The sequence below is a fragment of the Aulonocara sp. 'chitande type north' Nkhata Bay genome, linkage group LG3, assembly GCF_057382095.1.
Source record: "Aulonocara sp. 'chitande type north' Nkhata Bay isolate Kocher_YH1m ecotype deep benthic linkage group LG3, A_spYH_male_GT1.1, whole genome shotgun sequence".
NCBI lineage: Eukaryota > Metazoa > Chordata > Actinopteri > Cichliformes > Cichlidae > Aulonocara > Aulonocara sp. 'chitande type north' Nkhata Bay.
This window is the reverse complement of record NC_141346.1, coordinates 26,855,877-26,973,555: the sequence shown is the minus strand read 5'-3', so window position 1 is coordinate 26,973,555 and position 117,679 is coordinate 26,855,877. Positions and strand designations below refer to the sequence as shown.

General features: G+C 41.0%; 6 protein-coding genes and 1 long non-coding RNA gene across 14 annotated transcripts; 4 read left to right on the top strand and 3 right to left on the bottom strand.

Moving 5' to 3' along the window:
* The first annotated feature begins 2,060 nt into the window (after window positions 1–2,060).
* On the top strand, window positions 2,061–14,313 carry LOC147334900 (uncharacterized). Its single transcript, XM_086286982.1, has 4 exons — window positions 2,061–2,073; window positions 2,299–2,632; window positions 13,272–13,439; window positions 13,872–14,313. Exons 2-4 carry the CDS (start codon window positions 2,470–2,472, stop codon window positions 14,192–14,194), a joined length of 654 nt encoding a protein of 217 aa, XP_086143108.1. The 5' UTR covers window positions 2,061–2,073; window positions 2,299–2,469; the 3' UTR covers window positions 14,195–14,313.
* LOC147334901 (tripartite motif-containing protein 16-like) lies at window positions 10,207–13,386 on the top strand. 5 transcript variants are annotated; one of them, XM_086286923.1, is made up of 3 exons: window positions 10,207–10,241; window positions 10,377–10,675; window positions 10,748–13,386. In XM_086286923.1, the coding sequence occupies exons 1-3, from the start codon at window positions 10,207–10,209 to the stop codon at window positions 11,875–11,877; spliced, it is 1,464 nt and encodes a 487-aa protein (XP_086143049.1). In that variant the 3' UTR covers window positions 11,878–13,386. The 5 variants fall into 5 exon arrangements, with proteins under 5 accessions (XP_086143049.1, XP_086143050.1, XP_086143048.1 ...); XM_086286924.1 differs by having other exon boundaries at window positions 10,207–10,948; window positions 11,075–11,141; window positions 11,259–13,386; XM_086286922.1 differs by having other exon boundaries at window positions 10,377–13,386.
* A 4,426-nt stretch (window positions 14,314–18,739) lies between the features above and the next one.
* Window positions 18,740–21,108, top strand: LOC147334899 (programmed cell death 1 ligand 1-like). 2 transcript variants are annotated; one of them, XM_086286996.1, is made up of 4 exons: window positions 18,740–18,922; window positions 20,060–20,115; window positions 20,223–20,576; window positions 20,823–21,108. In XM_086286996.1, coding segments are annotated over exons 1-4 (441 nt in total). In that variant the 5' UTR covers window positions 18,740–18,920; the 3' UTR covers window positions 20,852–21,108. The 2 variants fall into 2 exon arrangements, with proteins under 2 accessions (XP_086143122.1, XP_086143121.1); XM_086286995.1 differs by having other exon boundaries at window positions 18,746–18,922; window positions 20,820–21,108.
* Window positions 21,109–21,315: 207 nt separating this feature from the next.
* Window positions 21,316–33,002, bottom strand: LOC147334898 (uncharacterized). Of its 2 annotated transcripts, none has more exons than XM_086286967.1 (10): window positions 32,399–33,002; window positions 31,262–31,321; window positions 30,473–30,588; window positions 27,301–27,439; window positions 26,021–26,047; window positions 25,232–25,311; window positions 25,006–25,096; window positions 24,801–24,908; window positions 24,071–24,238; window positions 21,316–23,017 (listed from the first exon to the last, which is right to left on the bottom strand). In XM_086286967.1, the coding sequence occupies exons 1-10, from the start codon at window positions 32,427–32,429 to the stop codon at window positions 22,884–22,886; spliced, it is 954 nt and encodes a 317-aa protein (XP_086143093.1). In that variant the 5' UTR covers window positions 32,430–33,002; the 3' UTR covers window positions 21,316–22,883. The 2 variants fall into 2 exon arrangements, with proteins under 2 accessions (XP_086143093.1, XP_086143091.1); XM_086286965.1 differs by having other exon boundaries at window positions 21,319–23,020.
* A 6,469-nt stretch (window positions 33,003–39,471) lies between these two features.
* On the bottom strand, window positions 39,472–46,403 carry LOC147334897 (uncharacterized). The gene is made up of 4 exons (XR_015128514.1): window positions 46,159–46,403; window positions 43,529–43,663; window positions 43,011–43,058; window positions 39,472–41,471 (listed from the first exon to the last, which is right to left on the bottom strand). It is a non-coding gene; the product is annotated as an uncharacterized LOC147334897 (long non-coding RNA).
* Window positions 46,404–48,074: 1,671 nt separating this feature from the next.
* Window positions 48,075–74,341, bottom strand: LOC147334896 (FHF complex subunit HOOK-interacting protein 1A-like). Of its 2 annotated transcripts, none has more exons than XM_086286838.1 (18): window positions 74,182–74,341; window positions 70,157–70,214; window positions 68,236–68,483; window positions 66,317–66,518; window positions 66,012–66,233; window positions 62,137–62,299; window positions 61,889–62,000; window positions 57,172–57,273; window positions 56,641–56,697; window positions 56,474–56,560; window positions 55,831–55,998; window positions 55,670–55,749; window positions 55,206–55,378; window positions 55,014–55,125; window positions 52,147–53,450; window positions 51,672–51,850; window positions 51,467–51,587; window positions 48,075–50,629 (listed from the first exon to the last, which is right to left on the bottom strand). In XM_086286838.1, the coding sequence occupies exons 3-18, from the start codon at window positions 68,338–68,340 to the stop codon at window positions 50,397–50,399; spliced, it is 3,420 nt and encodes a 1,139-aa protein (XP_086142964.1). In that variant the 5' UTR covers window positions 68,341–68,483; window positions 70,157–70,214; window positions 74,182–74,341; the 3' UTR covers window positions 48,075–50,396. The 2 variants fall into 2 exon arrangements, with proteins under 2 accessions (XP_086142964.1, XP_086142965.1); XM_086286839.1 differs by having other exon boundaries at window positions 70,157–70,206.
* A 5,902-nt stretch (window positions 74,342–80,243) lies between these two features.
* LOC147334895 (uncharacterized) lies at window positions 80,244–114,618 on the top strand. The gene is made up of 17 exons (XM_086286843.1): window positions 80,244–80,846; window positions 88,588–88,624; window positions 93,688–93,728; window positions 94,145–94,238; window positions 95,504–95,639; window positions 95,760–95,919; window positions 96,944–98,161; window positions 101,597–101,668; window positions 103,964–104,189; window positions 104,783–105,074; window positions 105,148–105,348; window positions 105,718–105,776; window positions 105,850–106,100; window positions 106,819–106,850; window positions 112,272–112,446; window positions 112,546–112,640; window positions 113,175–114,618. Exons 1-17 carry the CDS (start codon window positions 80,756–80,758, stop codon window positions 113,280–113,282), a joined length of 3,288 nt encoding a protein of 1,095 aa, XP_086142969.1. The 5' UTR covers window positions 80,244–80,755; the 3' UTR covers window positions 113,283–114,618.
* Window positions 114,619–117,679: the final 3,061 nt, after the last annotated feature.

Sequence of the window (117,679 nt, the reverse complement as noted above, 5' to 3'; positions counted from 1 at the left end):
GTACACCCTGCAGGGCTAAAACATGGAGACAGACAACCATTCACATTCACACCAGTTAACCTAACCCCACAACTGCATGTCTTGGGAGTACCCAGAGAGAACCCACGCAAACTCCACATAGGCCCAGCTCAGTTGATGGACTCAGGACTTTCTTGTGAGATAACAGGGCTAAATACTGTGACATCATGCTGCCTGCATTATGTTTCATTATTTCTGTTGAGCAACATTCAAAAGTTATTTACTTGCAGACAACAATAACAATGTGGCGTCACTACTTGTGTCAGAGAGAGACATCACACCGTCAGCGATGTGCTGGGTTTCAAACCATCGAGTCTTTATGAGCAAATAGAAAGATTTATAAAGGCAATTCTGCTCTGAAGTGGGAACCAGTGAAACAACTTGGTCTTGCAAATAAGGCATTACAATAATCTAACATGTGTGATACGAGAGCATCGACCAATTTATCAGTCAGTTTGAGATAAGAACTTTCTATTGCTGTAAATTTTATGAAGGGTAGAAAGCAGCGAGTATCCTGTATAAGACTTGTATCATGTTATAATTCTTTGTGACAGCACCAAGTGGGACTACTTTGAGCTATGAGCCCACTTATCGCTAAATGCAGTGATCTGATTGGTCAGATCTGTTTCTAAGTAAAAACATCTGTTCCAACACATTTACCAATGTGTAAAATCAAAATGTTTCACTTACCTATTCTCAAAGCAGCCGTTCACACCGACTGCCTCATGTTACTGGGCGAATTTTCGACATGTATTTTCAAACCAAGCTTAATTTTTTCCACTGATTTTTCAGATATGAATAAACGGATCTGACCAATCGGATCACTGCATTTAGCGACAAATGTACTCCTAGTTTAAATCGCACACCGGTACTAAATGTACAATGATATTGTAAACAGCTAGAAGATGTTTCTGGTCAATGTGGTCCCAAATCTGCCAACAAGAGCTCAAACTGCCCCACTGACATGCTGAAATATGTACAAAAACAGCTGTGACAGAGCTTCAACTCCTGGCTTAAACCATGAAATTCCTTCCTTTTTCTTGACTAGACTTGCCATTACTAATGTTGTTTTTTTAAAAGAATGCTGGTTTTATTGTGTGCTAATACTGGATTTGTGGCTATATTCCTTCTCTTTGCAGTGTAGCACAGATATGTTATTAGTGCCTTTGTTGCTGAACAGCTGCATAGTTAAGAATCATTTCCCTTTTGGAATAAAACAAATAAATCCCAATCTTTCATCTCCATACGCTTAGAAAATGATTGAACTGAATGAATCTCTGAGTGAATGTGAGAATCAGATTCTTATCTGTGGTCTCTCTGTGTCAAACAGAGAGACCGAACATTTAGTCACAGCTCCACTGAAACATTTATTCTGCGGTTTGTCTCTGCTACATGTATGGGAGTGGTAAGCCCCTTTGTAGCCTGGGTTGGATTTTCCAGTCCTCCTTATAAGCTGATGTCAGAGTAAGTGGAGTCTCTTCATTTGAGGCTGGAGCTACAAGTGAGCGTCCTCTGTGCAGTATGATGTGTTAATGATTTATAAAAATATTTAAGAGCAGAAAGCTTCATTTCCACTCCTGTGTCAGAGAGAGAGCACCTTTCACTGTGTGTGGAGGCCGATTAACCTTGTAGCTTAAAACTTTGTGGTGTTGTCAGTTTCTTTGTTGAAAAGCTGGGGGCTACGTGGGCTGGGTGTTGCAATAGGTTTCACTGACAGCTGTGCTCCACTGGGTTTCGACTGAAGGTCTATTTTTATACTCGCAAAGGTGGGTTCACACTTACAGGGTGACAATTGAGCACTAAAAAGCTGTGGGTTAAACACATCGAGGATTTTTTAATCCTCGAAGTTTTGGCTTCAGGTCTGCTCTGAGATTTGGACGACACACATGAGGTGTGTGGCTTGTTACTAGCATAGCAGTGTGACTGCCCGCTGTTACACTGCTACAGAAATTCTGTGCATTACCATCCCATCTGTCTAATTATCTCTTTTCTTTCACAGAATGATGATGGTCTACAGGACCCTGCTGTTCCTGACACTGGTTTCAGGTGCTTATGGTCAGTTTACACCTTCAGATAATGAGCATAAACAGGGATGGAGCTATAAAATAAGATGCTGATTTAGGATTTAGTTAAGTTCCACTTTATACTTAAATAGACTCCTGATTTCTAAAAAGCTGTTTCTAATATTTTAGCTGCATTAGTATCTCAGATCAGTGCAGCCTGACTTGCTCTATCTAAAGCATAAGTAAACTTTTCCCTTCTTTCCTTTCTTGCTCTCAGAAACATCTGATGATGATAACGAGGTTCTGTACTACAGAGGTGAGGAAAACAGCAACGTTACAGTAGAATGGCAGTTTGCATCAAAAGTCAACATCACCACCTCAATGTTTAAGATCCACTGCCTGCAGTTACCTGAGCTGAAGGTTTTCTTCAACATGGACGATAGTTCTGATGAGCCTCAGCATGAGCAGTTTGCTGGACGTGTTCAGTGTGACCACAGGACGAGTCAGACTTAAACTGCCCAAAGTCAGGATTAATGATTCGGGACGCTACCTCTGCAGGATGGCCACTGAGTTGGGAAAGAAGGTTAAAGAATTCAGGCTCAACATTTCTGGTAAGATTAAATAAATTTTCGTTTTTTTAAGCTTTAACTCATCTCACTGAATTTATAAATATCCTCAGGGTGTCTCAAAGTGAAGTTAACTTATTCCTACAGAAAACACAAATCTTGAGAATACAGAAATGTGTGATCTCTGTGCGTTGGCTGCTCGGGGAGATGTCAAAGTAGTGAAAGATGTAATGGAAAAGTCCTTCACATCAAGGTCACCAGCAAAATATCTAAGTGTTTACTTTGCAAATGGACTCTCCTACTTTCAGTTTAACTTTACATTTCAATTTCAGTAACCCACAGAGTTGGATATTACAAATGATTGCAGCAGTTTGATAACATTGCTGTCTTCACTGTAATACAATACTGCTCATATGTGTTCTGTCTGAATAGTTTGCACATATTTAGTGAAATATAAATATACTGGATTTTAATATCTGTCATTTTAATTACAAAGCATGGCATGAAAATATTTGAAAAAAACCTTTAGCCCTCTGGGGTCCAGGGTATAACTGGCCATTTTTAACTACTTTTGATTTTCCCTCCACATTTTACCCTTAAAAACTATTTACTTCGCCTTGTTTGGTATCATCCTTTTCAGCACAACCTCACGTGTCTGAATTTACAGTTATGGTTTCATTTTGACATACTGTATTAACACAATTGATCTAAAATCAGACAAAAAACATAAAATTAGAGTAGAAAAAGTTGTATTTTTTACTGTAACAACCACAAACATGTTTAATGAATCATATTTCATAACTTTAAATGCAAATATAAATTGTCAATTTTAAAATCCTATGCACAAGTTTTGCAAACAAAGTTATTTGCAGCCATTTACCTTTTACCTTGATTTTTTAAATAACCATTTCAAACTATTTACAGAACAATCAGCTGTTCTTCATTCAATAAGATGCAACACAAATTATTTGTGCCACTCCAAAAAAATAATTTCTGTCCACTATAAAGGAGAACATCACAGCCTGATACCTGCAGGTCTGACAGCAGCAGGTGTATCACTCCTGTTTCTACCTGGAGACAGCAGCTGCCTCATTGTTCTGACACACAACACAAAACTATCCACAACACTACACACTAACTACACAAGACAACACATTAACTACACAAGACAACACATTAACTACACACCCCAAACACGCTAAACATCACAAATCTATCACATCTCAAAACTCTCTCTCTCTCTTTTTCTGCTCTTTCTCTCTCTCTCTCTCTCTCTCACCGTCACTCTTAAAACTTCCTGTTTTTTGGTGGGTTTTTTGCTCATAAGCAGAGAGTGCTTGCTGCGCTGTCCTTAGACAGTAAACGTGACGAAACTATTGAGGAATAAACGATGTATTGTTTATCATGACTCTGGTTTACGTGGCCTATCAACACAATTTATAAACTGGTATATATCAACTTGTTGCTTCGTCTTTAAGTGGTCATGTGATTGGCTTACCACAACCACTTTATTCTTCCTCAGTCAAACAGCAGCACTCATGCAATTGTTTTGTCCCCTTAGCTCCAGGTGTTGTGCTAGACAGTGATCGTGATTACCGTCCGCAGGAGCACACGCAGCTGCTTAAAGCTGTAGCGCCCAGATTACTTACAGCTACTTCCGTGCAACTGATATAAGATGCGGTAAGCTGAACACAGCTTCAACCGTCTGTTTATTGAAAAATAGTAACGGACCGCGTTTTCTTGTTAGTAACTGTAACAGCGTTGTAACGATAGGAATAGTAATTAGTTAGATTACTCGTTACTGAAAAAGTAACGCCGTTAATTGTAACGCCGTTATTCCCATCACTGCTGATGACTGTGAAGGCCAACGCATTTGTTTCATATCATTTTCACAGTCAGAGAGCTGTCACTGCATACGGGCCACTGTCAGTCTGAAAGAGACCGCTGCGATCAGGATAAAGGTGATTGCGTTTAAAACTTGAACTGATTTGACGTGTGACCAAAGAGGGGAAGCAAAAAGTCTCCAACAAAACACTGGGAGCTGCAACCTTCTGCTGTAGAGGCTAAATTAGATGAAATATACAAGATGTAATGTTATGTGCACGTTGAGAATTTTAGCATCTCCTAGTGGTTAGCTTGGAGTCTGCGGGCAAGTGATTTTTTCTGTGGTTTGGCTTGTATTCCTTCCTATTGGATGTTTAGGGTCACATGAGTGGGGTAATGCAGGAAGCCTTTTTTGTATTGGGATTTGCACAATGAGGCATACCAGAAGTCTCCCTGTTTAATCCTTCAGCATCCACCTGTGTTATGCCATGGAGAAGCTTTGTTTGTAAGTTTGAATTGTGTTTCATCTTCATGAGTAGTGAGTGGTGTATATTTTATTGATTTTATGCATATTTGGAGAGATTTATATATAAATGCCTAGATCTGTTCGCCATGTGAAGCAAATGCATAATTCTTCATTGAACATATTTCTTTTTGTATTTTTGTAGTTTCACAAGTTCTGGGAAAGCACTGTAAGATGTACATTGATAAAGACACAAGTAAACAGCCCTCAACTTTACTTTCACGTCTGACTCATTCAACGCTTTCATTTCCTACGGCATATGTTTAGCTATCTGTCACTTCGTGTACCAGAACCACGCACGCAGCGGACAGAATACAAGGTGTATATTGTGACTCACTGATGACGTAGGCTCCAACTTCTATATGAGTGTTACAGTAAAAAAAACTTGAGTACAGAATTGTTTGAATAAAATGTCATCTGCCACATTTGAACTACAAAGACTGAAGAAAGACTGAAGAAGAACAGAGAAAGAAGAAACAGTAGGGACTGCTATAGTGACATGTTAATGACAGCAAAGGCTTCATTCATTAGTCCATAATTCAGCTACACCACTGGTTGATTCCCATAAATATCCACATGGAGTCGATAAAGTTAGACGAGAAAAAAAAAAAGACTCTAAAGTAGCTGGAAGCACCTGGAGCTGCTTAAATTTCCACTTTAAATGGAATTTAGCTGAAAAGAAAGGACAAAGAAGCGACACCTGGTGGCTGCACGACTTAATACACAGGAAACCAAACCAAATAAAAAATGGCATTGAAGGTGAGGATTCCCAAATGCAGATGAAAATCTGATATTTCATATATTGTAATTTCACAATCATAAAAATAAACTCTTAATAATGTCAGATTATTACATTATCTTATGCCAAGTTAAACCCCTGATTAAAGATTGTGAAATTATTATGTAGTTTTAGTTTGCATTATTCTCCTGAATTAGAAGAAGGGGATAACTATTACATTTATTAAACTGATTTGTATTAGGGCTGGGCCATATTATACGGTTCACGGTAATATCGGTATAATGTTAGGCAACGATAGGAAAATGAAATATCGCGCATGCGCAGTGCCTTTGTTTTCATACGCACATGGCCGATTGTTGAGTGAAACAGATGAACCAGAATTGGTTTGTAAAAATGGTGCAACTTCAGTGATGTGGAACTGGTTTGGTGTTTGTCCATCAGATACACGACAAAGCACTTTTTTTTTGCAGAACATGCAAGCGGCCGTCGTTATTTTCGTATTTGTCGCTCTTAAATCTGGGAGTAATCTGGGTCCTAAACTCCCCTCTTCAGGTCAAACGAACACTGCAGCATCACTGAGAGTTAAAAACTGTCTAAACTCTTTCATCTTTAATAAAACGATCAGCATTGCTGCTTTACCAGGTGTAACTATGAAGTTTAACTTCCAGGCATCCATGAAAACCAAATGTATTACATTTAACGGAGTTAGAAGTTAGCAGGAAGCTAGTGGAAGTTAGCTCGCTAGTTTCGCTAGTTACCTAAGCATGATATAGCATGTTCTGACTGAGAGATTTCTGAAAAAAATCAAACGTACAGCTCTGCTATCACTTCCAACATAAATGAAGACAGGAAACTAAACAGCAGTGACGTTTGTAGGGTTACTGAAGTTGGGCTAGCTGGTATATAATGATGTGCTACGTGATCGCTAGCGACACAGCTATGTTAGCATAACATAAACAGTGAAGCTGGAGGACGAACACTAACACTTTTCCACTTATAAAAGTTAACGTGAAGGTTCCTCATGGTTAGAGACAAATGCAATCGCATGGCAGGATGCTGTAAACGGACCAAACTTCAGTCAGGAGAACAACTGAGATAATCCATCCACAATACGAGGTTAGTCATTAATATACTGCAACAACATGGGAATAGAGCAGCTGTGTTAGAATACAGCATTAATGAATCAATGGTACAGAAGTGGAGGAAGCAAGAAGAATGAGTTGAATAAAGTTTGATTTATCTGACTGCTTTGTTTCTCTTAATGTGCCTTATAATCCCGTGCACCTCATGGTCCGCAAAATACGTACTGCACACTGCAGTTTAATGTTGCAAAGCACCTCTTTTTAACTTCAGTGGATATTATACATGGTTATGCTTAGGATATGTCAGCACATTTCTACTGGAAATGCCTTTTGGTTAAACTTTCAGCAAGGAATTTGCATTTGCACTGTTAAATTTTTATAAAGCTTTAATGTACATAAAAACCAGCTTCTTGTTTAAGTGAAAATAAATGGAAGGTTGTCTTTTTGCGCTAGTAATGTTGTGGAGTTGTATTTTGTCTCGCATCAATTATATCGTCAGTTATATCATTATTGCAAATTTTCAAATATATATCGTGATAAATATTTTTGGCCATATCGCCCTGCTCTAATTTGTATTACATTAGACTGCTGATTTATTGTGAATGGATGATATTGTTTTATGATGCATTATACTGCTGATTTATAAGAAATATTGTTTTCTGAGAATCACGGGCTTGGTGTATTACGATAGCATAAACCGTTCACAAGCTTCTTCTGTCTGAAAAAAGTCAACTTGATGAGCAGAGAAGCAGGTGTGGGGAAGTGGCAATGCCCTAAAAAAGGCCTGGAGATTTAAAAACCTGAGTGGCCTAGGCTCAAAAACTTTTTTGTATATATTTATTTTAGTTCATATTTGAAGTTGATGTCATGTTACGTTTTGTTCCTGCTGAATATCAGTTTCCACTTAACTTTAAAATCTGAAAAAATAGTCCATTTTTTTCCACTTTAAACTGTTGTTCCATTGTCATAACAGTACAATAATGTAAAATGACTGCCAGAAAAAGCTGAGGTTATTCTGAAGAAAGGGGCAAAAACATTCACTTATAGTATGATTTCTGGCCATTTTACAGCCAAAAATACCAAATAAGTCCAGGCAGCCTGATACTTGGTCAATAAAGGGCTAATATTGACTGGTTCTCACATGCCTGTATTTAGCCACGTCCTTGCTCAAGATGATTGTAGAAGTTGTGATCAGCTCAACCATGATAACAGAAAAATACTTTTAAAGAAGGATCAGAGTTTCTTTTTATTATTCCTGCAAAACACTTATCACATTTTTATGGAGATGAATGTGTTTGAAAACCATTTAATTTGTTTACTGCCTCATATATCAACTACTACACCTGCTGCACCCTCTCACCTTTGATGGTGTTTGAGGGACAGAAACAATTGAAATGAACATAAACTTAAATGCAACATAAGCATCATGTCAGTCGCTGCCTTATCTGTATGTTTAGGATCATTATCCTCCTCAAAAGACCCAGGTGTGGCATTTTAAAAACCAGCGCAGCAGCACAGCAAGCTAGAATGAGGCCAGTGAGGTTTGGAGGTGACCACTCTTACAGCCTTTGAGAAGAAGCTGTGCATAGTCCTGCCTCAGGGGGGAGGTCGAAGAGTTTCTGGGTTGGGTGTGTGGGGTTAATCGTGATACAGGTTGGACTGCTCCTGCACCTGCTGACGTAAATGCCAGACAATAGACAATAAAGAACAATGGAAATCAAATCTCATCTTTAAACAAAATATCAGTAACAGTCGAGCTGTAGATTTAAATTTCATGAAAAGTGAGAACTCAGCTGTTTGTGAGCTTTCATGCCAAATCAAGTCTAATATAAATCCTGATAAATGTGTTTTTGTAATATCTTTATACTTTGGTACAGACATACATTATAGCAAAAAGCAGCCTCTGCTGTACTGTCCTTAAACAAAATATTCTAAAAAACCCCACTGTAAAATAATCCTGACCTCAAAATAAAAAGCACCATGACTGATGTGTTTGCCACTGTGCTCAGTGACGTCTCTGACGTTAATAACAACACAGCTGAACTCCTCCACAGATCATCGCTGCTAAGGATGAGAAGAGGACTTTAAAGTTCACACAATGAACAAGTTCTTCCTTATAAAGAAAATTTAACTTTGATGACATCCAAATCCTTAAAACTGAAACCAAAATGATGTACTTCAGACAATAATCAGTGTGTCTGTGTGTGGCAATTATGAACTTTCATAATTACAAAACAAACATTTGGAAAAACACCTGCAGCTCCAGGCTGTGGCGGGACAGTGGCGCAGCTGCCTCTCTGTTGGTCTTCCTTGGTCTCTTGTGTTCTGGGGGCCTCTGGATGTCTGGAGTTTTGATCTCCTCCACACCTGCTTCACGCCCTGGAGGACGGGGCTGTGGCCCCCCCACACCCTCTAGCAGATTATTACATGAAGGAACCTTTTAAAAAAACAAAAAACAAGCGCGTCCATGCTCACAGGTGTACACACGGGTGATCACACCCACAAACTACACCCTTTTTGGCTCCTACCTCAAAGCACACTGTGTTCTGTTGATCTTATGTGCTGCACAATAATGTTTAACATTTAGTATTTACTGTCATATTCCCATATATCATTGTGATGTTGTGTATTCTATTACTCTTGTTCTCTTCTGCTTGCTTTCTTTTTTTCTTTCTCAGCAGGTGATCCAGGTGATTGATATATGCATTTTTTTTCTCTGCCCGTTCTGTTGGTTTTTGTCTTTTGCCCTTCTCCCCCGTCCCTCTTCTCAGCTGTTTCTCTTTCCCTCTTTCTTTCTCCCCTTCTTTCCCCCAGTCAAGTCTGTCCCGTATTCAGTAAGTGAAAATAAAATAAACAATAAAAGGTGAATCAAATGGACCATTACGGCAAGGCTGGGATGGTCAGTTTGGTAAAGTAAATCCGTTGGGCATCTTTCTTTGCCTTTAGACAACAATTCTGATGGCAAAAGAGCCAAACGGGACAGGCAAAAAAAAAAAAAAAAAAAAAAAAAAAAGGATCATTATCCTCCTGCATTGACTAAAACTGAAGGACTGTTTGTTAACTTCAGTGAGAACTCTGACATTTCTAAAGTGAAGTTTATTTCTATAGAAGAAAGTGTTAACAAGCTTAAAAGTTGATGTGAGCAGTAAATAAAAATGGTTAAACACACAGTTTCACTCTCTAACTGCTCCTCTTCCTGGAGTGAAGCACAGCCTGATAACCCTCCCTCTTCTTCCTGCTCTTAAACACAGCACCTCCTCTCTGTCCACGTGTTTCCTCGTTCCCTCCCCTTCAGATCTTCACTTTGAAGATGGGTGTAACCAACATGTGGTGACGTGTAAGAGCTGACAGGCTCCATTCACTGCAGAAACATGTTGTTGAGATCAGAGCTCAGACTAGTTTCAGTTATAAGGAAGAGAAACTCACACAGTCACTGACACTGAGAGGAGAAATGGCGCAGAAAGGACTTCAGCTGGACCGAGAAACCTTCTCTTGTTCCATCTGTTTGGATCTACTGAAGGATCCGGTGACTACAGCCTGTGGACACAGCTACTGCATGAACTGTATTAAAAGTTTCTGGGATGAAGAGGACAGGAAGGGAATTCACAGCTGCCCTCAGTGCAGGAAGACTTTCACACCGAGGCCTGTCCTGGAGAAAAACACCATGTTAGCAGCTTTAGTGGAGCAGCTGAAGAAGACTGGACTCCAAGCTGCTCCAGCTGATCACTGCTATGCTGGACCTGAAGATGTGGCCTGTGATTTCTGCACTGGGAGGAAGCTGAAAGCCATCAAGTCCTGTTTATTCTGTCTGGCCTCTTACTGTGAGAAACACCTCCAACCTCACTATGATGTAGTTCAGTTTAAGAAACACAAGCTGGTGGCCCCCTCCAAGAAGCTCCAGGAGAACATCTGCTCTCGTCATGATGAGGTGATGAAGATTTTCTGTCGTACTGATCAGCAGAGTATCTGTTATCTCTGCACAGTGGATGAACATAAAGGCCATGAAACAGTCCCAGCTGCAGCAGAAAGGACTGAGAAGCAGAAGGAGCTCGAGGTGAGACGACTAAACATCCAGCAGAGAATCCAGGAGCGAGAGAAAGATGTGAAGCTGCTTCAACAGGAGGTGGAGGCCATCAATGGCTCTGCTGATAAAGCAGTGGAGGACAGTGAGAAGATGTTCACTGAGCTGATCCGTCTCCTCCAGAAAAGAAGCTCTGATGTGAAGCAGCAGGTCAGATCCCAGCAGGAAACTGAAGTGAGTCGAGTCAAAGAGCTTCAGGAGAAGCTGGAGCAGGAGATCGCTGAGCTGAAGAGGAAAGACGGCGAGCTGGAGCAGCTCTCACACACAGAGGATCACAACCAGTTTCTACACAACTACCCCTCACTGTCAGCACTCAGTGAGTCTACACACTCATCCAGCATCAATATTCGTCCTCTGAGCTACTTTGAGGATGTGACAGCAGCTGTGTCAGAGACCAGAGATAAACTACAGGACATTCTGAGAGAGGAATGGACAAACATCTCACTGACAGTCACTGAAGTGGATGTTTTACTGTCACCACCAGAGCCAAAGACCAGAGCTGGATTCTTAAAATATTCACATGAAATCACACTGGATCCAAACACAGCACACAGAGAATTGTTATTATCTGAGGGGAACAGAAAAGTAACATTTATGGAACAACAACAGTCTTATTCTGATCATCCAGACAGATTCACTGAATGGTGTCAGGTCCTGAGTAGAGAGAGTCTGACTGGACGTTGTTACTGGGAGGTGGAGTGGAGAGGGGGAGGAGTTCGTGTAGCAGTTGCATACAAGAATATCAGCAGAACAGGGGGCAATGAATGTGGATTTGGAAACAATGACAGATCTTGGGCATTATATTGTGACACAAACAGATATATATTTCTGCACAACGATGTCCAAACTGACCTCTCAGGTCCTCGGTCCTCCAGAGTAGGAGTGTACCTGGATCACAGAGCAGGTATTCTGTCTTTCTACAGCGTCTCTGAAACCATGACTCTCCTCCACAGAGTCCAGACCACATTCACTCAGCCGCTCTATGCTGGACTTTGGCTTTGGGATGATGGAGCCACTGCAGAGTTGATTAAAGTCAAATAGAGAAGACAGGTTCATGTTGATCCCTGACCATTATATGTACTTGTGTAGTTTCTAAATGAGGCTTTAAATTTTAGAAGCTGAGAAGTTCAGTGGTCCATTGATGTGTGAAAATAATATTGCACTGATTCAAACTGTACTTACATTTATATACCTTACATCAATATAAATCTGAATTTGTTCTTATGGCTGATAATCATGTGAGTTTAAATGATACTACTCTTCATATTCAGCATGTTTGAAATCTGTCATCAGTCTGGTTAGTGCTTTTATTCTGTAGTTGCTGTAGTGGGTTGTCAAATGCAACAATATATTGGAGCTGCAGTGATTCATCAGTTAGTCAATGATTAGAGAATTGATTGTTTTATCATTATTTTAGTCACATTTAAAGCTGGTTCCAGTTTCTGAAATGGGAAGATTGTTGGTTTTCTTGATCATATATGACTGTAAACTTAATGTCTTTGAGGTTTGAACTTTTAAAATGTAACAAAAATGGAATCTTTGAAGTTTTTTTAGTTGTTCTTATTGTATCTAGAGTGATGACATTTAATGTCATTTTTTTTAGATGTTTGATCACACTCGATCATTTATACATTTAAATACAGACAATAAACGATACAGGCCTGTATATTGTGGAGTATGGACATGTTTCTTTGCCCTGAGCTGTGTCTGGCAGGCAGAGCGTCTCCACAAATCTGAAGCTTCTGATTTGGAGAAAATGAGCTGAGGGAGACACCTGGTGGACAAACACAGACATGACAGGAAGAAAGACTAAAGTGCAGAGTGGAGACAAACAGCTGGAAACACTTGTTGGAAAGGATTGTCATGCTTCAGAAAAACACACAGCACACACTCTAACAGTCCTTTATTTGCACTGAAGGAGACACGTGAAGAAACCAAATCACACAATAATGACGTGAACACATTTATAGTCAGTGTTCAAGATGATGGATAGAAATGAAAATCATGAAGCATTTGTTCACTTTTAGGTCTGATTCTTACAGCAGAAGCATCATTTACATGAACTCACTGGCCTTTTTCCACTGAACGCTCTCTTCTTCATCAACTCATCTTCCTAAAAAGTGGATCTACCAACAGTTTATTTCTTTGTTATTGTGATTAAAATGTCAAACAAATATATTTTCCACTTTTGGTGGAAGGCAGGAATTTCTCTGCCCTGCATGTGGAGAAATCTGCTGTTAAATCAGAACATTAACAGGTTTCAGGTTGTGTTCAAACACATATTACTGTGTATCATGTGTCAGCAGGCATGTGTTAACAGGGACTATAAGACACTTTAGTGGCTTTAATGTATATTTATATGTTTAACATATTTCTGTTTGTTCACATATAAAAACATGTGTTTTGTGTCTGTTTATCTTTGACCTTGTAATTAGTTCCTACAGTGAATTCATCATGTAAATCTCTAACAAAGTGGGAACAGTGGGACCCAGAGCCTCCACAGATTAAAGAGGAACAGGAGGAACTCTGCAGCAGTCAGGAGGGAGAGCAGCTTGGACTGAAGGAGACCATCTGGAAACCTGAGATAAAGTTATACAGAATAGGTATGTAAAACTGTGATGTTTTACTAACAGTAAATGTTACTCATGGGTGTCACAGAGGAACAGTGGTTAGCACTTCATGGCATTTCAAGTATAACCAAAACATTTACCACTGTGTAAGAGAGCTCTGCCCCAGCATGCCATCTTATTACTGTGCCAATCGAGACATCCACAGTCATTTAACAAAAAACAACAACATCTATTTATTTCATACATCACAGATATTCACATATGAAGCTGAACCTTGAACTTTGCTAATAAGAGTGTCAGAACTAAACATTTGCATCAGTGCCCGAATAATTTGTCATGTTTTTACACTTTAGTGGCATATGTGAGCAACATGCTCGCTATGTAGAGACCTGCTAATAGTTCAGGCCACTAAATATTTTCTCAAATGTTTGTTTTGCCATAATTTTTTTCCCTTTGTGCCTTCAGATGTCCAACATCAGCATGCTTTTGAGAAAGAAGAGGTTTTAACCGACCAGCAGGTCTGTAACCAGGAGAGGAACTCTAGTCTGGACCAGGAGGACCCAGAGCCTCCACAGATTAAAGAGGAACAGGAGGAACTGTGCAGCAGTCAGGAGGGAAGCAGGAGACTGGTACTTTCATGGAGACTCCTGCTTATGGGGAAAGTGCCCACAGTGAACCAGAACCAAACAGCGAGCAGCTCCTTTCTCCCAGCTCTCCTGAAGCAGAGAGCCGAGATCATGAAGAAAATCAGCATGTGGACTCAAGATCAACTAGAAATGCAGAGCTGAAGAAGAGACGTCACAGAAAGAGAAGTCACAGTCAGAGAGTAGACAACACTCCTGTGTCAGTCAGTCAAAGTAGAACGGACGCAAAGAATAAGTCTGTACAATGTGACATGTGTGGAAAAACTTTGCAGAATAAATACAAAATGACTAGACATCTAAGAATTCACACAGGAGAGAAACTGTATTCCTCTAGCACCTGTGGAAAAAAATTTGCTCACCCATCAACGTTGAAAACACACACGAGAATTCACACAGGTGAGAAGCCGTATTCCTGTGGTACCTGTGGGAAAAGATTTGTCCAGAGGATGCACTTAAAGAATCACATGAGAATTCATATTGGTTAAATGTTCATACTTGTAAAATGTGGGAAAACTGTGAGTCATTGCTGGACACCTGAGTGAAAAGATGATCCATATTTAAGTCAATATTTTAGACCCAGAACAGTAAAGAAATGTCAGCATTGTTTGTTCAGTTTATTACCTTATTATGTTAATTGTAACAGGGAAAGTTTGATCTGACATTTCACCAAGGTTAAAGTTCAGTGTGCTCCTGTTCTGCTGGTTCATTGTTTAATTTTATTGATTTAAGTGTGGTTCATGTGTTTTTTAAGATTTATTATGATTATGATTTTTTTCTTACAAAGATGATAATCTCAAATGTGTGAAAGCAGCATAACAGAGTGTTCTGCCTTATTTAACACAGGTTTTTCTTTGTGTTTCTGACAGCGGCATTCCATCAGGACAAGCTTGCCCTGTCAAATTTAAACAATACTGATAAATTTAAATGTACCAAAGTAAAGCGATGTCTCTCCTTTCATTTCAGACAGCACAGTCATAAAGCTCCTCACTTTCATTTAATGTTTAATATATTTATGTTACTGCCGTCTTGTGGCTGCAGTTGGTTATTGTCACTGAAAGCTGTTCTTCTTTCATATGTAGTTATCTTGGTCCATGTGTACGTCTCCCATTAACAATGACTGGAGCTTGTCAAGCTGTGAGGCCAACAGCTTGTTTCTGGTGGTTTGTGCGAGTTAATTGCCCCTGTGAAATGAATTTATTGGCTCAAATTATGTTTTGTTTTTTTTGTTTTTTTGTCGTGTGCAATTTATGACATAAAAGTAATTTCATAGTTTAGACCAGGGGTAGGCAACCTTTCTGATGAGGAGTGCCATCTAAAATTTCCACAGAAGTCAATATGCCGTATGATTGCATTAGCAATAAATTTAATAATGCTCTACATTAACAGTTGCACACTATATAGAACAACATTATACAATTATATTTGTTCACAGATGTTTGATATGCTGCAAATAAACTCAGCCAATATGGCATGTTTGTTGATACAGGGATACAAATGTTAATGTGATCTTTGAACTTTGAAACTTGAAACTTTGCTAGACCCGCCCCTGCACAGTTACCAGCTGTCAGCGACTTAGAAAAGGATCCTGGTGTTATTTGTCTCTCAGAAACAGCTTATAACTTCCCTTCAACTCATTCATGTCGCCTAAAAGGTAAACAAGCAAGAGAGATGGGACTTGTGTTAGAAATGCTGATCAGCTGATCATTGATCAGTTTTGTGATTGAAGTAGCAACAGGAAAGGGAGGGGGAGAGAATGAGAGAAGAAGAAACAGCTGTGCAGCATAAAAACGCAGAATAACTCCAGCGTTGTGTCTTTTTCCATTCTAGCTGAAGTCCGGGACAAACTGTGTTCCTTTTCAGCTCAATACGAAATGCATAATATTTGTGTTCCTTCTCCACTGGTGGAGGCAAGCTACAGTTGTAGCCACAGCTGCCCTGGGGCAGACTGTCAGAAACTAGGCTGCCATATCGTGCCATCGGCCCCTCTGGCCAACACCAGTAGGCAATAGGTGAAGTGTCTTTCCCAAGGACACAATGACCGAGACTGTCCAAGGCGGGGCTTGAACCAACAACCTTCCGATTACAATCAGTCAATCAATCAATCAATCTTTATTTATAAAGCACTTTTCATACAAAAAAAATGTAGTACAAAGTGCTTTACATGGTTAAAAGCAGCCCACCCCACCTCCAACTCACTCCCCACACTCTCATTAACATAAACAATATGAATACACACATAACCCCCCCCCCTACCCACACACACACCCACAATTAAAGAGTAAAATTGGGCTGGGTACGCATGTGCCAAGTGAGGAAACACTATAACAGGGAGCCGTCTGCACCAGGAGCCGGTCACAGACCACAGCCTTCAGGCTGGGCACACAGCAGGAGGGAGGCAAAAAAGCCCCCCAACCAGGCTGAGAGGATCCCCAGAGACCCAGCAGCCACGGTCGATCACAGCCCCGGTGCAGAGAGCGCCCTCCGAGGAAATACTGGAGATATGACACAATAGGATATGTACAGGGTAAAACGATAAAATAAATATGAACGGGATACAATATAAATATAAATAGAGTAAGAAGATTAAAAAATTAATAAGAATACAATCAATAAATATTAGGTAAAACCTAAATTAATAAATAGAATAACAGGATAGAATAAATAAGCATAAAATAAATAAACGCTAAGTAAAAGCTAAATTAAAAAGGTGGGTCTTGAGCCTGTTCTTAAAAACATGTACGTTCTCTGCGGCCCTGAGCTCCTCCGGCAGGCTGTTCCACAGACGAGGACCATACCACTGAAAAGCTGCCTCTCCGTGAGTATGTGTCCTGACTTTAGGGACAATCAAAAGGCCAGTACCAGAGGACCTCAGGGTCTGCGAGGGTTCATATGGTAAAAGCAGAGTTGGCAGTTCGTCTACAAGACGAACTGCCAACTCTTGAGCCACAATCGCCCCCATGATGGATGTTTTACTGTCACCACCAGAGCCAAAGACCAGAGCTGGATTCTTAAAATATTCACATTAAATCCCTACAGCTTCCTCCCACAGTCCAAATAAATGCACTCAGTGGGGATAGGTTAATTGGAAACACTAAATTGCCCATAGGTCTGAATGGGGTAAATGTGAGTGTGACTGGTTTCCTCTGTCTATGTGTTAGCCCTGCGACAGACTGGCAACCTGTCCAGGGTGTAACCTGCCTCTTGCTCAGCTGGGATAGGCTCCAGCGCCCCCAGGGGACCCTAAAAGGGTAAGCAGAAGTGAATGGATGGAACTACAGTCTTATTCATCCAGACAGATTAACTGAATATTATCAGGTCCTGAGTAGAGAGAGTCTGACTGGATGTTGCTACTGGGAGGAGGAGTCTAAAGAGCTTGGTTAAAGGAAAAAGACATGGAAAATCTTTCTTCCTGAATTGATTACTACAAAGGTAATCATGGAACTTGCAGATAAGAAACAGATTTATAAATCCAAATGTGATCAAATAAAGTGCAACAACATAGAAAAAAAGCAACTTATGTCAAACACTCATCTCTGAACTTGAGTACACATGCTTTATTGCACTCTAGGTTTGTGTATTTCAAATAAACATTTTCTGTCTTACAGTTGTTTATTGTACAAAAATATAAAGCCAACATTCGTCTATTCTCCTACTCCTAATTTTGTTTTATGTATGTAGCTAGAGACTGACCACATATGCAGTAACAAATAAAAACATAAATAAGCAAGCTTTTTTTTTTCCATATATTGTCACAGTTACACATGCGACTCTCCCCTCTTTTAACAGCTGACAATAAACAGTTTTAATAACAAGAGCTGCTTATAAGCTAACATGATGCCAGCTAATGCTAGGTTCCAGTGTCTGAAAAAAATCACACTTTCCCTCTGATAAATTTTTGAATACATTCTCTCATAGCACGAAGGTTTCTTTGCTAAGTTTCCAAGTGCAGTTATGTTGGATCCACGTCATAGAAGGTTTCTCTAATGCTGCCTAAAACAAGAGGCTAACAGCACTCTACTGCCAGTGCTGAGATTTTACACACCGTACCTCTAAGCTAATTTTTGGTGATACCAGAATGATTTGGTGTAAGGGAGATAAACAGAATTCCCACGAATCCAGGACCCAATACTGCTGCTCCCTGGTTAGTGCAACATAGGCAAAACTGCTGGAGTTATAAAAGTTCAATCCCTATAGAGAACTGAGGGAGTTCATGACTTCACAAAAGACCGAAAATACAAATCAGGAGTCACAACTGTAAAAAAATAAAAAATAAAATAATAATAATAATAATAATAATAATAATAATAATAATAATAATAATAATAATAATAATAATAATTGTACTACTCCCACAGATGAACAACTTGAAACTTGAAATTCTGGATTTATTTATTTATTTGTTTTTTGTTTTTTTAATCTGAAAAATCACGACTTAACTTTTCACAGAAACAGTGAATACTTAATAGTATTTCCTCGGAACCTGCTTTTGTCTGATCATTTTTTGTCAGTGTCCCGGCACACTGCTGCAACAAACAAGTCAGTTTATTCTGAACTGGGTGATGACTCCTTTAAATGAAAATTAGCTTGTAGCTTGTTATCTGTCTAATGATGTGACTGGATATGTGAGCTCAAATATTATTTGTTGAATTTAGCCTGTTGCATCAGTTGCTCACTTTCTCTTATCTCGGGGTTAACAAACTCAGTTGTTGCTTACTCTGCAGTCTGGAAGAGGACCCTGTACTCTGCACAGACTTGGATGAGCTTTGTTAAACGAGGTTCATGTTAACAGTTTAAATTACGCATTTTTTGAAGGCAGTGACAACCAAAGACAACGGTGTTTGTTACAATCTGAGAAAGGAAGAAGCAACCCATGTATGTTTTTATAATGTTTTTCTGCTTCTATTACTACTGTTAGTGATGAAAAAGCAAGAATGTGCATAGACTATTATTAGTACAAGTAGTAGTAGGATTAAGTAGTCGTAAATTATTAGATATATGAGAATTTGTAAGTTTTTGAGATTTCTATATCATCAATGTGATTTTTGTTTTTCCCACCAAAACACTTGTGATGCAAATTCATATTTATTTTTTTATCTGTCAGGTTCAATAAACACTACATTTTTCACTCTAATTTTCTGCCAATTATTTTATGATTAATGCTTTAAAGAGTTAAAGAGGTTGTGTCATTAACATAATGCTTTTAGAGGACTGTAGCTCATTCTGTGTGTCTGTAGCATTTAAAAAGTTAAAAAAAATTCTCAGTTTAAGTAACAGGTACAAAAAAAAATCCTTGAAATGAAGCTCAAAAAATCTAGAGAGAACTATGGTGCAAGTTGATTTCGAACTTATTTTCATAAAAAGGGCGATCGTGGCAGTTTGTCTTTTAACCAGAAGGTTGCTGGTTCTAGTCCCGGCTCGGACAGTCTAGGTTGTTGTGTCCTTGGGCAAGACACTTCACCTACTGCCTACTGGTGGTGGTCAGAGGGCCTGGTGGCGCCAGTGTCCGGCAGCCTCGCCTCTGTCAGGGTAGCTGTGGCTACAATGTAGCTGCCATCACCAGTGTGTGAATGAGTGGAAGGCTGAATGTGTAAAGCGCTTTGGGGTCCTTAGGGACTAGTAAAGGGCTATATAAATACAGGCCAAAAATAGCATTTTGATGGTAAACACTCCTTTAAACACCATCACAGAAAACAGATTTCACAGTGTTGCTGTTTTCTATATGTTGAAACATATAGAAAACCTTGTGTCAGATATATATTTTTGCAACTCTGAATATAAAAAAAAATATGTCAAATATTTTGAGAGCAAATTTTTCTTCTGGTTGCTTCCAATGCTGTGTTTGTAGTTCATGTACTTTTGGTCAGTCAGTGTAATAATCAGCATCATGAACAGGATCACATGTTGTGATGAGTAAATGAAGTCAGACTGTAGATTTTCATTCTTCTAGCTGTACTGACTGACCTTTGACCTCATGTGTTGATGACTCTTCGCCTCTGTCTCCTCTCACAGGGAGAAGATGATCTGCAGGATCCTGCTGCTCATCATCCTCACCTCATGTGTCTCTGGTTAGTTTACAGCTTCACTTTATGAACTCCAAATAAAGCTCAACAACAGATTTGTTCCAGTTCTCAGTGTGTCTGCTCCTCTCTTTCCCTCTCTGTCTCCTCAACAGGATCATTTGTAGTCAATGTGACACAGACCTGCTATCAGGCAGAGGAGAACCACAACATCACACTGGAGTGGACGTTCACCATCATAGATGACATGTCTTTGATTAGTGTCCTCTGTTATCAGAAAATTGAAGAAAAAATAGTAGTCTTGTACAATTTTGTTCATTATTTTGAGGTGTCAGAGTCTCAGGATGAAAAGTTTTCAGGACGAGTCCAGAGTGACAAAGACGCCCTCAGAGAAGGACGAATCAGACTTCAGCTGTCCAGACTCAGGACTGATGACTCGGGTCTTTATGTTTGTGCAGTGTTTACTAACTACTCCTCAGGTTCAGCAAAATGTGATCTCAAAATCACTGGTAAGTTTATTCAGTAGAATTAATAGATTTTTCAATTTTCACTCTTTCACTGGCTGGACTTTTAATCTGCACTTGATGGAGTTTAATTGTTGAGAATTTTATTATTAGTGAAGATCAGCTTTCATAATTAAAACACATTTCATGCATGTAAGACAAACATCAAAATGTGCTCATGCTGGACATGAACATATGTTAACTGTTTCTTTCTTCTTCTTTTTTTCTTTCTTTTTTTGTCTTTTACAGCAGCTGCTGATCAACTCAGAGATCGACTTTAACACCCAACACAGTTGGGAATGGCACTGACAGCACCACCTCTGATGTGGTGTTTGCCATAATTCAGAAAGAAAGTGCAGACACAAGACTTATTTATAGCTGTAGAGATGAGTTTCTCAGATTACAAGTAATAAATCCAAGTTTCTTTGATGATTTTACATCTCATCAATACCAAATAATTTAATTCCAATTTCTTGTTTAAAATGTATTTTCTGTTTTTTTACAACCTGCAAAATGATCATTAAAGAAGTTAATTATAGGATTTGACAAAAGTATTTTTTGTTATGGTGTGCTGGCTCTGTGAAGAAACAATACTGGCTTGATCAAGGCTTTCTGTGTTGTGTAAAAATCAACAAAAACAAAACATCAGCTATTTAACACTAATAAAGTGATTGAAGACACTGAGACCTGAGGGCCATGGCCACAAGAAGAAGCATAAATACTCACAGACAGGTAGTCAAAATTGTTTTATAGTTTTGATATGGACCAAATAATATACAGATGACTTTCTGAAAAGGTTTGGTGTGAGTAAGGCAGCAAATGGAATTAAACCCAAAAATTAGTTAAGTGAGAGACATTTTAACCATCAGGATAATAAAGAGAATGAAGAAGGGATAACGGTGAAATTCTGAAAAAAAAATAGTTTTATTTGAATCAATTTGATTTTTAACATGAAACAAAGTAACACTTCTCAATGTTTGTTTTTTTTAACATTAGTCAGAAAATTATATATGTATATATCAGTTTGAATTAGCACTTTGAGGAAAATGGCAGTGGTGAAATGTATTTTTAGTTAGCTTCTGAAAAGAAACCAGTTTATTAAAAAAATGACAAAATAAATGTAGGTTAAAAGAAACGAAAGCATTTAAACATCTAGTAGAATGGAAACCTTCAGAGTCACAAAATTAAAATATAGAACTTGAATAAATGTGAATAATTCACAGTATTCTACTAAAAAAAATATATCGTGTACAAAAATATTTACAGCAATTATGACACAGAGTGTATTTTTATAGTTCAGAGATTTCACAAATCTCCCTGTAGGTTTAGGGGAAACTAGCCTACATCGATAATTTGAGAGTAACAGTTGTCACTGCTAAAGCTAACTTTAATCTTGTTTTATGATGCTTTAGTAAATAAAATGAAGTAGAAAAATGCTACATTTTAGGAAAAAACTCATTTGATTTAAGTTTGATGTGCTGATAATGTATAAAACAAACAAAAAAATCATAAGGAAGCGTTAAAGCTAGTTTTATGTTTATTGGTAATGAGATGTGGTTCCCAAATGAAGCATCATTCTTGTGTATGTCCATTTGCGTCTTGGGATTACAACCATAACTTATTATTGCAATATTAAACTGTACAAAAAGTTAATCAACTGTTTCCTATATGAGTACTTTGTACACACTAATTTCCCCAAAAATAATCTGACTTAAAACCAAACATCTCTTCTGAGAAAACGTTAGCCTATTTCAAAGGATGTTAGATCTGAGAGGAACTGCAGCCAATCTATACGCTCATGAAGTGATGACATTTGGAAAAAAAAAAAAAGTTCAGGCGTTATTGCTTAGTCTAGATGTCACAAATAAGCTACCTTGCTTATTTTACTTCCTTTGGTATGAAGTTTGCAGTGTGGTTAGGCAACAATAATAATAAGTCAGTTAAATGCAGGAAAAGTTGTGATTAACATTTCTTCAATCCTTCTTTTTCTTCGATGCAATTTTGGACTGCCTCTTTGAGCTTCCCAAATTGCTCAGTTTCAAACAATTCAATTAAAATCAGTTTAAAGTCCTTCATATAGTCTTAGAAAAAATACTAAATGAGACCAATAAATTTGAACAAAAACATATAAAAACACAATAAGAAATCAGTTAAAGCTAGCTTCATGTTTACAGGTTGATGTTAATTCCTTGGTTGTTCACTTCACAATCCATACTAGCTTTGGGGAAAAAAACACATGTTGTGCTCATGTCCATGTGCTACGAAAGACAGTCTCTGCCTATATGTTGATGGAAGAGGATAACATTCAAAGTGCTAAGAGGAAGAGGAGGATAAAGAGAATGGAGAGAAGGGGAAGACCGAGGAAGAACCTTCAGAAGAATTGAGGAGCTGATCACACCATGCCGGCTCGTCCAGGTTTATTTCAACAAATGGGTCACTGGAGCAAACTGCTGTGAGAGAGAACAAAGATTGGGATTGAAGAAGACAGTGGATTGCAAAATGGAAAATGCCAACTTATCTGCAAACACCTAATCACTGTGCAGCAGTAAAACATTAAAAAAGTGCCACAGAAACAGACAATGTTCACTTTTAGAGTAAAACTGATGGATCACTTCTGCAGCCAACACTTTTAAAATGCAGACATTTTCATTTAAAGCCAAATGGTCTCTACCTTCAGTTGGTCACTGACCTGTTGCTACTGTAGGTCTACCTTTTGAATTTTGCATGAAGTAAAAACATTTCAGGAAAAAAGTCCACATTTGGAGGTAGGGATTGATGAGGGAGACATAATTCACATCACTCCTTACACCAGTGACCACAGTAAGAGTCCCATATACAGCTGTGGTTGGACGTTTCCATACACTCATTATCGGCATGAATGTCATGGTAAATAGTCTGACAAGGATAAAGCCTATTAAATTTTTAATTGTAATCATGGTTGACTACAACTGGCAGGTTTTCTTTGCCGCATAAAACAATTTGTTTAGCAGCACTTATTGGAATAAATATAGGGGCAATCGTGGCTCAAGAGTTGGCAGTTCTTATTGTAGTCGGAAGGTGGCCGGTTTGAGCCCCGACTCCGACAGTCTCAGTCATTGTGTCCTTGGGCAAGACACTTCACCCGTTGCCTACTGGTGGTGGGCAGAGGGCCCGGTGGCGCCGGTGTCCGGCAGCCTCGCCTCTGTCAGTGCGCCCCAGGGCAGCTGTGGCTACAATGTAGCTTCATCACCAGTGTGTGAATGGGTGGATGACTGGATGTAGTGTAAAGTAAAACGCTATACAAATACAGCCCATTTACCATAAATAGTTGAGCCATATGTATACAAAGAATTTCAGTGAATATTTCATGTTTTGTCTTTAGACATACATAGAAGCGAGTTATATTTTGGAGCTTCATGGTAAACTTTCTCGTGCAAGTCCTGCATGATTTCTGAAAATGCAATAGAGAAATGACCGTACTGCTTTGTGTTTGTATTTGCATTATTAAAGAAAAATCTTACTTGGGTTGTTGTTGTTTTCATTCTGCTGCTCCCCAATAGCATCAAAGAAAAGGCTGGTACTGCTCGGTGGGTTGGATATCTTGTCAGCTTCATCGCTACTCAGTGAGGGAGTGGTGTTTTCAGCGGGTGAAGTCTCCACACCGTTTGCTTCTGGCTGTTCCTCAGGAGCTGAGTAGAGAGGTCAAACAGAAGACAAACAGGATTTGTAAGATAAGGTGTAACTTTCTTTAGTGCTGCAGAGTTTTGGGTAATCCCCGCAATGCTAAAGATATTATTTAGTGTAGTTTAAAGCCCTTCCCACAACATACAGTACTTTTTTCGAAACATGTAATTTGCAATCTTATTTGTAATTTGTAATCTTACTGTGTCTCTGTCCTACCCAAATAATTTTACTTTACTTCTAAAAAAATAACTTATTGATGACAAAATATCTTGCCTTGTAGTTTAGGCTGTTTAGAAATAATGGCGTAGTGTGGAGGCATATATTCTTGGACCTCTCTGGGCCGCTTATTACAAACAGAGCATTGTTTAAATCCTACTTTAGTGTTGATGCTGATCATGAGTAAAACACAGTGTCACAAAGCTCAAATCTCTCAGTGTGGTTTCTTGTAAATGACAATGCATTCACAGTACTCAGAGGCAAGAAGTCATGAAGTACAAATACATAGTTACTATACCTAAGTAGAATTTTCAGGTATCTGTACTTCTGAAAAACAGTTTCATTTTGTACCGTTCTCTCCAGTGGAGTCCTTTTCCTCCGACTGTAGACTCGTGCCATTAGCGACCGGTGGAGGTGAAAGGTCATCGGTGGCTTCAATATCTTTAGGTACCGGTCGCTCTGAGATGTGACACACATACAAACGCCAAAGCAAACTCATTAGGATCATCTTAAGTGCAGACATGTATATATAAAATGTAATTCCACAGAAACACACCCAGATCATCCAGGTAGACTGGCTCAAAGGTGCCAGTGGGCTGGTTGAGATGACCAACAGGATTTGGACGCTGGAGGTCAAATGAATATGTCTGCACAAACAAACAAAAATGCAAGCAAGATACTAATAAGCGAACATGATGTGTGTGTACCTGTTTTAATTGTAATATAATAAGCAAAGGCTAAGTGCACAGAAAACAATTTCTACTTCCATTTCTTTTTCTTACCCTGGAGGCTCGCCTCAAGAGGTAGAGGATGATACACAGAATTATAATCACTATGATGATAAGCGCCAGGACAACATAACCTAGAGACAAAGATAAGCAGAGCTGTTTTAAAAGAAGTGGTAATAACATTGGGACCACCCAAAAAAGGGAATGGGCTCTAAAAATTAATATTATGCTGTTATTCTTACATTGTTAAACTCCTTAGAACATCACTTAAAAAAATATAAAAACTATTTAAAAATTCAAAAGTAGAATTGTAGAGAAATTACAGTGTCAATTTCTTATCATGTAATCAGCATTGCAACCACAGGGGGACACTAGCATTTTTTATGGTTGATTTTTTTTTAGTCCCACCAAGTAAGAAAAACTAAAAGGTGTCTCGCCCAGGCAGCATACATATTAGAGCCAAATCTAGCCTACTTTTGGCACTGGCCAGTGTTCTGTGTGGCATGTCGTGTCAAAACTTTGGTGGAACTGTGGCTGAGTAGTGGTAACCAGGCACATCCTGAGTAAGTGCTGCCAGTCACAACCCAAGGCAGCTCACAGGAAACCACTGATATGTGCCAAAAAATCCGTTAACATCTAAAAAAATTTAACTGTTTTGTTTTTTCTTTTGTTTTTTTAAAATATAGATTCTAGATCCTATTTATTACCACTGAAACAACTGGCCACTGTAGTTTTAAGAAGTTCACTACAACATTAGTGTCCATTTGGACAGTTGAAAATGATAGCAGAATAAAACAGACAGATGTTTAAATACATAATAGATAATATAATAAAGATTCTTACCTGCAGACGAGCCAGGTGGAGGGGGTGCTAAAAGAAACAAACAGCAGGCTCAGTAATTCAGCTAAAGTCAGTTTATGTTTTTTTATAATAGAAAAGTGAAGCAAATTCACTTTATAGGTAAAAGCGTAGCATATGTCTGAATATTTAAATTACAAGAGGATGAGCATTTGATTTTTCTTTAGTTAATTTGCAACATTTACAAGTGACTTTCTGTTTAGCAGGCACTATTTAAGCATAGTGATTCAATTTAAGTCAGTAACTCCTTTCCATCTATCCATATCTCCTGTTAGTATCCATGTGATTACTATTCAGAAGCTGCTTTTCAAAAAAAAAAAAACTTTAAGGATTATTTCGGTTTAATGTCCCAAAGAATCGATTAAGGTGTTCCACAAGGATCAGTACTGGGCCCCTTTTAATACTTGTTTGTTTACAATTTTATTACAATGATACTTTTATATCTACTACTTACGTACTTTTATATCTACCCCTCACCAGGTCTGCCTTTGTTTTAGTCCTGTCTATAGGAAATACCCTAAAACCTGCAAATTAAAATACCCTGAACTTTGGTTCGATTGCAGGCTGTCCAACAAAGTTCAAACTGAACTTGGAGTGTATTTCTATTTTCAATAGGACGATATGTTTTTCTCTCTACTACACATTAAAATTACTTTTTATAATCCACAACAAGAACTATCTAGCTAATGGCCAAGTTTAAATAAAGCAATGAACCTATTTCTATTTCATGTTGACTTTGTGATTTCCAAACATATTTCTGCTGATATGTTGCTTCTTTTGGATTATTTATAATGTGACTAACCCTTATTCTAAATCTTAGTTAACTTTATTGTTTTAATTGTCTTTAAAATGATAGATAATGATAGATAAAGATGTTTTACATGTTACATGTTTTGAGCACTATATCTCATTTTAGATACAAGAGATCAAAAGTCAAGCAGAAACTTACTCCTTCTGCTTGACAATATGGCTCAAATGATTAACCTGAATTGATATTTAAGTCCTAATTTTAAAAAAGAAAGAGGAAAAAAGGGGTACAAGTGTGCTGCTTTGTGGTCCTTTTATGTGATACGGTGACGTGCCACTGTGTCTGAATATTCAGTTTGACGGTGTGTTAGAATAGGGTGAGAGTGTTTGAGTGGTTGTGTCTGCAGCCTGCTTACAGCTACAGAGCGTGTGAGCCTGCGAGTGTTGTGGTTTGGTGCACAGGAAGACAACTTGGGGCGCAGAACTTGTGCATGTGCTTTCTGAATATGTGACGGTACCTGTAGTTCCTGAGCTGGTACTTGGTGTTGTTTGAGTCATTTTACCACCACGGTCTGCTCCTCCTTGTGTGACTATGCTGGTAGTCTCTTTTGTTGGTACATTAGTACTTGTTAGAGTAGTAGCCACTGTGCCTCCAGGCTGTGAAGAGTAACAAACATCCTTTGGTTGTAAACATTTCATCCTGTAATCTGCCTGATTTCTGTTTCACTCACTGAATATGAAGGCATCTGACTCTGTACAGCAGTAGTTTCTGATTCAAAAGGCTTCCTGTGAGGAGTCTTTGTAGTTCAAGTGAGTTATTTTTTGATGTGGGAAGCCATGTCTATAGACTGTGAATAAAAAAAATAAAGGTGACTGTAGCCACCGTGGTATCACCCAGTGGTTTTAGAAGTCTTATTTCGAAGGCTTGAGTTGAAAACTTTTCTAGGCGCCATCTTGTTTTTTTGAAATTTGACGTCACCATTGAAGGATGAGTCTGGATGTGAAACCGAGCTCACTGCATACTCGTGCAGAAGCCACAACCTATTTCATACACTCCTTTCTCATCTATTTTACTCAAATTAGACTATAAATTTAAAAAAGGACATTATGTTGAGTCCAATATGACTTTAAACTAGCATCAGAGTCCATAAACTCCGGAAACAAAGCTCCCCACAGGAGTTTCCGCACCGGAAGTAGCATATGCTAACGTGCACATAGTCAATTGTGTTGCTAGGACTGACTGGAGGCAAATTTCATTTCAAAAGACTACTCGAGGGAAGCCTTGGTAAAAGCATGGTTTTGTACAAAGTGTGCAAAACGGAGTTTGCATACCATCGAAGCACTTCAACCTTATGGTACCATCTAAATGCAAAACATGTTGCAGCGAGCGCAGAAACTGTGGGAGCTGTTAGCGCTAGCAGTCCAAGTACCAACAAAAGGTGTCGGCAGCCCAAACTTCAGGCTTCAGGACCAATATTAGTAAGTCAACAAACTTTGGATGGATTGCTCTGGACTGTAGACCACTATCAGTGGTAGAAGATGTAGAAGAAAATGTGCTACAGTTAGCGTCAGGTGATCCAACTTTCTAACTGCCATGGCGAAAGACTATTTTAAGTAAAATTCAACAGCTTTTTGACATTAATAAATGAGCAAAATTAGATGCATTACAGACAGCCCTGCTAATATGGAGGAACTACACCAGGAACAAACAAGACTGGGGCAACAGAAAGAGCCACTCATACAGGATGTTTCCACACTGTGGAATTCAGCCCTGGATTTGGTTTCTCGTCTACTAAAGAATCAAGAGGCTGTTTTTACTGCTTTAGACAAACAAAAGCACAAGCTAGTCATTTTAACTCCATCAGAGCTGGTAAAACTCCTAAAGCTGCCGACTGTCCTTGAGCCATGCAGGTAAATAATACTATTTTTAACAGTTTCTTCAAAAAGCCCTATAGTTACAGTTATTATGTGGATAAATAATGAATTTCTTGAACTGTGTACTACCGGTTTGTGACTGAGCTTCTTGGAGGTGAGACATGTGTCTCATGTTCAGTGGTTTTACCTGCTTTCTGCCGCCTGCATCACAACATGGTCTCTGATGATGACTCAAACTACATGGTGAAATTTAAGACTGCCTTCACAAAGGATCTATCCCAACGTGTAGCTACACTCAACCATCAGTGGCTCAAGATAGCTATTGTGCTTGACCCACGCTTTAAGGACTTCACATGTCTTGCAAGGGTAGAGCGAGAAGAGGCTTGGACCAGCCTTGAGGCCCTGACAGACTGTCCACTGCAGTGGTGGTCCAGTCGAGCAGGGACCTACCCACAGCTGTCTGTCCTGGTATTTGATTAGTGCTGCCACTTCTGTCCCATGTGGGAGACTGTTCTCATTTGCAGCTCACATAGTAACAAAAAAGAGAGCTGTCTTGAAAATGTGAACAGGTTAGTTTGTCTAAGTAACTGGCTGAAAGAGACCGACAGTAAATAAGCATGGAGGTATAGTGAGTCCAATGGGTTTGCTATTTTCTTGCACTGAAATGTTCGATGATCACACTGTTTTAGCCTAATGTTAAAATAATGTTGGCTAAGGTTACTCAGAGTTTAAAGGTGAAGCTGGTCAAATAACCTTTTATGTTTTTGCCTTATTTTTTTAAACTGCACTTTATGTTGAAACAAGTATTATTATTATTAATTAAAGACAATACCATTTCGAAAATTTACTTAAAGTACTTAAAATAGCACTTTATTTTTAAGTCCGCCCAATTTTGGAGAGGGATATTATTTTTTTCTATTTTTTTCTTTCCAGAAATTAAAAGTGCTTAAGTTCACAATATTCATGTCCATGTCTATTATTTGATTCTGTCGCCCACTAAAACATTTTGGATTAAAAAAACATTTGCGCTTTGGGGCAAATTTTCTTGTGTGATTAAATGCAATTAATCAGATTAATTAATTACAAAGCCTCCAGTTAATTAGATTAATTTTTTAAATCAAGCCCCACCCCTAGTAATACTAACTTACTACTATGAGCTTTGGCAAATAAAATAATAATTTAACTTTAGGTGTCCTACCTTGACTTGGGTGTTTTAATTAATTATTTACATTTTAAAAGGAATTAAACAAAGCTATGAAATTGGTGTGCTCAGTGTTATTCATCCTTTGCTGAACTGTTATATTTTTCTTCATCAGTAGCTGAAAATAACTATTTGGGATGTAAAGCTGTTGATGGAGAATCAAGTCAAAGATTAAACTGAATTTGTGAAAACAGAAGTTGAATAATTGCTCTTTATGTTGTGTGATGATCAGAGTTGTGATTAAAGGCAGTAAACGACAGCTTGTGGTTCTCCAACTCTCTTTACGTCTGTGCAGCTACTCTGCTTTTAACTACGCAGCTTCATAGTGACAACAAGACTTCAGGAAGTGACTGCATGTTGTGCACCAGGAAATAGCTCCACCATGTAACTGTGCATAAAGCCTGAGTAGGTGGCTTTTTGCACTTTAAAAAGAACCAGACTGCTGTGGATGTTACTTTTTATTCCCTTCTTAAAATAAAGCCTATTTGAAGTTTATGGTCACTGAATGGATGCCAATAATGTGAACTCATAAGCATGAATTCCCAAACCAGACTTTGTCGTTTTACACTTTGAGAACCAAGATTTGCTATTTAACTTTGAGATAATTGACTTACCATACTGTTTGTTTCCTCTGCTGTAGTACTCTCAGGGTCTGTGTCATATTGCATCTTATTTTCAGTTCCTTTTAAAACGTATCTGGCAGTGATTGAGGGGACAGGAGAAACTGTACCTGACATAAAGGAGAGACGCATAAAATCACTTTGAGCCACAGTTAACCTCCCCCCTCTGAAAATAGCACTGTAAAATAATAAACTATTACAACTCTGCAAATAATGTAGTGATATAAAAAATAAATAGAGTGACACAGTTATGCAACAACACAAGAGAAACAGCAGTCTGCTTCAGAAGATAAACCAATGCAGATTTTTATGGTAGTTTAAGAAGATACAGAGTGCTGACCAGGTTCAGGGGTTAGTGTCTAAATCTGAATAGATTTACCCAATACATGAGTTGTTCTTATTACAGAGGACATTTATACTGTAGCATTGCTACTTTTTTAAGGACAAAAATACTCCAATATTCTCTACTTTATACAGAAAGGAAATCAATATAAATAGATTTTCAGGTTATCAGATCAAGTGACTTTTATTTCTACAGCCTAATATTACATGTAAGGGTTCATAGACTTTACAGGCATAAACAAAACATATTAAGGACATCAAAGAATTATTCAATTAAACATCTAAATGATCAGAAATGCTTTCAAAAAGTCAGACTCTTGCTTTTTGTCCTTTTCATACCACAGGTCCATCTGTATTTGGACTTGTGGTATGCAAGAACCTTGGTATTCTCAGCTTGTTTTATGTTAATTAAATAATTTTCTAATTTCCAGTGGAACATACCGTTGGGTTGCTCATGACTTGTACCATTTTGTCCCAGGCAAATAGGAGAAACTGCTAGAACTGAAACAAAGAGAGAGAATGAGCAACAGATAAACATGAGGTTAAAAATGAGCCAGTTAGTCATGGAAAGAGATCAAATTAAATACAAACATCTGAAATTGCCTCAGGACGCAGACTGTGGGTGTGCAACATGATTCTACACTTTACCCTAACAAGTAAATGTCATCCAGATTCTGTGGCTAGCCGGTGTGAGATACACAAACCAACTAAACATGCTCATTTACGGTCACTTGTTTGACAAAGCACGCTTGTTAACTGCTGCTGCAAATACGTGTGAAAAACAGAACAGCTGGTGTGAAAATGAGAGCAGAGAATGGTGAGAGAAGCAGGACAGGAGATAAATTTTAAATCGTATCAATCAGTCAGTTACAAACTTTCAGTCACTCTGCACTCTGACCTTTGACCTCTCTACCAAAGTTCCTCTGTAAGCCTGCAAACCTTATCTGTATATTACATTGTTATATGTACTGCATACATGTTCTGTGGTCCTAATTTATAGTAATTACAGCAACCAAAACACTTTCATGTTTACAGGGGCATTCACGTTTTTTGTGGTTGATAAATTTAAATTTGTAGCAAGACAAATAATTCAAATAATTATAGCTAAAGAGAAAAGCCTCATGTTGAATTAATACATTCTCGTAATCTGTTGATATTTGCATTGATTTGCACAAAAAGCAGATTCAAAGAAGGGCGTGCATATGGCGAGATTCGTGTGCTCCCAGATTACTTCCTGGATATGTCATGCTTCTCGAGTCCCTGAATGACGCTGAAATGTAATCAAATGCATGCAAGTGCAGATTTAAGAGCAAATCAAGGCTTTCCTTGTGTTGGTCAAAGAAAGGTTTAATGTGGAGTAAAAACTCGAGCCTCCTGCAGCGTCTGACCCTAAAAACAATCTGAACGTTGCCCTTGAAAGCTTCTGAGTTTTTGAGCGCGCACAAGGACCCCGATCACAAGCTTTTCTGTTCCCTTTTAATTTTATTTTTAACTTACCACAAATTCAAACTTCCTCTAGCGAGATAATAGAGCGTGAAATCAGAGATGAAAGCTGCGTGACAGTTGAGTTAAACTCACCGAGGAAGCAGACACGGCTCCACAGCTTCATGGTGGTGATGAATTTACTTTTCTCTCTCTCTCCTACTCACTGAGATTTTAGCCACTTAAAGTTGACGTATGACCATCAGCAGGACTGGTGAGTTTCCTTTTTTGTTTTTTCCTTATTTTGTCCTTTTTAAAGCGATCCTCTTCTTCTGATGCTGCTCTCGCTCCTTAGCTATGAGCTTTCTGCTTGCCGCTTTCTCTCTCTCTTCCTCTCTCTCACGCTCTCCTCCCGCCCTCACTGTGTCTCTTGTCACTCAGTGCCTGTTTCATTTGTGCTTAGTGCTCTATGCTTGTTCTGTTAATGCACGCTACACAAGCTAAAGCATGCTGAAAACAGGGCGGTTGATTGATGTGGGCCCTTTATTTCGAAGAATCTTAAAGTTTTGTACCTTCATCCAACAACTTTAGGATGAAGCTGAACCTGGACTGTGGGTTACAACCTATGACCCGGCATCAGTTTTGGGTTAGTCGCTGGTCCTTGAGTTGCAGGTTGGGATTATAATCTCTGTAATAATAATAATCAGGTGAAAACACTGAAAAAAGGAGAGCATCATATCAGATGCATGCTTACATGCTGTTCTTCTTCACTCTTTTTGTGTCTACTTCTCTTTTTCTCCACCTGCTGCAGTCTACCCCCCCCCCCCCCCTCCCCCCTTATTTCTCAACATCTCAACCCACTGTTCTCGCTCTCATATTCTCTATATGATCTGCATGTATCTCCACCCTCTCATGTTTCCCTCGCTCTCAGGAACTGAGTCATCGACCACAGGCACAGGATGCTAGCTCAGTTTTGGCCTCTCACCTCAGAAACACATCGGCAGGACCTCTTTAGTGTTAATTTTCACTGGTTTAAAGCCACGACACACCATATAGCATTTAAAAAAATGCTTACACAAACTCCAGAAAGGGAAACGATTGCCTAAAGTGTTTGAAATCCAGCTTTTGGTGCATTAGATGCTTTAAATTTGCAGCTTTTGTCCCATTTTTTTAACCACAGTCTCAATGTTTTGATCCAGATTATTGAATGTCTCAAGCTTTTTGTGGCTTACAATAGTTTTCAACTTGCGTGTCTTGTCAGATTTCGCACAGTGATTCTCATGTGATGTCTAATGTTAACCACACGAGGGAGAAGTTACACAAAACTACAGCACAGACATCACTGATGTTGCAAAGATGACACTGATAAAGGATGGCAACAATATGAGAGGCAGAGCAAGATCAAGATCAGTAATTTCAGATGAAATTTGAGCCGCTGTGTTAAACATGGTTTAAACATGTCAGGTCGGGTCTTGGACTCCACCTCTCTGGGAACATCTCAGCCCCCCACCCCCCCGGTGTGAGGGCCTATATCTCCCCTCACCACACTCCCTGGCGGTGGCTGATGCCCTCGTCCATCGATGTGTTGGTGGATCCTGGCGCCCGTGGCTTGGTCGGGCAGTTTTTCATTCTGGGGCAATAGATCAAAACATCACAACAGAGAGTTTGAAGTCAAGGCTTCATGAGGTGTTAATGCGTTCATGAGTTAATGTTGGTTACCAATTGCTGTTGCTGGTGCTGTTCTTCCCATCTATTCCCACCTACCCCCCATTTACCTTTTACCTTGATTTTTTAAATAACCATTTCAAACTATTTACAGAACAATCAGCTGTTCTTCATTCAATAAGATGCCACACAAATTATTTGTGCCACTCCTCTCTCTCTCTCTCTCTCTCTCTCTCTCTCTCTCTCTCTCTCTCGCCATCACTCCTAAGACTTCCCCAGTCTTTTTTTTTTGTTGTTTTTTTTGCTCATAAGCACAGAGTGCTTGCTAGCACTGTCCTTAGACAGTAAACGTGACGAAACTATTGAGGAAAAAACACAGTGTATATATTGTTTATCATGACTGGTTTTACGTGGCCTATCAACACAATTTAAAAAATGGGATATGTCACCTTGCTTTGTCTTTAAGTGGTCATGTGATTGGCTTACCACAACTACTTTATTCTTTGTCAGTCATACAGCAACACTCATGCGATTGTTTTGCCCCCTTAGCTCCAGGTGTTGTGCTAGACTAGACCTTCCCAAAGTGTGGGGCCCGCCCCCTAGAGGGCGCGCAGAACCATTGCAGGAGGGGGCCGCGGTATGAAAAGGAAAAAAAACCAAAAACAGTGCTTGGACACTGCTAGCATAATGGACAGGTGTTTTGACGGGGCTCCAACACAAACGCAAAGCAGGAGATGAAGCATAGCTGAATATGTTTCCAAACCAACTTCATTCTAAGCCAAAGACTAGAAAATATGGTGAAGCATGTCTTCCCTTTGGCTTCACCTGCACAAGTGCCAAGGTAGGTCTCCCCTGCAGAATTGGTTTCCCTTCGTCGGGAGCAGCGCTGGGCTCTTCAAATCACAGACAAACAGTATCCCACATTCTTGATTTTTAGTTCACAAACACTTGTTGTAATGACTAACTACTCCTGACATTTTGGAGATGTTAGCTCTTTATACAGTAAAGTTACAGCGGGATACAAATAACATCAGGCTGATCCTGCCACGATTTGTTTGTTATTCCCATCACTGACCCCAACTAATATTACTGACAACCATCAATGAAAATAGTACTACTGGTAAGTCCGAGCTCACCTCAAAAGTGATAAACAAGACAGCAAAGACCAAGTGAGGACTAATGCAGGAGCTGATGGAGGTGAGCCAACCAGCATGAACATGATTTCCTGCAACCAATCAGCACAAGGCGAGGAGAGAGCAGGTTAAAAAGAACGATAGTCAGCTCAGTAACTGGATGGTAAATATTTCAGGAGACAGAGGTGTACATAACAATGAGTAGTTATAAAAATAAATCAATATTATGAGACATATACAGCTGATGAGATGTAGAAAGAATATAAAGCAAATTTTTTTTTTGTTGCTTTGTATGAAGAAAACCCGACAAAGTAACTAACTGAATCTCACCATGACTACATTTTAACTCTTTCTTCACTAGTTGTGAAAATGACACACATGGCCTATTTGTGGCTAGATGGCCACAGTCAGAACCTGTTGCTTCTACAGCAGCTCCAGTACACCTTGAAACCAAGAGGTTTCAGTTTGCATACTCTGAGGACCAACTCAGCTTTTGACCTTTGCCAGTCCGAGCAGATGGCACGCAAATGTCAACGAGCACTTTGTAAAATATCACACGCATGAATCATTATTCTGGTGGAAACTGTGGGATTCAAACCCTGGACCTTTACATACCTGTGGTGACTGTACGAACTAGAAAAGCACAGTTCTGAGAGCTAACTTGAAAGTCTTGTTTGCATTTTATCAGTATTGATTTTCATTCTTTGTGAGTTATTACTGAGACTAACAGTCAACAACCAGATTCAGTATCTTCTGTTCCTCTTCTGTTCATCTAATGGAAATTCTTGGATGAATTCTTTCAAGTCCTTTGGAAGCCCAAGCTTAAATTTACTAACTTTACCTGGGGTGATAAACACTTACCTCATAATGTAACTGACTGGGACATAGACTTTGTCCCTTTCAAATATTTTCCTCAACCAGTTGCAGCAGGTGGCTGCCCCTCCCTGAGCCTGATACTGCTGATTTCTTCCTGTTAAAATGGAGTTTTTCCTCTCCACAGTCACCAAGTGCCTGTTGTCTTTATCCTCCAGTATAAACTCACTTTAGTCAACTGTTGTAGTGAACTGGAGATGTATACATAAAACTGAATCAAATGTAATCGTACCAAATACTATGAAAATTGAAACTATGTAGAAATATGGATTTATTATACTAAACCTGAACCACCTACACTCACATTCCAATTTATTAAGCACACCTTGCTATACTGTAACTGCTTTAACCCCCTTTAATTTTTCATGGCACTAATAGCGTCCTGGAATCCGTGCTGAGAGATGTTGGTTCATATTGACTTGATGGCATCACACAGTTACACATATCCATGATGAAAATCTCATGGTCCACCACATCCCAAAGGTCCTCTATTGGATTGAGATCCCTGTGACACTGTGTGACATGCATAGCTTTCATTCATTTTAGGCCAAATTCTGACCCTGTCATCTAAATGTTGCAGTATAAATTGAGTCTCATCAGACCAGGCAACATTTTTCTATCTTGTAGAAACGCTTGCTTTAATTTCCTGTTATTAGCTGGTAGGAGTGGCATCCGGTTTGGTCACAAGCCCCAGCTAAAACCCACCTAGTTCAAGGTTCAACGTGTTGTGCATTCAGAGATGCTCTCCTGCATATCTTGGTTGTAATGAGTGGTTATTTGAGTTACTGCTGCCTTCTAATCAGCGTGAAACATTCTGGACATTCTCCTCTGAAAGGAATCACTGCTCACTGGATATTTTCTCTTTTTTAGATCATTCTCTGTAACCCTAGAAAAGGATGTGTGAAAAAATCCCAGCAGATTAGCAATACTCAGACAGTCCATCTTAAATCAGCCCTCTTGTCCATTGTGATGCTCAGTTTGAACTTCAGCAGGTTTCTTTGACCATGTCTACACTGAGCTGCTGCCATGTGTTTGGCTTATTTGCAAGCACCAAACATACAACATCCAGCATGCACAGTTCTCATAGTTCTGTTAGCTGAGTCTCCAAATCTCTAAACACCATGCGTTAAGGGAACACAACTATAGTTCAAGAAACTTAATGTACTTGACAAAATAAGAGAGAGGACCCACAGTTGAAAAAAAAAAGGGGAAGAACATCATGTGACAGCCACCATCTGACTCAGGATTCTCCCCAAAACTGTCATGGTCCGCGGCCCGGCGTCCGGGGTGCTGCTGAGATGTCCACGCCCACGAGCGTGGCTGCTAACCCCACACCTGCATCCCATCCCAGGCGATCATCAGGTGGACTATTTAATGCTGCCCTACCTGCTGCTCCACGCCAGTCCGTAGTCGCCTCTCAGCGGTAACGTACGCCTGCGGGAAAAGAACTCTTATGACAAACTCTCCATCGGACCTAACACTGTTTTTTCCCTGTGTACCCAGATCACAACTCGGCGTGTTTTTGTTTACGAGCCACCTGCCTATCCACCTGTCCGCCTGAGATTTGGTTCACCATCAGCTTCGCCGTCTCGACCCCTTTTGGAGCTCCACCCCCCTCTGGTTCACTCGGCCCGGCTATCACCGTGAGACTCACACTCCACCTTCCCTCGTATGCTGCCTTTTTTCCGCACCCCAGTAATCTGTCTCTCTTTTTGTTTTACAGCCTCTCACAGCCCCGCTCTCGGCGTTCCCTGCGCGGTCCCTCGGTTTCTTCTGGTTCCATACGTTGTTTTTCAGGCTACCCTCATGGGACACCTTTAGTTGCAATAAAAATTACTTTCTTTATTCGCTCCTACCCTAGTGTGTGTGTTCTGCTACTGGGTCCTGCCTGCGCTCGGAACTTCGGTTCATGACAAAAACTAAAATTAATGAACTGAACTAATACTTAAGCAGGACTGCTGGGAACTCCCAACTCAATGTGTAGATGTTACCTCTTTTATACAGTATGTGGCAAAACCCACCAATTTAATTTAAGTGCTTAGGGGGTCATATAATCTACTGTGCAATATAAAGCGCCTTGAGGCAACTGTTGTTGTGATTTGGCGCTATATAAATAAAACTGAATTGAATTGAATTGAATTAAGCGCAATTAGAAACACTAAGAAAGCCAGATTTGTAAAAAGGTACTAAAAAAACATTTGTTGGGGCAATTCAAAGTGTTCAGCTGAACAGGGAAATATTGTAGGTCTGCTCTTACCCTTACCCTACTTCTACCCTACTCTTCCTCTTCCTGCTCTGTTATTTTTTTATCTAACACCTGCAAAAGTCACTTGAGGTCTCTTTAATATTTTGACACGTGACTGAGTTGTTCTTCCAAGTTTGAACAGGTGCAATATGACTGAGACCTAATGAAACCACTGTGTTGTACTTTAAAGACGAGTGCTATATGATGACCTTTATGCTGATTTGCTGCTAAAGCGGTGTTTGGATCAGTGGAATTGTGCTTAGAGTTAGAAGCTTGGAGTCATGTTGCTGACACACAACAGCTTTGTGTTTTCAGTACATACACAGTGTTGGGGAGTAACGGAATACATGTACCACCGTTACGTATTTAAAATACAAAATATGAGTAACTGTATTCCGTTACAGTTACCGTTTAAAAAGGTGGTATTCAGAATACAGTTACTTTGTTGAAATAAATGGATTACACGGCGGTACTTTCCTGTTTCATATTGTTGTTGTTCCAGGCGGCAGCGTTACAGTTGCCATGGTTACATGGTGACGCGCTCTCTTTGCGACTGTGTGTTTCCTGGGTGAGAGAGCGCCTTTTGTTGTTGTTGTTGTTGTGCTAAGCTAAAAGGTAGAGTGTTACAGACATAGCCCTAAAGAATGTAGCATCATGGGCAGTGTAGTCACATTTCAGTGCTGCAGGGAGAATGGACTGCCATACCTGTTATGTGTCTGTGAGCGCGAGGAGGGAGAAAAAGGAGAGTGGAAAGGTACGAGTTGTCATCGAGCGAAAACGGGAGCTGGAAGCATGTAAATATAATAATAACCACTGCAGCCAAGAAGAGAGCCTGACGAGCCCAGTTGTAAGTAAGCTATTAAAACTCGACTGTACACTGTGTTCGTGTTTTCCTCCGAAACAATAAGTTCCGTTGGCGCAGCCTTTCAACGCCTCTCTCTGTCTCTCACTAGCAAACTTGACCCACACAACAAAGTAAAGCTATTTTTCGGCTACGAGCCGACAGGGACCCCGCCGTATTAGTCAGAGGTCCCTTTATTACGGTTCGGAGTCCGGACCTTCAGTAACAGTAATAAATCACACAGCAATAGTACATTCATGTAGTTGTAAACAGCGTGATAATATATTAAGTAATCCGAAGTATTCAGAATACGTTACTCTCATTGAGTAACGTAACGGAATACGTTACAAAATACATTTTGGGGCATGTATTCTGTAATCTGTAGTGGAATACATTTTAAAAGTAACCTTCCCAACACTGTACATAATTCCAATTTTCATGTATATTTATTCAGAAAAATCAGCAGTGAGGATGATGGAAAGCAGTGACATCGTAAATAACAACAGCAATACATATGAAGCTTTCCTTCTTTATAAATAAAATACAGTATGAGACATACAACTGTTTTGTGATGAAAAATTGTGTATAAAACATTTACTATGTTGAATTTTTCTTCTGTTGAATAAGTGAAGTAGGACAAAGTGTCACGGCCAGCGGGAGCTGACTGTGTGTTGTGAGCAGAATAGTGGACCCAAACGCAGAAGACGGGAGGAGACGGTACAGAACTTTAAACAAAAAGCGAGACTTTAATAGGACTGATGACAAGAGTGCAAAACAAAACAACATGAACAGTGGCAAGGCTAAACTAAAACCTAAACTGGAAACACTAGAAATGACTATGACGACTATGAACATGATTTTGTGTAGGCATGAAAGAAACTGTGAAATACAAACATGAACTAGACACATGAACATGCCCTGAACAAAATCATGAAAATCTTGGAAACCTGAAGTGACACGGAGGGCAGACGACCTGACACAGAACAAAGGAAGAAGGAGGACTTAAATACACACAGGGGAAGTGGAAACACACGGGGAAACAGCTGACTCAAATGAACATAACAACATCACAGGAGAAGAGTAAAACTAAACACATTAAAGAAAGAAACACAAGACTTTCAAAATAAAACAGGAAACATGGAGCGACGTAGATATGACGACACAGGCTTGACAACATGAAACACGCAAACAAGAAATACATAACAAATAGCACAGAAGGCCTGGGTGAAACAGACTAACTAAAATTCACGGCCAATTAATAATCACAAACTCCACATTATCTTCAAAATATAACAAGAGATCAAAACCAACTGAAAGCGCTGGGCCAGAGCCAGCCCTGACACAAAGTGAACGGAGTGAATTTATACTGTTTGTTCTTTGAGCTGTTCCTTTATTTCCCATGAGTATTAACAGCACAGTGGTCAGATCTACATACACTATATAACCAAAAGTATTTACTTCTCTGCCATCACATGCATGTGAACTGGAGTGACAGGGTTTCATATGATGTTGGCCCAAACATTTTCAACTTAGTTTATGAGAATTTTTCACCATTCTTCCAGAAGTGCGTCTGTGAGGTCAGACACTGATGTTGGATATGAAGACTTGGCTCACAGTCTCCGCTTCAGTTCATCCCAGAAGTGTTGGGTTGAGGTCAGGACTCTGTGCAGGGCAGTCTTGAGGACATTTGAACTTTAAAGTCATTTTAAACCCTGTATGTATTTAAATCTAGACTTACTACTTACTACAAGTTTAAAAGGGCTTTACAAGTCACACATCTTCTTCTCTCATTTGTTTTCATGTACACCTAACAATGGGTAAATGTTGTTGCTTCTACAGCAGCTCACCTGCACTTTGAAACTAACTTGAGTTTCAAACCCTTGCCAGTACAAGATGATTGCACACACGCAAATGTCAGTGAGTTATTTAAAATATACCACATGCATGCATGAGTAATTACAATCATGGCAACTGGGGGATTCAACCCTGAAATTTGCATACCTGGAAAAGGTGACTGCACCAATAAAGAAGGCACAGTTTTCATGGTTTATATGTCAGGTGTTTGCAGCTTATGTGCTAATTTGAAGTTTTCTTGGTTAGAATTGGTGAAAAATAAAGATTGTTTTATTTCTAATGGCTTATTCATCTGAAAAAAAAATAGAACAGCTCGCTCTTAGTGGATTTGTGGTTGCAGATGTTGAATACCAGAAGCTCATTGCCGAGAAACACAGAAGTAATCACTTTAACAATCAAACCACTAATCTACTCAGTAAGAGCAGGATGATAAAACTTGCGGGTGGGGGGTGAACAGGTTTCCTGTGTATTTACAAGCAGCTCACACTTTTCAAAAGAAAAAACAAACAAACTTTTTTTATACTAGCATACACAAAGCTAAAAGAACATAGCTCAGGCCAAGGGAACAGAGGTCAGCATTTTCAGCACCAGTTGTTTTCAGTCCATGGTTTCTGGGAGCTGCGAAGAGAGATAGAAAGCAATCATGCAAAACAACATTTCCTCATTAGCAGAAAAAACAGCCTAATTCTGAGCTAGCTCGAAGCTTTCAGAAGGGGGAAGAAACTCAGAGGTTATGCAAAAGACCAGAGAATCACCTAATAGCTGACAGTAAGCCAAAATTTGTGAAGCAGCTTTCGTTGACACTGGAAATTAAGGAAAATTGGAAGTGCAATTCTACCTTAGGTACGTAGGTACGTGAGAACCTTATGTGCCTGTGATAGAAATTTGCTTTTAAGTGCATCAGATATCATCACCTTTCTAGGAAGGTTACAAGGTGAGTCCTTCCTAGTTATCTCACAACTCCTGATTTCCCCCAAATTTTTAAAACTGAGGTGAAAAGCACAAATTTGGCATGATCCATGACAAGAATGTCTATGGACAATTCCAGGTTAAAACCATGCAGGCTGGTAGAAGAGTAGTTTAGTGCCTATTGTCTGTGAATGTTCTCAATCATTCAGGTCATCGTAGTCTAAGGAGCTTGGAAAGAAAAGTGTCTGGACTTCGTTTCCTTGAAGATGGACGTCAGTGACCCAGTGTTTTGTATCTGTTTAAGTTATATTCCCTGATTATGTATTATTATAATTTATCTCGTTCCCCGGTCATGTCTGTTGTCACTCCTGTCTCTGTGCTCCGTGTTTACGTTGTTCAGTTTCACTCTGTGCTTGTCGTGTTTCCTGTTTTACTTTGAAAGTCCGTTTCTCATGTCAGTGTTTCTATTTTTGCTTCCCTTGTCTCGTTAGGCATAATTTCTCCCAGCTGTGTTTTTCTCCTGTCTCCCATTCCCTGATTACTCCAGTGAGTATTTAAGGCCTGTGTTTGCCATGCTCTGTGTTGTGGTGTGTCCTCACTGTGATGTGTTTTTTCTTCTATGATTCTGGTAACGTTATAGTCCTCTGTTCACAGTTATGTTTTCTAGCTTCCCGGTTTCGTTTTGCAGTGTCTTAGTTCCTCGCTGTTAGTTTCTAGTTTTCTACTTTTCGTTTCTAGTATGTTTTACTACAGCGCACTAAAGTTGCCTCTTTTAGTTCACCCTTGTGTCCTGCGACACTCAAAAATCAGTAGATGCACTTGGGGAACCAGGTCTTTGGTGTCTAACACAAATATAAATCAATATCCAGATAGGAGTCTCCAAGTCTGAGTGCATGCTTCTCAGAAAAGGGTCAAGTGCTCACTCTAGGTTAAAAATTAGTTGGTTCTCCAAGGGGGAGAGTTGAAGAATTTTGGAGTCTTGTTCATGAATGACCAGAAAGTGGAGCCAGAGATTGACTGACAGACTGGTGCAACACTTTGCCAGTTTGTCACGGTGAAGAGAGAAATAAGCATGGAAAGTGAACTTGATCATTTCCAGGGCAATCTACATCCCATCCCTTACTTATAATTAATAAGTACACCATGGTTAGTTAGCCTTCAAACTGAACCCCAATCCCATTCAAAACATCCACTTCTGACTTAAACAACCAAGAATTGTTAACACAGGCCAGAGCAGGCTAACATTACCTGAGGAGCCTGTCGTGTCTTTTTCTGGAATTTCACCACTGCCAAAATCTGAAAATGAAATAACAACTAAGGTTAAGCTGTTACATTTACTCATTAAACATTCAATAAAAATAGTAATAATAGACTCCAGCCCCCCGAGACCATGACAAGGATAAGCATGGATGGATGGATATTTATATTTATAGCTGAGCTGTTTCATTAAAATTTAGTGTGGTAATATACAGAACCAGAATTACAAAAACAGTTGTCTCTGTCCAAATATTTATGGACCTGATTTGATTTTGCCATCAAAATATCATTTTGATTAAAGAGCATCCACAAAGTGATGGATTAACCACTGCAGAAACAGATACAACTATTTTGGTAATTACAAATACTGTTCATAAACTTATGGTCTAATAAATTTGTTAAGCAGTCTATTTCACTATGTCAGAAGTACAGTATGTTTGGAGTCAGCATCCTGTAAAGATATTTACAAATTAGAACTACAGACATAGAGCAGAGGAGACAGATATTACCTGACAGTAGAGAGGGCAGCAGTTCAGTGTCATTTATTATTAAGGTTGAATTTATTTCGCCAGAAGTAAAAAAATAACTATAATCTTCATCATCAAAAGGTGGATCATCTCCCTCTGATAAAATAACTCCAGTACCTTCAGGGATAGACAAACAAAAATAGCAGATCAAGTAAAGTTGTAGCCCCAAATATATATAGCATTTAAACAATTGAATGAACATTTTAAAAAAAATAGCTGCTGCCCCAAGCCGAGGAGTTTAAGTATTTCAGAGTCTTGTTCATGAATGACCACAGAGTGGAACAGAAAACTGACTGGTGGACCAGTGCAACTCTATACCAGTTTGCTGCGGTGAAGAGAGAGCTATGTGTGAAAACTGAGGTTGATGATTTTCAGGTCATTCTACATTCCTTTCCTTACTTATGATCAAAGCTGTAGGTTATGACTGAAATGACATCATGGATACAAGTTTCCTCTGATGAATCCTGGGCTCAGCACAACAACAGAGAGAAGATCTTGGTCATTTGAAAGGGGTGCAGAGTAAAGCTTCTACTCCTCCACACTGAAAGGAGCCACAGGAGTTGGTACAGCCAACTGACCGTGTCTCCTGGGCATGTGCTGATATATTACAGTGTATGCTAAAGATATAAAGCTAGCACACATTATAACGTATTTAAAATAACATCCAGCCGAAACAATAAAGCGATAGACAAATGAATGAATCAATGATAATGACCCAATAACATATACATGATACTACATAATAGTAATGCATCTGTATGAGGTCACAGGGCTGCATATCAGTGTTTTCTATCTTCATGTCAACCTTTTATGAAAGTCAGCAGAAACTCCCCCTGTCTGGGTAGCATGAAGGGGTGAACTCTAAAGTTCCAGTTACTATTTATTTCCTTCTCATTTACTTGATTCAGGTTTTGAAAATATTGCAGGTTGGGTTAAAATACGTCCCATCTCCCAGGGCTGGTGGTACAGGGTGCTTTGTGTTTCATTAAACACCGGTGTCTGACAGTCTGGCGCTAAGGAAAGGATCACAGGTCATTAATGAAAACTTCATTTAGTTTTGCTGAAAGAAAATTCATCATTTACAGCAACAAACGCTAAACGAAATGAAGAAGCAGTGAAAAACAAATATTCACAGTTCATTAGCTTGTAGAGACACATTTAACAGCCATAACTTGAAGTACTTATTTTCGGTGTAACTTTATTAGTCTCTCACATTGCTGTTGAGGATGTTTGGCTCACGAACTAAAACACTCATGTTGTTTTAGTTCATTGAGGTTTGTGGGTATTCAATTCTGCACGACTCTGTTTAGATCCCTCCAGAGCATTTAAATTGTGTTAAATGAACTTGAGTCTTTTCTTTTTCAGCCATCATGTTGCAGATTTGCTGATCTGATTGGGACCAGATTCCTCCTGCATGACCCAGTTTCAGCTAAACTTTATCTTTGGCTGTGAAATGAGACCAAATCATTACTCCACCAATAGTGTGCAGTGGCCTATAGAGTCTGAGAAATGTCTCTTGTATGTTTCTCTCGCGGTCTCGCCTCGGAGCTAGTGTTCTAGGATGACTAGGATGACTAGCATTGGGATAGAGTAGGAAAGCACTGTATAAGAACCAGTTCATTGACCAGTAACACTTACTTTTCTATTAGTTTGTTGCATGTTTTTGCAACTTTTTTGAGACATGTTGCTGCCATCAAATTCTAAATAAGCCAGTATATTTTCCTAAGATGCTACATTTTCTTAGTTTAAATATTTGATCTATTTTCTATGTTCTGTTGTGAATAAAAATGTTTATGAGAATAACAAATGATTACTTTCAGTTTTTATTTATCGCCTATATACAGCTCCTAGCTTTCAGTGAGCTTGTTTCTCACACTCTGTAATTTGGTTTAGGTTTTGTTGTATAAATAGTGACATAGTGTAATGTCACGTACTGTTCATTTGAGGATGTGTCTCAAAAATGTTATGACTTGCCGAGGACCACGTGATTTTTATTATGCCCTGATATGTAAAATCTCGAGAAAGAGCCTTTACTTTCTTTTTTATGCGTATAAAACATGTACCTTATTTGAAATGGTCTCTTTACAGCTACAATATGTCTAAAATACTGCATATAATTATTTTTGATAGCACATATAACCTATCATATATTAATTAAGCATTAATAGTTAGAATTGTAGTTTTTCTTACTAGTAAACCACATGAAAGGTTAAATAAATGTTAATTCACCAATAATTAACAACAGTTATTATAAGTGTTTCATTTGTCTGAGCTGTTTGAAAAGTATTGGCAAATGAGCCAAAAAGAACACTTTTTAAAGCATTTTAAGGTGGTTCTTTCAGGTAAACCGAGATAGAACTTGTGCAGATCTGAAACTACACACTAATACACAAAAAAAGATCTGCTCACGCTCAAATGTTGAACTTTAGAAGTCGCAAAGATTAAATATAACCTACATGTTCCCGACGGTCAAAGGTACTTTCAACGATCAACATCTCCCCAGATCCTGCCTTTGAAACCCCATCAATACAAATCATGACTGAGACACACCCTACCATGATGCCATTTAAAAGCAAAACAATAAACGACACGCACAGTTTTAACTCACTCACCAAGAACCCACAACAGCAGGCAAAGTGTCATCGTTGGCATCATCCGTTAATGCTTTGTTGTTCTTCTCTGACAAATTTGATGTGAAAATTTCAAACCAATCTTCTCCTCGTGACTGACAGCTGTCACCTTGATGTCTGCTTGAACTCTTCATTCAGTAAGTCTTGTATATACAAAAACAGGAACTAGCTAAACCACAGTGAACTACATCAGCTGACTTGTTATTGCTTGCAGACTTACGTAAAACTTTGACTTTGACATCAGGGCCACCATGAGGTCGATAATTGCAGCGTTTGTTACAGGTCTTTTGTACAGATTTGAAATGTTTATCCAGAGGATGCTTTTTACTCTAGTGGTTCTCTGACTTTTCCATGACTTATTTTCAACAGATCTTACTTTGAAGGTTAGCTTTTCTCATGTGTAATGTTTAACTTCCTGTGTCTGTCTTCCTCCGATTCCCTGATTGGTCTCACCTTTTAACACTGCTACATGTTGACTAATTAGTTTAAATATATACATGCCTATATGTACACGACTTAAGTGTTACCAGATTATAAATGTGCAGGACCTGATAATGTGATAATACAGCAAAAACTTGCTGCACAATGTAAGTGCAAAATCTCTCCTTTGGGTTAGGCACCAGACTTTATCACTGATTGCAAAAGCTAAAATGCAAACATTATCTATGCCACAAGAAGAAATGACCAAGACGTAAAACAAAAATCTTTTCTGTGTCAAGTTGTATCATCTTGGTAATAATTTATTTCAAAGCAGATGATGGACACTGGTGACAAGAAGAATAAGATCTGAGCAAACGCTCACCAGATTGTGCCAGCAGTAATGCAAATCAGAGTCAGACTTCAGTCAGGTGCACTATATTGCCAAAAGTATTATCTTATGTGCCTTCACAGGCATATGACTAACATCTCATTCTTAATCCGAAAGGGTTTAATATGATGTTGGCCCACCCTTTGCGACGAAAACAGCTTCAACTCTTCTGGGAATGTTTTCCCCCACGTTTAGGATTCTGTTTATGGGAATTTTTCACAATTCTTACAGAAGCACATTTGTTAGGTCAGACACTGATAAAGGCCTGGCTCACAGTCTCAACTCCAATTCATCCCACAGCTGTTCTTTTGTGTTGAGGTCAGGACTCTGTGCAGGTCAATCAGGTTGTCAGGTGTAAGGCTTGGATGCAGCTGCTCGTCCATAGAAACCCATTCTAATCTGAAGACCACATGACGTTTGGACTCTGCAGCAATTGACTCTGCAGAAGGTTGGAGACCTGGGCTCGCTTTATGTGCCTCAGCATCTCCTGACCCCACTGACTTTATGTGGCCTAGCACTTTGTGACTGTGTTTCTGACATTCCCAATAACTTCCAGTTGACTGTGGAATATTCAGTAGCAAGGAAATTGGTCTTGTTGCACAGATGGCATCCTATCACACTACTACACTGAAGTTCACTGAGCTCCTGAGAGCAACCCATTCTTTCTCAAGTGTTTGTAGAGGTGGTCTGCATGCCTAGGTGTTTGATTCTATACAACTGTGCCCATGAAGCAACTGAAAGATCTGAATTCAATGATTTGGATGGATGAGGGAATTCTTTTGTCAATATACTTATTAGTATAGGTTTTGAATAACAGTTCTCAGTTGGAGGAGAATCTGATAGATGCATTCACAGGCAGTGTGCACATGGGTGAAACTGTGCTTTCTACATACAGACCTCATCTATTACTGCTTAAAAATAGAGAGAAACATGGTTTCTTGGTGTTTGAAGTCAGATCGGTGATTATGTTTGCCACCTGAAAACTATGTAAGCAGGAAACCAAATCTCTTTTTCTTCCAACAAACAACACAGCAAAGACAAAAGCACAGGAGCATCACAACGTGGAAAAATTTCACCTTAAAGACAAACATGAAGTTTAAAATGTTATATTAACAACAACAAATCATATTCACAGAGGTTTAAAAGAAAAAAATAACATCTGATATCTGCATGGGAAATCAAAATCCACTGACTTTGCATCATTATATATTGCACTAATATTTTAGTCAGCTGAAGTAAGGCTTTTGATACTTTACCTGTGTGTTCGTTTGCATATGAAGACAGCAGCAAAAACACATAAACAGGAAGACACAACTGATCAGAGCAACCTGACACTTTAGATACTGTTTCAAGGATTGTCACTCACTTTGTTTGAATTTCAGCATTAAAATTTCCTCCATCTGGTTCAAAATGTTCAAAAAATACACATAAGCAAAAAATGAACTACTGTACACTTAGAATGGCTTTGTCAGGCACATGAGCCAGTCTGGTAAATACAAACAGCAATAAAACAACAGTAAGGACAAATAAGGTGCTTAATCTCACAACACTCAGTGCCTTGTATATTAGTACTGATATTTAGGACCCTAATGAGAATAATAAAGACAGTACTGATGAAACATCTATTCGTTTTAACACTACAGCTTTATTTTCCGCTATGCTATGAAGTGCAACTGATCGTGCTATAGAGAAGTGTCATCAGGAAGTAAAAAATCTGATATAATCTCTCTCATGAGCTACACTTTCCTGCCTGGGATTTCCATCCTGTGTGAGGCCTTTAATCTTGACATACAGTAGTTGAAATAACTTTCATTTTTACTCATGATCAGGTTTAGCAAAACCACACTAAAAAAAACAAGTAAAACTTCTACCATCCTTTAACCTTCTCTTCCATTTTTCTTGTTGTGGTGACACACTAGGCAGTTCCTTCAGACAACTGGTTGCATATACATCTATGGGAAAGGCTTCCTTGCTCTGTAACCTTGGGAACACTTCCCTGATGACTTTGTCACAATCGCTGGTCATCAGGTCATACTGAATGGAAGATGAAGTGCATTTTATGATTGACCTGTTGACAGGTTGACTCTTTCTCAGTCAGATCCACCCCTCGTTTATCACATACAGTTTGAAAAACACCCAGATGATGACAGTACATACAGTCAGGTCAAGGCTGGGACTTTACAGACCACATTGTCTGCACTCGTCTTTTATGACATCTGTGTCTCTGATTCAAGATGAGGGTTTGTCCCTGACAAACCACAGATGGTATAAAAGATAAATGTAGGCACTGTGACTTTGCCCATCAGTTTGCGAAGCCTCAAAGTCAATGTTTCAGGGTTTTATAATTAATCACAGGAACCAAAGGTGTGGATGTGACTATGACTATAAAACCAAGGAACATCACATACTCTTTAAATAATGACTAGTCATTAGTAAATAAGCAAACTAACATCCATAATCATCTTTTCTGAGCATAATAATAATCATTTGCAAAAGGAACTTACTGCTTTACTCGTTATCACAACAAATTAGTGAATGAGCTTATAAATTCATTAGGAAGTGTTTAGTGAAATAAGGGGCGAAGAGCTGATTTAAGACAGGTCTGCTTTAACTTCAGACTGAAGCTCTGTCCATTTTTTATTCTGTTTTTTCATAGCTGCTATGTCAGATGTTGGATGGATATTTGAGGTTTAGAAATGTCTTTGAACTACCATACACGTTAAAAAAAACGAAGAAAATGTTGGGAATATAAGCAAGGTTAAATTTTACTGCCTCCTTTTATAAGAGAAAAAAATTGCTGGTGTTAAAAGTAAGAAAAAATTGTCTCGCATTAACAGTTTTAATGAATCATTTTGAATATTAGTGAATTGTTTACTGGATATGAAAACACAATAAAATAAATTAAAGTTTAGATCTATTTGATGCAAAGTCACTTCAGTGCATGTAAGGTAAGAGTTATTGTCAACCAGCTTCTGCAGCACTTTGTCCTTCCTGAGGAGGAGGAATAAAAAGGTCCTCTGCATTTTGAACCACATGTCTAACTTTTTCCATCTCAACAAAACCATGCAAAGATTTAAGAAAATATGGTAGAAAACTATTTTCACGCATCCCACAAATATATAAAACTCAGTACTGATTCTTCAAAATCATCTCCTTCAAAATCATTTTATAAATATCAGTCATATTCACATGGGGAAAGCATCAACATTTTCAAGTGCTACCAGGAACATACACAACATCTGAATATTTATACTACTTAAATTATTCGCTTATATTAATCCTCGATGAGGAAAGTAGTTCATGCTACATGTTTTCTCCTTGAGCTCAGTCTTTTGCTGGTGGTCACAACACATATCCTTGATCTTATCAGCAGCAATCTGGGAGGCAGATTTTTTACAGGGGTTTGCATTCGTTACTCCTCAGAATAACAGTCCAAGGCAATGCTGTGCTCCTGGGCCAAGGCAGCCAACTCCTTAAGGAACTCGGCGTACAGGATAATGGCGAAGACTCGGCTCTTGGCTTGAGGGGAAATAGTAGGACAGGGGGGCAAGACACTGAAAGGAGGCAAAGGCAGAGCGTTCTTCACAGAGCCATTGGGAAGCGATGGATCCAGGATGATGTCACCGCCCTGAGACTGGAGGCACTCTGCGGGACACACACAAGTATCATAAACTGACGTCTGAAAAACGTTTTATTTGTAACTTTCCAAAAATGACTGTGTTCACACTTTCAGAGGTGGCCTGACAACATCTACAAATTATGTATTTCAAGCTTAGTCAGAGGCTTGCCCAGCGCTATCAGTGCTAAGAAAAGCAGATGTACTCATCTGTGGCTCCAGTGTTGACTGCCCAAGAGTAATAAATGAACAATTCTCAGTTTCACAAATGTATTCTAGTCCAGAGCTTCTCTGATGAAGGCCACAAGGCCGAAACATTAGGATGTTTGCTGGCATGGCCAGAATAAGTTGGTGAAATTAAGAGCTGTCGACTTAACAACTCTTTTACGTCTTTTTAAGCACAACTTTTCACAGTGGATCATCTCTTTGTCTTTTTTATCCTCTGTCATGCCATCACAGCTCCTCAGCCGCTTAAAGACATTCAGTCATTCTTACTTTGTCCAACCTGAGCTGTTTCTCCATATCCTCACTCCTGAATCTGTCTGCCCTGAATCTTTCATTTCTATTCCTCCTGCTACCTTTCTGCCAAAAAAACCCCATTCTGCCCAATCTGAGCTTCTTCAGCTCTTTTCCACAACCACTGTTGCTTGGAGTGGTTGACTATAACTATTTAAACTCATCTACAATATTCCACTGTCCTCCATACAATTCAATTCAATTCTATGTCATCTGCAAACAGCATAGCTGACAGAGACTCTTGCCTGCTCTTGTCCATCACACTGTCCATTTAAAGCAGACTATCTAACTTGTTTCTTTAACTTTAACATATGTTGTTTTGTATCCTGTTTATATGTGTACTTATTAACCTCTGAATTTGCCATCTTGGTCTTTTGCCAACAAGAACCTCCAGGCCTGAGTGACTAGAGCAGGATAGTCTGGTCTGGCCATCACATAGCGCTCTATCTGAGCATGCAGCGACACCAGCACCTACAGAATGAAAGTGAACATAACATTTTTATTAACAAAATCCAATCTGACCTGCATGAGTCGTGTCAGATGTATGACTCCTACCTGGTAAAGTGTGCGAACGTTAGGCTGGTTTTGTGTGTCTGTGCTGAGCAGGAAGGATCTCAGGAGAGGTTGTGGGTACGATGCCAACTGGGCCAGGATGCCTGTCACAAGCAGGTTTACAGCAATAGAGTTTTCGAGAAGGTTCTCCAGCCGAGACAAGAGCACACTGATGAATGGACCTGGTTAGTTTACGTCAAGAGAAAATGCATTGTATCAGGTGTAAAATAATGGGGGGGGGGTGTCTTTTAGTCTTACAACTGACATCCAACCAACAGCTTTTTTGTATTTTCAGTGGCTACATTTATTTTTGACCACGTTACCATGTTGCAAATCTACATTACGTTAAGCGTTAATTGGAAAAAATTCTGAATATTTGACACAAAAGAAACTTTCTCATTCTGTCTTGTAAAAATGTGTATAGTGACTGAGGTTAATAAATCAGTGAAGCTGCTTTAAATGTTACACAAGCACAGACCTGTAAATGGAATTTGATGTCTCCTGCCGCCTTTCTTTGTGTCGCTCCTGATCTTCTCCGCTTCTTCTTCCTCTCGCATCACCTCTTCCTCTTCTTCTGCCCCAACGTCATCCCCAAAGGAGCTAAAACCAAAGTCAGTGCAAAGCTCTTCCTCCTCCTCTTCAAGTCTTTGCCTTAGCACTTGGACACGCTTCCTGAATGTGTCAATATCCTCTGTGATGTCCTCATAGTCTGGTTCTACCCCTAATGACAGCATGAGCTCACAGTATTGGGACAGGAAGTCATTGTTGTTTGTGTTGTCGTCAGGCAGGCTTGGAGATATGGGACGGTCAAATGATTCAGATCCATGATGGCCATTGGTTAAAGTGTTTCTTACTAAACATGTTGAGGGTGACTGCATGCTTTCATGTACATGTTGCTGATGTGCTCCAGGTGTATGGCTGACACGAGCTGTAATGTATATATCATCATCTGCATCATCACATTCGTCGATGATGTCATTGTTTACATTGAAGCCATTGGTAAAGAGCTGATCTCCCAGTGACCCTCTGTGTCCAAATATCCTTTTGGTTTCTTCTTCTTCTCCTTCCTTTGTTCTCCCTATCTCCTTTTCACAGTCCTCACTCCTTCTTCTTTCCTCTTTTCCTGCATCCTCGCTCCTCCTCCTCGCCGACATAATGCTGTTTACAGTTTCCAGAACCGTCCTTCCTGTTGTTGTTAACATCGTTGTTAATGTTGTCGCTGTTGCTGAAACTCGCTGTCCTTTCGAGATGCTCCCACGGGATTGGCGATTTGCCAGCATGATCCGATCCAAAATGGCTGCCTTTGCATCCTTTTTAGCAATGAGATCATAGACAAGAACGTCATCCTGAAACTCGGATTCTTCAACATAAGAGCCGCGCACCAGCTTGGTTGCATTGCGCCGCATTTCCTGGATGTGTCGAGGAGGCAGTGGGGGAGGTGCTGGCGGAAATGTGCATGTGTCTGCCTCCAATGATACATCCCCATTCGCCAGCACCACGTTTACCACAGCTGAAACCAAGGGATTGTCATCTGCAAAAATGTCATCCCACTCCAGTTCAAGGGCGGAGCTGGCTCTGCCCGCTTGGCTGTTGTCTAAAGAGGATGGTGTAGGGGAGAGGGCAGAGGGCGGAGGACTGATAACCAGTGAGCAGATGGAGTCGCTCTTGACTCGCTGCATGAACTCTTCCTCATCTTCCATGTTGTTACCAGGTGTATCAGATCGATACTCTTGAAGTGGAGGATTGATGCCATCATAAGAAGCCGACCATAAACGGCAAGACCTGCCAACAAAGAAAAAAATATAGATTCAATAAACTTCTCTGAAATTACTCAGTGTATAACTTTTAGTTAAATTCGAAAAATTCCCAAATCATAACCACAGGGCTCTGTCACAGCAATGCTTTAAATTAACATTATAAATACTAAGATCCCGGTCAAATCCATTCACTGGATTGATCATGGATGGAGGCCCAAAGTGATGAAACCCAGTGCAAGGCAGTCCATGACCTTGAGCCCATATTCTGATTGGTAGAGGTAGGGACACAAGCGTGTCCCGAGCGTGGCACGAGTTGGGCCTAAACAACATTAGGATGGTAGTTTAAAAGTCAGTAGTGTCACAGCTGTGTCCTCATGTGTCTCCACATCCCCTGATCACCTCATGTGTGTATTTAAGTCCTCTGTCTTCCTGTGTTCAGCGTCGTGTCGTCTGTGTGTCACCCTTCATGTCATGTCAGGTTTCAGGAGTCTGTGCTATAAGTTTATAGTTCCTTCATGTTCCTGCACGACGTCCTGTTCATAGTCATCACAGTGACCTTGTCATTGTCTTCCTAGTTTTTATAGTGAAGTCTCAGTTTTCTTAGTTTTCAGTTTTCCCCAGTTTAGGTTCCAGTTTAGTTTTGCCTCTGTGCTTCCTGCCTTGTTTTGTTGCCCTGATTATCAGCCGTAATAAAAGGCTCACTTTTTGTTCAAGTTAGTTTTGGTCTCCTCACCTGTGTCTGCTCCTGGGTCCTCACACACCCACACACGGTCTGCCCCCGCAGAGGCTTAAAAGTATGTATTTATGCAAACTTTTACACTAAGACTTTCAGATCTGAAACAATAATGGCATTCCCATTAGCCAACCATTATCAGATATTTGCATGCCAACCCACAAAACAAAGAGTATAAACAAGTAAGCATTAGCATGTAACTTAAAGTGTTGCTCAGTCTTAGCGTGGCTGTAAGCTGTTGTTCTCGTTTCTTTTATTAGTCTGTTTCCTGCACCTAAGATTACAACGATAAGGAGTGCATTTTTTTGTTTGATTTTGGTTTCACTGTCAGATAAAAGACCAAACTCATTATTGTGGCAACATTTATCTATTACCACAAATGTCTCAGTTCTCCTACCTTAGATGTGCCTTGCTGGTTTTCAGTTCGCGCTTATCTAATTGTAGTTTGAAAAGCAAAACTATGAACTTTAACTCGCCTCTGTCAGTGCGCCCCAGGGTGGCTGTGGCTACAATGTAGCTTGCCATCACCAGTGTGTGAATGTGTGTGTGAATGGGTGGATGACTGGATATGTAAAGCGCTATATAAATACAGGCCATTTACCATTTAAAACCAATAACAACAATCAAGGTTTTTAGTACAAATGTAATAGCATATGTTGACCAGCAGATGTCACTATAACACTATGAACCACTTTCACTGTTTCACACTCTGGTTTGCTGCATGTTTCCCAGTAAGTGGTGCAATGCACCATGTACACCAGTTATGAGAAACAACCCAAATCACATTTAATTTTAGTAATCAGACCCAGGCTGAACCATAGTCTTTTTGTAGAAGAAGAAGAAAGTCACACTAACCTGCGGGCAGTGGAGATAGCCTGACAGGCATCCCAGAGGTAATGGAGGTAGTTTACATCCATCAGGAAGTCTGAACCACGACAGTAACCAACGCTGTCTGACACTGACAGATCTGACAGACGGTTCAGGAGGAACAGGTCAGTACAGCCAAAGCTAATGTATAAATAAGCCGTTACCCGCTAACATACTGACCGGTTGCTTTGGGCCAGTGGATGTGCTCTGAGTGTGTGAGTGAGTTTTGGAGCTGCAAAGGGAACCAGGAGGGCATCAGCAGTAGGAAGGAGGCAGCACTGGAGGAGTAACAGTCCCTCTGCTTCAAGAAGCAGCGCTGCTTCCTGCTCAGGTGGCTGCAGGGAATCAGATACCTGAGGAGACACAGAGCAGTTACACTCAGTCCAAGCATGTTATACACAACTGGCATCCAGGTGCAGTTTCCCCATGTTAAAATGCTTTATAGTAAGTCAATAAAGGAAGCTGTAGCTGACAGTGATCAGTGAGGTCTTACCATCATAGATAGAGTGTTTGTGCTGCTGGTGTTTTAAATGGATCGTCTAAATAATACATTTTCTGCAGTGAAGTTCCAGTTCTAGTGAAACTGTAATATTTTATTAGCACTAATTAAAAGATGTGTGTCTGTGAGTTGCTGTTAGACTGACCTGAAGACCAGCTGCAGCATGACATCTTCACAGAAGAGCCCAATCAGAGTCCTGAACAGAGCCAGCGACACCGTGCCCAACTGAAGGACATGCAAAAGGTCAAAGGTCATTTACTGCATGACAGAGCATGAAGCAGCTGTATTAGATGACTGTGTGGATACCTGGAAAGGTGTGTTGACCCTGCTGACCAGTGTGTCCAGGATGTGAACGTTGTCATGTGTGTGCAGCAGGATGAAGGAGAGGAAAGTCTGGAGGAGGGCGGGCTCAGAGATGGAGCGCAGGAACAGGTCCAAGTATGCTGTGGTAGTCATCACTTCCTCCACCGTCAGCTACTCACAGACAGACAAATGATCACATACACTAGGATGTGATTAAGTAATAGGTATTCCATGCAGGTGTTTTTATCCTGCTGGAATTACAGTAAAAATGCTGTATTAATAGCTTTCCTGTGAGATGTTTACTGGTGACTAAATGTAAAAGATGAGGAAATAAATGTCCTGTCTGGTCACTTTAAAAACTTTAGTGGCTACAAAAACAGCTGAAATTACTGTATGGTCAAACTTACACTCTATAGAGTATAAGTGTAATGTTTTTGCATGAATAAATAAAGTATTTATGGTTATTACAGCAGGAAGACCAACATAACTGTGTTTGGTAACCAAAACCTCTGACAGTATCATCCTTTAAAACTCTGTTACATAACAGGCAACTGTTCCTGTTGTAGATTTCTTTCGGTTTGCTGCCTGTACCTGCACAGCACTTTATCAGGGACTTTCTTTACAGTGTCGTGATGAAATGTGATACCTTGTGCAGAGCCGGAGCAAGTACAGGCACAAGGAAGCCATTGTAGATGTAACCAAGCAGCTGGGAGCGGATGGACGGATGAGCCACCTGAGGGAAACAAAGATGTACACTTACAGAGTAAAAATAAAGTGTGTGTGCGTGTGTGTGTGCGCGTGTGTGTGTGTTACCTTGGTAACAGCACTACAAAAGTCCAGAGAGTGCAAAAAGTGGACCAGAGCAGGAACCTGTTGACCCAAACACAAAGTGTTGATTCATTTATTCTCATTAATTCTGTTACTAACTTGTATAATTAATTAACATAGTTTTATTTTTCATACATTTATCTAACGCATACTTGTGCATATTATACTGCACATATCACTTTTTAGATTTAATTACCATTGCATAGCTGTTACACAAGTGTTGCATTGATATACTGGAAAATTAGTTGTCTGGCCAAGTCAGGAAGGAAGGCATTCATGCTTGAGCATAGTACAGATTAAGTGTACTTAAAGTGGAAGCTCTTCATCTTCAGTCCTCTGAAGTAATGAGGAAAACCACAAACTTTGCTTAAATGGCTTAAAACTGAAACCTCCCAGGCACCAACAGAAATACACCCCCCACACACGAAGGTACAAGTCCAGACACTACTTTTGGTTTCTCTCACAGTTTCACTCATTCATGATTTCATCCTGTCACCCCAGCACTGTGGTTGTTACCTGCTGCCAGTCCGCCTGGTCCAGAGAGTGCCAGTCCTCGCTGTAAACCTGCAGCCGAGCCGGAAGAGACGAGTACAGACCGGACAGACCCGTGGCCAGCACCTGCAGCAAACACACACATACAGGTGTTCAAAATTTACATTCTGAAGAAGAGTTGGTCAAAAAGAAACAAAAAGAGAGACAACATTTGAAGACTTTCGCCATACCCTTAACGACCAATTTTAACACCTCAGTGTAAATCAACAGGCATGGTTTAAATTAGAATAGTTTTCAGGTTTTCCAAAGGGTCGCTGCACGGGCATCAGCCCTGATGATGCCTGTGGGGGTATATAAGGGTTCATCAATCTTAAATGATAAGTTCACTGACATTATAGATTTCTTTACCATATTTTTATTTACTATTAAACACTACTATTGTGTCCCTGAAAACATTAGTTCCCTAATCCCAAAAATCCATGCTGACTTTGGAGCCACAACTGCTGAAATTTTATTTTACAACTTGCTGATTTTGGTGTTTCTGGATGCTTTTGACTAAAGGTGGAAGTGACTTGTGGCAAATACTGTCGTGGTCCGTGTTATATTTGTTGTTTTTCTCATGATTCTTTGTATTTCTAGATTGTTCATTTCCTCCTGCCTTCTCTGCTTCCCTTCTTTCTGTAAATCAGGGACCGGGGCCCCCTGGTGGACTGCAGCAACAACAGAAGGTCAGTTTGAAAATTACTCATAGAAACTATGTACAGTTGCATATCTATATAATAATATGTATTTATACAACATGTGTATTAAAACTGTAAATAGGAGGTGGTTAGTTTGTGATAGTACTCATTACTCTGACTGAAATTTGCTGCTCTTCTGTTGCAGGTTGAGTTTTGGTCACACATGACATGACACTTTGCATATGTAAGGCGACCATATTTTGATTTCCAAAAAAGAGGACACTTGGCCCAGTCATGAAAATTTTTAATAATACTGTTTGTTTAAATAAAATTTTAACATATTTAAAAGATGCCTTCTCTGTGCGGTTAATGAATGGTGAAATAAAAAATGTCATATAGGCTTTTACAAGTCAACAAGTGCAAAAAAATAACTTAAAAACCTGTGGAATTAAATAATGTTACAGAAATAATGCCTCATCTGTATAAGAAAGCTTACCAGTGAGGTACCAGTAAGGTATTGTGCAGTGGTTTCTGCTGTCTCATTTGGCGTTTCTAACCTCAATTAATTTTGTCTGCACGCCACCATTCTCCCAGTCAAAGTATGATTGGGAATATTTTCTCTGTTCCATGGTTACTTAAGTCTGAGAAATGCCACAGTACTGGATTTCATTAAGAGCTTCAAGAGTGACTTGAACTACCACCTACAGCACAGCAGTTCGGGGATGACGTTGCAGATATGGGTCCTCTGTAGGCCTATAGGAAAACCCGGACATTTTCATCCATCTCAAAAGTCCCCCCGGACGCCTCGGACAGAACGTGAAAAGTGGACATGTCCGGGGAAAAGAGGACGGTTGGTCACCCTAGCATGTAACTGGTAAGCATTAGCAATTTATAGCTCTGTGTTACTTGTGTTTTTTGTTTTTTGTTTTCAATAAAAATTTCAAGGAAATACACCACCTTCTCCTATATAATGATTAAAGAGAAGATTTCAGAGTTTCTGGTTTCTAAATGGGCCACAGCGCTCTTTACTTTGGTAATGGCTTGTCTAAATATTTCAGTGGGACCTATTTGTCTTTTTTGATTAATCATACATTAAGAAAATGGAAATAGCTGTGAGTCCAAGAGCTGCAGCCTTTAGACAAAACCACGAGAGGCCTTTCCTTGTGTTTCAGGTCTTTATGGTAAGCTAAGCTAAATGGTAAATGGCTCACACTAAAAATGGCATTTCACAAACTGGTCCTTTAAACACAGAGGTGAGCAAAGAAGTAGCCTGCGGAGCGAGAAGTTGTTTCTAAAAAGAAAAGAAAGACATTGTTTCATTTGAGACAAAAGAAACAGGGATGAGATATCAGGAAAAAGGAAGAAGAGAGGAGGAGAGCTGGTGATCAACATCAGTATAAACAGCAGCAGTGGTGGCGGCGCTGGCCGTCAACAGCTGCCGTCTCGGGTCTCGTTAGCAATCGGGCAGGCGTCCAATCATGTGCATGTTGCTAATCCCTCTTTGTGTTGGGGCCAATCTCACGCTGATTTACTAAGCTGCTCTCTGCATAAAGATTGAGGTCAGCTAGTGGTCACATGAGCTTAAATCTGACACATGGACAAACACAAGCACACACAGGTGGCACGTGCTCAGATGTCTTTGCTCGCCCTTTCACATATGAAACCCCCACCGTGGGTCTCTCTCTCTCTCACACACAGTCAGGAACTGGGAGGGTTGGAGCCAACATGGCTGACGCAGTGATAAACACTGAAACACACAAACATGTACTTACATTACTGTAACATTTAAGGGTCTTTTTTTATTGTTATGACATTTTATCACATATACATATGTTTTTATATTTTCTTTAATTACTTTAATTGTTTTTTCAAGTAACTGACTGCTTAATTAATCAATTACTAATAGTAAGGTTCATTCAATTTTGTAGAAACACGATTTTTCTTCAAATGTTTCCGTTTTCTCTTATTTCTCTTTGCTGTTTCTTTGGGTTTCCCTCTTAAGCCCCCTTCATCACTTTCCACAGTAGTTTTCCCTCAGTTATCTGCTTCTCCTCTCTCTCTGTATCCATCACACACAGTCCCAGAGGAAGCAGTATGAGCTCATTAGTTTATTGCATAACTTGCGCTAATGAGATTACAATACAGAGGGGAGATGAATGGGGGGGAGCTCATACACTTGGCTCAAAAACTACTGATTGTATTCATTAAACAACCATCTGGTTCATAAAAAATCTGTTAAATGATCAAGGGTCGGGCTGTTAAAGGGCCTTTTTATTCTCCTAATTCCTCTCATTTCCCTTCTTATCCGTGCAGTTTGCACTTTTAATAAAAGTTATCCAGATCTGTGAGAAACATGTATTTGATTCTTTCTTTCTTAGTTTGTGCTCAATCCTCTCAAGTAAGTTTTATGAAGTGTGTGTATAATCTTGCTGACAAACAGAGAAACAGAAAACAGTCAGTTGCTTCACTTCAGCAGAGGAATAAACGCCCTTTTTCTCTGCAGGCTGGAAGGCATGTGGAGATTAACCCAGTTTAGCTGGGCTAATGGGGGTCTATGTGAGATAAACTGGTGGCTCAGCTTGTGAAGAATAGCTTTAAACACTTTACAGATGTGACATAAATCTCACGTATTTAAAGTTTCACAGCATAATGCAAACACAGAAGTCTTAATCTAACACCACTTTGTTCTCACCATATTCATAATGTTGCACAATGTCTTTGAGAAAACTGAGAAAACAGGTTACCTGGGTACCCCTGTAATATATTAACTACACTGTGATTCGTTAATCAGCAGTATCCTTCACCCTGATTGGTCGTCTCTTCAAGTGTTAAATGATGTGGTTCTTATATCGCAGTTTTGAGCTCTATTAGAGCTTTTTATGCCTCACTCACACAAGCACCTTTTTCTAGACTTAAGTGCTTTCTTTCTAAACTTTACGCACATTCAATCGTCATTTACATTTTTGAGACTTGTACACATCCAGTTAAGTTCATAAGTTTTTTGACAATGACACAATTTATGTAGTTTGGCCTCCTAGCACCACCAAAGATCAAAGCAAAAAATCAACATGTGATCAAAGTGCAGGGATTTCATTCAAGGGATTTAACAAAAGTCAGAGATATTTTTCTCTCATTTTCAAAGGCCCAGAAATAACTCAATAGTTGACTGACAAGCAGTTTTATAGCCAGGTGAGGTCTGGTCCTTTGTTTAAAACAGATTTAAAAAATAGAGAGTTGAACTTGTATGTGTTAGCTTTTTACTGGAATTCTCCATTTGACTGTCAGTCAGGTGTCAATCTAAGTGAATGAGGTCATCGTTTGGCTGAAACACCAAAAGAAAACTGTGAACCCATCACAACATCGAGCCGAGTCAAGAACACAGGTAGGTGTGTCATCATTATGGTTTACAGTCAGGAAACGCCTTCACAAGTACAACCACAGAAGGTTCACAACAATGTGCAAATAACCGGTTCCACTCAAGAACAGGAGGTATGTCCACACACACACACTCACGCACACTCACACACACGCACACACACGCACACACATAGTAGTAAGTATCTTACTCCTGTCCCCTACATTTTCACTGTCCCTACATCTCACTGTATCTTACACAGTGTGTAAGATATATGGAAGGTAATGTGATGGCATGCATGTTGCCAGTGGCACTAATGCTTATTGATTATGTGACTGCTGATCAAAGCAGCTGGATGAAGTGTAAAGTGTCCAGAATCAGACACACGCTGCAAAACTGCACAGATGAAGCTTCACAGTGCAAATGATGATGACCCAAAGCAACCCAATAGTAATTCAAGGCAAAGACATGGAATAATCTTCGTTGGCCAAGTAATTCAGATGATCTCAACTCAACTTATTAAACACAGAACTGACCCACAAACAAGCAGCAGCTGAAGGTGGCAGCAGTAAAGACTGAGCAGAGCATTTTGAGGCAGGGAATCATCCAAGTATAAAAAACAAGCCTCTGAAAATGTTGGACTGTGTATGAAAAAATGGTCTGTAATTCTTAAACAGTTATCTTTTTATGTTGTGCATTTACTTACAGGACAGAAGTATGTGTTCTCTGCAATGTGCTGAGCGACTCGAGGCTCAGAGGCAGACAGAGACATGATGAGCAGCAGAGCATCTCGGGCCTGTTGACCTACCAATCCCTGCCTGAGAGACAGAGATAACACAGGCTATGAGTTTTGTGCAGTTCTGAAGTACATACATTACCTGTGTGTTACCTGTGTACATTTGTGTTACCCTTTTTTATCCAGCAGAGTGTATGCACCTGTGTGTGTGTACCTACCTGTGTGTATACGGGATGAGCAGGGAGAAGAGAAGGAAGTTGGCAGCTCCCTGGTCCTCGCTGGTGTGGAAGAACAGTTCGAGCACTGAGGGATCCTTGACCAGAGCCACGCAGAGCTGGTTCAGCAGGAGAACTAGCTCCGCCTCCACCACGCCGCCGGTGTCTGCAGGGGGCCGCAGGTGATTAAAGGGTCAGGTAACCAATTAAACGTCTTACTGGTTAGTGGTTACACCTCCAGCTTGAGAAATGACCTCATAATTAACCACTTAAATCCATTTTGATGTAAAGATGAGGGGGAAATAATCACCTTATTTGAAATACCATTCTTTGTTTGCTGTGGTTACACTGTGTGTACTGATGCTTTTTCACAGTGTCTGCAAAAGGCTTCAAGTGACACTTCAGGTACTTAATGTAAAAATCTAAACCTAAAAACATCCCTTAATAAATATGCAGCTGGATAGCGTAGTGGTTAGACTACACGCCTTTGGAACAGAGGATCGCAAGTTCGATTCCTGCCTGGGGCATCTGTATCCAGTAAGGGTCCTAAGGCTAGACCCCCTATGCTAAGCGAGCCTACCGCAGACATGAGCGAGACAGATAAGTATGAAGGCATGCCGGCTCGGACGTCGCCCGGATCAACAAGGTCCGCGTCAGGTGTTGAGGAACCAGGGCACCCTGACGACAAGTGGGCTACTGGAACAAGAAGGCATCGGTGGGCAAGAGACGAAAACAGGGCGTTGTTGGAATGCTACTACGCAAGTAACGCTGGCGGAAGGGGCTACATGAATAGGATGATTACGTGAAGTACCCTCAGAAGGTCTGCTAGATGATGTTAATGCAGCACTACGGGCAATACCTACAACCACGATTACCGACACTAACAAGCTGATCTACAATACGGCAGCAGTGATCAGTGAGATGCTTGGCTACAAGTTGAACAGTGACAAGGGGCAGTACCCTCCATGGAGAAGGAGGGTACTGCTAGAGGGCAAGATCAAAGTAGCACGGAGGGAGGTTAGCCAACTAACGGAGTTGCAGAAAGGTGTGACAAATAAGGTGCCTAAGAAATACAGCAAGCTGTCCATACCTGAGGCCTTGGAAACTGCCAAGCAAAGACTCACAGCCTTGGCCAGCCGCTTGAGGAGGTACACCAGAGAGATAGAAGGCAGGAGAATAAACCAGCTGTTCTCCACAGAACCAGCAAAGGTGTACTCTCAGTGGCAAGGGAACAATAAGAGAACAGCACCACCAAGGCTGGAGACCGAGCAATACTGGAAGAGCAGGATGCAACCCATAACGGCAATGCTCAGTGGCTAGAGGATCTGAGGGCAGACCACAGCGACCTCCCTGAACAGGGTCCAATAACCATCACAGTGGCAGATATCCAAGAAAGGGTCTCCAGTATGAAGAGTTGGACAGCACCAGGGCCCGACATGGTTCACGCCTACTGGCTGAAGAAGCTGACTGCACTCCACGAGCGTCTGGCAGCACAAATGAACCAGCTGCTAGTTAACGAGAGACACCCGGAATGGCTAACTGAAGGCCGGACGGTCCTGATCCCCAAGGACCCCAAGAAGGGACCGGTCCCCTCCAACTACCGACCAATAACCTGCCTCAGTACTACATGGAAGCTCCTGTCAGGCATCATATCGGCTAAGATGAACAGGCACATGGGTCAATACATGAGCGGGACACAGAAAGGAATTGGCAAGAATACCAGAGGCGCAAAACACCAGCTACTGGTAGACAGAACAATCAGCCGAGACTGCAAGACCAGACTGACCAACCTGTGCACTGCCTGGATTGATTACAAGAAGGCCTATGACTCAATGCCCCACAGCTGGATAATGGAATGCCTAGAATTGTACAAGATCAATGGGACCCTAAGAGCCTTCATCAGGAACTCAATGGGGATGTGGCGTACAACACTAGAGGCCAACTCCAAGCCCATAGCACAAGTCACCATCAAGTGCGGGATCTACCAAGGAGATGCTCTGTCCCCACTGCTGTTCTGCATAGGCCTGAATCCCCTCAGTGAGATCATTAACAAGACTGGCTACGGATACCGACTACGGAACGGAGCAGTTGTCAGCCACCTCCTGTACATGGATGACATCAAGCTGTATGCCAAGAGTGAACGAGACATCGATTCACTGATCCACACTACCAGGCTATACAGCAATGACATTGGAATGTCGTTCGGACTGGAGAAGTGTAGTCGGATGGTATCAAAGAGAGGGAAGGTAGTCAGAACTGAGGGGATTGAACTACCAGAAGGCAACATTGCAGACATAGAGGACAGTTACAAGTACCTGGGGATCCCACAGGCGAATGGGAACCATGAAGAGGCCGCTAGAAAAGCTGCAACCACCAAGTACCTGCAGAGGGTCAGGCAAGTCCCGAGGAGTCAGCTGAATGGTAAGAACAAGATCCAAGCCATCAACACGTACGCCCTGCCCGTGATCAGGTACCCTGCTGGGGTAATAGGCTGGCCAAAGGAGGAGATAGAAGCCACTGACATCAAGACAAGAAAGCTCCTTACCATGCATGGAGGGTTTCACCCCAAGTCCAGCACCCTGAGGCTGTACGCTAAGCGGAAGGAAGGGGGCCGGGGACTGGTGAGTGTCAGCACCACAGTCCAAGATGAGACAAGGAACATCCAAGAATACATTGGGAAGATGGCCCCAACTGACCGAGTGCTCAGTGAATACCTCAGGCAGCAGAAACCCAAGAAAGAGGAGGGAGACGAGGAACCATCATGGAAGGACAGGCCCCTGCACGGTATGTACCACCGGCAGATAGAGGAGGTGGCTGATATCCAGAAATCCTACCAGTGGCTGGACAAAGCTGGACTGAAAGACAGCACAGAGGCACTAATCATGGCAGCACAAGAACAAGCTCTGAGCACAAGATCCATAGAGGCTGGGGTCTATCACACCAGGCAAGACCCCAGGTGCAGGCTGTGTAAAGATGCCCCAGAGACAATCCAGCACATAACAGCAGGGTGCAAGATGCTAGCAGGCAAGGCATACATGGAACGCCATAACCAAGTGGCCGGCATAGTGTACAGGAACATCTGTGCCGAGTATAACCTGGAAGTCCCGGGGTCAAAATGGGAGATGCCCCCAAGGGTGGTGGAGAATGACCGAGCTAAGATCCTGTGGGACTTCCAGATACAGACGGACAAAATGGTGGTGGCTAACCAACCGGACATAGTGGTGGTAGACAAACAGAAGAAGGCGGCCGTAGTGATCGATGTAGCGGTTCCGAATGACAGCAATATCAGGAAGAAGGAACACGAGAAGCTGGAGAAATACCAAGGGCTCAGAGAAGAGCTCGAGAGGATGTGGAGGGTGAAGGTAACGGTGGTCCCCGTGGTAATCGGAGCACTAGGTGCGGTGACTCCCAAGCTAGGCGAGTGGCTCCAGCAGATCCCGGGAACAACATCGGAAATCTCTGTCCAGAAGAGCGCAGTCCTGGGAACAGCTAAGATACTGCGCAGGACCCTCAAGCTCCCAGGCCTCTGGTAGAGGACCCGAGCTTGAAGGATAAACCGCCCGCAGGGGCGTGCTGGGTGTTTCTTTTTATATATATATGTATATATATATATAAAAAAAAAAAGGAACATTTTACAACTTCAACCTAAAGCGCTCCATCTATGCAAGATAGCATGGGTGCTGTGTATATATATATATATATATATATATATATATTGTATTGTATGGAAGAGATAACAGCTGAACTTGAACTTGGGCTTGGCTGCACTGTAATGTAATACCACATTGTACCACTAGATGGTGTAGTAATCAGCAAAACCTTCATTTGGCCTGGGAAGTCAAATCTTAAACATTTCAACACTTTCACCTCCAACTCACCAGATGCAGCTCCGGCGCAGGAGGCGAGCAGCATCATTAGCGGCCGCAGAACCGGTTTATGGTGAAGCAGAGGCTGTTTGGCCTGAGACAAAAGCATCTGGTACATCCTGAGTTGCTCTAGCTTCATGTCCTCAGTGAACTGCCTCCTCAGACTCCACAGAAACAGCCTCTCCATCACACCCTCAAGGACCACAAACTCCAGGATCGGACCCATCGCTCCCCCTGGTACCGGTGTACAAACACTCCTGAGTCCCAGTATACTACTGCATTTGTTGCACAGTGAGGGATGATTTCTTTAATCCTACCTTGGCCCGCTTCTTCCTCCATCAGTAGAAAGAGCATGTGCTCCACGTAGTTCTGGACGGCGCTGGCCTCGTCGGCTGGGATGGGGCCTAGACGTAGCGCTCCGGAGCTGCTGCTGCCGCCGCTGCTACCATAACCTGTGAGGAAACTCAGCGCGTTGGTGCCGCTGCGACTCGGCTCGTGTTTCTCCAGGATCTTCACCACCTGAAAAACAACAGAAACACAAGGATGTAAAAGACAATGCGTTTACAGCCATCTTTATACGACAAGCAAAACAAACACCTGAAATGAGAGTGATTAGAGGAAATTACTCAGTAGATACTCACACCTGTTTTATCAAAGCGTATTCAGATTTTTTTAAAGTACATTTTTAAAGAATGTATTTAAAACTCTGCATGGAAAAGTTAAAAACTAAACTAACTAAACCAAAGCTTTATCCTGGTACAAACACAAACATAACAGCTGGAGACAGATTTATTAAATGAAATATGGCATAAATAATGTCACTTAATAATCTCTCAAGCGTCCAGGTTAGAAACGTCACTGGGGCAAAATGCTGTTTAAATTAATGCATGAAGAAAACAGAAACGCATTATTTATATCATGTTTTTATTTTGGCTTCCTTTAGTTTCTAATGGTACCAAACTGGATCATTACTGCCATCACCTCTTTACCTCAATGCATTATAAATAATATTTATATGCAGCTGTTTTGGACCCTTCTCAGCTGAACGTTAAAGGACTACAGTTGTAATTCCTCTAATGACCACTAGGCACCACAAAAACTTATGGAGTGGCAATGTCAATGTTCTATTTGAGGAGTAATTTTGTAATTCTGAGCAATTTTGACCTGTGTATATTTGATTTCCCTAGAGTTCGTGGACAAATTTGAGCTTACCTCGATCAGCCTTTGGAAAAAGGGTGTTTTGTTTATTTACTCTAGTCTGAATCAGTTAATGAGTTTATTTCCTGTACTTTTGCTTTTTGTAACACAGAGAAATTCCAAGCAAACCAAAATGTGTTGCTACAAACCACACAAGACCGTTCAGTCCATATATTGGCAGAATGTGTCTGTGCCGGGAGCAAAGAAAAGAAATACAGGCAGAGGGTGCTGCATTGCAGACTAATGGATAACATGGATAAGTTACTCCCAAAATCATCGTATTTAATTTCTTCGTAATTTCTGAAACTGAAACTCAGCTGAAATCTGCTGAGTACGATGTGCAGACTGAGGTGGGATCACATTGTCATCATAAATAAACCGCTTGGGAGTTTGTTTGGAGACAGACCGAGACAACCTCCGCCAACGGATGTGAGTGTGATCATCTGTCCTCACCCAAGTGCGATGACTGTGTTGAAATGTCCACATATGAAACGCGCCAAGGAGGAAAATTAACTGGAGCTCACATAAAATGGACTAAACTTTTTTTTTAATTTGTCTAATAAAGAAAATAATTTTATTGCTGTAAAACATTTAAGATGCCACAACAGAGAGATAGCCGTGGGAGGGATGAAAAAGAGATGAATGAAACAAGAACGCAATTCACTCTCTGGACTTGTGTTAACCTTTGACATTGGCTGCTTCAGACAAGGACCGCATGCACACACTTGCAAACACACACAAAATACTTGTACACACACAGACGATGCAGAGTGTGTGGGGGTTTTCTTGGCAGCTGTGGAGAGTGATTTGTACTAAATGGATCCTGTGTTTAAGGGCCAGAGTCTGGCCAGTAATGCTGACACACATTCATAGACACACGCAGACAGTCACACAGTCATTGTAAGTGAAACTAGGCCAGGCCAGACAGAAGAGACAAAGAGCAGCTAAAAAAACATGTCAGTAGTGACTTTATCTGTGAAGCAAAGCACTGATTAACCAGTGAAGATGAAGATGATGCAGGAGTAAATAAAAAGATCACCTGTGCCCAGTGGTTCTTAAACACGATCATGCAGGTCTCTGGGTCCACACCTCTCAAAGTGAGGGACTTCTTCCGATGTCCCCCGATTACCACCGAGGCCATCATTTTGACTGACTGTCAGGGAGCTAAAGCATGATCCGGCTCAATGCGTGGAGGCTGTCTGATGGAAGGACTGAGGGTCATTACCTGGCTCCCTCTGCCTAGAATCAGTCTCTGGCACCGGGCTTGGTGGGCAGCTAGCCGCTAGCCTGCAGAATATGGAGAAGGACAGAGTGGAAAGTTTGTTAATTTCGTCTTTCGTCTCATGATAAAAATTTGTCTTTATATTACAGTTGTTGCTGGTGTTGTTAGCCCTCCTAATGACATATACAATTCCTAGTGTGGCTGCTCTTTTCAGATTACTTTGGGAGTCCCATCTTGACCACTTGCGCCTATGCGTTTGCTGGCTCTCCATCAGTGTTTACACACAGTATGTATTTACCATGAATATTAGTAATTACTTATAAATAATTATGTGTACTGTTTATTCTTCATGTGTCTGAAAGAAAAAAAAATCTGTCGGTATATCAGATTTTTTAAAATCACCAAATATTGGTATCAGTATCGGTCTTAAAAATCTTACATCTGAAGAGCCAAAGCTGTTTCCATGTCATGTATTTATAGTGAAACTCTACTTTGACAGTGTGACTATGAGGGACACGTTTAAGGTGCACACCCACTTTAGGATCAAGCTCCTGAGCTGATACACCAGCTTCAGGATTGGACTATGCAGCTTCTTTAACAAGGTTTCTGTTTGGTTCTCCAAGTTCTGGCTAGAGAACCAGCTCACATGTGTGATGATCCTCAAACATCACTGAATGTTCCTCCATAATGTTCAGATGCTTCAGGATGCTAAACTAGAAGACGGCATTGGCAGCGTGATGCTCCGTCACAGGGCTTGGACACTGCAGACTGACTAAAGGCTCCTGTTTGGGCCCTGAGGCGCAGCAAATTTGTGACGAAATTGTGATTTGTCTGTGATGACACAGTAGAAGCTCCAGTGCAAGCAGTCATAAAAGGACTGCAATGTAAGAACAGCAGCTGCACTGGAAGGAGTTGCAGGTTTCCCACTCTAACTGTTGCTGGAATTGTGATTCCTCCATTCCCGGCATGTGCACATGTAGCTGTGTAAAGTCGGGATTTCTCTATATGTTTTTTTAAACACATGGGCTGTACATGTGCAGGGTGCTGGAATAAACAAATACAGTGACCTATTGTCCAAAGAATACAAATATTTTTAGCTTAGTTTTCTTCCCTCCAGGCAGCTGCCGAATTCTGTTCATTTCTCTACATTATGACAATCAACTCCCAGAGATTTGAGGCTGCAGGAAGGTAATCCACGTTTATTTTTAGCTGTGCTGGCTGCATAGCTCAAGTAAAGCCATTTCTGTTAATGTAACAGAAAATTGTGATGTCAAACTTTGAAGTTAACACAGAAACAGCACTGCTAGAAACCTATTTTCAACCTTTTACCCATCTGACTGATGATCTAAAACCATTTGTTTAACATCCACTCGTGTGCTTTGTGATTCTTTATTGTCTAAGTCTTCATGTCTTACGTAAAGCACTGATTCTCTCCAACAAGAGGTCGCTGAGCAGAGAGGATTTTATTTTTCATGAGGAAATCCTCTTATTTTAATTGTGTATATATCTGACTTTCACAATCACAGAGCTATTTCCTTACTCTGTGTCAGTGTTTGTGTGTGCGTGTGTGTGTGTGTGTGTGCGTGTGTGTGTAAACTAGCAGCAACAGCAGGAAGTAAGGCTCTTCAGTGGAAACAAGCAAACAGGAAAAATGACAACGAGGCCCACCCTGGGCGTTCCGGGACATTCCGTGAATTCCCATGGAGGTCTCGAGGAAATCACCCGGCAGTATTCCTACCTTTGCACTGCTGCTGCTGCTGTGATGCCATGGATGAGCGAGCCTGCTGTCTGCACTCCTAATGGAGAGAGAAAGAAACACACACAGTGACACAGAGCAGCACTAAATGTAACTCTTTACACTATCAGGGCCTGATTTATGTCCTGACAACATGAGGAAAACAAGTAAACACACACAGTTTATATCCCTAACCATCTGGGACTCTAATCTGTGTGTGTGTGTGTGTGTGTGTGTGTGTGTGTGTGTGTGTGTGTGTGTGTGTGTGTGTGTGTGTGTGTGTGTGTGCGTTTCTTAATTTTTGTGTACCACTTTAAGTCTTTTGTGCCTTTGGAGTATCAACATTTTTCTTTTTGTGGAGACATTGATGCATTTAATAAGCATTTTGTGACACATTATTTTTTTCTTTGTGCCTTCAATGTGTGACACTGAAATAATCATTGTTTTTGTGCCACCCTAACATAAGTTATAGTCTTAGTTTGAGCCTGCCTATAAAAACCTACATTGCTCCATCAATAGCAGAAGGTAAAAACAATCAATAGCAGAAGGAGCCCATTTTCTTCCACTGCTTGTTTCAGTAATTTCTCCAGAGCTAAAATTAAATCAATAAAACTATATCAATTTATTTTACTTAGAATATTTTATGCAAAAATGCCAGCTACCAGCTGCTCAAATGGTCATATTTATACGTTTCTGCATTCTGTATTCATAAAACCTGTAGACTGTATAGAAATGATGGCTGTACCCACTGGTTTTGGACTTCACATTTTAAAGGACTTCGGTCTCTCCCACGTTGCTGTTGTCGAGCCAGAAGAGTCCATATGTCAAGAAATGTGTGTTGCTAAGTTACCAGCTAAACCAAGCAAGCTGTACACGGATAATTTTTAACATAATTACAATAAAATGCTCCAGTTGGCTCCATAATGTGTAATAAGCAAACCATCACTAGATAAGTTCAATGAGGGGGCATAAATCAAGAGTAAAGTGCACAAAGGTCCAGTTCACTGAGTTGAATTAGAGTAGATAGATGGAGGTACTGACCTATGACAGCTAACTTCTATTCAGTCACCTGTCAATCAAAGCAGCCACACCCCTAACTTTAACAGTATCCAGATGGATGAGATAAATGGAGAAAGAAAAACAGCCAGAGTGAATATGAAGGGGTAAATTAGCTTGAAGCTATAAATTTGAGCGTTTTATCGTGGGAGTCTCTGGGATTTGCTCACATTTGGAGCTTTGAGTGGTCATTAGAAGAAATGCAGTTTTTGATACTTAATTTTTAAGCCCTGGAGTTTCCAGCTTGCTTTCAGACCCAATTTTATGAGTCAGGTTTAGTTTGGGGTATGCAAGGCCGAGTGCATGGTTTCATCATCTGTCCTCACAAAGACGGAAGAACAAATGTGTGTGTGTGTGACTGAGAGCACGACAGAAAAAAAGAGGTAATCTCAGATGAGACGGCGCTGTTTAATCCCAGCCCGGCTCTTTCTGTGTGTGTCAGACGGTCACATGCCATCACACAAACCAGGGATTAAACACACGCACAAGCAGACTGACCTGAAGTCTTTTCTGACCTGGTTTTTAAAATCATTTCAGGCATTTAGCTGATTGAGATTTAATTTAATCGTGCAAATAACACACCTCGCTGTGTTGTTTAACGGGCTGAGTTCAGTTGTTGCATTGAGGTGTTTGCAGTCCTCTTACAAACAGGTAAAAGACTGAGTCATTTTGAAGAGCTCACTGAATTCAAGTGTGGTGCTGTGACAGGAGCCCACTGTTAGAAAAGTCTGTGAAATTTCACAACAGTTTGTGAAGCTGCTTCCTTCTTAGATAGCCCACAATCAGCTGTAAGTGACATTACTGCAAAGTGGAAGCATTCAGAAATCAAAGCAACATACTCATAAAGTGGCAGACCATGCAAAGTTACAGACCGGATTCACAGAGTATATAAAAGTTGTCAAAGCTCTGCTGACTCAGTAACTGCAGATCTCCAAACCTCTGGCATCAACATCAAAACAAACAAAAACCGCATGTTAGGAGCTTCATAGCTGAGCAGCTGTAGGTGTAAAGGTCCAGTATTTTTCTCTACATAGTGTAAATGAGGCCCAGAAACAAGTTTTTTCTTCTGTATTTCCAATGAATTCATGTTTTATTTATAAAGCTTGCAATTGCCAAACTTCATTAGAAGGTGGGCTCTTATGCCATGCCTTATTTCTTATCTGCTGTTATAGGAGTGAATGTTCATATTCCATGGCCAGGTTGGCCTCTAGCTAAAAGCTAGTTAATCACTCAAACTCAGCAAGGATCACTGACCAGCAGTTGTGAGCACTGCAGACACACCTGTTTACCTGCATTGTAAAGGAGCGGGGCCTCACGTGTGTTTGGTGAGGTTACATTATTTAAAGTAGGCCTGAGAGAAGTCACAGGATGGGGAGCCTTTTGGAGCACAATGAGCTGTCCTCTGTTTGTTTAGGATTTACAACGAGCTTCAAGGATACCCTGGCTGCTTTTTCACAGTGCAGGAACACACTGTGTGCCTCCTATCCTAGCTATCCCTGTGGGGGCAGGGATAGCTCAGTAGGTAGAGTGGTGGCCCCATGATCGGAAGGTCGGGGGTTCGATTCCCCTGAACAGCTACCCTGAGGTACCCCTGAGCAAGGTACCGTCCCTACACACTGCTCCCCGGGCGCCCAGTGGCTGCCCACTGCTTCACTGAGTGAATGGGTTAAATGCAGAGAGGGATTTTCCCCACGGGGACCAATAAAGTACACCTTCTTCTTATCTGGAGGGTAGATGCAAGACCAGATATATGAAATTATGTGTGAGATTAGAGCTTCAGAACTCAGGATACCTTCTGCAACACAAGTGGATATTTTCCCCTTCCCTCCAGAAGCAAGTTTCACCACTCTGTAGCAATCACAGCTTTACTTCTGTTTCTATTTCTACTCTACTACATCTTTGACACGAAATGTTTTACTGTGTAGTCCACACCATTTATTTTAAAGCTTTGCTTACTTATTGTTTTGCAGATTAAAAATATAATACATGTATAAACATACACCCATATAAACTGAAACTACAGATCAAAGTGACGTCAAAGGAGGCTAGTGGCCTTTCCTTCCTCCCCTTAGACATGGAACATTTTAAAACTGCCAGGAAGACCACAGATGCCATGACTCAGATGTTTCTCTTGCATTGTCCCTGTTAAGATGAAACCTAATAACAGAATCCATTAGTTGGGTGTTGATAAATTAGCTTCCTTTTTGAGTTTTTGATGCTACTCTGCCTCTGGTTTCTTCACACAATACTAGAAATCAATCATTTATAAATCTATTTATATATTCTGCTCTGTTGTTGCAAACAAAACTGTGCAGCATGTATATAAGTTAGTAAAATCACCCCCAGCGGCAACATTAACGTTAAACACCAATTAATAAATCAATAATTAAATATATAATTATTATACAAATAGCACATGTATGATTCTGCTTAATAACTGCATTTACTTTTGATAGTTTAAGAATCTTTAGTGCTAACAGTTATTCAATAAAAATGGTTTCAGGCTGTCTTTCAGTGTCAGGACTCATTTCATCCTTCTGTATGAGGCCACAGCTCCTGGATATCAGTGTTTTCTACACCAGTTCTTACTTAGACATAAAAAAACAGTTAAAAATAAAAATAAATAAATACATCCAGGGCACACAGAGCATTAAAAATGCATTTTATATTTAAGAGACGATTTCCTTCCCAATAAATGCTTGTTTCCTTAAAATAAAATCATTTTTTAAATTCTTTAAATTCATTAAAATAGTTTTTAAGCAAAAATCCATTCTATGAATGCAGGTTTATTAAGTTTTATTAAGCCAGGTTTGACCAACTTTGCGCTCCTTTAACTATTATATTTTGTCTATCCAGAGTCTTGTAACAGTAAACCCTCCTCTTGGTTTACACTACACTGCAGCATGAAAACACTGAGAATCCCAACATTTTCTGCACTTTTCGTCGGTTAACCTGAACCAGGCGTTTCTTACCTCGGCTGCCTCTCTAACTGTTGCTTGTTATTCCCAAAGTGAGAAGAAAAGCGGTTAAAACGCGTTTAACTGTCCAGAAACGTGTGTAAATCCTTAGGTTTGCAGTTTTAAAGCGGCCCGGCTGTGCCGCTTCTGAGCGCTGCGGAGTTTCTGAGGCTTTAAGCGGCTCAGCTGTCAATCACTTAGCTGCTGGGCGCTAGGTAGCACCTAACCACGCCCATAAATGTTGTAAGACCACGCCCCCGGCAGAGAACCAGAGCGCGAGAGAGACGGTTTTATACAGTACATATAACATGTTTGAAGGGTTATTTTCATACATGTGTGTCTGTGCAGCTTTTCTCTTTCTGTTTATCATTCTGTGAACTACAAGGCAATTACTTTAAGGTTATTTAATATATGACATTAATCACCATTTTCACTGTTATTTCTTTAAGAAATCCTGATTAATCAGGTCATTTTCTTCTTCGTAAAAATGCAGAACTTACTATTTAGAGGCAAAAAAAACCAAAAAACATTAGAAATGTATTACACAGTGATGGGTTCACAGGGTGTCTGCTACAACAACCTAAAATGCTAAATGACATGAATAATACATAAAGAATAAAGTAAGCAAGTGTTAACAACCCTGAAAGGCTTCAGTTTATCTAATTATTAAGAAAGTGGCCATTAGCTAAATAATTAAAAACAAACAATAACAAAACAACTTAAATAAAACAAAATAGTTCAATAAAATAACACAGATTAAATATTACAAAAATTAAATAGTTAAATAAGGTGAGGAAATTAGAAAAAGGAAAATGTGAAATAAATTAAAGGAGCTCAATATGTGAAAGTCTAAATCAATTGATAAATAAATTGTTATTAAAATAATTATTTCAGTGATTGATTCATAATTATTATTAAAAGTAGTCTTGTGCTCTTGTTTGTTTGCTTGTATTAATCTGGATCTTGGGTGAGTGACAAATGGATTCATCATTTTGTATACGAGCTTTAGAATTTTATATTAAATGTTAATTTTTACACCTTTGATATATTCATAGCAAAGTAGAAAAGTTCAATGAGTTGATGCAAATCGCTAAAATCTTGACACTAACTTTATCTGTATTTAATTTGTACTCTTTCGATAAAACAAATAATTAATGTTCTAAATACGTTTTTCCCAACCATTTGGAGCCACAGCACATCACCAAACAAAAATGTCACAAAATACATATTGATAGTTGTTCCCTGCACCAGGCAGTGTGGAATTGGCTCAGTTTATCCCCAGTATAGCTTTTTTGCTTTTTTCTGACCACTCAGCATGCTAGGGCCTTCATCTAGGTTGGAATTTTTCCAGGTCCCAGGTCAGACAGATTACTTTTTCACCTCAAATGTTTATCTATTGCTATTACAAGCTGCTATCTCACACACAGTATGTCTATTGTGTAATTTCTTTTCCGTCTTCCTCTGTTTTACTGGCAGTTGGCAACCAATTTAATTAGAGCAGGTAATTGTACCGCCCTCTAGTGGAAGAGAATGTAATTGTTCTGCCTGTTACTCACGCCGGTCACTTAGGCTACGTTCACACTGCAGGTCTTAATGCTCAATTCCGATTTTTTGATCAAATCCGATTTTTTTGTCTCCTCGTTCACACTACAAATAAAATGCGACAGCAAACGCGCTCTAGTGTGAACGCTCAAAGCGGCCCGCATGCGCAAAAGAAGATGTCACACACAACGCGCTCTGTTTAGACCAAGAACAAACAGTATTGTTTGACTGATGGCCGTTAATATAAAGACTTCGGACTTTACGTTTCCCAATTTTTGCTTTAAGTTATTTTGTTATTTACATAATAATGTAAATAACCTAATAATTATCCTTATTGCTGTTTTAGAGGAGCAGTGCTTCAAAGGATAGCTGCAGATTTCTGTCAGAATCTGCAGATTATACAGTACAAAGAAAATGTTTACGTTGTCTTCCCAACAGTTTCACTGACATCTACACTGGATGGCTAGGAAGCGTTCACGATGTCTTCTCGGGCGCTGATAATTGGCTTCAGTCTTGTGTCGGTGACGTAAAAGGCGGATTTAATGCGACTTGACCGTTCAAACAGCAGTCGCTTTCTAAAACATCGGATATGTATCGGATTCAGTACCACATACGAAAGTGACCCAGATCGGATTTGAAAATATCGGATTTGCGCCGTTCACACTGTCATAGCATGATCGGATATGGGTCGCATAGGGTCAAAAAAATCGGATTTGATGCGCTTTCGCCTGCAGTGTGAACGTAGCCTTAGTGTACCAATCAGGTGGAACCAGATAATCTTCCACGGCACTCTGGTCATTTCTCACAGCACACCTATGTGCCGCGGCACAGTGGTTGGGAAACACTGTTCGAGACAGATATTTATATAAGCTGGGATGTCTTCTTGTTAAATTGTTAAAGTGGAATTATAAATATTCCAATTTAATACTGAAAGTATTAAATAAAGTCAAAATAGTCCACCTGCTTTTTTCCTCAAATGGAAATAATGTGAACACAAAATGTTCAACGACACACACTCACACAAACACACACAGTGTATTCCCGTCTCACCCATGTGATTCCTTTAATCAAGCTTTGTTAATCACCGTGCAACAACAGTTTAACACTGAGTGTTTGAGGAAAGCAGGAAATTGTTAATCTGAGCTGTTAAATCAATGCACACACAGGTCATCTGGATCCAAACCAGCCTACCAACCTCCTCCACATCAGCTACTTTGCAGTGGCCTCATTTAAAATAAATAAATAAGACGGTAAAAGGTTTATTAAGTCAGAAAGCTTAATGAATGAATGTAGTAACCATGATGCCATTAACACCTCAAAAGTTATTTGACACCATAAAAGGAATATAATTATTTATTTATTAATTTTCTTTTTTTCAGTCTCTTAAAGTGTGATCTTTCTTGACAGAGCGACAGGATAATGGAGGACTAAATCAACCTATACTTGTTGCATGTTTGCATTTTTTTTTCTTTATGTAGGTTTTACTTTGTAAAAACATCACGTTTTTCTGTAGAAGAACTTGATGTTTATAGATTGTGTGTTTTTGTTGTTTCTCCGCTGATTTTTTTTTCTTTAAGCTTCAACTTTGGTAAAGCCGTGCAAAAATTTTAATACTTAAGTTTTTATCCCAAAGTTTGGACACCAGTGTGTTCTTGGTTAACCATTCCTCTACATTTATCAGCAGTGCCCTCTTGTGGCAAACCATTGGAACTGCACTTGATTAATTATGGACTGACTGTGTATTATTCTTAATAATGATCAGCATTTTAATAAAGTAACTTGCTCAAGTGTTGCACTGTGTAATTGCTACAGAATCATCATTGTGATGATTTAAATTGTCATCTTTGAAAATCCGCCTCATTAAAATAAAGGCAGTCACCAGATCAATGGAGCTGAAAATAGAAAAGATATCTGAAAATCCCTCAACTCCAAAGCACAAAAGAGAACACATTAGCTTCACTGCTATTCTAGACACTGTTAATATCTGATTACATACTTCCTGTGTGTTCACCTGTGTTATTCTGACTCAGGCTCCTGATCTCTCCACTGTGTTAGTCATGTGAGAGTTTTTTAGCTGCGTGGTGCCAAGTTTCAGTTTACTTCACTTCACATTTACCGTGCAGAAAGAAGATTCTGTTTTGAGCAAAGCTCAGCGCACACAGGCACTTACAGTAAGAAGAACTTTCTGTAGTGCTCATTTACATATTTTATTCTAAAGCCGGCCTGCATGCTGTATATTTATGTATGTCACTTGTATACCTGCATACAAATGACCGCATTCTTCCAGAGGACAAATGTGGTCATTCACTGGTAGAAACTCTCAGAGAGCTGCAAATTCTTGATGAATCAAGCATACAATATATCGCTTTGTGTGTGTGTAACAAAACTAACTTCAAGGTTATTTAATGTCACTTCATCATAAGCACTTTGAAGTAGAAGGGACAAGAAAACAGCCACATGCTGATACCTGGGGTTTTGTGCAATTACAATCCTACAGAACTGTAAATTTGTTTTAAGTTGCCTGAATTAACAAACATGTTGCAAACTCAATACCTCACAAATATGAAGTAAAGGTAACTGGAGTCTTGTGAGTAAAAAAAAATCAGCAGAAAGTTGTAGAGAGTTCAGAGTACTTGTTATTAGCTTAATCTGTTAAGAGGCAGATATTCAATTCACTTTTATGTATATTCTGCCAAATCATGACAAAATTCATTTCAAGGTGCTTAATATTGTAAGGTAAAGACCTTCCAACAATACAGGGATACCGCAACAACAAGAGGACCCCCTGTGAGCAAGAGCTATGGTGACAGCGGGAAAGAAAAACTCCCTTTTAAAATGAGGAAACCTCAGCCAGAACCAGGCTCATCGTGGTAATAACAAATCATTAAATGTAGAGTGGTGTATAAACACACGGTGAATGAAAAAGTGTATGTTATCCATTCAATAAGATTTAATTAACACCCCTGAAGCTTTGCACTACACGGCTCATTTAACAATACAATAGTCTCACTCATGGTCTATTAAAAGCCAGACCTTTACCCTGTTCCTGCCCACACGCACACTGGAAATCCATTACACATTTACAAGAATCAACGTATGACGTAACTGAATTAATGATGCAAACACTAATAAATTCAGGATTCATGTTAAACATTAACCATCCCACGAGTCTGTGCGGACATCAGGTGGAAATCAAGTAGGTAGGTGAATAATAGTAAGCAAACTTTCCCAGCCAGTATAACCAAAGTGCCAATTCAAATTCAGTCATGACTGTATTTAGAGTATGTAAGCTGTTATCAGCTAAATTCTTTAATATTGCTTCCTAAGCCTTTGTCGCAATTTTCCACATTTTTCCTGTCACTTTGTGGATCATGTTAAGTTGTTCAGCATCAAAATTTTGTAGTTTCACATTTGTGATTTGGGCTTCTTTCACGTTGTTGGACAGCACTTGGTGTTCTTTTGCTTCTCTTTCCTTTCTTTTGGTGTCTTTGCAGCTACTGTAAGTGGCAGCTTTGCATGTCTTAGTACTGATTTTACTTACTATTTTTGCAGATGATTGCATCACTGTAGCAGTGTTGCATTCTATGTAGTTATTTTACATCACTGTGGTCATTTTATATCTGTATATATTTATATATATATACATATATATATATATGTTTATATATATATATACACATATATATGTATATATTTTATATCTGTGTATGTGTGTTTGTCGTTGAAGTCTTTTTTGTTCTGTCTGTGTTTTTGAGCATGTTTACATTTTCTGCACCTCTCGGAGCTCATTTTGCCCTTAACAGTGGTCATTCTGCCTCTCATTTTTGTGTTTCACATTTCTTTATCCCACACTTTTGTCTGCATACTTTGTGCTGCATGTATGCCTTTTTTTAAAATATTATGATGCCTATGTCTATCTATGCCTATGGTTATGTGTTATGTAGTTTGTAAATTTGTAAATGTTTCAGAGGTATTTTGTTTCTGAGTTTTTGAAGAAGTCTTGGTTATTTAGTGTGTCTTTGTCCAACCTTTGTGCCTCTGATGAGGATTCAGAGCATTTGGTGTCACTTTGTGTGATTTAGTTTGTTTGTTTGTTTGTTTGTTTGTTTGTTTGTTTGTTTGTTTGTTTGTTTGTTTGAAGGCATTTTGAGGCATTCTGCATCTCTTTGTCAAACTTTTGTTTCTATTTTAAGACATTTTGGTTTATTTTATACTACTTTGCACCACTATTTGCGCCCCGTGGAAGATGTTTCAGATTGTTTTGTGTCACTTTGAATGATTTTTGTGCTTCTTTGTCCATATTCTGGGTTTCTTTGCACATCTTTTTGCACGTGGGAGAACATTTTCTCCCACTTTTTGTGTCTGGGCGTTCAGGACATTTTGAGGCTTTTCTAGTTGTTTTGGGCCCCTTTGTTACTTTGCAGTTATATATTTGCCGTTTTGCGTGTTGGTATATTACAGTTTAGGTCAGGTGCACTTTAAAAAAAAACAACTTTTCGCCACCCATGTTCATCCTCTTCTTCCGCCTCTTTACCTGGTTACTTCTCCCAGCACATACTGCCGCACACCATGACGTTAAGTTAACTAAACTAAACGTTTAATCCTCCATATTTATTTATTCTTCTTCTCCGCGTTTTTTTTTCTCCTGTTGGTGACGTCACGGCGTCGGAGAGCGCCGAGCTCGCGACCAGGGAAAACAGGGAAGCTTGGAGAAAGTGTCATCTGAAACTCGCCGCAAAGATAGTTGTTGTCTGTATATTAAGACTTTACAGACTGCTTTTTCTCGCCTCGAAATCTTCCGAACACGCGGTGGAAGTGTTCAGCTAACCCTGGAAGTCATGTTGGGGCTTTAAAGTTGACGGTGTTTGAGCTTTCGCGGTGCAAGTTGGCGACGAAGCCAAAACAAGAGGAAGAATAAATAATGTGCCTGTCGCCGCCGCTGCTTCTGTTCTGACACGGCTCCAGTTTCCCACAGACACTCAGAAGAAGCAATTTGAAGGAGGAAGACAGAAAGTGAGAAAATAAGGTAGTAAAAGAAGAAGGAGAAATGGCCGAGGCACGCTCAGAAGAAGAGGAGGAAAGCGTGATGAGGGACACTCGGGAGCAAGTGGTCCGACGACAGCCCAACGCCTCCAGAGGTAAAGAAAGAGCCACAAACATCATCTTTATGCGTTTGCTTTAAACTGTTTCCACCTGATAGACATCCAGTTCATTAATACATAAGGAAGAAATAAGCTGTCACGAGTCTGGAAGGAAATGCAACCCCCAAGGTTTGATATTATATGACCACATTTCCACCGATAAAGCTCAAAGCAAACAAACTGTCAGGTTTATTCTCTGTTATTCTTTATTTTCACATTGTGGTAATGTTTCTGTTTCACTTTTGCTCTATTAAAAGGTATCTTAACATACTGTTTAGCAGCTCTGGGATCCCAGACCCCCCCTTCCTCGTCTGTGAATGTTTAGCATCCCCGCAAAATCTATCACAGCACTGATAAAACGGCACCTTGACATGCATATAATGTGCAGTGTAGGCTCAAAATGCCGCTCACCTAGGGGTTTAAGAGGCAAAATATGAAGCCTGGATCCAGTGTGGACAGTGTTTATGATACTTGGTGTACATTTCAGGTCTAAAACCTTTAAATAAGAGACGTTTTATGAAGCGCGTTAATGTTTAGAACTGATTATCTGATTAAAAATTAGTTGGCAACGTTTTTTGATTGTTATTTTTAAAGCATGAATGCAAAAATGTGTGTATATTTCCTAGCTTTCTTTTATCTTTCTAATCTCAGACCAAGCAGGCAGTTTAGATTTGGCAGCTCTTGAGTGCTTTGTCATTTTTTCCTCAAATCACAAACACATTTCTGATAAGGTTTGTTTAGAAAGCCGTGATGTAGATGAGTGTGTGTCGCCTGGTTGAACTCAGGGTTGTAAATTCTTATATCATGATGTGAACTTGCCAACACTGGGGTCAAAGTTTGTGTATGCCTGTGCCAGGACTTACAACCATTAGTTGGATGACCAAGTCTTCCTCTTTGTCTCTCTCTCGGGGAAGTTAAATTATAACTTGTCCTGACTCTTCTAGGCTTTTCTCAGTTAGTGCGTGAGTAAAGTGAGTCTGTAATTCTTCAGAAACTCTTCAGATGATGCATTCGCTTCTGCCCTGTGGTTAGGGCGGGTACATTTTTGGAGAAATTACCACCGCGTCTTGACATGATTAACTGACACAATGCCACCTGTGTGTCTTTTTCTGGTTGTTATGTAAAGTTTCTAAGTCATCCTGGGAGTAATGTCAGGCTTAAAGATTAGGCTGCATGAGATTAGATTTAATCCTGGGTGATATTTTTGTGGTGGCTAGAGAGGAATACTGGTGCTTTTATGATTTCATTTGCTAAACATGGAGCTGTAAGTGGTAATTATATTTATTACACAGTTGTTTTGACTTTGCAATACCAAATACTCACTAACGTGACAAATGATGGTTATTCATAGTACATGGGTAGAAAATTGTATGTTTCCTAACTGTCCTGTGGCAAGGAAGTGGCTGTGTACAGAAGGCCTACATTAAAAAAAAAAAAAAAAATATATATATATATATATATATATATATATATATATATATAGCATACCTTTTTTTTTAAGACAGGAAACCAAAACAACTTTTACAGGCTGTACTTTGAGGAAGTGTTGGCACAATGTGACTGTAATCTGTGACCAAAACAAAACAAGACTGTTCATTTAAATGTGAGATCATTGCATCTTTTGCCCTAATTTAGCAAACATTCCTCATCAGCAGCCTTATTCTGCATCATACATCAGAGATGATGGAAAAGGTAGATGGGGTGACCATAACATCGGTGGTCTTGGACTTTGGATTTCGAAAAAGACAAGCTGCGAATGGTCAATACACGGGCACATGTGCACTACATTGACCAAAGAACTGGGCCACATAGACATTACCCCACATAGCAGACAGATCTGGCCTGGATCTGGTGTCATGCTGGCATTGCTGGCTGACTTCTGGCATGGTAAGTGGTCATCCAGATATGGGCCAGGCCTGGCGCAGATGGCACAGTTTATGCGATGGCATGCCACATCTGGCCCAATTATGGTTTAGTTTATGTGGCCCAGGCTCACAAAAAACAGGTCTTCATTTTTTGTGGTTCAATCTAGGGCTGTTCGATATAACGATATATATTGGATGACAATATAAAAACGTCTATCGTTTCATATTACGCTATCGTTTGTTTCGTGTTTACACCAATTTTTTTCATCGTTTTGATGGTCACTAGTGGCTATATTAATTTGTTAAAGTTATCTCTTTCTCTTATATTTAATATCACGACACTACGGACGGACAAGTGACTGTTTTTACGTGTTGTCGTTAGCAACCACGATGATAAAACAATGGCATGGCTTTGCCATCCGCTTGTTTGTTTTGCACGTTAACCTTTCACAATAAAGCTCAAGATCCTGTTGAGACTTTTCAAAATAAACTAAATCCCATGAAAGAGCATGCAGGATTTTTACGGATGAGAAGCAAAAAAGAGGCGTTAGGTGCTAAAAAATAAACCTTAGACTCAAACGTTAGAACAGGCTTTTCCCCGCAGCACGCCGTGTAATAAATATTCACAAAGAAAGCGGTGGCCATTACAATTTATGTTTAAAAATGTATAACTTCATGCATCGGTTAAAAGTCTCAACTCCAGGTACACAACGCCCAGCTGAAAACACTTCCTGCAAGTCGAGCTGCCCGAGATTCACAGAATTTACAGAAAATGTTAAATTTTTGTGATTTATATCGTTATCGGGATGATGGATGTCTTATATCGGGGTATGAGATTATGGTCATATCGCACAGCCCTAGTTCAATCCCTGGCTCCTCCAGTCTGCATGTCAAGAGTGTGAATAGGTAGCACTCATGTAGGAAGCACTCAGTTTAGAGAAAGTGTGTGATTGGGTGAATGTGGCATGTTGTAAAGAGCACTTTGAGTAAACCGGGAGGGTTGAAAAGCGCTATATAAGAATCAGTCCATTCACTGTCCGAACAGAGTTTCGTCATGTTACTTTTGCACTATTATGTTCTGGCACATGTTGTTATTACATGGCTTGATTAAGGTCCACATTAGGCTGACATCTGGGGTCAGAGCTGAAACTGTTCTGGGCCAGCAAAGGACCACCAGTGTGTCTGCAACTAGCCTTGTGCTGGCCCATGTGTGGGCCACTTCTGGCAAACCTGATCTGGGCCACCAAAGGGCCATCATTCTTTGCAGTATGTGGGCCAGATCCGGGCCATACCAATTTTGCTATTTGGGACACCTACAGGAGCTGCTTGGACATTGAAACCCTATAGCATGAAGCTCCTAGTGCACCGTGTGTGTGCTCATGTTGATGTCAAAGGAAGACTGGAGTACCACATTTACTCAGTCAGCAGTGTGCTGATGACCTTTACACAGTCGGTGACACGCCCTGTAACTTTATCTGATCTGCCACTTCATGGTCGAGTTGCTGTGGTTCCTAAAGACTTCCAGTTTGCAATAACACGACTTACAGTTGATGATGGAAGATCTAGAAAGTAACTGGCTTATTCCGACAGCGGCGTCAATGACAGCACCGGTCAGAAATTCATTGAACTCTTTACAGCGACCCATCCTTTTCATGTTTGTAAAGGCACACTGCGTGATTTATTTATTTAATTAATTTTGTTTTTTTGTGGAAGTTTGAAAGCTCTTGAATTCAAATAGTGTGGCAGAATAATTTTGTCCATATTTGGCGCAAAAGTCTTGAACCATCCTCATTTCTTTATATTTTGCTAGAAAAATGGGAAATGGATTCAGAAGTTTATTGACATGTAGAAACGAATATGAAAATGCAGCATACAAGGCAAAAACAGAGTTTGTACAATTCTTGAAAGCCAGCATTTAAGGTGACCACCTTTATTCTTCAACACAGTCTCTTAGGCAACCTTTATTGTCATTTCTTTAAGTAGTCTTCAGGAATAGTTCTCCAGGCTTCATGAAGGGCAGAGCTCTTCTTTGTTGGCTACCTTTTGTTCCATTCTCTGGCAACGTGATGGGAAATGGCATTGTTCTATAGAGCGTTTCTACTCTCCCAGAGTACTCAAACCACTCTATATAACATGCCACATTCAAAGACCAAATAAATTCACCCAGTCACTTTTTTCTAAGCCTTTAGTGCAGGGGTAGGCAACTCCAGGCTTCGAGTGCCGGTGTCCTGCAGGTTTTAGATGTGTCCTTGATCAAACACAGCTGATTCAAATGGCTAAATTACCTCCTCAACATGTCTTGAAGTTCTCCAGGGGGCTGGTAATGAACTAATCATTTGATTCAGGTGTGTTGACCCAGGGTGAGATCTAAAACCTGCACCGGCACTCGAGGCCTGGCGTTGCCTACCCCTGCTTTAGTGGTTCTTAACTAACATTCATGCACAACTTGGATTTAGTATCTTGCCGAAGGATACATGGCATGCAGACTGGAGGAGTCAGGAATCGAACCACTCTCCTTCTGATCAGTAGTTAAAGTGTTCTACCTCCTGAGCTACAGCCACACTGCATCCAATATGATTAATAATGTTGAACTTAACACCCTGGGGAGGCCAAACCACGACTGAGGTATGCTTTTCCTGTTTCTTAAGGAGATGACTGTCAGGTACTGTTCATCTGCTCTGGAGTTTTTTTTTGTTTGTTTTTTAGGCCTGCTACTAACTCTTCGATTTCTGTTCATGGTGTTTAGGGAAGAGGAAACAGAGAAAATGGGAAGTTAGGATTACTTTTATTTCTTTGAACAAATTCTGAATTTGAATATACAAATATCTGAAGGCAAGGGATGGGATTTTTGTGTAGGAAGCTTCTGGTTTGTGTTTGTATCAGCCAAACATGTTTGAGCTGGAGTCTAAAATGGAGGTGGAGTCTAACTGTGAGATAAGATCCTGTCAGAGGAAGGAGGTGAATGATATCGAGCAGCATCACAAGTGCAGCCCGGCCATGGAGCCATCGGGCAGCGTGACATGAACAGGCTGGGACTAGCTTTCAAATTAATAAAGGTTCATATCCAAAGGTGAATTTTTGCTCCGTACTGAACTACAACAGAACACATCCACAATTCCCAGACAACTCATCACCTATAGAAGCTAATATAGCCTTAAACCACAAAATACATATATCAGGGAGTGTGTGAGAGTCTGAGTTGGTTGTTGTTGTTGTTGTGCAATGAAACCCAACCATTTGATGAGCTGAGCTCACTTGGTTTTCATTAAATGTGTTTCAGATACTTTTTTTCTAACTTGAGAAATTGAATAGCAGAATATTTTGCAACATGAAGACATTGTTTATTAAAAATTGTAAACCATATGGAGACATTAAGTTACAGTCAGAACAACAAATACAGTGTGTGCGTCTGTTTGTGCAGCATTCCTGGACTGTGGTTTATTGTCTCTCTGTGGGTTTAAAAACAGTCTGTTAATAATTTTTCTGGCATCTGAGGTTAGGGATCGTGTTCAGCCTTTTCTTAGCTTCGGGACGTGCAGCTTAATGAAGAACCTTATTTTACCAGCACTGTTTAGTGTTATTATACATTAGATGAGAAGCTAAAGTGAACAGCGAACATTTAAAAAAAGAATACCTTTGAAAGTAGTTGACCTTTTGCAAAAAAGGAAAAAAAAAAAATCTGAGCTGCATATTTTTAAAGGCTTTATTGAGCAGTCACATGTTTTTCCACACAGGCTCATCTGTGAGAGTGACAGGTGATAAATGCCTCATGTGAGTGCCACAGTTTTCAAGGATAAACATTCCCTCTGGAAGACTTTAAACTGGCATTGTAACTGAATTTTCAGCCACTTGGCAGCCATCTTGGCAATGCCTTTTGGCAGTTATTTGGGCAGAAGCCTCCCTGTTCTAAATGAATGGGAAGAAGGCTTTAATTCCACTTGTCTCCTGGAAAAAAAAGTGCTTAAATAAAATCAAAGATCAAATTAGATTTTAAAAAATGCTTTAAACTTCCGTGATGTAAATGAGCTTAATATATTTAGTGCTTCATGTCCACTTTAATGGAGTGTTGATTTCTTTCCTCCTACTATCTAAGGAAGCTTCATTGGGGGGGGGGGGAACTGTCCAAATCCCCTTTTCCTCACTAACCTCTGACCTCCTCGTGGCACACAAGAAAGCCAGTGGATGACGAACGCTGAGTGAAATCTGCTGCGGTGTGCATCTTGCGTGTTTGAATGCAGCTCCAGCAGAAAGCTAAGCCAGCCTGCTGCGCAGGACAAACATCTGGAAGTATTAAAACTCCGATGACTCCAGCAGAATCCGTCTGCAGCCAATTGCAGCCTCACTTCCTGGAGGTCCTCTGCCAATCAGGAACCTAGCCAGAGCTGATGGGCTGTCCAGTTAGAGTTTTTCAGGGACAGAAAGTAGAGGAAAAGAAGAAAAAGCACTGAAAGGAGAAGAGAGAAATTTTTTTTGAGTTTTTGAAAAGAAGAACTATCTGCAGCAAGTTCTGCACACACGTCAGCATCTAGTTTTTCTGGACTTAAGCAGGTCATACTGATCTGGTTATCAGTTTGGGTTGGGAAGGAAGAAGAAAAAGGAGGTAGGAAATGGAAAAATACACATTCACAGAAAGTGCAGCTCTGCTTTTTCTTGGCTTTTCTCCTCCTTTCTCTTTTTTCTTGCTTTCTTCATCTTGTTGAAGGCATTATAGGAGGTGGTTCACATTTTTAAAAATTCAAATGCTCCCTTAACTTTTTTTCTGTGGTGATCACATGACTTATCAGGATGATTGTGACATCCTCTTCCTTTTGTCTTCACTTAGTTTCTGTAGGTGGCACTATTTTTCGTCTGCACTAAACCAGGATTAATCAATCTTTATTCTTCTATTTTCAAACCAAGATAAAAACAGTTTTGTCTTTTCAGCCTAAAACTTTGGAATGCAAAACGACGTTATTGAGGTTGAAGTTAAAATTTTGTTTCTCATTTCAATGTAGGACACATTAAATTACAATCAGAGGAACTTTTAGTACTTTTAATAATGACTTTTGGTCAATGTAAACACTTTGTTTTCACATTCAACAAGCTGCCCAAAGCATTCCTCAGAGTTTGGTCCATCTTGACATGTTGGTATCACATAGTTGCTGCAGATTTATAAGCTGCACGTCCATGATGTGAATCTCCTGCTTCTACCACATCTCAAAGGTCCTCTATTGAATAGGAGATCTGGTGACTGTGGAGCTCATTTTAGTATAGTGAAGATATTTTCACTTTCAATTTGGCAGTTTGAGATAATTTATGGTTTGTGACATGGTGTGTTCTACATGTCATCAGAAGATGGGTTCACTGCGGCCATGAAGGGATGGACATAGCCGGCAACAATACTCAAGTAGGCTGTGGTGTTTCAATGATGATCAGCTGGTAGTAAGAGGCCCGTTCTCTGTAATCCCTGGTGTAAAGGTTGTGTGGGAAAATCAATATAAAATATTCAGACAAGCACATCAGGCACCAACAACCACGCCACCTTCAGGATCACTTAATTCACCTTCAATGCCTATTCTGATGTTCAGGTTGAACTTCAGCAGGTTATGTTCACCACGTCTTCATGCGTAAATGCACTGAGGTGCTGCCATGTGCTTATCTAATTAGATGTTTATATTAATGAACATTTAAACAAGTGTAGCCAATAAATTGAACGGTCGGTGTAAATTACGTCATATGATCCACAAGAAAACCAGAATGAGTTATATAAGTTATTTTTACTAAGCAATAACTGAGCTGGTCTAAAGCCTTTTCAGCTCTTTGCCCACATGAACTGCTGAGTTCTGTAGACTAAACAGTGCCTGTTGGTTTACAATCACTCTTTCTCTCCCCAGGTCGTCCTGACAGACATAAGCCAGAGCATCGTCACAGGTAGGAGGTTTCACATTTCACTGTCTCTGCTGGCAGTATTTGCAAAAATGACTAAGTGCTTTGAAGAAGGGTGCGTCTAATCTCTCCCACATGTAACAGACAGTTTGCCCTGGAGAGGTGCGTTTGAAGTTGAATCCAGGTAAAAGGTCTGATTGCTTTGATCTGACCCTCTAAAAGGATTTACCTTACAGTACGAATCAGGCGTCTTTGGGTTAAAGGCGCAGCTTTGGAGGATTTTCTTCAGTATCCTTGCAGACTTCCAGGGAATGCTTTTCTCCCCTCTCGTCTGTGGTCCTGACACACTCCTGAAAGTATTTTGGCTGTTGGCCGGTGGCCATGGCAACTAGCTGGGGAAGTCACCGGGTTTAAAAAGTGTGTGTGTGTGTGTGTGTGTGTGTGGGTGGGTGGGTGGGTGGGTGGAACAAAGTGTTGCTTTTGTCGAGCTTATATCACTTAAAAGACGTCAAACAAAGAATCCAAAGTGATTGTGAGAGGATCCAAATGCACAAATATATGGCAGGTTAAGTTTATTACTGAATACAGAAGTGAGTGGAAAGTCAAAGAATCTCCATTAAGTGACTTTTGAGACTTTATTTTGTGTATTGACCGACTGATGTTTGGCCAAGTCTCCTCACCTGAAGCAGAACATTTTTTTAAAAACTGATTCTGTTTTTCAAACTTTCATTGAATAAAAACTTAAAACCAAAGAAGTGCCAAAAACGGTAGTTTCTCTAAATGTCACCTTAGACACAGGTTATGGGATGCTCATGGGATACAGTAGTGACTTGTTACACTACATGTAGCCTCGAGGTTTATTGTCCTACTGGACACTAAGAGGGCCATAATTTACAAAATAAACATTATATTAATATCAGTGAAAGTTGGAACTAGTGATTGAGGCCATAAGATCACCAGGAAGGACCATCTGTCGTGCCGAGGACTTATATTATTACAGAGGCGCAGGTTGCTTTTATAACATCAGAAGATCACCTTTAGTGACCTCCCACCTCTAGACGCTCAAGATGCTTAAAACATTTGCAAAGCCCCCTTGGACGAATATAATGTGTGAAGCTCGTCTTTTTTTCTTTTTTTTTTTAACTGAGGGGGTTGTGTCATGATTCCAGAACAAAATGAGTGGGTGTGCGTCAGATGTTGGTGAGGGTAGTCCCTGCCTCTTCACCTTACCATAGCTAGCCTTGAAAAACCCAGAACCTGTTCTAATGGTCGTGAAGTCTTTACTAATATAAACTGAGGTGTCAAAACTCGTCATTGAGGCTACAGGGAGGTCGTCAAATGTCGTCTTTATGGGTTAAAGTAAAACCTCATCATCGTCTCCTTTCCTTTGGATGACCATCTACGAATTAGCTGTTGTCCAAAGGTATCTGCCATTTTCTTTATTGCACAGTTTCTCTGTGCCAGTAGGCTGTTAAATCCACATAGGAATCTGGGCCGTTAGGAGCCATTAAAAACACCTGTTTTGACAACAAGTGGTTCACTTGTCTTACTGCATTTAAATGTTTTTTGAACTGCTGAGCAATCAGTTGCACACAGCCCACAATGATGTAATGGGAAAAGAAGAAAACCAGTGAAAACTTTTTTTTGAAACATAGAAAAGCTACATTAGCACAGAGGTTCATTGTTCCTGCCGACTCTCACCTAAAAACTACAAATCATACCTTCTCCCAGTCAAACTGACACCTCTGACGGTGTAAACAAAGCTTGCTGAGCAGAGGCGTATTTCACTGACATTTAATAAGTGCATCGTGTTTTCTTCAACCTTTCTCTGCAGTAAACAAGGAGAAGTGGAAAGAGGAGGATAGAAGGAACATTTTTTCCACCAGTTTAAAGTAAAGCAGTGTGTTTGGGCAGTGTCAGGGGTGAGTCATGTGTGTCTGTTCATAGTTAGCAGCTCCGTGGCAGAAAGAGAGAGGGTGAGCAGCAGAGTCAAAAGACAGGCTGATCTATAACAGAAAGAGAGAAAGAACCGTCCTCGCGTCCTGTTATCGTCTTGGTGAGTCTGGCTAGATAACCTTCCTAGATTCCTAGAAAACAGCTTTTACCAGTTGCGTCAGATTTCCAAAGCAAAGCCGTTCCTTCCTTTAAAAGATCTTGAAAAGCTTATCCACGCATTTATTACATCCAGATTGGACTACTGTAACTCCCTCTACTCGGGCCTCCAACACTCCTCTCTTTGCCGGCTCCAGTTAATTCAAAATGCAGCTGCGCGTCTTTTAACAGGTACGAGAATTCATGAACACATAACTCCAATTTTAGCCAAATTACATTGGCTCCCTGTTAAATATCGTATAGATTTTAAAATTCTTTTGTTCACTTTTAATATTTTGAATAATTTAGCGCCCAGTTATCTTTCTGATTTACTCCATTCATACAATCCCAACAGGGCACTTAGATCATCCAACCATAGGCTCCTAGCACAACCTAGGACTCGAATGAAGTCGAGAGGCGACCGGGCCTTTGCATCCGTGGCACCCAGACTCTGGAATAACCTCCCCGTTCATATTCGCACTGCCGAGTCTATCCAGTCTTTTAAATTACGTCTTAAAACTTATTTTTTTACTTTGGCTTTTGATTCTGTCTAGTTGGCTGTTTTAGCTTGTTGCGTTGTTACCTATTGTTTGTTGTCCTCTTCTATTGTTTGTTTTAACTGTCTCATGTTTTTATTGACTGTGAAGCACTATGGTCAACACTGTTGTTTTTAATATGTGCTATATAAATAAATTTTGATTTGATTTGATTTGATAGATTAGGAACTACTTTTCCATTTAAAAAGGAAGAGCTTTGGCTCACCTTTTCTGAAATGTCTGCTGTGATAGATGTGATTGCTGACAGTTGGAAAAATGGTCTATCTATTTGATAAACATGCTCCCAGTTTGGGAATACCAAGGAATTCTCCCAATTTATTTATTTTGTTTGTACTGGAATTTTAGCTAAATGTGCTTTCAGCAAAGTCTTTGCTCTACAGCTCATCTGACCAATGTGACCTCAAAGTGGGCGAGTCCAGTAAGTGTGCTGTATTGAAATGTGTTGATCAGAGTGGAAATTTTCGAACATTCTCCCTACTGTGTAATAATGCCAGTATCCACACAGCAGGAATAACTGTATATTTTATTTTATTTTTTAACTTTTTTGGAGTTATTAGTGATTTTGCTGCAGGTTTTTGGCCATCCAGTGGTGCTGACTGGGTTCTTGGCTCTAGAAGATTGTAAAGGTGAAAAAACACATTTAACTGACAAATAAGATTCATTTAAGGGAGCTGCCATGAAAGTGACTCATTCTGCACCCTTTAGCTGAGGACTGAGTCACATGAGTTTTGCTTTGAATCATAAAATTATGCAGTATTATGTAAGAGTAAGCATACAGATCGGCGTTTCCGACTCGAACCGCCCTAGCTGCACCGTTGGAGTATATCATATATGGCTCTTTAAAGTATAGCCAGCAAAGTCTCAGGAATCAGGTGACTGAAAACTAAAGTCACACTAAAAACAGATCAGTTTTTTTTTTTATTCTTTAAGATCTTGTGAATTCAGCCCTAATGGTCAACGTTAGGGTGACCCCACCGGTCGCAGCAGATGGCCCCGCCCCTCCCTGAGCCTGGTTCTGTTGGAAGTTTCTTCCTGTTAAAAGGGAGTTTCTTCTTCCCACTGTCGCTAAAGTGCTCGCTCCTCCTGGTTTTTGCCCTTTACTGGCCAAGTCAACGGAAATCCTGAATTTGTAGTTATCTTCAGTGTAAGCATAGAAAAAGTGCTTGTGTGAATGGGTGATAATAGGTGAATGGGGCTCGCACTTTGAATGCTCTCGGATAGTTGAAGTGCTTTATGTAAGAATCATTGCATTTAGTTAAATGATGCTGTTTTCAGAAGTGTTACCATATTTGAATGAGGCACTGAAGCAAATAAAATAAGCCATGGAGGAAGTATCATAGAATTTTGTCCTTTTGTTTCATCGTCCAGTGTTTGAGAAAACAGATGCAGCATTTACACTTGAGACACGCATAAACATCCACATGCAGTAACACAGGCCCTTTAATCACAGCACAGACTGTTATTGTAACAGAGCAGAGTGATGCAAGCTACAAAGAGGTGCTTTTTAACTACAGGAACTTTTTTTAGTTGGTATCTATTGGAGGTCATACTTCTCTTTTCGGTCTCCATCTAGAGGGACTGGAGACCATAATTCTTCTTAAAACTCACTTTTTATAGTCTTTTATTCATCCTACCATAAATTAAGCACTTTCCTTGGGCAAAATGAACGTCAGGTGACGTAAATATTTTGTGATTGTTCAAATTAATTAATGCTACACCAGTAAAACATTAATGTAAACAAACAATACATTTAAATGTTAGTCTTGGAAATGAAACAAAAGTAGGACGAACCAACTATAAATGAAATCCAGGTTTTACCACGTATTTATTTGATAGAGGAAGTACATCATAAAAGTCATGAGAAGTTTAAAAGTCAAGCATCCTACACAAAGTATGTAGAAAAAGTGACGTCAGAGGTGATAGTAGTAGGTTTAACAAGTCTGGGGGAAAAAGAAAATGACATTGGAATGAGAATTTGAGATATTACCTGAACCGTGTTGTTTGTTTGTTGTTTTAAATTATTATTAAACTGTTACGTCTCTCTGTGTCCCAGAACTGTTGGGACTGAAAATGTCTACAGACGTGTTTGGTTTAGATGTAAAAAAACAAACTTGTAGTCATAAATCCTGCATTTCCAGAAGACCAAATCTGTGACTGTTCTTGACTTGTTAATGAGGTCAAATGAGGAAATGTTTTCTGCACAAACCGCAGATTCATTGTTTGTAATTAGAGAACTGTACCCATCATTTAGATCTTTTGCCTGTATTGTGGCGATTCCCAGAGGCAAGGCAGCGGATGCTGAGCTCATGTGTGGAGTTCAAGTAACGCTACTTGAACTTGAACTGACTGGGACGACCGAGCTATGTTTGTCACTGGAAAACAGGGGGAGAGAGAGAGGAGGTGAGGTAGCAGAGGTGAAATGAAATGACTCATTGTTTCCTTTTTGTCCTCTCTGTGCAGCCAGGGTCCTTTGTCATCTATCAGAGCCGTCATCAAGAGAAGTGAGTATTCACTCTCACAAATGAACATAGAACCAAGAAGAATGAAACAAAATGTGCACAGTGTTTGGAGTGAAGCTGATACTTCCTGTACCTTGGATTCACGGTTCCTAAAAGTGCCAACTTTCCATCCGCTAATTTTTTTGAGGGCTTTAACTCTAAAAATAAATCATAGTTTTAAGGACAGGGTTGTTTTTCTTGTTTGTTATTGCACAAAAAAAATAAAAATTAGTTGATTCTGACGGGGTCGGGTTGGAGTCATCCACTTTTTTTTCTTTTAGCAGTGATGGAAAACATCTTCTTGGTTCGTGTGACTATTTTAATTGTGTCCACACTGTTATCTTCTCTGTAGTGGGAGTTTTTCTGCTTTGTTTTGCTTGCCTTTCTTTTTTCTAAAGCGGCTTCTGTTTTCCTATCAGCCTCTTCCAGGTCGACCGCTCTGTCTGAGGCTCCCAGAGACAGAGAGCGGGACCGGGAGAGAGACCGAGAGCGGGAAAGAGACAGAGACAGGAGGTACGAGTCTGCCGTGCCATCATCATCACTGGTTCATATTTAACATGCAGATGTTTCATGAAGTGAAACGGGGAAAAGAAAAGTAAAATCCAGCTGTGAATTCTGTTGTTATGGTTACTCCATTTAGTCAGGATAATATGTTAACACTTTAGCCAACAAACAAGCTTTAATCTTCACTTTTAGAGTAAATGAGCTTTATGTAAGGTGTGTGTATGTGAGGGGAAGCTCATCACTGAGCTCCTTCCTGCGTCACGTTTAAACACTTGGACGGTTCCTGGATCTGAGCCCGTGTAAACATTTGAAAATAGTTGTGTACTCTTTGAGCTGCATGTGTTTGCCTGTTTCTTCTTTAACAAGGTACTTTAAAACCATTTACTATGAATTCTGAGATTCATCTGGGTTTTTAATTAATGAAACAAAATTATATTTATGTCTCAAATTTAATTCCCCATTTCATTTAAAAGCTAAAATTAGCATTTTTTTATTATGTTTTCATTTAAGTTTTAATTGACATCTTTGATGTGACTAAAAATTTAAACAGTTTTTTAATTAAACTGTTTGGGCTATAAAACTTAAAAACAATTAGAATAGTTTGTTATCATTTTAGAAAAATATAGGTGAAAAAAATCATTACAGTCCTGAAGCTAAAATCAGGAAATGAACTTTTTGAAAAACAGTTTTTCTTTTCAGTGAAGTTAAACGTCCATTTAGATTCAGTGAAACTGAAAATTATAACTTTTTGAAAAGTCTGTGAAGGTTCTCAGTCATCCAGGTCATCGTAGTCAAAGGAGCTTGCAAAGAAAAGCGTCTGGACTTCTTTAAGTTGCTTGAAGACGTTTCACCTCTCATCCGAGAAGCTTCTTCAGTTCTAAGGTCAAATGACTCTAAGGACTCTCCACCATTTGACCTTAGAACTGAAGAAGCTTCTCGGATGAGAGGTGAAACGTCTTCAAGCAACTTAAAGAAGTCCAGACGCTTTTCTTTGCAAGCTCCTTTGACAACTTTTTGAAAAGAATTTTATTTTATGATTTAGTTGATTAATTTCAATGTGTCAGGAAAATGTATACATTATTATTTAATGAATTTATTGAATTAGTGAGGATAAAATGTATGTTTCCATACCTGCTTCTAAAACACTTGTGTGACGTGTGTAATGTTTTTTTTCGTCTCTGAACTTTGCACCTGTGTAGCTTTCAGAGCCTCCTGCCTGCTGTTGTCCTGTTTTAGATTTTGCTTTTTATAACCTTCCTGTGACGTGTTTCCAGGCGTCCGGAGATCACCATCCTGTCAGCCGAGCCGCTGACCTCGACTTCCTGGTTTCCTGGAGCTTCTGGAGGGTTCCCACCTCCCCCTCCACCTCCTGCACAGATCTGGGGACCCACGATCCCTCCGGCCATACAGGTAAAGTGTTTATTCAGGGGTGTTTTTGTATTAAATAAATGGCTTTATTAAGTTTCATAGTCCTACCTGTGGATTCAGTGCATGTTTGTGTCTTATATTTGCTGGTTTTCTCTCACTCAGCCGCCTCCTACCTACGAGGAGGTGATCAGGGAGAAGACACAGGAGCAGGTTCTCTCCACTTCTTCCTCTGCCTCAGCATCCCCCTTGCATCCTGTTTCCAGAGTAACCATCTCCACGCAGACTGATCCAGGATCTGACCCTGATCCTCCAGAACCACAAGGCAAGAGGTTTTTTTTTTTTTGTTTTTTTTTTGGGGGGGGGGGGGCGTTTGTAAAGCTGGGTGATGTCAATAATATATCAATAACACATCAGTACAGTCATGACTTAAACAGTGCCGCTGTTCCAGATCTGCAGTCGTGTTGCCCTGCCCACACCTTCCAGCTGCACCTTTGCTACTTACGAGCTATTTATTGTGGAGAATATTGAAGCACTAAAAATTATTTTGCATGAATTTCACCTGTAGCGAAAAACTAATCTGATTTCTACATCTCCATTGTTGGGCTGTGGGGGGGTCAGACGTCAACACACTCATAGTAAATGTTTAAAGTCTGTTCATATTAGACATAAGCAAGCGTTGAAATAACTGAATATGGTTCATGATTTCCTGCATCATTGCGCTGCCCTCAGCACTTTTATTAGCTTTTGGTGTTTCAGTTTATATATTCTTCATGTGTTATTATCTCTTTCACAGCAAGTGTGTAATGTAAATGACACTGTGTGCCATTTACCTGGACCGCTGTTTAATGTTTATGCTGTTGGTGACTTTAATAGCATTTGTAAATAGTATTATCTGACAAATAATGTGGTTTGCTGTGTGGTGCAGATCATAAGAGGCTTGTACTTTAGTGACTTAACTTCTAGAATTTTATTAGTCTGTTACATTGCACCCATATATTTTATGGGTGGAGCTTTCTAACAAAGTTCACTAATTTTAGCTGAGGCGCTCCACCATTTCATAAAAAAAAAACCCTAAATAACAACAACAAAACTATATTGTGACAGCCAAAGTACCAAATTCAGGGGTTAATGTTACAGTAGTTACACTGTGTGCATGTTTTAAATACAGTACAATACAATACAGTCTGCCTGGGAACTAGTGAGCGGCGTGCCGCCTGTTATTTTACATTTCATAAAGTAACAGGATGTTATCTGTTTCGTCTGTATCAGCCAGCTGTATTGTCTGCCTTTAGCCTTATTTTATACGTAAGTAATCGAGTAAAAGTAACTTCTGTCTGTGTGTGCAGTAAGAAGAGCAGTGAAACCGCCTCGGCCGCCTTGCCGCCAGCCTCCTAAATCATCTCACGTTGATGACATCACCAGCACTGCCAGCCAATCAGCGCTTGCCCCCATTGGCAGTGACACGCACATTTCCACGCACACACAGTCCTGTGACCTCACTGATCTGGGTTCACCTTCAACCTCGAACTCTGGTGTTCAGACTGACCAGTGGGATCAGTGCTCTGCTACTGTGGATGTGCCTCCTCCTCGTACTTCTCCCACCACTTCCTTTGAAGTCCCATTGGAGCAACCCAGACCACGTCCTCGTTCGAAGCCTGGCCTTCGACCAATCAGCAGCGAGGTTAAAGTTCAGACTTTGGTGAAGCTGCGGGAGGACGGTTTGGCCACGTTAGCCAGTCGTGCAGCGAGTGACCCTGCTAACCAACAAGTCACTCAAGGGAAATATTCTCAGGAGTTACTCGAGGCCTTCAGTTCAGACGAGTGGGGCTTCCCCGATAACCGCGGCGACACCAGTGGGCTGAGCCAGTCAGAGAGTGAGGAAGGGGAGGACGAGGACGACTGGGAGGACATGGCAACACTGAAAGCTAGGATACAAGCCTTTGAGCAGCAGCAACAGCAGCAGGTGAGCAGTGAGAGCTGTGACGGTAATGACAAACAAAGCGGAACCACAAAGAGGCCCGAGCCTCGACCACGCCCTCGTTTCCAGGGGCAACAAGCCAAATCTGGCCCTCCCACGATTGCCCCCAAACCCAAAAACTTTTCACCTGGCCCTAAACCGTCCACCAAGGGATTCTGGGAAGATGGAGGTTTCACAGCAGCCACAGAGGACTCTACTGAAGCCCCCTCTTCTAAACCTCAAACAACGGCAGAACCATCACTGAAATCTGCTCCAGGCCTGGAGCCACAGCCCATTAAACCCACAGAGAAACCCACAACAACACCCAAACCCCAGTCCAGCACAGAAACCCTCTCCTCTGCTCCTGTCCCAGCCCCGCGGCCCCCTCCACCCAAGCTAACCCCCTGTCTCAGTGACCCTAAACCCCCACCCAGACCTCCAGTCACCCCCAGGGTCAGCGTGGGTGTTTCACACCCAGATAAGAGCACCACCGATGGACGCACTACCCCAACTCTAACCCCGAGGCCCTTGGTGGAAGTTGGTGGTGGATCACAGACAGAGACCCAGACTGGAAGTGAAGCGACGCAGAGTGCCACAAACCAAAGTGGTGAGTTTTCAACACAATTCACATGCTGCTGCCCCCTACAGGTGGCTCCAAGGAACTACTGCAGTTGTTATAAACAATTAATAATTGTTATTAATTAATAACTATTAATTCATAATTGTTACTTTGTTTCAATTTCTTTACCGAAGAGTGCTGTGGCAGAAAAATAATGACCTGCTGGTGCCTTAATATCAGCAGTTTTTCACATTTCACATGGCAGGCTTAGCATTTGTGGTAGTATCTAGAGATTAGTCCCATACTGTAGTGGTTTACACATTTGCCATAAAAGTCGAAAGATCCCTAGTTTGATTCCAGGTTGTGTCAGGAAACCTTCCAAGCAAACATGCAGAGCTGTCTGCTTCAGTGAGCGCTTGTGAATAAGGAAGCAGATGAAAGTAGAATTGTGCTATTAGCAAACAAAGGAGGTGCAGCCATGCTTACTTATAGGTTGTGATGATGATAATAATAATAACAATGATAATAATAATAATTGACTAATAATAGCACTAATCTGCAGTCTTGGTGAACTAGTCTGTTGCAAGCTCTGGTTGAAGTGACCACCTCACAGTCAGAGTAAACGATAAACATTTCTGTAGTCACAGACAGAGGATGAGTTTGGAGATGATATGGAGGATCACCACAGCAGCAACCTGGTGCTAAATAAATGACATGGTTATCGGTCACCAAACCTTCAAAATAAGAGCCAGAACCAAAATACTTACATGAGTGTTCTGACAAACTATATATTTGTGGAAAAACTATACTTGGCACAGAAATAAGTTAGGGGGACATAATGTCATAGCAAAATAAGTTCTTGGTAATCAGTAATTGATAAAGATCATGGTTGGAGCAGCATGAGTGCTTGATATGATTGTTATTGATGTATCTTGTCGTTGAATACAGCCACCAGCTACTGATAGTTGTGCCTCTGGCTGTTGGGACTGACCATGTGTCACTTGAGCTGTTTTACAGGTTTTTTTTTTTTTTTTTTTTTTTTTTTTTTTTTTTTTTGCTCCAAAGGTTTTAAATTGCGCTGACCTACATTTCCTGTTTTTTGGTTTTTTTGGGTTTTTTTTTTCACATATCTCAGCAGTAAACTAGACACAGAAACTTCGTCCTTTAAAAAAACAAAACAAAAACCTCTTTGTTTCTGCACATGTGCAGAAGTGCAGCTCAGCTCACAAATATTTACAAGAGGGAAGCGTGCTGCTTATCTACTAGATAACCCGATGGTGTAGCTGCTGCTGATAAGCATTGACTGAACTTGAGAGCTGCGCTGTGATAATCTGCTATAGCTGGATTTACTGATAGTAAATGGGAACATTTTCCTTTTAATGCTACTCACAGTTTTAAGCGTGATGACCCGAAGATAATAGGGTGCAAATAAAAGCTAAGCAGCCGGAACTTCTTTATGCTTTTTCTGTTTCTCAGTCTTATACATTTAGGTCTGTTTAAGGACAGACCTAAATGTATAAGATAAAACCAAAGTTTTTACAGCTTTGCCACCAATTTGGATTTTATATTCATCAAAATGTAACTGAAATGCAATTTTAATTCAAGGGTTCTCACAAAAGCATCATTAACTGTTTAGAAATGGCCTTTATATACACGGTTCCCCCATTTTCATTAGCTTATTAGACAACAAACAGTTTTATGACCACATGAGTGCCTATTTGGTTAGATTTAGACTTTAAAATGTATTGGGCTACAGCCTGGACATAAAGTAAAATACTAATTTAAATTTCAGCATTTAAAACTAAAAAGTTTGCTTTAAAAAAGGTTATTGTTTTGGTTAAAATGCAACTCTTGCCAGCTGTTTTAACGCTCTATTTGTGTGGTTGCCACGGTGACACATCTTCTCTGAAGAGCCTGGACAAACTATGTGTTACAGGGTGGCAGCACCTGTAGACAGCTATCTATGTTTCCTGTAAACAGGAACGAAATGATCAGACAGGGAGTCGTGGCTTGTCGTTCCTGAATACTCCGCAATTATTGCTGTTTACAGCTGCACTGAAAAAGTACCTTTATGTCCATGAGCAGGGATGAATCGATTTCTTTACTGTGAGGCCAGGCTGGCTCTAAGCAGTGGACCGTGATGATGTCATTTCAGGCACAGCAGCTCCACCTAACTCTTCTGTTTGCCAGTGATAGCCAATCAGAAAGAAGTTGGCTTAAAAGACATATGAGCTAAATTAGCTTGTTTGATATATTTAGATAAAAAAAATGCCCAATTAATGCCCTATTGGGCATTGTGTGTGGCACTCCTCTGGTTTTGTGTATGCTGAAGCATTATCCGTTAAAAGAGAAGCCAGTCCTGTGCTAATGTTGACATTTGAAATACAATCCGCTGTTTACCCTGAAACCTCTGTCAGGGATTTATAGTGGCGTCAGTGTTTGTGGTGCCTCCTCACTGACTGCTGAATACATATTCATTGCGATCTCAGAATTCACAATGAGCAACCGTCTCCTCCTCCATGGACCAGTGAAGTCCTTTCCGTCTCGGCCTGAGTTTGCAGACAAATTAACTAACCTATTTTTAAATGACACCAATTGAACCTAATGTGCTGTCTACCAAGACAGCGAAACAGCGGACATTCCCTAAACCAGCCCAGATGTTGACTTTGGAATCAGTGCTAATCGCACAAAACTCCAATATAAACCATTTACAGGATGTTTCCTCCTGCTTTGTAAAATGGTTTTACTGGTGAAATAAAGAATGCCTGGGACTTTCTGGGAGGACTGACTGGAGACATTTAATTACACTTCGTGAAATAGTCACAAATAACGATGTCAACCAAGATAACAGTGCTGTGGAAAACATGGTAACTGCTGTACCACAGCAGATCATCTGCCTCCATCTCACCCATTCCTACTAACCTCCTCTCCACACCAACCCTCTGCATGTCCTTCCTCACTAAATCCACAAACGTCTGGTCTTCCTCTTTTTCTCCTGCTTTGCAGCTTCTACATCCTTTGTCTAATATCCACCATCCTTCCTTCACACTATCATCTTGGAAACTTTCATTCTTATTGTTATCCTTGTGTCACAAATCACCCCTGACACTGATCTCCACCCACCCCACCCTGCCTGCACTTCTTCTTCACCTCTCTTGAGTACTGTCCTTGAGTTCTGTCTGCTGCTTTGGATGTTTGACCTCCAGGTATTTACATTCACCTACCTTGACTACTTCTGCTCCTTGCATGGTCTAAACATGAATCGGTTGATTTGAGACCGGCTTCATGAAAAATTGCGTTCATGAAAACAAAAATAAGATGAGCAGAAATTCTCCCTCATCAAGCTGCAAGCACTGCATGAATGTTATAAATGTGTCTCAGCTTCAAGCAGTTTTAGAATTAGATTTTTATTAAATCCCCATCGACAACTTTATTTTCAGGTTTATTTTCTGATTTATTTAATAAATTTTTTTGTCATTTCAGTGAAAGTTGGAAGTTCTCGTCCAGGCGTCCCAAACAAGCCAGCAGCACTGATGGCACCGCGCAGAGCAAGTGGTAAGACACAAGTGTGTGTGTGTGTGTGTGTGTGTGTGTGTGTGTGTGTACACTGAGCAGAAGCACAATAGAGTGTTTGAGAGCTTAGAGACACAAATCTGTCCTGCTTAGAAATATGCAAACTTGCAAAGAGATTTTCTGTGGTTTGTGTTTTTGCATGTGAGTGTGTGTCTGTGTGTGCTGAAGGGAGGGGGGAGGGAAGGAGGGAGGGTGATGCATTATGCAATCCAAACCTTGTGAAAGAAAAAGACTGCGATTGTGTAAGGAGAAACAAGACCCCACTGTTGTTGTGGTGGTGTGCTGTGGGTTTGATGCACCAGAATTGTGTGTGTGTGTGCTTAAGTGTGTATGATATTTTTTCCAGGGTGTTTATTGGCTGCAGCATGAAGTTGTGCAAACAATAGTCTTTCATTAAATATATTTATCCTTCTCTCAGCTAGTAGTCATGCGCTGTGAGCCTCAGATTGGTGAGTGCATATTGAGGGATATCGACGCCCTTATCAGTTCTGCTCAGACGTCTCATCCTCGATGGCACGACAGTATTTTTTGGCACAGCGAAAAATGTTTACTATGATTAAAAAATGTAAACTTAAAAAACAAAAAACAATGTGAAACTGCTCGTGGTTTTCCTTTGGTCACCGTTTTGTCTCCACTATACTGATCGCAGAGTACAAACAGTAGAAAAAGGGCTGGTTTGTGACTCAGGTGTGAACAAGCTCCACCGATGTGAGTCTGACGTCACTGTTTGGCAGCGAGCTGTCAGGAAAGAAAAAACACATGACAGCACTGGAAAAGGGAGCTAATCGGCTTGGAGGCATTCTGACTTATACAACCGTTTGGAAACTGTTCTTGACTCCGGTCCTTACTCAGGATGTTTGCTGCTGTGTTGCAATGAAGCAGTGTGATTCTTCTGTGTGTGTTACTTAAATTTAAATGAATTTGGTCATCATTACGCCTTCTGTGTATGCCATACATTAACTACATGACCATAGCTGTAGTGAATCTGTCCTACCTCAAGCATCATGTAGTTTGATTAAACTGCAGATTTCCTGGAGTTTTGGACCAATAACAGCACTTCTGGATTGCTGGAAAAACAAAAGCCAGCACATGTAAATAACTTATTTAGGAAGCAAATCGAATGCAGACTGGCTGGAGGGACTCAGATAATCAGAGCATGTCAGAGACTAGTCTGAGCTTGTCGTGGAAGGCATACAGCGGCAGAAGAGATGGGAAATTGAGGCTTGATCGCAAATGAAGGCCCGAATCACTCAGTATTAATATAATGTGCTAATAAAGAGTTGGTGACTTTATATGGCCCTCGCTGAGCCTGGTTCTGCTGGAGGTTTCTTCCTGTTAAAAGGGAGTTTTTCCTTCCCACTGTCGCCAAAGTGCTACTCATAGGGGGTCATATGATTGTTGGATTTTTCTCTGTATCTATGAAGTGCCTTGAGGCGACTTTTGTTGTGATTTGGCGCTATATAAATAAAATTGAATTGAATTAAATATGGAGGTCCAGCAACATTAAACTCACCACTTGGCAACCATCCCATAAACAGGTTTGGGAATTTATTTGGGAAGTTATTTTGAAGCACTGTGCAAATTAAATGTTAGTGCCTGTTTTTCCTCTAGAAGTTGTTAACCATATTTAGTTTGCCGTGTTTCTGTTGTGTCTTAGTTCAAGCACACATTATGCACATGCATTTTTTGCCAGCAGAGGGCAACAAAGGACATTTAAAGCCTTACTGATCAGTGATTTAGGTTTAAATAGAAATGCAATCTGAAGAAAAATGATTGCTGAAGCATCTCAACATAAACAAGTAAAGTTCAGATGATGTCTGTGTCAGCAAACATCATCATACCAGGAGCATCGCTCATGTCCAGAAAGAAGAGAGCTATGACACGTGCTTGGTGTGAGTCTCTGTAAGTCTAGCTTTTGTTTTTTGTTGTTCGCACACTAAAATTTGGCTAAAACATAAGTCATTCAAAAATAAAAAGATTCTTCTTAAACGTTTAATCTTGACATTGTAGGAAAATTTTCAAGATTTTGTTCAAATTATTCTAAAAATTATTTTAATTTTTTTTTTTTTTGCGTGTAACGTTGGTTCACCTTTTCTTGGTCATTGGTGAGCTCTTCTTTTATGTAAGTGCTACATTAAAAACTTTCTCTTGTTGCCTGTTTTTTTTTTTTTTTTTTTTCATCGAACCACTCAGATTATTAAATCAGCTTTAATCTCAGTGGTTTGATTTCATGTATGCATTTAATTAAAGCAAATTATGTTTGCTTTCTGCCTGCAGCCCCAAATCTGGCTCCCAAACCCTCTGGAGTCTCATCAACTCCTCTGGATCCAAACCCAGTCCCGGCCAAACCTGCAGCAGCCCCTAAAACTTCTGGACCAGCCCCAGCCAAACCCCCGAGCCCGGCTCCAGCTCCGGCCTTGAGGAAGGGGCCTGTGGTCCAGACCAAACCTGAGACTGCCAACACTACAAAACCAAACTCCTCAGACCCTCCTCTGCCGCCACGGTAAGAAAGAGAGCCAAGCTTTAGGAAAGATGGAAGTTTGCTGCAAAGCAATGAATTTCGAGGCTGTGGTGTCTCTGATCCATATGCTGTAAGGCTAATGCAGAGGACCGGGTTCAGGTCCACCACAATTTAAAAAAAAAAAAAAAAGGCTGAAAATCCCAAAACATATAATACATACACATACTGAGAGTGGTTTCAGTTGAATTTTGACTAACCTCTGGTGCAGTACAGAGCAGCCCCTCTTCTTTCAGCTACATACAGCAGTCGACCCTCAGAGCCGTACACATCAAGAACTCCACCTTGTTCTACTTTATCACTGTAGATAATGCATACAGATAAACCAGCAGCTTTTCACAGTGAATGCAAACAAATCAGTCCAGCGGGCTTTGATCCAGAGCTAAACAGACTGAGGATGAAGCATTTTTGTGTCTACATAGGTGATTACCTCTGAACCTGCAAAATGAGGTCCAGCAAAATTAAGAAAGTAAGGTAGTAGGTGTTAGAGGGGCTACAGCTGACTGCTGCTGTCTTCTCTTGAAGACACCTCCTGTTTATCTTTACCTGACTAATAATACTCTTTCTTTTACCTTCAGTCCATCCAGTGTGAAGCTCCTCCCCCTTCGTCCACCACCAATCAAATCTATCCCCGGGCGCCCGCCGCCTCCAGCCATCAACTCCACCTCCTCAGGTAGCCAGAATCCAACTCTGTCTAAAGTTAGTCCCGCCCCTTCCCTTTCTGCTGCTAGTCAGGTGACACCTTCACAGACCAGTTCCAGTCCTCCTCCTTCAACAGCCAATCAGACACAGGCACAAAAGGTATCAAAGCGAGGACCACCTCTGCCTCCACGCCCTAAACCTGGACACCCTCTGTACAACAGCTATGCGGTAAACCTGCACGTGCACACACACACAAAGATACAAGTTCTGATTACGTTTCTAATTCAACTTTATCTCTCAGAAGCAGGAAGTGCTGATCGTCCTGGATGACCCGAGTCCCTCGCCTTCGGAGCATCCTCCAGGCGAGAATCAGAATACCACCACCCCCCTAATCAACACATCACAGTGTCTGCTCGATCTGGACCCCAAGCCAGAGTCCGTCCCTAATCAGGACAACCAATCGAAACCTGCCCTGGAGGACCACAGCCTGTCAGGCTCAGAGGTACAGCTTCAGATTTTTTTGATTTTTTTTTTAGTTGATTATTCAAATCATTTTTGAAAAAGGATCAGAGGTCACCTGTCAGGAGTGGTGGGTTGGTCCAGACCAGACAGGTTTGTAGCTCTGGACTACAGAGGCCCAAACTGCAAAAAATCATAAATTATAGGAAACTGGAACGGTACCAAAATAACATTTGGTCAATGAATAATTTACATTTGTATTGTCATCAGACCTTTTTATATTTGGTGCATTTAATTGAATATTATTTTAATTAATTTTGTTATTGATTTTTTATTTTGACTCACTGCAAAGGTTTTAAACGGTTTTTAAATGCATAAATATTAATGACGTTATGTTTTGTTTATCCTTTAGTCGATTCTTCCGGTGCAGCCTGCTGAGCTGAAGGAGCAACCAGACTCTCCTCCTGTCAGGTCAGACACACACACACACACACACTCTCACTCTCTATGAGCCACATGTTCTAATCAGCCGGTTTTTCTGCAGCGGCCCTCGGTGCGTCGCTCTGTTGGACCACGAGGGAGAGGAAGAAGACGAGCTCACCTTTTCCCAGGGTGATGTCATTGGTCTCCTGGAGCTCATCGGGCAGGAATGGGGGCGGGGCCAAATCCACGGCCGAATTGGTAAATTCCCCTTGAACTTCACAGAGGTGGTGGAGCCCCTCCCAACGTCAGTGACTGAACTGGGGGAAACTGACAAACCGGCACTGACGGACACGGCAATGACAGAAAACTCCGGTGAGCTGAAGGCTGCATTATCATCATCTCTACATCTCTATGCGTCACTGCTGTGGACGACTGGTTTTTTGTTTTGTAAATCCAAGGTTGCTTAGAGGTTTAAAAAGCTTTGAATGTCACCTTTGCTTTAAAAGAAGTTGTGAATCTTAGTGTCTGGTTTCTTAAAATGCTGGTAATTTCACACATTTTCTGGGTTTCCTTCTTCCGTCTGCATGACTCTGCAATGACCCTGTTATATGATGGCAAAATTAACACTTAAAGAGGTAAAACATTTCTATCACAGTCCTGGTGATTTGGACAAAACCTTGTTGATGAACACCAACATTTTATATCTGCAGTATGCATGCTTCTGAAGATCTGTTTGTGCTGGTTTTATCTTCACATTTTGGAGCAATTACATAAATAAATCAAAGTGATGGTGTAACACTGCTAACAAGCTACAACAGCTTCTCTGTTTGCACTGTTTAAGAAACAAAAAAGACGGTCATGCCTGTTCTCATGGGGAAGATAAACTCAAAGATAAAGTTGTTCTAAAAAACAGGTTTTAAATGACTGAACTAGAATATGCTGGAAGTAAACTTTTTTTTTCCATTTATGCACAACAATCAGTCTTCTCGCACCTCCTTGTGACCATTTTAAAACTGCAGGAGAAACAAGAGAGAAATGTTCTCTGCTTTGGACGTGAATGTAATGATGCTCTTTCACGTATCATCTGCAGGAATAAAGACTTCACAGGGCTCAAACTCAGAGGTGAGTGAATTTTCATTTTCTATTGTTATTTTATTAACCCTTTAAGACCTACCATAGAACCAAGTCCGCCAGAGCTTATATTATATTTTTACATGCTGTGGAGCCATTTTTGGGAGCATTTCAAGTTGCTATACATCAATACAACCATTATAGCCCAGATTTTAATAATATGTATTCATTAAGTGCATAGTAATTACATAAATTGCAAAAAAGTGCAATAAACTACAAAAAAATTGAAAATTGTTTTTGATTTTTTAACATATATTTGTAGTTAGAGAAATTTAAGAGGCTTATCCCTCAAAATTACATGTAAATACAAAAAAGTTGCACAAAATAGTTTCCCACCACAGGAAATTTATTTTGAGTGTCTTCATAGTTTAATTTTTGAAATACACCAATTTTTATACACTGCTGGAAAAACGAAAATAAATATTATACTGCAAATTTGCAAAAAAGCAGCATATGCATCAAAATAAACTATTTCCAGCAGTGCAATATGAGTCCTAAGCATCCCAGAAACGACACAGAAAGTCATAAAGTCAAAGATAACTTTTAAAAAGAGCAGTATAGGCCCTGAGGCCCTGATCGCAAAAAAGACTACATTTCCGCGAAAATGACGTCACTTCCGGTTTCGGCCAGGTAATGGCGGAAATGCAAAAGTTCGCGCTGATGTCTATTCCAACGTAGGAAGTGTTATGAACAGCTGATCGGACCGGCAAAGCGTGTTTCTGGAATATTATGTTTTTGTTCCTGCAAGCGCTTTTTATGCAGTTTTTGCAAAGCTTTATGTGGAAGGAAACCGTGACCTAGGACAAGCTGATGGCACAATATGTAAGTACAACTCCTCCGGTTTCATATGCAAAAAAAAATTTTGCGCTAGCTTACGTGGTTGCAGTGCTACCGGGATTTAAAAATAGTTACGCATAACAGAGCGTTCCCGCTCCGATCGGCTCTAAAGGGTTAAACAGCAATTAATGAGCATGTTTCTTATTAGAACTGCACAATTAATTTAACGAACCTGATTGAGCAATATTGAAAAAGACAATCAAGCGGAGCCAAATAAATGTCTGACGTGTCTGCGCCTGCTGTTTGAAAATACTTTGGATTCAGGCCAATCGGAAGCAAAGAGTGCTGTAAAGTTGTGCCTGCACCGCAAAGACACACATCTAATCTATTCAGCGACCTGAAAACACAACACTAACCTAAAAATCAGTGCAAAAGTAATTTCCCAGCATTAGCTCAGATGCCCATCAAAGCGAGCCTGTTCATCACGTCTGTGAAACATCCAGCTCACTAAGATGCAGCATAATCACATTCAGCCAAAGAAAAGTGTCTAATAAACACGGTGGCAGAGCCTTTGGTGGACGTCCCAAATCTTTAGAATAACCTCCCTGATTAACATGTTTTCTTATGCATTTCTGTGCATGTTTGCTGATATAGTGATTATAAATGTTATAAGTAACAAAGGCTTCAGGTAAACAGTCAACACGATGGACAAACATGTTCTCCCCTCAGTTATTTATCCATCCATCCATCCATCCATCCATCCATCCATCTTCATCCGCTTTATCCGGGGCCGGGTCGCGGGGGCAGCAGCCTAAGCAAAGAGGCCCAGACCTCCCTCTCCCCAGCCACCTCCTCCAGCTTATCCGGGGGAATACCAAGGCGTTCCCAGGCCAGCCGAGAGATATAATCTCTACAGCGTGTCCTGGGTCTGCCCCGGGGCCTCCTCCCGGTGGGACATGCCTGGAACACCTCACCCAGGAGGCGCCCAGGGGGCATCCTTGTCAGATGCCCAAACCACCTCAGCTGGCTCCTTTCGATGTGGAGCAGCAGCTGCTCTACTCTGAGCCCCTCCCGGATGGCCCAACTTCTCACCCTATCTCTAAGGGAGAGGCCAGCCACCCTTCGGAGGAAGCTCATTTCTGCCGCTTGTATCCGCGATCTCGTTCTTTCGGTCACTACCCACAGCTCGTGGCCATAGGTGAGGGTAGGGACGTAAATCGACCGGTAAATTGAGAGCTTCGGTTTTACACTCAGCTCCCTCTTCACCACGACGGACCGGTGCAGCGTCCGCATTACTGCAGCTGCAGCCCCAATCCGTCTGTCGATCTCCGGCTCCCTTCTCCCATCACTCGCGAACAAGACCCCGAGATACTTGAACTCCTCCACTTGGGGCAGGAACTCATCCTCGAATTTTAAATCATGCTTTTTATTTGTTCTTGTTTCTAATGTCTCTGTAAAGCACTTTGAATCACCTTGTTGTTGAATTGTGCTATACAAATAAACTTGCCTTGCCTTGCCTTGCCTTGCCTCGACCCGGAGTGGGCACTCCACCCTTTTCCGGCTGAGAACCTTGGCCTCAGATTTGGAGGTGCTGATCCTCATTCCCGCTGCTTCACACTCGGCTGCGAACCATTCCAGTGCGAGCTGGAGGCCCTCACCCGATGAAGCCAACAGAACCACATCATCTACAAAAATCAGAGATGAGATTCTGAGGCCACCAAAGCGAAAGCCCTCCGCCACTTGGCTGCGCCTAGAAATCATGTCCATAAAAATTATGAACAGAACTGGAGACAAAGGGCAGCCCTGGCGGAGCCCATCACCCACCGGGAACGAGTCCGACTTATTGCCGGCAATGCGAACCAAGCTCTCGCAACGGTTGTATAGGAATCGAATGGCTCGTAGCAATGGGCCAGACACCCCATATTCCCGCAACACCTCCCACAGGACACCCCGAGGGACACGGTCGAATGCCTTCTCCAAGTCCACAAAACACATGTAGACTGGTTGGGCAAACTCCCATGCACCCTCAAGTATCCTGGAGAGGATAAAGAGCTGGTCCAGTGTTCCGCGACCAGGACAAAAACCGCATTGTTCCTCCTGTATCCGAGGTTCGACTAACGGACGAACTCTCCTTTCCAGCACCCTGGCATAGACTTTCCCAGGGAGGCTGAGGAGTGTGATCCCCCTGTAGTTGGAACACACCCTCCGGTCCCCCTTCTTAAAGATGGGGACCACCACCCCGGTCTGCCAGTCCACAGGTACTGCCCCTGATCTCCACGCAACATTGCAGAGGCGTGTCAACCAGGACAGCCCTACAATGTCCAGAGCCTTCAGGAACTCGGGGCGGACCTCATCAACACCAGGGGCTCTGCCACCAAGGAGTTGTTTAACTGCCTCAGTGACCTCGCCCCCGGAAATTGGCGGGTCATTCCCCTCATCCCCAGACTCTGCTTCCTCCTCGGAAGACGTGTCAGTGGGATTAAGGAGGTCCTCGAAGTATTCCTTCCACCGCCTGACAATTTTCTCAGTCGACGTCAGCAGCGCTCCGCCAGCACTATACACAGTGCAGGTAGAGCACCGCTTTCCCCTCCTGAGACGTCTGACGGTTTGCCAGAATCTCTTCGAGGCAGTCCGAAAGTCTTTTTCCATGGCCTCTCCGAACTCCTCCTACACCCGAGTTTTTGCTTCAGCCACTGCCTGAGCCGCATTCCGCTTGGCCTGTCGATACCTGTCGGCTGCCTCCGGAGTCCCACAGGCTAACCAAGCCCGATAGGACTCCTTCTTCAGCCTGGTGGCTCCCTTCACCTCTGGTGTCCACCATTTGGTTCGGGGATTACCACCACGGCAGGCACCAACCACCTTGCGGCCGCAGCTCAATGCAGCAGCTTCGGCAATGGAGACGCTGAACATGGTCCATTCGGACTCAATGTCCCCAGTCTCCCTCGGAATGCTGTTGAAGCTCTGCCGGAGGTGTGCATTGAAGATCTCGCGGACTGGGGCCTCTGCTAGACGTTCCCAGCGCACCCTCACTACGCGTTTAGGTGCACCAGGTCTGTCCAGCGTCCTCCTCCGCCACCTGATCCAACTCACCACCAGGTGGTGATCAGTTGACAGCTCAGCCCCTCTCTTTACCAGAGTGTCCAGAACATATGGCCGCAGGTCTGCTGATACGATTACAAAATCGATCATCGACCTACGGCCTAGAGCGTCCTGGTGCCACGTGCACTTATGGACACTCTTATGTTCGAACAGGGTGTTCGTTATGGCCAAACTGTGATTAGCACAGAAGTCCAATAACAAAGCACCGCTCGGGTTCAGATCAGGGAGGCCGTTCCTCCCAATCACGCCCTCCAGGTCTCGCTGTCGTCACCCACGTGAGCATTGAAGTCTCCCAGCAGGACAACAGAGTCTCCAGGTGGAGCACCCTCCAGCACCCCCCCCCCCAGGGACTCTAAGAAGGCTTGGTACTCTGAACTGCCACTCGGCGCATAAGCGCAGATGACAGTCAGGACCCGTTTCCCGACCCTAAGGCGCAGGGAACAAACCCTCTCGTCCACCGGGAAAAACCCCAACGTACCGGCAGCAAGCCGAGGGGATATTAGAATACCCACCCCAGCCCGCCGCCTCTCACCAGGGGCAACTCCAGACTGAGACAGAGTCCAGCCCCTCTCCAGGAGACTGGTTCCAGAGCCCAAGTCATGTGTAGAGGTGAGCCCGACTATATCTAGGTACCTCTCAACCTCACGCACTAACTCAGGCTCCTTCCCCACCAGAGAGGTGACATTCCATGTCCCTATTGCCAGTCTTGGCAGCCGGGGGTCAGTCCGCCAGGGCCTCCGCTCCTGGCCGCCACCCGGCACACAATGCACCCGACCCCTATGGCGCCTCCTGCGGGTGGTGGGCCTGCGGGAGGATGGGCCCATGTCTCCTCTTCGGGCAGTGCCCATGGACCATGGACTAAGGCCCGGCCACCAGACGCTCGCCCTCGGGCACCCTCCCCGGGCCTGGCTCCAGGGCGGGGCCCCGGTAACCCTATCCCGGGCAGGGTAAACTGTTCCCTCGGTGTCCTTTTCATAAGGGTCTTATGAATCGCTCTTTGTCTGGTCCCTCACCCAGGGCCAGTTTGCCATGGGAGACCCTACCAGGGGGCGAAAGCCCCCAGACAACATAGCCCCTGGGATCCCTGGGACACGCAAACCCCTCCACCACGATAAGGTAGCGATTCAAGGAGGGGCAGTTATTTTTCCATGTGCAGTAAAACCTGGGCTGTAAAGAAAACATGTCAGAGAAGAAGAAAAGCGTCTCACTGCTGTCGAGTGCTTTGCAACAAGTTTTATTCACTTTAATCAGCAGCTGGATTGAAAACTTTATATTTGCTTGTAGGAGCTGCACTGAGATTAGAATAAAGGCTGAATTTGTCTGCAGAGATTCTTTAAAAATCAATGTAATAAGAATATAATCCACAGTGTTGATGTGGTTTGGTCTTAATTTTTTCGAACTTTTAAGAACCACTTATTTAGATTTTTAAAATAATGCAAGAAGCTCTTTTTATATTCTGTTTTATTATATAATTTAATTTATGGTTGAGTTAAAATGTAAGTGATTCTCTCAGTATTGATTTGTTAAACTGTGCAGACTGAGGAGTGGGCTGTAGCTCTGTTTGACTTCCCCGGTCAGACCCCAGAGGATCTGTCCTTCCACAAGGGGGCGCTGATCCAAGTGACGGAGCACATCGACACAGAGTGGAGGAGAGGAAGAGTGGAAGGGAGAGAGGGGCTTTACCCCTTGGCCTTTACACAGCCCTGCAAAGGTACAAAAGTCTGGCATGTGTGGGTCAGAGAGAGATTGTCAAACGACAAAAATACACAAATAAACACGCAAACTGTATCAAACTTTTTTTCTTCTCCAGCTCAGCCAATCACAGGCCAGCAGCCTGTGGCTAAAGGAATGGCCAAAGCTCTGTTTGACTTCACAGCAGAAAGCGAGGATGAGCTCACACTGAAGGTGTGTGAGGAGCCATAAGTATTTGGACACAAACACACTGTTGTCTCTCCTCTGTACACGTTCAAAGTGCTGATTTTATACATAATCCCCTCTTCACTGGCATTAATACCTCTGTAGACTTCATGTTGACAGTTCCAGTAATCTGACGAGTTTCTCCTTGGATAATGAGAGAACAGGACTCACCTGGTCATGAAACTATCAGTTAACTATTCAGGTATTTTTAAGCCTCAGAAAATTGGCTTAAAAAAAGAAAAAGTATAAAAACAGTTGTTAATCCAGTGTTTTTGTTAAGCGCCTTAAATTAAGGCTGAAAGACTGCACTTCAATCACATCTTGACTGGTTGATTTCAAATCCACTCTGGTGGTGTACACAAGAAAAACTACAGAAAACAATATATCACTGATAAATCCTTACAGATATAAATAAAATACCCTGTCAGATTTCCTGTGTTTACTTTTAGGTGTTGATTTTTTTTGGGTGGGTTAATAACATGTCTGCTCTCTCTCTCTCTCTCTCTTTGTGTTTCTGTGCAGGTCGGTGACATTATCACACAGGTGGAGGCTGTGGATGAGCAGTGGATTATGGGCGTTGTGGGCGGGAAGCATGGGATTGTGCCTAAAAACTACATTTCACTTTTGTGACAAGGGAAATCCTGAAACGGCTGATGCGGGAAAACAAAGAATGAAACTGCTGTTTGCTGCCGCTCTGTTAAACAGGTTGGAGGTTTGGAACTGGAAACCTTCAACCTGTCGATGCTACAGGGAGTGCTGGTGCTCCCACGGACACTCACATGAATCTGATCCAGTGTTGTTGAGAAAAACTGAACAGAATAAAATTAACTCCGATTATGCTGGTGGTTTGATGACGTCTTTGAGGTGTCTGTGGTCATGATAACTGAGTACTGGATGATTAAGAGGTTGGTTTTCCTCTCACAGTCATCCTGCTGTGATTATTTTCATCTGCTGTGGAGTGGATCTGAGCTTTCTCTTTTTTTTTTTCTTCTTCTTCTTTTCTTTTTCTTTTTTTTTTTTTCTTTTTTACATTAAATTTACATGTTTGGTATTTGTGAAGATCACTTAAAATCTGGATCAATGGACATAGCAGATCCAGGTTGGACGTCTGCTTCAAAGAGCCACTTTTTAGATACTCAAAGAAAGAAATGTGTAACACATTAATGCAGTACGTTACTTAAGTGCTCGCCAGAGAAAGAAATTTGTTACAATGCTTGTTCCCTTACTTTTGCACTACTCTGTAACATGATCTGAAATGCATTGTCATATAACCACCAGTTAACAATATATACCTAAAGCTACAGTCCCACACATCAACACAAATCCCTATCCTAATGAGGACACACAAGATCTCTGTCTTGGTGTTTACACATGAACACAAAGCAAAGCTGATACCATCCCAACAAGACTTCAGAGGAATCACCACAGTGACTCTGCTGTGGAAACATGAACAGGTAGAAATGGAGGCTGCAAACCTGACTACCTGTTGAAGATGAGGATCTGGATCGGCATGCGCTCGGCTTTATCATCACTCTGGGTTCTTGACTAGCTTTGTGTTGGCATGCTGTCTGTACAGAGGAAGAGTTAAAGTTCTGTTAGCAGCATGATCTGTTGTTTGTGTCATTGATCCAGTCTGTAATTTACCATTATGCTCTTGTCCTTATGTGCAATAAAAACAAAAATAATTCCCATACCTCCGCTCCTCAAACCTGTAGACACTGTCTTCCCTACACACAACCTGCAATCAGCTGATTGTAGCAAGAACCACACATCCCGTGTGACTGAGGGACCTTTGCAACACAAGTAACCATAAAATTGTAAGTCTAATATAGTTACTGAATTTAGTACAGTAATCTATGGGTGATTCTCTTTTTGCGGCTTCATTTCATGTCCACATATTTCATTTAACCTGATTTTTTTTCTAAAATGTGCCAAATATGTACAATAAAGTAATAAAATTGTTTAATTGTTTGTAATTATTTAAACAAAATGTGTGTCAAATTTTTTATTTTACACACGTTTTTGGTGACACAAATTTAAATTTTATTTGTCACACACAACCATACACAGTATGACATGGGGGTGAAATGCTTGTAGCTGTACAATGCCCGACCATTAAATGACAGAAGAAAAGTTTTACAATATTTACAATTTACAGTTTACTACAAAAATTTACAAATTAACTTAGGAATTTACAGTAAAGAATGTGCAAATAGCAGAAGAGATTATAAAGATAAGGATTATAAATTATAGGAAATGTGTGGTGGTGCGTGTGGTGACGTGTGTGAGAGTCCAGTCTTATAGTGACGTGTGTGGGAGAGTCCAGTCCTACACCTGGTTCAGGCCCCGAATAGCCTGGGGGAAGAAGCTCCTCTTCATTCTCTCTGTTTTGGCCTTAAGGGAGCGGAAGCGCTTCCCAGACCTCAACAGTGAGAAGAGTCCATTGTTGGGATGGGAGAGATCCATCATAATCTTCCTAGCTTTGGACTTGCACCGCTTGGTGTAGATGGACAGCAGGTCAGGGAGCTCTGATTGAATGATGCGTTCTGCCGAGCGCACCACCCTTTGCAGATCTCGTCTGTCCTGCTTGGTGCTGTTCCCAAACCAGGTGCAGATGTTTGCCGTCAGGACGCTCTTGATGGTGCAGGAGTAGAAGTTCTTGAGCACCTTCAGTGGCAGATGGAAGTCTCTAAGTCTTCTGAGGAAGAAGAGACGCTGACGGGCTTTCTTAACCAGGGTGTTGATGTGACAGGACCATGACAGGTCCTGAGTGATGTGGACACCCAGGTATCGGAAACTGTCCACTCTCTCCACTGGCGTGCCACTGATGATGAGGGGTTTGTAATTCCTCGCCTGCTTTGTAGTGAAGTCCACGATCAGCTCCTTAGTCTTGCTGATGTTTAGGAGGAGGTTATTCTCCTGGCACCAGGTCTCCAGGTTCCTAATCTCCTCCAGGTAGGCCGTCTCGATGTTGTCGGAGATCAGGCCCACAACAGCAGTGTCGTCAGCAAACTTGACAATGGAGGTGGTGTCGGATGTGGCTACACAGTCATAAGTGTACAGTGAGTACAGCAGGGGGCTTAAAACACAGCCCTGAGGCACTCCAGTGCTGAGTGAGATGGAGGGGGAGACTTGTTTTCCCACCCTCACTGATTGGGGTCTGTCTGTGAGGAAGTTGAGGATCCACTGACACAGTGATGAGCTGAGTCCTAGATCCGTCAACTTGGTGAAAAGCTTAGAGGGAATTATTGTGTTGAATGCTGAACTGTAGTCCACGAACAGCATCCTAACATAATTCCCTCTGCCAGTGTCCAGGTGACTCAGGGATGTGTGGAGCAGGTGAGATATGGCATCATCTGTGGAACGATTAGTCCGGTAAGCAAACTGAAGTGAGTCGATGGTGGCAGGAAGTGAAGAAGTGATGTGATCTCTCATCAGTCTTTCAAAACACTTCATCACAATTGAAGTCAGTGCTACTGGACGGTAGTCATTGTGGCAAGCGGGCTGTTGTTTCTTTGGAACAGGGACAATAATGGACTGTTTGAAGCACGTGGGAACCACAGCTTGGGCCAGGGAGAGGTTGAAGATCTCCGTGAACACCGGTGCTAGTTGATCAGCGCAGGCTCTAAGGACCCGGCCAGGGATTGCATCTGGTCCTGCTGCCTTCCTGGTGTTCACCCTCCTGAAGGTGTTCCTCACGGCATGCTCTGTGATGACGAATGCATTTTCTTCACTGGTGCACTCCGAGCGCGCGCAGCCATTTGTTGTTTTAATTGCTGCGGCGTCGAAGCGAGTATAAAACGTGTTCAGCTCATCAGCCAGTGAAGCATCGGCATTCATCATTGAAGAAGCTGGTCGTTTATAGTCCGTTATAGTCCGCAGTCCTTTCCACAGGCTCCTAGAGTCGCACTGTCGTAGCTGTGACTCTAGTTTTTCCCCGTAGCTCCACTTTGCCTTTCGGACCGCGCTGCGCACGTTGTAGGACGCAGCCTTGTATAGGTCCATATTACCGGAGACAAGCCCTTCATTGTAGGCAGCGGTGCGTGATGTCAGAGCGTCGCGGATGTTTTTATCCACCCACGGCTTCTGGTTGGGAAACGTTCGGATGATAGTTCTTTCTGCTGTGTCGTCCGCTAGTTTCCCGATAAATCCCACAACCGCTTCCGTAAACATGTTGATGTCATCAGAGCTGCGCCGAAACATGTCCCAGTCTGCGTCATCCAGTGCGTCCAGCGAGCGACCTCCCTCCTGATTGGTGGTTGCTGCTTTAGCCTTTGTTTGTAGGCAGGCATGAGGAAGATGGCGGAATGGTCCGATTTTCCAAATGCCGGCAGGGGCTGAGCCTTGTAACTAGGGTTGCCAACCGTCCCTTAAAATACGGAATTGTCCTGTATTTCGAAACAAAAGTACACGTCCCGTATTGAGCTAATAAGGGACGCACTTTGTCCCGTAATACAGTGAGAATCAAAAGTAGTCTATAAATGTTTATGGAATTAACGCTTTGTTTGAAAACATAATTCCCAGCCCCTCTCCTGCTTTGTGACCAATGAGCTGACAGCACACTTATGACAATTCGAGTATGACAATTCAGATTACTGCTCATCTCATTGGTCGAGGAAAGATCGCTTGTGGAGAAAATACCGGAAGACAACAGATGACCACAACAAGAAGCATGGCCAACGGGGAAACAAACGCCGACACTGCGGTGCAAGTCTCGGACGACAGTACACCTAAAGCTGGACATACACTGTGCGATTTTCAAACTGCACGATTGACTCGCAGGGGTTAGAAGTTGGTAGGTCACGATGCAGGTGTAACCGGTGTGATTCTGCGTTGTGTCTGATAAAAAAGGTAAAAGAAAGAAAGACCTGTAAAAGCCAATATCAATAGAAAAAATAAATAAATTACAATCCGTGCCTGTATAATTTAAAACAACAACATGAAATCCGACATACCTGATAAAAAAGGTAAAAGAAAGAAAGACCTCCAAGTAAATAATTTGCCCACTCCAGCTCCTCTCCCACAGG

Coding starts and splice junctions, on each gene's coding strand:
- LOC147334901 (XM_086286921.1), top strand. CDS start 10,207: ATGGCGCAGAAAGGACTTCAGCTGGACCGAGAAACCTTCTCTTGTTCC. Junction 10,676..10,747: donor GGAGAACATCTGCTCTCGTC/ATGATGAGGTGA, acceptor CAGTGGATGAAC/ATAAAGGCCATGAAACAGTC.
- LOC147334896 (XM_086286838.1), bottom strand. CDS start 68,340: ATGATGGCCTCGGTGGTAATCGGGGGACATCGGAAGAAGTCCCTCACT. Junction 55,999..56,473: donor TTGCTCCGGCTCTGCACAAG/GTATCACATTTC, acceptor GTCTGTGAGTAG/CTGACGGTGGAGGAAGTGAT. Junction 55,750..55,830: donor GGGTCAACACACCTTTCCAG/GTATCCACACAG, acceptor CATGTCCTTCAG/TTGGGCACGGTGTCGCTGGC.
- LOC147334898 (XM_086286965.1), bottom strand. CDS start 32,429: ATGAAGCTGTGGAGCCGTGTCTGCTTCCTCG. Junction 25,097..25,231: donor TCTTGAGGCGAGCCTCCAGG/GTAAGAAAAAGA, acceptor TTGTTTGTGCAG/ACATATTCATTTGACCTCCA. Junction 23,021..24,070: donor TGAAAACAACAACAACCCAA/GTAAGATTTTTC, acceptor TCTCTCTCACAG/CAGTTTGCTCCAGTGACCCA.
- LOC147334899 (XM_086286995.1), top strand. Junction 20,116..20,222: donor CCTCACCTCATGTGTCTCTG/GTTAGTTTACAG, acceptor TCTCCTCAACAG/GATCATTTGTAGTCAATGTG. Junction 20,577..20,819: donor ATGTGATCTCAAAATCACTG/GTAAGTTTATTC, acceptor TGTCTTTTACAG/CAGCTGCTGATCAACTCAGA.
- LOC147334900 (XM_086286982.1), top strand. CDS start 2,470: ATGAGCCTCAGCATGAGCAGTTTGCTGGACGTGTTCAGTGTGACCACA. Junction 2,633..13,271: donor ATTCAGGCTCAACATTTCTG/GTAAGATTAAAT, acceptor CCTTGTAATTAG/TTCCTACAGTGAATTCATCA. Junction 13,440..13,871: donor GATAAAGTTATACAGAATAG/GTATGTAAAACT, acceptor TTGTGCCTTCAG/ATGTCCAACATCAGCATGCT.
- LOC147334895 (XM_086286843.1), top strand. CDS start 80,756: ATGGCCGAGGCACGCTCAGAAGAAGAGGAGGAAAGCGTGATGAGGGAC. Junction 104,190..104,782: donor GACCCTCCTCTGCCGCCACG/GTAAGAAAGAGA, acceptor TTTTACCTTCAG/TCCATCCAGTGTGAAGCTCC. Junction 106,851..112,271: donor CACAGGGCTCAAACTCAGAG/GTGAGTGAATTT, acceptor TAAACTGTGCAG/ACTGAGGAGTGGGCTGTAGC.